Source organism: Colias croceus, chromosome 14 (genome assembly GCF_905220415.1).
Source record: "Colias croceus chromosome 14, ilColCroc2.1".
In the NCBI taxonomy this organism is placed as follows: Eukaryota; Metazoa; Arthropoda; class Insecta; order Lepidoptera; family Pieridae; genus Colias; species Colias croceus.
The window spans coordinates 8,602,964-8,711,619 of record NC_059550.1 but is presented as its reverse complement, the minus strand read 5'-3'; the positions used below and the strand labels follow the sequence as shown (position 1 = coordinate 8,711,619).

The 108,656-nt window shown below is 35.1% G+C and overlaps 2 protein-coding genes across 8 annotated transcripts; one reads left to right on the top strand and one right to left on the bottom strand.

Annotated features, from left to right (window-relative positions):
• The first annotated feature begins 6,277 nt into the window (after positions 1-6,277).
• On the top strand, positions 6,278-107,896 carry LOC123697499 (disheveled-associated activator of morphogenesis 1). 7 transcript variants are annotated; one of them, XM_045644032.1, is made up of 21 exons: positions 44,342-44,456; positions 52,429-52,570; positions 66,113-66,268; positions 77,331-77,459; positions 89,413-89,580; positions 90,260-90,478; positions 90,759-90,899; positions 91,372-91,594; positions 91,813-92,040; positions 92,362-92,468; positions 92,658-92,807; positions 93,577-93,732; positions 100,266-100,340; positions 100,711-101,034; positions 101,347-101,486; positions 101,694-101,855; positions 102,200-102,379; positions 102,705-102,828; positions 103,366-103,608; positions 103,813-103,995; positions 107,424-107,896. In XM_045644032.1, the coding sequence occupies exons 2-21, from the start codon at positions 52,523-52,525 to the stop codon at positions 107,724-107,726; spliced, it is 3,459 nt and encodes a 1,152-aa protein (XP_045499988.1). In that variant the 5' UTR covers positions 44,342-44,456; positions 52,429-52,522; the 3' UTR covers positions 107,727-107,896. The 7 variants fall into 7 exon arrangements, with proteins under 7 accessions (XP_045499994.1, XP_045499988.1, XP_045499989.1 ...); XM_045644033.1 differs by having other exon boundaries at positions 44,344-44,456; positions 52,402-52,570; XM_045644035.1 differs by lacking the exon at positions 44,342-44,456 and adding an exon at positions 44,490-44,505.
• On the bottom strand, positions 20,520-21,164 carry LOC123697593. The gene has a single exon (XM_045644135.1). It carries the CDS (start codon positions 21,162-21,164, stop codon positions 20,520-20,522), a length of 645 nt encoding a protein of 214 aa, XP_045500091.1.
• Positions 107,897-108,656: the final 760 nt, after the last annotated feature.

Below are 108,656 nucleotides of genomic sequence, written 5' to 3'. Positions count from 1 at the left end.
TTTGTGTTTCAAATTGGGAACTGTTCTGTATCGTGGGAAAGTAGAAAACAGCGAACAGTCGCTCTTTCTAGCACAGAAGCAGAATATATGGCTCTATCAGATTCTTGTAAAGAAGCGTTATTCATAAGAACTCTGTTGTATGAATTGTTAGGTAGGCATTGTTCTGTTACGATTTTTAATGATAACCAATCAGCACAAAAATTGTGTAAGAATCCTATGTATCATGCTCGTACGAAACATATAGATGTGCGGCATCATTTTATAAGAGAAGTTGTAAAAGATAATATTGTTAATTTGAATTATTTGTGTACTTCTGAAATGACTGCCGATATTTTAACAAAACCACTTACTAAAGAAAAGCATTATAAGTTTGTAACGTGTTTAGGTTTACAATAAATTTGTTAAATTCTTAAATTGTAAAAACTAAACTTGTTTAATGTTGTACAATAATTATGTACCTACACATTTGTTTAAGGGCCAGTGTTGGTGAAAAGAGTTTGTATAAACAAATGTGTATGTCAAATACCTATGTGTCATCTTATAATTTCTCTCTTCCGTCTTTACCCTTCGTACTACGCGCATCGTCTAATAAAGAATCTTAAGTTTATTTAACAATCTTTGCTTTTTCCTGCCCAAAACCCATCAGAATATGCATCAACTGCTACTAAAAAATTTTTATTGTTCAACGAAAACATATCTAAATGAATGCGCTCCCAAGGACGCTCGGGGTAGGACCAATGAGCGAGGGGCGCGCGCGGGGGGCTGCTACGAAAAAACATTGCAAATACTACATGAACCAATTTTCTGCTCAATATGCTTGTCGATGTTAGGCCACCACATACGAGTGCGCGCTTCATTCTTAGTTTTAACGATTCCAAAATGAGAACTATGCAATTCATTCAATAAACGTTCACGTAAAATGGTAGGAATTACAATTTTATGGCCGCGCATAATGCAACCATCTTCATATGAAAGTTCATTTCTACACATAAAATACGGTTTTAAATCTACATCCGCAAGCTTTTTAGGCCAACCGTGCTTAATGAAATTTATAATTTTAAGGAAAATATTATCATTTTCAGTGGCGCTCTTAATTTCGTTAAAAGATATAGGTTTTAAAAATAAATTCGCAATAAAATTAACGTATGAACACGAGTCGGTTGTATTTAAATCACATTCAGATTCAGACGGAGTTTCTAGAACCGATCGAGACAAAAAATCTGCAACATTGTTATTGCTTTTAATATATTCGATATTAAAATTGTATGCCGATAAAAACAACGCGTAACGCTGCAAACGGTTCGCAGCGAGTTCGGGAAGACCCTTTTTTGATGCAAATATCGACAACAAAGGCTTATGATCAGTTCGTAAAGTGAAAGGAACAGTACGACCGTACAAATAGTGATGGAATTTTTTATTGCAAAAACTATAGCAGATGCCTCTTTCTGAATCTGCGCATAATTACGCTCCGCGGGCGACAACGACTGCGACGCATACGCCACGACCCGCTCAGCGCCGTCCGGCTGCCGCTGTGCCAGCACGGCGCCCAGCCCCGCCGGCCCCGCATCCGCCGTCACTATCGTACACAGCTCGGGGTCGAAGTGGGCAAGCACCCGATCCGATGATAATTCTTGTTTAATTCTACAAAACGCCTCATTCTGTTCACGGCCCCAAAACCATTTTGTATCTTTTTTTAGTAACATATGTAACGGATCCAAAACACTCGACGTGTTTGGTATGAAACATCTATAATAATTTACCATACCTAGAAAAGATTTCAACTCACTAACATTCTTTGGGCAACTTGCATTTACAATAGCTTCAACCTTTTGTTTTGATTTATGTAGACCGTTTTTATCTATGATGAAACCGAGATATTCGATAGACGTCTGAAATAATTTACATTTTTCTCGTTTTACACGTAAACCCGCATCCTGCAATCTACTCAAAACCAACTCCAATCTCTGCAAATGCGATGCTTTTGTAGGACCCGTTATCAAAATATCATCCAAAAAGACGCAAACTCCCTCAATACCCACCAATAACTGATCCATAGTACGCTGAAAAATGCACGGAGCATTCGATAAACCAAAAACCAGTCTATTGTATCGAAAGAGACCCAAATGAGTGTTGATACATGTCAATTCTTTGGAATTATCTAATAATAATTGATTGTAAGCCCTAGAAAGATCTAGCTTAGAAAATTCTAACCCTCCGTGTAATTTAGAAAAAATATCTTCGATCCTAGGCAGAGGATAATTATCTATATACAACACTTTGTTTAAAGTTACTGAAAAATCCCCACAAATTCTTATATTACCGTCGGGTTTTAAAACGGGAACGATAGGTGTTGCAAAATCAGAGTAATCAACCTTTTCCAAAATACCTAAATCAAGTAAACGATTTAATTCCGCCTCCACTTTAGATTTCAATGGAATCGGCACCGGTCTAGGTTTAAAAAATTTCAATTGACTCCCTGGTTTGATTTTTAAAGTCACTTTATATTTATTAAACGTACCCAAGGTATCACTAAAAAGTACAGAATATTTATTTAAAATATTATCTGCAAGCCCGTTTGATTCTAAACTGTTGTAGTTACACGAACTAATAAACTCCAAACTAAAAATAGAAATAAAATCACGGCCTAAAAGTATCGGTTGGTTTTTGTGTGTATTAACAATAAAAAATTTAATCGGTTTAACGATATTATCATAGGTAACGTTCATACAAATATAACCTAATGGGTTAATTCTAGTCCCATTATAACAATTAAACACCACACTACTCGGTTGTAACAACCGTTTACGTTTAAAATATTTTTCATAAATAAGATATGGCAAAACGGATACTGCACTACCGCTGTCGATTTCACAAATAAACTTTATCGAATCCAACAATACCGAAAGACGCATAGGTTCTCCATTTGAACATTTAATATTAAATAACTCACCAACTTCAGAGTCCTCGCCGTGCATTTCTACATAATTATTACGCTTAACATTAACGTTACAAACTCGTTGTAAATGCCCTTGTTTACCGCACTTATTACAATTATAATTTTTAAAACGACACTGCTCTTTTGAATGGCCTTTACCACCACACACTACACATAACACTTTCTCACTGAAGTTGGAGCCCCGGGCCGCCCTCCCAGGGGCGCCGGGACGGACGGCGAACACACCAACCGGACCGCGTTCGACTCCCGGCTGCAAACTCGCCGATGATGCCGAATCAGCACTTTGCAATGCCAAGCGGGCACACTGCACGCTTAATGCCATCTCCAACGCCTTGTTGAAAGACAAATTATCGATATTCTCCGCGAATAACTTTTCTTTTTCTTTGGCATTTACTAGACCCAATACGAATCTATCACGTAGTGCTGTGTCCAATTCGTTCTTAAAGCCACAATGTTGCGCTAAAAGTCGTACTCGCGCCGCCCATTCAGTTAAATCTTCCCCCGGTCTTTGTTCAGCCTTATAAAACAAATATCTTTCAGCAAAAATACTTCTCTTCGAGATAAAATGATCGTTTAACTTCTGTATGAGTGTAGCGTACTCGATGTTTTCTAAATCCGAAGGAAATACTAAATCTTTAGCGACGCGATAAGTGTCTTCTACCAACGCTGTCAACAACAACGCGCGGCGCTTCACCCCGGCTTTGTCTGAATTGTCATCAATGCTGTTAGCCGTGCAATACTGCTTAAAACGACTAATGAATATACTCCATTCTTGCGCGCGGTGGTCGAACGTGAGATTGCTGCCAAATGACGCATTTCCAACAAACGACATATTTCACTGTATTCTTTGCACTTTTTCACGTGTGAATTACTATTTCCTCGTCGCCAATTATGGTATTTGAGGCTTAATTTAGATTGAAACACAAGGATGATGCAATCACTTTTATTCACCGGCAACAAACTGACACACGATCGGTGACATTATTTGTGTCTACCCTCACTAATATGACTAATATACTACAATAATATTACGACGATCTAATTTATAAAATATTTAATAGCTAACCTTAAAAAATACACCGACAAAATACACTGACAGGTGTGCCGCGCACACCTGTCAGAAGTGAAACTTCTTTTGCAAGATTCAAAGATTCTAAAATCGTCGCCTTACTCCATGACGTGACGGTATTGCCATGGCGGGACCGTGGATTATTACTCTCAACACGAAATTTTAATTCAAAAATTTTTCTTCAAAGTTTGTAACGTGAATACGTAGGCTTGAAATGAGCTCGAAATATTCACAGAATCTTTAAATGTAGGTACGTATTTAGTTACTTATCAGCTATCACTAAAAAAAAAACGAAGTAGCTTTCGCTGACCCTGTGTACCTACCTAAGTATGTATGGTTAAATCATTAAAATTACGCAACGAATTTTGATTGGGTTTTTCAATAGATAGAGTGATTCAAGTGCTCCGCGCGGTTTAACGCCCGTGGCTCCTTTCCTGTTTCCTGTTGGTCGTAGCGTGATGATAATATTATAGCCTATAATAGCCTTCCTCGATAAATGAGCTATCTAACACCGAAATAATTTTTTTCAAATGGGACCAGTAGTTACCGAGATTAGCGAGTTCAAACAAACCAACAAGCTCTTCAGCTTTATAACATTAGTATAGATTATTTCGTTATTTTCTTTCAGGTATTACCTACATAAGCAGATTTGCTAATAATGTATGCAGTATGTTTCATCGAGATAGAGCAGCGTTAATCGGGATCCCATACAAAGTGAGACTCGTATGCATAGAAATCAAAATAACAAGACACTAGGTAGGTAAGTATTATGTTTCTATGGTCGTATGAATGCACTGAAAGACTGAATTTCGATCTAAAGGCACTAAATCATAAAATAATAACTAATAATTACTATCGTTGAGGCGATCGTAGTAATTCTTAATTATTATTATTTTAATATAAAAAATCTAAAACTTATAGTCATAAATCTGTTACACACGAGGGGCACGGCACTTTCAAATAATATAAAAGAATTATCAAAACTGTTTCGTCCATCGAAAGCTTTGAGGTAACAGACACAAAAAATACGCTTGAGACTCCTATTGAAAAAAGTTTGCTTATACTTTATAGGGAGAGAACGCGAGTGGAGGTGCTCTATTATTTTATTATATTTAAAAACTAGCTTCCACCCGCGACTCTGTCCGCGCGGAAAAATTAAGAAAAATTAAGATTTTTTTTCTACGTATTTTTCCGGGATAAAAAGTATCCTATTTTATGCCCAGGATAATAAGGTATAATTATACCAAGTTTCATCGAAATCGAACCGTTAGTTTTCACGTGATGCCTGAACATACAGACAGACAGACAAAAATTTTTTTAATCACATGTTTGGGCTGGGTATCGATCCAGTAACACCACCTGCTATTTATTTTTTCAAACAATATTTTCAATGTACAGAATTGACCCTTCTACAGATTTATTATATGTATAGACAAAACATAGGTATTTAAAGTAAAACTCGTGGGTTGTAAAGTTATGAAATACGATAAAAATAGAATATTAAAAAGGGCATTACCGGTTTAAAGTTATGACTGGTTATCAAATCAAATAAAAAGTATGATGAATCAATTGCGTGGGCACAACACGAGCCCTCTTGTATTTTTTTTTTTTGTTTTACGAGCGCAGAGTGCAGCCGAGAAACAGATTGTCTTGTATAAACATCTATTGTTCACAATAATTATGGGAGCCTAATAAAAAGTCCCTTCAAAATACGGGGTATTGTTCTCAAATTTGTTGGCACTAAGCGAAATGAAAAACGTTGAGGATTATTAGCTGAAGTCTGCTGTTTGACTGTTACGAATTACGATTCTATGGAAGTAGGTATTTATTTGGCTAAAATCATTAGGAAAAATAAAAATGTTAAGGCAATAAATTGTGCTGTTTTTATTATAAATTAATTTGTTTGCGATGGTTGTCAGTCTAATAAGTACCTATGGTTAACTTAATTAAGTTATCGAACAGTTTTAATCATAAACAATTTGCAATACATTTTTAATTTTGTTTTTACATTTTTTTAAATTTCTTGAAGTTAGTTCATAAAGAGCATAGAGTCATTGAAACCCTTGTTGAAACCGCATGCGAAAAGCTAAATTGAAATAATCATAATTTTTGAAAAAAAAAATAGATGTACTTATATTGTATAATCTGTGCGTTCAGGAACAAGGAAGCGCCCGGGAGCGCGGGTGAGACAGGGGTGACGCACAGCGCATGCGCTCCACAAGGGGCGGTTGTGCGCGCAGTCGCCACGCGCCCGTTCGTAAAACGGCATGGCGTATCGCGTCCCTCAAGGACATTTTTGACATCCCACAAAAAAATACCAGCTGTTGATCGCAACGATAAATAAAAATTTAACCATTATGTGTGTGCCGTGTCGATTTTAGTGCAGTGCTCATTTTGTGTTTAATATTTGGAATACCGGCGTCCCGTACGCCCGTTGTTTTCATAAGGTATGTAAAACATTATTGTTACAGTTTATTATGAATGTTGTATAAAATATATTATGTGATAATACGGTGCAATATATTTTGGCTGTGCACGCAACTCGGTTTCGATTTATCCCAAAGCGCGAATATGAGAGATATTCGGACCCCACGTAAAGTGATTTATGGGGAGTTATCCATTGCAGACAATTTCTATGCAGCTTTCGGAGCACAGATTGGGCGGTATTGCTTTGCGAAATAGTAAACATTATGTTAGCGATATTCCAAGTAGATTAATTTTGTTAATCTGCTTTGAATAACCATGAGCAAATATATATGAATGTTTGAATAATTATTTGATTGAAACAAAACATTTTTACACAAGTAGCGTCTTAATCGTTTAAGGAAACAATTCACGATAGTTTCGCTCTAATTAAAATCAAAATACAATAAAACTGAATTTATTAAACTAATTAGTTACATACTTACGTTGTTAAATTGCAATGAAATTACAAATGCAGGAACAGTAAAAGTAAACATGGAATATTCTCCATCGCTAACAAGTACACACACGCGAAAACAATAATTTCACTCATTCATTTCCTCCGTGTTCATTCAATCGAAGACATAGCTGATTGGTTATTTATAAGTTTGGCGATTATTCGATAATCACTTTCTGAAACGCTCTACGTAATGTAAAGTGCGTAATCCCGATATTTGTTGAGGTTTTATTTACCTATTATAGGAATAATCAAGCCTTTTTAGTTGGAGTTGCAACTCGCATGGTATGGTGGTTGATGACTTCTTGCTTCGTGTAGGTAGGTATATTATGAATGATTTAAAGCAGTCTAGTTTTAACAAACTAGGTAGCTCCCAAACTTCAAAATTCAAAACATAATATTATGGCTCTACAATCTACATACCTAATTAAATATCACAAACGTTACATAGGTAACCAAGTACCTAGTTCGTAGGTAGATACCTATAAGGATTTCCAGTAAAATAATGGTTATGCTGGATAAGAACCTCCGTCTTTTGCTGTTACTTAAGTACTTACGATTTCGATTCTTTAACGTAAATTATTAAAAAAAAAAATGTAGGTACTTACCTACCTATTTTATTAAAAAAAAAACGTAAATTCAAGAAGTTCAATCAAACTCAAACTCAAACATTTATTTATTCAATTAGACTACTTTTAGTAGCACTTTCGAATCGTCATTACATTAGTACCTAGGTATTTTTAACATCTCAATCTGAAATAAAATCTCACGAAACGGTATTAATTGTATCAAAATTATCATTTGAGACATGCCGTCATACCTATATAGGTACCAAGTAAAGCTGATTCAGGTGAGAGTCATGTAAGCTGAGTATGTTTATCTATTGTGACATTCCGTAAAGAGACTAGGTAATAAGGATTATTCATCATAACCTACATTGGTTAGTTTTGGATAAGCAGCCACTTAGCTTCGAGTCATCTTACTGCTCATATACTGCTAAGTGGGGTCGATGTAAGATGTTTTTCGTGCCATTCTAGTTCGTCTTTTCTATTATATATATTTATATATAATAGAAAAGACGAACTACTTACTTATATATAATAGAAGACGGTAGTGATCATTTGATCACCATCACGACGTCGTTTTTCAGGAATATTTCCCTAAAATATTTCTATTACTTTTGGCTTCGAAGCTACTTCTATAGTAAGTGCCATAATTCGTATCTTAAGATCTTATTAGGTAGTTAATCATGAAATAAAAAGTATATTGTCTGAAAATAATGCATCGATTAATGGCACGAAATGCCGTCAGGTTAATGCCCTATATTTACGACAAAATGCATTATAAATAAAATATATTTTCTGCATGATTTAGCAGTAATGATGTGTTTGTTTGAATTATTCAACATTAAAAGCATTATTGCATTATACAATAATTATGTCAATGCCACTTCCTGTTTACCTTTTCCTCTTGTATCCACAGATATAAGCTCTAATTAAGTAATTAACTATACCGTCTATACCTACTCGTAGTACAATACCAAATGATATCCTTAGAAACCTTTAAAATCTTTACTTAGAATCGATCATCGTACCTAATCAATCATACTGATTGAGGCTTAGTAATAAAAAAATAACAATAAGAGTAGGTACGTTTTTTATGTGACATTATCGGAATAAGACGAAAATTTATCGAGGCTATAACGAAGACAGACCCCTTAATAAAAATTCTCTATTAGTCATTGCCCATCTCATGTTCATTTATTACAAGTAATTGAAGAGCATGGGGAACATATTAATAATGAAATTAGTCTAATCACTACAATTATTCAATTTATAATTTCACGCATGGCTGGATTGTTGCCGAATTTCCAATACAAAAGGGCTACTAGCCATAATTAGTGAGCGCATCGCTGGCGATCGAACTTGAAACCCTATCATTTTATTGATTACTTTTTTGATGTCGTTTGAAGTACATAATATATGGTCATAACTTCACTGCGTAGTAACAAAGTCGCTTTCTCTGTCCCTTTGTCTCTATATCCCTGTAAATGTTTAAAACTACGCAACAGATTTTGATGTGTTTTTTTTAAATAGATAGAGTGATTCAACAGGAAGGTTTTAATATATAATTTATTAGGTTTTAGACAAAACGGGTGCAGTAGCGGGCGGAAAGCTTAGGAAATGATATGGAAAGCTGTGGGTTGCAGTTAATTCGATATAAACTTCATCAAAAGTGTATGATAATTGGTTTGCTTTTTGCTATAGCACTAAAAATCTGCTAGCTTTGAACAGTATTGAGGTGTAAATAACATAGACATGTAATAAAATAAAATTAAAGTGATACGTATCGTGCGTTGTGATAATCAACGTGTCAGTTTTTCAGCTAACAATTACAAATTTCACCAACAGTACAACGAACAAAACGGACGGGCTATTTTCGCATTTATATCAATCAATTAGAACAGTTTAGCCCAATCAAGTATAAATTTATATAATAGCATATTGTTGATTCATATAGGTTTAGAAAAAACAATCACTTATGACAGCTAAGTGCTGATGAAAGAATTTCCAAAATCAGGCAACTATTTCTTCCAGTTTATCTGACTATTATCAACATACAGTAATCATCAATTTAGATTTAAAAACCTTCACAACATCTATCGAAAATGCTCCCAGTAGGTAAATGCATATTTTTTCAGCTCGATTGTGTTCGAAACGTTCGAAATTAAAAACGAAGAAGACATCCCAAGAATGATATTGGTTAAGTTCAATAAAGAACTTTAATATCCGTTTTATGACATAATATAAAGTTTTATGACAATTTCACAAGGCAATAATTGTGGTGCAGTGACGATTATGCAAGGGTCTTTCTTGGCAAGCTTCCAACACTATTAATGTCCTCTGAGTAATCCTTAGGCGTTCAGCTTCCTTGTGACATATATGTAATGCAGATTTCATCTTGATTCATCAAGGCTGTATATTAACACTGTTTATGTATTACAGGAATATTAAGATTCTAGTAAGTACGTTGAACAGCTCTTGTTGATCATGCGCTTTCTGAAACAATTCTTTAAGAAAAAATTTGGATTTTTCTTTTGTGAGGCTTTACTGATACCCAGATTTTTAATTTTTCGTCTCAAAAGTTCCCCTCTGAAATAACTGCCATAGTTAACAACATTTACTGTAATAATTAACAAGAAGGCAAACCTCGTTTACAGTTTCTTGGTAAGTACATAGTTAGTTATTAGCATACATTTTCCATAAGTTCATAATCCCCCTTTTAAGCCGTTTGTATACTACGGATATAAGCATTATGTCCTGGATATTGAAAATGGCTCGTCCTGATCAACTTTTCCCACATAACAGAGGAACTTGAACATCGTGTCGTTGTACGCATAAGCTTTCATTTAAATTCCGTACTTTATCATCGCGGCCGGTTCGCAAGGTCTTTGAACCACCGAATTCCCTCCCAATGTTTGAGCCAGCTAAATATAGAACTGCGTAAGTATGCCCATATTGCGTTAAACCTAGGAAGTGTATTGTTATATTGAATTTAAATTAAGCACGATACTTTAGGGCATAAGGTTATATTACTTGCGGTTTTATACGTCAACTTTGTGGTTCATTAAAATGCTCGTGGAATGGTGTTTTATGAGGCGTCACGTAACAACTTCATTATGCAATTTCGAAAGAAGTGTAGAATTTTTAAGGTGCGTGGGAATCTTTTTTGCAGAATTCTACCTTTATCTAAAAATGTTACACTATTTTTACATTGACGGTGCCTTATTATAAGATGTCGCTCCTAATGATCTTGAGTCATTTGCTAGTTTCAATTACACCTAGCAAGTTTGCATCAGTCTACGTGACAATCATTCGCAGTATGCATTAGGAGAAGCGCTTAACAATATATAAGTCTGACGTCAGCGCCAGGACAAAAAGACAGGAGAAATCTGGTATTCTGCCACTGCGGTGACTGGTTGGATTGTTGTGGTCAGTTTTTATCAGGGCATTTACTAGATAATGTCGCTTTTAATTAAGCTAGGGTTGGTATTTGTACATATTAAGAGATATGTACCATTATTTGTAGTACAATTCACGGAAAAGTATAACCAACTAGGGGAGGTAATAAAAATATTTGTGAGTGTAAATAAAATCTGGGACGTATCTATATTTCAAGACTATTCTTTACATCATGATGTCTAATGAGTAATATACTTGTCTGTTTTGAATATTGGACAATTTCTGGTTAAACTATGTGATTCATTGATATAGCAGTAGACAGTAGAGTGAAGATTTTGAAATGAAACTGGTTTATCAATTATTAATATTATACTTTTTTAATGAAATTTATACGCAAATGCACACACTGCAACAGCAATTAATAGATTTATAAAAGCTATGCTTATTTTTTGTAAAGTTAAAAAAGCAAGTGGTCTTCTTTCCTTAATAAAATACTAAGATGACCCACATAAGAGGACGTTAAAAAAATAGACAGATGGCAAGCGTATTGGGGTATAATATAAATATTATTATCTAGATAGCATAAACATGGATGAAAGTATAGATTTGCAAACCTCATAAATTTTCTGCATTAATCCTTTGATTATTTGGACTTTTAGTATGATTCTGAGTATGTTGATCAAAATTTAAAGGTTATAAAATATATAAGTTCGAAAAAATTGCTTGGTTTAGATAGGTGTCCTGTTTTTCGGAGAATTTGGTTCTGTGTTCTTTATGATTATGTGTTTGTTATTTATGGTTTTGAGAATTTGCTAAACCCTAGCGTTAATACAATCCCGAGTATTCTTTAATTGTGGCTATAACCAGCACAATGGGTATGTCGGAATCTTAATAGAGCCCCTTTTACGTCTAGGTTATGCGGAAAAGTTAGAGATATTAGGTGGTTAGTTTTTCTACTGTTGTGATATTCGATCTATTATTATTGGATACGGGTAAAATGGTTGGTACTGTAATTTACATGTTTCGCTTGACTCTTGAAACATGCTTTTTTAATATGTATCGATTTCTAAATCCTATAAGCTAAGCTATATCTTATTCTTGAGTGATATAAGCCCTATTTACTATTTATCCGTTTTCAAAAAGAGCGGAGTTGCAAACATCTATTCATATAAATATTAGTCGAGAATTAACTAATATTAATAATATTTGCATCAAAAAGAAGTCGAACCATCTTCCTACGCGTATGTTAATTAATTTTTTGATGGTCTATTATGTATGCGACGACTGTGTGCATACAATTTGAGACTCACATCCGTTTTGACTTCCGCGCCTTTAGAACTGATGACGGCATGGTTTTATATTTCATATTTTTAGCGCGTTTTGTTTTTAGTTAAGCTGTTAACTATGACATTTCAATTTAATTATGCTGTTATGACGTTTTTTGGCAATGTTTAAACATACTTTTATTAGTTACCATCTGCGCTTCGCGGTTTTAACCGCGCGGCTCTACTCCTGCTCGTCTTAGCTATAGCGTGATGATAATATTATATAGCTATAGACTTCCTCGATAAATGGGCTAACGAATTTTTCAAATCGGATCAGTTGTTCCCGAGATTAGCGTGTTCAATCAAACAAACTCTTCAGCTTTATACTATTAAGTATAGATATCTACTTATTACTGGATGCTGATGTTTATGTAAGTATGTATAGTTACTATTAACGTGACTAATTTAAATGTGATACTCACCCGTGTGATCGTGATAACAACATCTTAATCAGGGTAATAAAAAACATTAAACTTACTGGTAACGTCATTTTACATAACAAATGGCACCATAAAAGAGATGTTAGACGTCATGTAGTGTTAGTTACTGTATTTTTTTTCAAAACCTGGTTTTTAATAGAAAATGGATATAAGGTACTAAAAATATTAAAAAAATGATCGGGACTACCAGCCAAGAGACAAGTGCCTACTCAGTAAAATTAGGTGAAGGATTATCGTGCTTAAACCCTTCCATATCTTTTTATCTTACAAGCTTTGTTGTTCTTTTTTATCATAACAATTGACTTCTATATACGGAGCTAATAATACTTTGTTTTATGTAACTTGAGCTATGGAGAGAGATATAATCCACTTACAATGTTTCGTGTCAATGACCTGACGAACGGCGTGACAATTTTATTCATGAAAAATGTAAAATAAATAAACTAACACGTAAACACATATTATATTATTTACTTTTATTTAAAAATCTTTGTGATTATAATTAAAAGCGCCTGTCAATATATCATTAGTAAAATTTACACCTGTCCATTTGTTCGCTGCAGAATTTTGTTATCGGCCGTTGAATTAGCTCCACCTTCGTTCCAGTTAACGTAATCTATAAGGAATGTTGGAAAATGATCTCATACCTACCTAATTATAAATGCAATTTTTCTATTTATGAATATGTAGAGCCGCCCGTTGGTGAATTTGACGCGGGTTCGAAGCCCGCCTTCGGCCCGAGTTTTTTCTATTCTTTAAAAATTTGTATGTAATTTTTGGTGTTTAGAATTGGTATGTGAATAATTATTATATGGTTTAACTAGAACTATAATCTGTTTAATAAAGATACTAATGTATGTGTTAAAAAAAATAACAATATACATAAATTCGCTATTAAATTACAGAATATTAGATAAAAATAAAAAAATAGAAAACTAACCAACGCTCGCACCCATCAGTGTGAACTATCCTAATGAACGCATGTCCAATCCGAAAAGGGAGATTAAAAGCGATCTAACGACGGCGAGCGCGTGCGTTTTGTTTGTTTAGCGTGCTATTGCTATACGTGAGAGGTTAAGGGTGAGGTTACAGTGGTGAACGGAGCGGACGATGTAGCGATTAGAGATTTTTTGTGGAATTTTTAGGTTGGTTGTGTTTGGAGATGGTGGTTTGAGTGTGTGTGAGTGTGTCTTGTATTAAATGTTATGCGTGTTTTATATAATGTATTATAATACTATTTTTTTAGGCTCTAATGTTCTATAGCCAAATAAACTTTAACCTAATATTTTCTTAATTACATGACATAATTCAATGATTATTGAATGTTAATTTCAGAACCGTGTGTAGAGAATGTTATTTTAAACTAAATAAGCTATGATGTATCAATCAGTAAGTTATTTAGTTAAGTAAAGTTTTAAATTATATTTAAAGCAGCTATTGAACGCATCATTTGTGTCTAAGTTCATTGAAAATAAATATTGAATACTAGAAGCGTTTACTTGAAACTATAATTCTAAATGTGTAAATGTTAATACTAGTTTTAAAGTCATTCCATGTTGGGCTGATGATATTTTGATAGGTAAACTGTTAGCTATCTGTTAGCTGCAAATAATTTTTATCTGACTTAAAAAAGGAGGAGGTTATCAATTCGGCCGGTGTATATATATTTTTAACAGGTAATCACATAACATAAACCTCTTGTTACAAAAAACTGTAAATAAATTCTTCATAATATTCTTCATACCATTTTCAAACATATGTTTTGGAATACAAGTGCGCTAACTCTACATATTTATTCAAATTATTATCTATAAATTACACACCTCCTCGTCAGTTTATTTTTCTATACTCTACATTTAATTAATCGCTTGCGCGTATACTGAACCGCTCCGCTCATCACCGGTCGCGGCCTTGCGAGCGCCGCCAGCTGCGCATGATTCACGTCGATTCGTGTTTGTGTAGCGAGAGGCCGGAAACGAACGGACTGACGACCGACGAGTAACAACTCTCGATATCGGGATCGCGATTTTGTTGTTAATTTGGTATTTTTTCTCTTTAATTATGAAGTGAAATATCTTTAGGAGCGTTCAGAGTAAAATTTCAATAAAATGTCGCGTCATGGCAATACCACCATGTCATGCCAATATCTTTGAATCATGCCAAAGAAGTTTAGTTAGTAAAAGACTGGCACCTTTGTTATCCTACTAATATTATAAATGCGAAAGTTTGTATGGATGTATGGATGTTTGTTACTCTTTCACGTAAAAACGACTGAATGGGTTTGAATGAAATTTAGCACACATATAAAGGGTAACTTGGATTAACACATAGGATAGGTTTCATCCCGGAAATCCCACGGGAACGGGAACCAGGCGGGTTTTTCTTTGAAAACGCGGGCGAAGCCGCGGGTGGAAAGCTAGTTTATTTATAAATTATTTTTAAGCTGTTTCGTAAAAACGATCTTATAATATTAGTCGTTATATAATTTAAAATAAACCACATGTTACTATTTCTAGTTAACTATTATTGATATTTTCCGCATATGATTTTTAACCCCATAGAATGTTATATATTTAATTATTCAGTAATAGAGATCGATTCAATAAAATCTCATATTATTTTTTATCAATCGGTTCAGAAGCTTTCGTTCCTCCTTTCGGATGACCTCATTTTCCAATGTCTATATGGATCAAATATTAATGTATATCTGTCTGTAGTATTGCAATTATCGAATAGATTTGATTGTGGTTTTTTAAAAACATCCATTTCCATTAGAAGTACCTTTAGTTATTTCGAAGAGCTTTGGCTTTCATTAGATGATTCAACAGTGTGAAATGCATCTGCCCCATACGGCCCACAAGCGAATACGGGACGTCACTTTTTATCATGTCATATCTATGCTATTTATAGTTCTATGTAAATAATTGATCTTACGACAAAATGTAATCAGCTGTAAATGTTATTAGAAGGTTTTTGAAGGAAAAAACATATTTTAGTTAAATATTTCCTGCATCCAAACTTACTTTCTATTCACATAATAAAATGACGTAAGACTGTCGTTTTTATATTAAAATTGTACAAATTTCTTTGTTACGTTTAATTAAACAATAGACGGTGCAAGTTACCCATTATAATAATAATAATAATAAGGGCGTAGGGATGTGACGACCCCATCGCCCACGGTTGGAATATCTGTTGTCTACGTGACAACAGATATTCCACCCGTGCAATCAGTCAACCCGCAGGACACCTTGTGGCGGGGTGTCGGGGAGTAGCGACCCCGCGGGAACCGAGTGCTCCCGGGGGAGGCCCCTGTCTTCATCTCCGGCTTGCCTTCACCGGCCGGTCGGAGTGAAGCCTGACGAGGACAGGACCCCCACCTCTGGCTTGCCTTAACCGGCCGGCCAGAGTGGAGTCGCGAGAGCTTTTAGCTCGAAGGGTGGATGCGAAGCGTAAGTGGCGAGTGGGCACGTGATGCTGGACCCTCAGGGAGCGCGTGATCGTCGTTTAAAGTCCAGGGACGCCTCTCCACCCTTAGCTGCTCACAATATGTTGCCCCCTTGTCGCACTGTTGCAGCGACTTATTTCGGGGGCCCATACAGTGAGAGGGCGAGTCACCACCTGCCAACATATTTTTACTTTCTTTTAGTAGAAAGGCAGGTGCTATAGTTTCCAATAGTACCTAAATACCGGCCCATTTAACATCCCACTCCATAGCCCAGTTTATTTTGTTTTCCATATCTCGAAATAGTCCTACATCGGCCGCGGACTGCCTAGGACTGTATCTCTATAGTGCAGTCATGGGCAGGCTGCGGCTGGTGTCCCACAACACAGTAAAGTTCTCTAAAGGGCCTCTGCGTGTTGGATCCGTGTCCCCACGTAAGCCTTCCAAAAGACCGGGTACCTTCCTTATGATGGTACCCGAGTATTATGGATGAGATACACATAATAATAATAATAAGGGCGTAGGGATGTGACGACCCCATCGCCCACGGTTGGAATATCTGTTGTCTACGTGACAATAGATATTCCACCCGTGCAATCAGTCAACCCGCAGGACACCTTGTGGCGGGGTGTCGGGGAGTAGCGACCCCGCGGGAACCGAGTGCTCCCGGGGGAGGCCCCTGTCTTCATCTCCGGCTTGCCTTCACCGGCCGGTCGGAGTGAAGCCTGACGAGGACAGGACCCCCACCTCTGGCTTGCCTTAACCGGCCGGCCAGAGTGGAGTCGCGAGAGCTTTTAGCTCGAAGGGTGGATGCGAATCGTAAGTGGCGAGTGGGCACGTGATGCTGGACCCTCAGGGAGCGCGTGATCGGAGTTTAAAGTCCAGGGACGCCTCTCCACCCTTAGCTGCTCACAATATGTTGCCCCCTTGTCGCACTATTGCAGCGACTTATTTCGGGGGCCCATACAGTGAGAGGGCGAGTCACCACCTGCCAACATATTTTTACTTTCTTTTAGTAGAAAGGCAGGTGCCATAGTTTCCCATAGTCCCCAGTACCAGTCCATTTAGCATCCCAATCCATAGCCCAATTATTAAATTTCCATACCCTGCAATAGTCCTACATCGGCCGCGGACTGCCTAGGGCTGTATCTCTATAGTGCAATCATGGGCAGGCTGCGGCTGGTGTCCCACAACACATTAAAAGTCTCAAAGGGCCTCTGCGTGTTGGATCCGTGTCCCCACGTAAGCCTTCCAAAGATCCGGGTACCGTCCTTCTGGTGGTACCCGAGTATTATGGAAATGAGAAACATAATAATAATAAAGCTCATTTATTCCGTGTAATAAATCAAAATTTACATTTCAAATGTTTTGTTAGTTGTTAGTTTAACTTAATTTATTTTAGTATCTAATGTTAGTTTAATTTTTTCTTATTTCCACGGACCCCTTATTGGGTAAAAGCCTCCTCTCTCCTCTTCCATGTAATCCTATCCTGTGAAATTTTCATCCAGTTTTTGCCCACCGTTTCTATTAAATCATCAGCCCATCGCTTTCTTGGTTTACCTTTTTTCCTTTTTCCTGTTGGTCCTGCCCATTTAGTTGTCAGTAATGTCCATCTGTTATCTGTATATCTCGATATGTGACCCGCCCATTGCCATTTGAGATGTAGAGCTTGGCGGAGAGCATCTGTTAGTTTAGTTTTATTTCTTATGTCTTTGCTTCTAATCTTCTGTATTTTTTTTATTTTTAATATACTTCGTTCCATTGAACGTTGGCATGTGGTAATTTTGTTTTTAATTTTCTTTGTATATGTCCATGTCTGGCTCCCGTATGTCAAACTAGGTAAAATACAAGTATCCATCACTATTCTCTTCAATCCTATGTGGTAGTCTCCTTTTAAAATTTCTTTTTGAGCCCAAAATTTTTTCCATGTCCCATTAATTATTCTATCAACTTCTTCTTCATTACAGTTTTCGTTAAATGATACTAGCTTTCCTAGATATATGTAGCTGTTAACATATTCGATTTTATTACCGGATATTTGTATTAATTTAGTTCGAGAATAATTGGTCATTATTTTAGTTTTTTGAAGGTTCATATGTAGGCCTACTTCCTGGCTGGAGTTCGATAACAGTTGTAACATTTGTTCTAGTTCGTTGGCTGAGTTGGCAAATAGAACTATGTCATCTGCGAATCTTAGATGACTAAGATATCGGCCTGAAATCCACAGCCCTTTGTTTTTCCAGTCAATACTCCGGAAGACGTCCTCCAATACTGCGATGAACAGCTTTGGCGATAAGGGGTCGCCTTGTCTAACTCCTCGTCCGATTTGTATCTCTTCTCCTTTGTTTTCTAACCGTATTCTGCTTACACTATGAGAGTAGATGTTATTTAGAATATTTATATATGTGGTACTTATTTTGCATGATTCGAGCGCTTTCCAAATTGAACAGTGAGTAATGGAGTCGAATGCTTTTGAGTAGTCAACAAAAGCTACATAAAGCGGGTGATTGAACTCTTTATATTTCTCTAGTACTTGGTCTAACGTGTGGATATGATCTATAGTTGAAAAGGCTGAACGAAAGCCTGCTTGTTCAATTGGTTGTTGGGAATCTATTAGTGGTGTTAACCGACTCAAAAGTATGGATGTGAAAAGTTTATAAATACTAGATAGAAGGCTAATAGGTCTATAATTAGCAATATCTAATGGATCACCTTTTTTGTAGAGCAAAACTATCTCTGAGCAGTACCATTGTTTAGGTACATTTTCGGTTTGAAGTACTAAGTTATAAAGTTGTGCGAGATATGGAGTGAGTACTGGTGCACCTATCTTTAAAGCTTCATTGGTAATATTATCTGGGCCTGGACTTTTGTCAGATTTTAGTTTTTTGATATGTTTTAATACTTCGTCCTCACTAACAAATTCTTTTACAATATCTTCCTTATGTTGCGTACTCAAGGACTTTTTCTGTGTAGTTTGTATCATTATTTCTGGTTTCTTATATAATTCTTTATAAAATGAAGTTGCGTAGTTAATAATATCCTGACGTGTTTTAGTTGTGTCTTGCTTTTTGTTTAGTTTAAGTATCCAGTCTTTATGTGTAGTAAGTTCTTTGTTAGCTCGTTTGATGCTTCTGTATTTGTCTAAGTTTTTCTCTATAATTTTGCTTCTATGGTTTTTGTAATCTCTTGCTATTTCTTTATTTGATAATTTAAACAATTTTTTAAGTTCCTCTTTAATTTCTTTTGTTTTATTTTTAGTTTTTAATAATTCTGTTCGCCTGTTTAGTAGTTTTATTGTTGATTCGCTTAGTATGTGAGTTTTATTGTCTCTGTTATTAGTTGTAGGTTTTTTAATAACGCTTGTTGAGATTATGTTTTCTAATTTGTCGTAGAAATATTGTATGTTTTTTGTATCATGATTGAGATTTATATTATTTTCTAAATTTTGTTTCAGTAGCTTTATGTAGAACATTTTTTCTTGGTCAGTTGAAGGTAACTTATGTTTCGATCTGAAAGTTTTCCTGCTCAATTTCGGTATTTTTAATGAAAGAGATGCTCGTACTAATCTATGGTCTGACGGATAGGACAGTTTATTCAGAACTTCTACATTATTTATAATTTTAGGTTCATTACACATTATAAAATCAATTTCGTTTCTCGTTCTATGGTCTGGCGACACCCAAGTCCATCTCCTATTGTGCCTCTTTTTAAAATATGTGTTCATTATAAACAGTTTTTGTTCGCAAGCATATTGAATTAATCTTTCACCTCTAGCATTCCGTCTCCCATATCCAAATTTACCCATTACAAAATTTTCATGACTAGATGGTTGTCCTATTTGGGCGTTGAAATCTCCCATAACGAATACGGTTTTGCCTTCAATTTCCTGGGCCGTCCTAAGATCGTTGTAGAATCTATCAAGTTCTTCCTCGCTCGCTTTTTCGGTAGGTGCGTATGCTTGAACAAGTGTAAGAAGTTGTTTGTTTAGATTAAGTTGTAATACCGCTACTCTTTCAGATATTCCACTATAATTTACTATGCAATTTTTATAATGCTTTTTGATTAAAAATCCTACGCCATATAGTCCCTTTGTTTCTCCTGTATAGCAGAGTATGTATTCCTGTAATTCTTCGATTTTGCAGCCCATTCTCCTTACTTCACTCAGTCCTATAATATCGAAGTCTACGCTTTTCAGTGCATGCAGCAGTTCAATTAATCGTTCTTGTGATGCTAAGGATCTTACGTTGTAGGTGCAGATTTTTAACAGATGGTTGCGCTTCATTTTTGAGGGGTGAGGGTGTTGGTCGTTGTCCCCACGGTGACCAACCGGCTTGGGGAAAGTATTTTTAAGTTCTTCTATTGTGGTTTGTGTTATATTGTTCCGGTGGCTGATAGGTATTTGCTATGCTTTGTGTTCTACTTTTCCAGTTAGAGATGTTGTAGAGTTGGATCGGCCTCTCATTAGTGTGAATGCGTTTTTCTTATTTTTTGTCGGTACGTTTTTCTCTGGCTGGATTGGGGTAGTTGGTGATATGGATAGATCCCTTTTCCGGTTGTTTGTCTGTGTAGAATAATCTTTAATAATAAGTTTATCGTAGTTAATAGTCGCATAATTCCCTTTATCTCGTTCTTCTTTGACCCTTTCGTGTAGTTCTCTTCTTTTTTGCAAGACCTCTTTAGGAAAATCTTCCGATACGTAAACATCACCAAGTTTCTTCTTATTCTTCATAATTGTATTTTTCAACCAACCATTAACACATGCCATGAGTATTGGTCTAGTTTTCCCTCCAACAGTATCTTTTTTTCCGATTCTATAAATCTTATTTACATCTTTAGGTTCAACCGTAATGTTCAGATGGGTAGTAAGTTTCTGGGTTACTTTTTCCAAAAGATCTGTTTGGGATGATTCTGTTTCCTTAAGACCATAAATAATAATGTTGTTTGATCTGCTGTTTTTCTCCAAATTCGCTATTTTTTCTTTTAAAATTTTATTTTCTAATCGTAATTCTTCAATTTCTCGTGTGAAAGGTGCTAGTTTTTCATCCATTTTATTTAAGACTTCTTTAGTTTGGTTTTGCATTTCGGTTTTAAGTTTGTCAAAAAGTGCTTCATTATTCATTTTAAAAAATTTAGTTTTAGTCTATGGTCAATATCGTGTCACCCGACTTTTATATTTTCCCTTATCTTTTTCGAATGGCAACTCCCGATATTTCCTTATGTTGGCAGTATGTATTTGACACTTGTCAAATATGTGACATCTGTCAATAACAGCTGTTGGTTATCGAAATGCTTTGAATTATGGAATTATTAATTAGTAAATTCAATTGTTGAAAACTTATCTTTTCTTAGTTCCCGATGATTTTTGTGCAGTTTCGATGTTTATTTATGAATAATTACACTTTTCACTGAATATGGATAACTTATACAGATGATTGAGGTTTAAATAGCGGAGCACAACAATTGTACGTATTACTTTGACAGTCACCGGAAGTCAAATATTACCCATTATATAATAATTATAATAGAATAATTAATGCCTCAATTAACAATTTCACCTTTTCTTTTGATTGTATTCAAATTGCTTGGATGTGTAAAGTTGTGTGTATTAAAAACTTGTTAATAAGATTTAAAACAAACATTATTAATACGATACGTCATATTTTTTGTACTGCGCGTTCAAAGCTCATTAAATAAATAAATATAAATAAATCATTTATTTCACATAAAACGTTTTACAAATTAGAGCAACCCAGGGTCCTAAGATAGTAAGAATTGTTTTTTCTGTGTCTTCCACTAACAGTTACACGACACCAAAAAAATCAGGGACAATTTAAATAAATATCATTGCCTGAGAATTTATGGTGGTATATAAAAATCATAAAATTTATTTGATGTGAATAGGTGTTAGTAATCAAGGTTAAATCGATGATTTTCACACCTGGTTTCCCCGTCCGATTAGGGCCCTTCTGGCCTCCTCCACTCAAGCGACAGCTCAAGCTGAAGTTCGTGGTCCCCGTCAAGGGGGGACGCCCTTGCGCATGTCGCTACCAGGGTGAACCTTCAGTTCACCCCCGCGTCCGCGTTAAAATGTAATAGTCCTTCTGGCTAACATTGAGAAACACCTTACCAAAAAAAAAAAAAAAAAACACCTGGTTTCACTGTAATAATGATATGCTTTTCTATGAATATAAAAATAGATCCGAAAATAAATACTATTACGACAAGTGAAGGTGAAAAGCAGCAGTTTTATTCAAATTAGTAATTTAATTAAATAAGGAGTTTATTACTTACTGGGCTTCTTCGTAGATTTATTAATAACGCAAAAATAAACTGCACGATATTGCAATTTAATAAAAAAACACCTACTTACATATATATTTTAACAAAAAAACACTCATGAATATTATTAGCGATATTTTCACACGTCAGGATACTCATCCTCATAATGTTGTTCAAAAGATATCGATAGTCGATATGAAATATCGATACATCCGCCTCGTGACCTCTATTCGCATGCGCACGTCGCTGGTGGCCTTCGGGTCGGGTTCGAATCTTGAATTCTATGTACTGATGTCCTTATGTCGATAGAATATAATATGTATACTAAAGTCGGTATAATGAAATTAATAGGACAGTCTTTGTTGATAATCATCAAGCAAAATGTACCTAATGGACCTTACTGTTAGAAACGAATAATACACACAAACCTTAAAAAAATATTTAAATTAATCTTCCATAAAAAGTCAAAAAGTGAAAATATTCTCTTCATATTTTATGTAGTTCATTTCTAGAGCTTCTGAAAGCATTTAGTCTTTTTACTCTCAACGGTTTTACGATAAAAATCATATTATTGATTCTATAAGTAAAATAAAGAAACATAAATGCATGCCGTCGTTAGTACTTAATCAATTTATCGCTGATTACTTCCTATCGTATTAAACAAAACAAAAAAACAACAACACATTATCTAAGAACACATAAAGCACGTTTCGAATAAAACTTTCCTGCAATTGCATAATATACTTCTTTAAATAACACATCGATCATTAAAAAACGATTACATTGCATTCCTATAGTTAAAGCACGCTCACTTTCACTGAACTAAAACTGTATGAAAGTTTATCGACATATCGACGTCGATCTTTGCGCGTATCGTTACAAAGATCGATAAGCGCATGACATCACTAGTGGTTGGTATGAGGATGTGGAGTCGATTGTTATGCTGTGGACACACGCGATGCTCTCCTTTCTCCATGGTTTTTTTGGTTGTCCGTGTGATATGTGAACTTTGTTTGTGTAAACTTTTCCTTGAATGTGTGAACGATAGGATAATGTTAAGTTCCTTTCGGTGCAGGGAAACGTTTAGGTGATCAAATCAAACAGTCATAACTCATAGAAGGATCAATGAGAGAAGAATCAACTCAATATAGTTCTGTTACGTATTCTTTATCCTGGATAATTTTATCATTTCGTATTACGTACGTGAATATTATAAATGTTCTATGTTCTGTTTTCACGTCAGAACGACGATTTTAGCGAAAAACGTTCAGAGATAAGACCATAGGGTAGATTTTGTAATCCAAATAAACTTTAGGGGGATGAAACAGAGAGTGTACAATATTTTATAATGTTTTAAATTAACAGCTGTCGTGCTATAATTTGAAAAGCATGCGAGCCACGCCGCGTGCACAAAGCTAGTTCCATCCAGATTTATCAAGGTCTCTAAGTCTATCACATGAACAATGATGTTCAATACCTTTCATATTTCATACAACAATAATTACAATACTTGAACTAATCATGAACTATCACGAAGGTTACAATTAGCGAGAAAGTGTACGATCCCAGTGCTTATGAATGCTTTCTCTGTAATCCTAAAGTGTTAGCTCTAAGTAGGTTTATTGGTGTTAGCGTGGTTTATCTCAAGTGAATATGTACTTGAGTTGTGTGAGTTGGAGTGAGTTAGGTTTCTTTTTATTGTGACTGAGTGATTAAATACCTAATGTAAGGTGGATTGAAGAATTTTATGATTATTTAATTTTCGGGTAACTTTACACAATAATAAATAAAAAATAACCTACATTTGAGTATCTTCCACAATTAATTCGTTTATAATTCAGCAATAACTGCGTTAAAAACAACCGACTTCAAACTTGCACTTGCAAAATTTACAAATACCTACAGACAAAAATGCTCATAAAATAAAAACTACTGGGCCTATCCAAATAAAATTTTTTATGTGACCAATTCGACACCATCCTGCATCGAACAAAACAAGAATCACGTAAATCGGTTCAGAAACCTCGGAGTAATCGGTGTACATACATAAAAAAAAAAATACCGGCCGAATTGATAACCTCCTCCTTTTTTTTGAAGTCGGTTAAAAAACGTAAAATAAGTGGGTACAAAGAGAAACTGTAAAGATACTAAAAATATGAATATTATGTACATGCATTAATCTTCGTTATTTCATGAAAAATAACCCGATACAAAAAAGGTTCGGAGAAACGCAAATCGGTTCTAACAATCGATCAGCATTGTTACGTGCTTCAATGGAAAACAAAGGTGCGACGGACATTTAAACTGTATCAAGGTCAGCTATTTGCATGGTATATGGTACTATACTACGGTGTCTTGTGTACGTTTTGCAGATCTTTTTAATAGAAAAGGTATTAATGTCTCGTGTTAAACTTGGTTATTGCTAAATGAATGAAGCTGCATTAATAAGCGAATCGTGTGTACATGCTGTGGAAATGTGTATACACATAGAAATAAAAAAAAACTAATTAAGATTCAGGCATACTTAATACAGAAGACGGTCGAAGAACGTGGAGCTTGTCTGAATTTTTATAAATCGTTTATAAAAATTCTGTTGTAATGTTTTGTAATATAAATCACGTTTTGTATATATATTAAGCACGAAATACTATTAATTACGTAAATATCACTCAATAGCCGACAGCTAAGTTCAATATACTTTATGGAATGTATGGTTATCCACCACAAATTTCGCAAAAAACTCAACATTCCGATGCAAGATTGCGCGCAATTTCCCGACAATAAGAGCGACAGACGAAAGAAAATCACAAGCTAAGTAAAGGAAATTGAATAGCCAATGAAGTGAACGCCCTTAGAAACGTCTAGACTGGCACCCTTGTGTGTACTTGTCTTTAGCGTGTAGTGTGACATATCATCATATGAATACTACCATGTATATATCCTAATACTTTAGGGTATAGGACATAGTGATGATGACTATGTCACGTATTCTTTTGCTATATTAAGAGGTGTATGTAGACTATGTACGTAATCTTAAACTAATTACAATAATTCGATCAAATACATGATTAGAATGCCCAGTAGGTAAAAACATTGCTGATGACAAAACTTTGATTTACTATAAAGTTACTAGGGTATCAGAAGTATTCAATTGAACAGAAATAAAGTGCATTTCACACAAAGATTAAATTGAAATAGCTCAACCGTAATGCATCCATTATCATAACACGGCTATATAAAGAGCTCCTATTTCACTAGTTCGAGGTGAAGGTATATAAGTCTTTATACAAGTTGTATGGGTAGGGATACAGTACCTATGCTCGCGGCAAGGAAACCGGAGCCCCCCCGCGGCATAAGGTGGCTAGGTCCGGAAATGGAACGACGATATTATTTAATATCGTCGCCCATTGCCACTCCCGGACCTCGAAGGGCCGCCAAGAAGCGGCAGTCGCCACAGACGGCGGGGGTACAAGGCCTGGCTGTTAACCCCCGCCGTTCAAGACGATAGACGGCAACCGTTGGGTTTTAGTGGGTATGGCTTCGTGCGAGTCCCACATACCCCCTTGGACAGTAAAACTGGCGAGGGGGACGCGTAAAGGCATTTCCCAACGTAAAAAAAGGGATACAGTACCTATACGTATCTGTATTCCTCCTATATTACATTGCTATGTTACTGCTAACATATATATATCTATAGCTATGAATGTATAGCGGTATTTGTAAGACGGCATAAAGATTAGTTGGACAAAGATTAATGACGCATTGTCCGGCTTCCCTCCGTTGACTTAGGTTAGTTTTGTGGTCATTTATAACGTAATTCGAGGTGACACGGAACAGGGATTAGTTTGTTGTGCAGTGGGGTGTCTTTTGTTTTGGTTAGGTTTTAGGAAGCTATAGATAAAGTGTGTGGAACGGTAATTGTGAATCTATATGGAAAACATATTTATTAATGTGCGCTTAATAAAATAACAGTCCACTTCCGTTCATTCAGTCCATTTCAGTCCACAGGGAGAGTGTCAAAGAGATACTTCCATTTAACCTTACATGACTGGGATCTATAGAACTTATCCGTTCCTTAGTCTGCACTAGAGAACAAAGTCAATTCGTTCTGTGTACTTAGAACGATCTAACCACTCAAACTGTAACTTCTTCAGTACAGACTTCAAGCGAAGATCTTTTGAAAATATATTGTTAATTATGAATGGAAGTTAGCTGGTTGGAAACATGAATTAGTTCAACAATCAATACAGTGGTATAAAGTCATTAATTTAAACTAGATTAACGAAGCAAGTTATTAAATAATTCGCCAGTGGGTCGACATTTACATGGTGGGAACGTTCGCAAACCACACCTTCTAATTTATGGTCGCCCACATGCTGTTAGCGATTCATTTATCAATACAAATCGATATATAATTATTGCCCTGTTTGTAAAATATTAGCGCTAGATGAGCGAGTTTCAAAATCTGTCTTAATGATAGTGGTGGTTGCATGGGAAACATTATACCTATACTCGTACTAAGAATTTTTGTTGTTATATGTTACCCTGTTTACATTTAGCTGTAATATCAACCTTATAAGTTAGTTTATCCATGGTTATTCAGAGAGAACAAGTACCTACCTACATATTAATATAAAAATGCCGTGATTTTAAATGAAAAAAGATTTAACCAAGGATTGAAATCAGCTAATTCTATTAATTAAAATATCTCTCTTTTGAGTTTAGTGTACACGGCTCGTATTTAGTGTGCGAATATTCCTGTCAAATTTTCCGTATTCACGTTTCAGTTTTTACTTATCTCACTGCAGGTATCAGGTATAATCGATATCTCGATAATGACTTCGTTACCGATCGCCGCGACACGTGTCACAAAACAGCATATTTTGCACCAAAATAAAGACAAGTAATAACTACGTTAAAAACAACCGACTTCAAACTTGCACTTGCAAAATTCACAAATACCTACAGACAAAAATGCTCATAAAATAAAAACTACTGGGCCTATCCGAATAAAATTTTTATGGGACCAATTCGACACCATCCCGCATCGAACAAAAAAAGAATCACGTAAATCGGTTCAGAAACCTCGGAGTAATCGGTGTACATACATAAAAAAAAAAAAAAAAAAAAAAAAAAACATACCGGCCGAATTGATAACCTCCTCCTTTTTTTTGAAGTCGGTTAAAAAGAAAGCAATCCTTAAAGTGTAGCACCTAATTTGAGCTCACTTTCACGTGTCCCCGTCACCTACATACGTGATGCGATTTAACGAGCGCTCTGTAGACATGTCGTCGCCCCGTCTAGACGGTTATTAAAAGTTTTGTTAATGTATTAAATATTAATGAAGTATAAGACGGTGCTGCTAATATTATACAGAAGGATAGTAAATATATCGACGAGAAGGAACTAGATTTCGATACATGTCATTCAGTACATACCTGTGAATATAATCTCTAACAATGTGTAAAATTATTGAATTAAAATTCAAAATGGTAACTTTATGATTGTGTATGATATGTGAGTCTGACATACACATTACACATAATAATATGAAGATCTGGACTATTCCGGTAATTGCGCGAAAAAAAAAGAACTTCGTGTTTGCGAAAAAAATATTGAATATTTATTATAGTTCATATTTTATCTAGGAAGTTCTATAAATCCGTTCCACATTATACGCTTGCATTTGTCACGCAAAAAATCATTAAAAAATATTGTGCTAAATATGCGAAATTCCGATATAAATGCTTTGGAATCTGTAGCCGATATAGTGGTGCAAAAAACTTGATCACGTCAAAATGTAAAGTAAGTTTTTAGACGTCACGACTCTTCCGTGTGCTTTGTTATTTGACAAGCATTCATGAATAAATGCCTTAATAATTGTGACAAATGTTTATTATAGGTTTTATATGACACCTGTGATCAATGATAAGCAATATTAAAAATCATTACAACACTACATAGTAGATATGAACTTAGTAAATTGTAAGTCATGTTGTTGTGTTTTTTTTCTATCACGGATTATTGAATTGAGAACTATCTACTCAATGTATTGCATTGCAATGCATTTTTTGCCACTACAATCGATGACATGGTTCCTAAGAATACAGATCTTCATAGGTACCTACATGTATTTTGACTGATTTAATTGTTACATCTGTATAAAAAAATTCATAGCCTTATTAGTCTAGCAGGTCAATAAGCATGTTTATGTTTCCGCGTTAATTCATAAGTATCTACATTCTATTCATCGTTAATTCTTATCCAAAACTACTTACAATTACAATTGCAACCATGAAAGGCAATCATAATTTTTACCTTCAAACCAGTCAGTTGAATTTGCAACCGTTAATTTCGTCTAATCATAATTGCTAATGGTGTTTGAAACATAATGTTTGGCGCACACCGAAACAGCTTGCATTCCTATAGCTTATTATGCAACTCGTGGATTAGCATAACAGATATGATTACACTTGAGATAATGCTCGATACATGGGGAAGGTAAATGATGTAATGTTACAGTTACAAATATCAAATACTGCTCAAATATCATTATGTTTGTACAGTATTTGTAATGGGCAACTGCATAACAGAGATCATAATATTTGTCAAGTGATATAAATTTGGGTGCCTTATAATATGAAGAATGGGCATTAATTCATATTTATTCTTGCTTAACAAATATGGTGATAACTAGACCCTATTTCATACTTTTCAAGTCAATTTATTGTTTGCATAGCGCCAATAATATTTACATGTTTCTATTCCTTAAAATTTTCATTTCCGATCCGAAAGTCTGTTATGCTGTAGCTCTTTCATTGATTTTAGAAGAGACATAATATACAGGCAATTAAATCGGTTAGTCGGTTAGGCGTGTTAACTAAAAATACTACGTAATTTCGCCACATTCGCTAGTACAAAATTAGTAGAGATTTATAGCCCAAGATTGTACGGGTATTTGTTGTTAACGGAGATTGAAGTTTCCTTGATAAAGTTGGAGTGTTCTGTCAATCGAATTCCTTAGACGAGACATTGTTTTATTGATAGATATGGGCTTAGTATTCCTTCTGAAGTGGAATTAATCTATGCCAATATTACAAAGAGTTAAGTTTTCGTCTTTCTGTTTGTAGAGGGTAATTTTCTACAGTACCTACTTTTTCGATCATATTTCAAATTATTTATGTGATAGAAAGCCACACTATTCAGTAGTAATATAGCCTTTTTAATCCAGTGTCTTTGTACACAATGTATTAATAGATCTAACCTTTTACCCAGGATTCTTAAAACACTCATCACAGATCGTGTCCACACCATATATATCACTTGCACATCTAGTGCTCTCAATTTCCAAAGAATGCTAAGCCATAATTCACGAGGTCGGAACCAAATGTCAAGGAAGAACAACGTGTGTAAATACTTTCACATGCTAAACACGGGACTGCACTTAGCAGACAATTGTTTGAGTATTGGCCACTAACGTAATCTGTTTGGGTCTTGTGGTACGTGAAGGAGCTTTACAGAAGGGCTAGATTGTGGTGATGTTCTGTTCAAGAACAGTGAAAGATAGTACACATGCGTGGGAATGATCTTATTGGGAAGTAGGCGATGAGGCAGCGTTTAGAAGTCTATTGGAAATTTTATTCGGGAAGTGTTAAATTAAATTGTATAAAAGAAAGTCCTTTTGTTTGCACCACTTCTTAAGAATGATTGAACGGATTTGAATGATAAGGTAAGGATAAGGTCTGTAATATTTTGAAAGCTTACTTAGTAGTCTACCAGAGTATCTTCTACCATGGTAAGAAGGTAGAGAAAAATAATCTTCAACGGAAGTTCCCATAATTATGTATTTGCGTGAGTAATTTGTTAGCGTTTTAATATGATAAGGCTGGTCTGATCATGATTATCTAAGACTTGTCTTAATTTATGTGCCTACATGTGTAAAACGCGTTTATTGCTTTTCAGCACTGCTAATTAAAAACAGGCTTTCTAATTACACGGATCAGTAGTAATAGAAATTGGCCTACTTGCATTAATTCTAGGTTTATGACTAAATAATTGGTGTACTTCTTAATTGTTGTTCAAGATTGTACATATTATAAGCATCGATGTAAGTGATTCACATTTTTAATGGCTTACGATTCAATTTATGTTGATTAAATAAATTGTGGTAATTAAAATATTAATTTTCGACTTGGCAATATGTTCTCGTGTCATTTATGTATTATCTGTATTTAAAAAATGTACGATGAAGATGCGTTGGGAATAAATGAAGACATTAATTGTATTGAATCTTGTGCCAAATAGCTTTGGCATAAAAGTTAAGAAAGTTTCCGCAGATACTGAGGCTTTTACAACGATCGTAATAAATACCTATGTCATCTTTTTATGTTTAAGGCAATTAAGAAGAAATTGAGTAAATGATTAGATTGTGTAAAAATTATAAGTAGAGTTTATTTAAATTGATATTGGTAAAAGTATTTATACAAGTAGCCATTTTTTATTAATATTGTAGAGAAACTATAAAAATTATAAGTGGATACCCTAACTTTAAACATTTCACGAATTGTATACTATAAGAAACATAAAAAGAAGTTATATTCATATATATTTATATAGGTATATGTTTACTAATTTATTTTATCTCTGTTGTAACTGGCTTTAACATAAAATTGTTATCAAAGTCATCGTTTTCTATACATGGTATAATAAATTTTAGCATCAAGTTTTTATACGCACAAGAAAGTAACAAAAGTGGAGTAAACAAAGATATTTTATACATAAAGTACGGTAATTAAGTATGTTGATATATTCATTATGCTATGGTGATATAAAGTGAAAGCATTATGCAGTTTTTATACAAAAGGAGAGGCTTTTAATGTATTCGGGTATTACTTAATTTTGTTTCATCTTCGATTGCCAATAAAAAGTATGGTGGCCATGTTTGAGAGGAACTCTCGGTTTGATTTTAAGTTTCTTTGACAGGCGTGTTTTTAACCCATTGAGCCCCGACATCGGGCCACGACACAATAGATTTTCCATTGTGTCTGTGATTCCGGGGGCTGAGTTATTACATGCTTCGCGTTGTTTTGATCATTATTGATCTTTGAAGACTTTTTTTTCGTTATTATGGAACTAATTAAAAATACAAAGTCTATAAAAAACTTAATAATGAATAGCCAAGAGCTTCTAAAATTAATAAAACTTGTAATCGAAATTGTAAACCGAAATGTGTCAGAAGAATTGCAGGCACCGTGAATATGTTTGTGTTCTTTATACTACAGATGAATAAAATTTTTATATGTGGAGTTTCTGATCGTTTGCGAGATCTTTGTGTTTTTTAATGTTATTGTAATATACTATTGCAGTAAAATTTTACTGTAGATAAAGTGCTTACTCAGACAAAATGCGGTTTGTTTTAATATAAAGTTTATTGCTTATTCACTCCAATTGGATAGTTTCAAATACAGCTTGAGCCAAGCATGTACGTAACAATTGGCACTACAACAGTCGAAAAACTTAAGTGAGTCAAGCAGAAGCGTAGCGTACCTTGGCGGGGCCCCGTATAAAAATTTGTTTGGGGGCCCTTAGGAAGGATGTAGATTTCTCACAAAAGCGCACGTTGGGGGCCCCCTTGGCGCGGGGGCCCCGTATAATTGATACGGCAGATACGGCGGTAGCTACGCCCCTGGAGTCAAGTGTAAGTTATATATCCAGACAAAATAGCCTTTACCTCAATATTTAGTATGGGTATCGCTCAGTCCAGTATAAATTAAAATAGTAGTAGATAGTTTTGTAGTTCATCCATTATACATGCTATTAATATATTTTTAAGAAGTATTTATAAGTAGGTATTTTGGTAAATTCAATAAAGCGTTTATAACATTGTATTAGTACATTTAAAAGGTTATGGAAATAGTAAACACCAGTAATGAATTATTATATGAAGAATCATTCGAAATCGAATTTATTACATTACACTATTATTTATTACTTTCTCCACTTATTTATTAGTTAAAGAAGTAACTATTTATAAGCCATGTACAATTATTTATTGCGTTTTCTTATACATGAGCCAGTGGTAATTATTTTTATGTATGATGTGTTGATTTCCTTCCTATCTGTATATCCGTGTTTGTTTATATTTAAATAAATAAGATACGTGTTAAAGTACTACAAATAAATCAGAAAATAATCCCGTCGTTTTCGTCCGTTTTACCTTCAAGTCAAGAACTGAACCGATTTTGATGGTATTCGGTACAAAGACAGACAAAAATATTCAGATAATTTGAATTTGAATTATTTAAAACATTTTGCATACCAAATGCGGTTGAAATGAGACCTTAGATATGATCAGGCGTATCATAAAAACCAAATTTTGAAGTTAATTAACTAGGGAAGGAAATATGTATACTTATGGGATCCGGTTTCTGTATAAAAAATAGTATTAAAATGTCTGTTGAAATTGTACTTGCTTGTCACACTACAGAGAAATGACACCACTAAGACACTGCCCGTATCGTCTTCATTATCGCGATTTCCTGTTCGTATCGCATATAACAAGTTTGAGCGAAAACAGAAAGAATTGCATCTTTTATGAACAATTATGCATATCGAAACGCTGAGTAATATAATTTATTGTTATACAATAAAGACTCGCTTATCGGGTCTGTTACGTGATGTTCAAAAGTTTGTGTATGGCGTTTTAATACTGTTGTTATGTAAAAGGTAACTGGTAAGGTATGGTAAGTATGCTTTTTTAAATCATTTGTTTATGGGCTTTTAAACATTTATTCATAGCAGCAACAAACACCCTTACTATTTGTATGAACATATTTGTATATAAATTATTGGCTTGAAATAGATGTTTAACGTATCAAGTTGATAGAATGGAAAAAAAGAAACATCTGGTTTATCATGTTTGACTGTACTTTTCGTTATAGTTATTGTGTAGATGGTTTCAATTTTTTTAAACCGAACAGAGTTTCACACACATTAAATAAAAAGCTGTCATTCGGACTATAAAATTTTATTGTGACGTATCGTAATTTTTTCTACACATCTACAACAAATTAGCACTATCATTATGTAATATTAAGCTGTTAAAGTAATGTAATTGAATGTAATCCGTGAAAGTGGCTAAACGATCTCGTCAAATGTCACGACACGAGTGTTATAATCAATTAATCAGACTATAATGACGATCAACTTTGTGTACCGGTTTTGTTTTTTTACTATGGCAATTATATTTTCGCTGGCATATGGTCGTGATGCAGCGAAATTCTTATTTAGCCGAGTAGAGCATATTTCAGTAGGAGAAAATAATATTTTTCGGGCATTTAGAGTTGGGGGATTTGAAGAGCGTTACTGACATGCTAATGTAAAATTTAAAAAACTCTGTGTGGATTAATTGCTTGATAATATTTTACTAAGACTTTATTTCCATTATTCATTCATTACATAGTATAAAACAAAGTCGCTTTCTCTGTCCCTATGTCCCTTTGTATGCTTAAATCTTTAAGACTACGCAACGGATTTTGATGCGGTTTTTTTTAATAGATAGAGTGATTCAAGAGGAAGGTTTTAGTATATAATTTATTAGGTTTTAGACAAAGCGTTTCAGGGCGAAGCCGCTGGCGGTAAGCTAGTTGTTGTATAATTTTACCGTTTAATAATTTAGTAGTGCTGTTGGTAATGAAATCGGTACCAGTCGAATTATGCTTTTTTAACTGAATTAACCAAACCGAATACAAATACTCATGACGTAATGAATATAAATGAGTTTAATTTACAATGATACATCATAAAAATATAATTTGGCAATGTTTATAGTTTTCGACCGCGTGTGCGTGTGTCGCCAAATGTTTCATTTTAAAAGTTTGATGACCTTTGCTATGATAAGTACTGTTAGTTACAATTAAATATCCTTGTTATAATTTCTGTAATTAGAATAAAAAAATATGTATTTGATGCATCGTTTGTTTGAATAGGAATAAACCTTTGTTTTTACATTGTTTAACAACCTTTTATAAACAGGTATCTGTATATTTGGATGTAGAAGTTGTAACACATACGATCATGCATATTCTGTTAAAGTATGTGTACGTTTTACGTTGTATGGTTTTTATGCTGATTTTTTTTTGTATAATTATTGTTATTGAAATTCCAACCCAAATTATTAGATTACAAATTTAAATACAAGGCTTTATAAATCACCCGAATAGATAAAGACACTGTCAATATAATTTATTCCGCTCGATTTAAAATGGTTGATAATGGCTGAGTTTTCTTGTATTTGGACCTAAATAGTTTTTGACATACTGTTGTTTACCCTTCTGGTTAAATTCATCACTAAGTTATTATGTATAATAGTCGTGTATTGTGTCATGTTCGATTATTGTTTATGTTTGTTCCAAGTTCTATACTATTTGGCGCTATTAGGTTGTCTAGAAATATTGATTTGAATATTGTTTTGATTAATTATTAAAGTGTAGAATAGGAAGGGTTACAGGCTTTGACTAAAGTTAAAAAATCGTGGCTTCTAGACTAACTTTTCAACATTAAAAAAAACCCTTTAATATGTTTTTTAATTTTTAGTATTTGTTGTTATAGCAACAACGGAAATATATATACATAATTTGTGAAAATTTCAGCGTTCTAGCTATCACGGTTTATGAGATACCTGGAGACAGACAGACAGCGGAGGTTTAGTAGGGTCCCGTTTTACCCTTTGAGTACGGGAAAAGCACATTTAAATATACTTTACAAGAAACACAACACTTGAAAAATGACTCCATTAATTATCTCGATTTATAATTAGTATTACAATTAATAACCTTGATTTTTCAATGGGTCAAATTTGTTACGACTAATTGGTATATGTTGGATTAATCGGCGTGGTATGTTTTAATTGACGTCGGTCAAATATTTGGTATGAATAATTTATTATGTATTCAGGGATTAATATAGTTGTTATATTAATTATATGTGTATTATACGGTCGTGAAATGAATGTGTTTATGGGTACTATATAAATAGTAATTTGTCTGATTTTTTTAGGATAATTTGTTATAGTTTGACAGTAATTAAATGATTTTGTTAAGTTTACATTGAAGGTGTCCTTGTTGCACTGGTAAAAGTTAAAAGGCCTACATATTTTCAATAAGAATTGTACACTGAGGAATAAGTAACCTATTAGGCTATTAGGTTACGTATAGGTGCAACATAAAGAATAAAGAATGAATAAATAGTTTCATTTCATAAAACCAACGTGAAATGAAACTACCACATATTTCACTTCGCTTTGTTTTGATACTCTATTATTTTTTTTGGCTTCAACTTTCATTTAGGTACTTATGATGGTGAATTCGACCAATTTTAAGAGCTTTGAAGAACACAATAATTTATCGCAGTTATTCCCAAAGCTTATGAGACAGTAATCGAGTACCTACTCATTCTAGTACCTCTCATGAGACACAGTAAACAAGTGATAACTGCGTTAAAAACAACCGACTTCAAACTTGCACTTCCAAAATTTACAAATACCTACAGACAAAAATGCTCATAAAATAAAAACTACTGGGCCTATCCGAATAAAATTTTTATGGGACCAATTCGACACCATCCCGCATCGAACAAAAAAAGAATCACGTAAATCGGTTCAGAAACCTCGGAGTAATCGGTGTACATACATAAAAAAAAAAAAAAAAAAAAAAAATATACCGGCCGAATTGATAACCTCCTCCTTTTTTTTGAAGTCGGTTAAAAAGAGTAACAGTATCATAAGTAGCAATCTTTAACAGGTCAATGGGACTTTCTATTAACAGTACAATATGCCTGTTTAATATTCGTCATACGCACTTTATGACTAGCTATTATAGGTTCGACGTTTTGCATATTAATTTTGTATTGACCGCCTTTGCTATACTGGTTTGTTTACAAAAAGGTTTTATTGGGCATGTTATAGTAGTGTTTAGGTAGAACAATGGGGTCTGGTTATTTTGCAAAATGTAGTTACGTTTCTACGTATGTAGTATATTGATGAAATGTTAAATCTCATGAAGTGTCAAGGCTTTTTCCATGTTATCAGTTTGATGCTTTAAAAGCTTTTAATACTGCAAGTAAGACAAATAAATTAGCGACATTTTTTTGCATTTAATGTCCGATGGAGAATGACAAGTAAAGGATACCTTGCGTAAGCACTCTTATTTCACACGAGAAAAAGGTAGATGGATTTTAATAAAAAATGGAATAAATTTGAACTTATGATGTAAGTACTTAAAGTTAATTAAAAATCTGTCTGCTGGGAATAAGGAGGAAACTTCCGATGTACGTGTGAATTATGATAATTATTTAAATATTCTCTAGAGTTAGCTGTTGCGTAGTTCAGAACTATGAAATGGCGTCTAAGGTATGTTAATTATTATGATACACTTCGATTTCAAACAATGATTAAACTAGGTAAAAGATTTATCTTCGCAAAAGTCACCCTGGAAAATAGACCGGTAAATTAGGCGGATAAAATACTACTACACTACGTATAACATTTTAGTCAGCTATTCTTGCCCTTGCACTTCTTTAATTCCTGTTATTAGTATATTTTTTTTTTAAATTATAAGTAATGTTAAACTTGCTCGTATAATGTACGAAAATGTTCAATGGTAATTGATCGGGTAAGTGATAACAAAAAGTGCCGGCTCTGTATGATGTTTTGAAAGTCGGCTGAACGTCTCTCAAAATTGGTATCGCATTAAGTTTATTGCAATTTTATTGTTATTTAAAAGCCGCATAAATTGTCACATTTCGAGTGGTGCAATTTTATGTGCGAAGACCACCCATGTAGTCACAGAGGATAATGTTCAATTTGATTCAACAAATCTCTAATTTAAAATTACACTAACTACGATCTTAAATAATATAAATTTTATCCGTATTTAGATTTTTTCAGGAGTTTTGAAATCAGTAAAGATATGTTAATAAAAACTTTATATGTCACAAATTATTTGTGCATTTTATAATACTACTAATATCAATTTTAGAGCTCTTGCATAAAATATTTACGTGTCTCTTGTTACTCGTAAACGTTTAATTACGTATAACAAAAGAAACTAGATTTTTATTCCTTTTATTTATTATGTTTCTTTGCTTTTGTACACTATATATAAAGAGTTTTAATGTCGCATTGTTTGAGGTTTTCAAAAGCCACGTAATTGACGCGCGATGTTATTTCTTTCTAGTTCTTTCATTGCTTTTCTTTTAATTTAGGAATGGATTACGTTTTATGATAGCTTCGCAATAGTTATACGGATCGGCTTACGTTAAGCCGTTTGAAATGTATGGTTTTTCTTCTTTTTAATTATTCAGTAGGGTAACATCGTGTAGGTACGACAACAATTATTGTTTATTGCATGTTTTATATTTTATTTCTTTTTTAAACGTTTAAGTGTTATCAAGTACATTCATATTTTTGTTTATTCGTATCTATTACTCTTCCAACTTTTATTATAAATTTAGTTCAATTAAATATTACGTATGAAAACTAATCTATCTGGAATAATTTCACTGCTATAAAGTATTCTTTACACATACAGGATCCGATATCATATAGGTAGGTATATTTTATTTCTATCCTCATTAATGTCAGTTACATCACCGCTCACTAATCTAAATTCCTCTCCCAAAAAAAGTTGTAACGATGTTTACAATGTGTCGTATCTTAAAATTAGTTCTATTAATGGTTTTAACGACAGCTGTCGCCGTAAAAGTTCGTGCCATATTTACACTAGGCCAGAAATAGTATGCGGAAGCTGAGTCCTATTAAACATCGATGTCATCTAATAATATTTCTATCTATTCTTACTATAATATTATAAAGCTGAAGAGTTTGTTTGTTTGAATGCGTTCATCTCAGGAACTATTGGTCCGATTTAAATTTGAAATGCTTTCGGCGTCAGATAGCCCATTTTCGAGGAAGGCTTTATGCTATATATCATCACGCTAAGAGCGGAGCACTGCGGGTAAAACTGCGGGGCACAGCTAGTTTACATATAGAATTGATATGACCATTGTCATGGTAATGTTGTATGGTTTAAGTGCCATTGAGATGTGTAGAATATATTATCCACGTGAACTTCGCCTGGGAGAATATAAGAATAAGGAGCAAATATTTCTTGGAGGTTTGAGTTTTTTTTATTAAAAACATAAATATACAGCCACATATTATCGTAATCGAACGGTTTTGCGCGGTTTCCGACTGAATTACTATTTGAGTGTGAAACATAATTAAATCATGCAAACGTAAGTGTTAGTAGCTGGTAATTAATTACATGTTCTAAAAACTTCAACCCGCTACTCGTTCTATAACCCATCTCCATAAATGACAATATATTCACAGACGAGACGAAACAGTGAGTTTTTATCGAATTCCCGATACATATCCAACATAAACAGGCATTCACACGCGTTATTACAATCATCACTGCACACCTGGTTTTTCTTGTATTTAAAATAGAACAGCGTTCGCCAACATTTGGTTTAGTAATATTTATGAGTTAATAATGATCAAATTTTTTCAAAGTTGATTCGTTTTCTTAACTTAGTTTCGTTGGTACAGTGTTCAGTATATTATGATTGTTAAAAACAAAACCCTTGGAGACTTACAAAAAATAGTCATGGTTCGTTAGGGCTTTGAACTTTGATGACTTAATCAGTAAAACCTTAAAATCGATCTCCGTTTTAAGATAATTCACATAAACAGTTGAGTAAGAATAGAAGCAAGTCTCAAATAGTATGTCGAAGCAATTTTCCTTATTTTAGACAAACCTACAATAATATCTTAGCATCTTGAAGTAATTCCTGTAGTATTTAAATTGTAATGTTATTTATTCAATATACATAGCCAAAGGTACGTCACCCCTGCACCACACCATTAACCCACAATGCCCTGGATGTGCACTTGCATTGTTGCGTGTTCCACTTTACGTAATATGAATGCTATTACTCTATTAGGTTCACTTGCTTCACTGAATTAGTGACGGCTGTTTAGATTTGCATGCATTGTTATATGGACATTATTTTTGGTCTAAGCTAATGGATCGTGTTCTTCCTCTTTGTGGTTGTTTGTTTTGATTATTGATTGTCCTTGTTTTGACTTTTGGTATTGGTGTAGATCTAGTTATGGTTCTGTTATTTCTGAATTAAATTCGTAAAGCTGTATATGATTTAACTTTTCTAGCATTATTGTTAGCTTCGATCGTTTTCTTTTCCTTATCAGCCCTATCTTTTGCTCTTATAGATGTTTGTGAGGTCTACTTCCGATTTCCAGGAACGAAATTGATTGGGACGTAATAAATGTAATGTTATAGTCATTTTTATAGGCCATTGTAGTGTTCTCAGAACCACACGGCTCAGTATCGATGTCCAAAAGCGATTTCGTGACTCTGATGTTATTCATGAATTATGTTCGGCTCTGTACGTGCCCCCATTTGACGGGTTAATAATGTAATTTGACGTGTAATGACGCATGTTTATCTAAATTGGTCGTAGAAGAGATTGTAATATGGGCATACCACTTACGATTTACTTGTTGCACTCATTTGCATTTAGGTTTGTCTATATTTATCGGGTGCGTTTTATTTAACCGTAATTAAATTATACTTCCTCGTCCTTTTAATAGGCTTAAATACATTTTAGGGATTCCGTTTTCAATGATTTTGCATGACGCACGTGTTATTATCTGCATAGAAAAAGTAATCCCAGATGTTAACTATGAGAAAATGTAATCCCAGATCTTTAGTATTGAAGTAACCTGTTTCCATAGACATTGGTACTTTGTTATTAAAATTACCTTAGTGTTAAGTCAAATTATTTTGTTTCTTGACTATGTTATGAAACGTTTATCAGATGCTCAATGTCGAATTTGGCTGTCCAGAACTTTAGAACTCTGTTTTAAAATACAATTGCATATTAACTACACAATAAGAAGTGCATACACCTTAACCCGAACAAAGAAATATTGTTCCATAGATATAGGTGTATATACGTCTGTATATGCATTACACAGAAACGCTTTCACCATACCCCATGACGCCATAAGAGATGCAGTCTAGCGGTCACAAAGCGCCATATACGCAAATGGGTTGCGCAGTGACACGAGCGTAGAGGTAATGAGCTGCTCATATTGGTTCTGCTACGTGCCAAGTATGATGATGATAATATGTTGTATAGAGTGGATTCGGGTGGATGGATGGGAATGTTGTTTTTGACATGAGCTGATCAAGTGTTCGTTTTGTTTTGTTTGTGTCTATTGTATTAGTAGTTGAAAAGTTAATAAAAATAGCTGTATGGGAAATAATGAGGAGAGAAATTATATGCTTAATATTTTTACCATAATTCTATCAGAACTTGTCTGCCTGTTGATTACTTTATTTGCCTATCAACTCGTTCTCTATGTTTTCTATTAATTATTATAATTTGGCACAATATGTGAACTTAGAAAGCTTAGGTACTTTCTCCCTGCAACATTTATGAGCTAGGATGTAAAGGTGACTAGGTATTTTCAATTGAAAATTGTACGTCCTGAAAATGTGTCGGGTTGATTTTGAATTCTGCAAAGAAAACTTTTGAAGCTTTGAAAGAAGTGTTAGGAATACAGTGCCTTTTGTTTCAGTATGAGAACGCCTCAAGGCGTGTGTGTTTACAAAATATAATGATCGTCGAAACAATTCGTCGGAGTTTGTGTCCATTAAGAATTTAATGTCCTCAACAGCTAATGTTTATGGCTGACCCAGTCTTGCATAATAGGAATGTTAATACACTTAATGGATTTCAATGAGTGAAGTCTCCACCGGAACTATGCAAATGATTTTACCGGCAGCCTCTGATTTATCTTTTGTCTCACATTTGAAATAGTGTGGGAAAGAGATAAACACTGGATGCATTCGGAACAACGTTATGTTTGCAGTGTTGCTCAATATATTTCAATGATACATAATCGCACGTTAAGAAATAACCGTACTGTGCTTATATTTACATGAATAATGCACTTTTTATGAGGTACTTAGGGTAATTTTTGGGTTTATGACTGATCTTCAATTTTATGTACGCATTTTTTTCGGCATGAATTAATTGTTGCGAAAATATTTATGTAAGTTTATGAAAGAATTGATGGTTGTTATAACACGATGTTCCTAGTATATTCATACTTTGATATTTTTTTTTTACACGAGTTATTGTCTTGTTTACCATAATAATATTATGTGGTATGAAATATCTCCTAATAAGACTGGTTTATATTTGATAGCTCATAAACATTCATAGTTACTAAACAATATACCGAATAGTGCATGTTGTAACCACGGTCACGCCTCGCCATCGATACGGATTGCTGTTGAATATTATCAGCTGTGAATATGTAGAAATAGTGTTCATATCAAGGTCATATTCAGTTATGTTACAAGGTTGTTGAGATGCATAAGGATATACTATAAGGCTATGTTATCAATTATGGTTTTATGGTAATAGTTTTCTGATAGTAAGAGGCATTGGTAGCTAGTCATAAGAGAGGCTAATCTTTCAATTGCCCCACGGGTCAATATTTGACTCACCCTCACTACTCTTACCGTTTGAAAAGAAAACCCTATACGTGTTAATATATAATGTACTAGAAATATCTATTTCTGTACCTAGTAAGTAACCTTTAATGTTCTTTTTCCGTAATAAATATTAGTTCCTAAAATTGGAATTTCGCTTCCCAGCGGAATTTCAGTTGGAGTGAGTACTGAATACAAGTTCGTGAAAATAAAGGCTTATTTATTTAGCGCTCGCAAAGTTATAGCACATTAAGGCACACACCTTAATTAATTAATGCAAATGGATAAAATGTTTAACCAAGTAATTAATTGGCATTGCGAAACTCGGCAGGTGAATTGTAATGGCTCATTCATTTTTCTTTGATAACTCGGTGGTTATTGAGGATGTAGTAATGTGATCTGGAATAAATATTACCTAGAGATAGAAGTAATACAATACTAGAAGAAGTGTATGGTTCTATGTGTGATGTGTGCAATTAAATGCATTGTATTAGTATGTAGTTGCTAACTTTGTGATTTAGTTCGTATGTGGGTTAATTGTTAATACATTCGGATGATTTGTACTTAACAAAGGAGGGGTCCATTCTGTCCTCACTGGCAATATCTCCCATCAATCGCCTGTGAATAAATTTTTTCGTTCTATATCGTAATAAATCTAATTTCAGAAAGTGCAAAATATTCCAAATTAGTAATTTAAATCATCAACAATGAAGCAAATCTATACTATAGGAACTGAATAAATCGATATAATCTTTGTAAGGTAAGATAGCTTACTCGACGTCTACAGTATTAGTGCTTAGACAGTTAATCTGAAGAAGGGTAATATGGATTAAATATGGATTAAACCTTACCTTCACTTTGAGTAGTTGTAACATTGTTGATCAGGAAATTGCATTGAAGAATTAAAATCCACATTGGTCACATTGGTCATTTGATTTTAGACTGACTGACTTGTTGAGTTCATCATCATCAGCCTATTATGTTCCAACTGCTGGGACACGGGCCTCTCGAGGCAGTAATTCACCATGCTCGCCAAGTGCGGGTTGGCAGATGTTACATGTCTTCGAACTTTTGATTGTCAGACCTGATTTAGATTGGTTTCCTCCTCGCTGTTTTCCTTCACCGTTCAAGCAGTGGTGGCGTTATAAACATGCCAGATACATTAGAAGACAGAAGAATAATTACGATCTTTAGATATTCTAATAAATGATCACATCTTACAGATTCTATATTAAATTTCAGGAAACATAAGCCATGGCCGTGAATCTTATCACTCGTTGTATGCAAAACATTATCAGCTATCTCGATTGTGCCTCTCTTTATCTCTTATCATATTGTGTCTGTTTGTATGGCAAATGTTTTGATTTACCTGTAGTTGCGTGTGTTTGCTTTTGGTGAAATTTATTGAATATTTTGGTCTGTGGAAGTTTGTGGGATGGTAAGTATTGTAAGACGTATAGTGGTGCTTCTGATTTCTTTGTATTGTGGGAATCTGTAGGTATATAAAGAGGTTTGATTTGGAACCAATAATTTTATTATTCGTCAGATGATATTATTTATTATGAAGATTATGATATTATGTATGCTGCTACTGTTTATTTTTATTTAATGGTCATGTGAGATAAGTTGGTGTGTTGAGCATAGTTCTGCTAATATTAATTGTTAAAGATAAATAAATTATTTGCTCTTGTATTATAGTGATAATAATTACCCATATTTATATGAGTTTTCAATTTTCCATACAGTGAATGCATCGTCTAAATATAGATTGCTGCTGATTTGAAAAATATATGATTTAACATTTCTAAATCAAAATACAACAAAGTGAGCAAATTTTATTGTATTCGTTTACTGAGCACTTTTATATGACGACCTACTATCCTCCATTTTTTATACGATTTGACAAAAGCATTAATCGATTTTGCAAATTGAACCATTTTACTATTGGCGATATAATTCGTCGCTAACAATATAATGAGAATCGATCAGCAAAAAATTCGAAAAAAGGTTTATTTGACACACATTTGACACTGACAATTTTCAAACGACTGCAAAAAAGGAGGAGGTTCGCAATAAGACTGAATTTCAGTTTATTATCTCAGAACTTTCGACTGGGTACACGATTTAGATTTATTTTTTTAATTTGGAAGATGGTGCTTACCATGTGGTTTCATTATGTGGTTTAGTTCTGACAATTTTGAAAGCGGTTTTGAAGATTTTTGTTATACATATACTTAAAAATGCTTATTTCTGTTACAGGTACGTATTGCAGTAAAATAATGTATATAGAAGGCGCATGGTGAGTTTTCTATTTTCACCGTGCTATAGTTTGGTGAATGTTCGTCTGTTGTACGTAGGTATCGGCTTGCAGCGAACGGGTCGCTCTCAGTCACCTGTGCGTAGCGGTGGCGTGCGCTCGCCATGTACGAATGTTTTGAAGTGCTATGTGATTCCTTCTTGTGAATAACAGTGAAGTATGCTAATTGTGTGATACCTATTACCTACTGGGTGCAATTCTGTCCAGTAATGACGTGATGCGTTTGAGGTTGTATGTATTATGTTGGTAGTGTGTTTTTTTTTTTTTGCGGTCGCGTTTTGGTACGATTTTGCGATATTTTTTGATAAGATTTTTCGTAATTTTTTGGAAAAAAAAAAAACAAGAAATAAAGTTCAGGTACATATTATATTTAAAATAGAGTCTGATTTGATTTATAATCAGAAAATTCTCTTATCAGTATCATGTTCAAGTTTATCTCACGACGATGTCGGTCTTGGACACAAAGTGCAATATTTTAATTGTAGATAATTAAAGCCTTCCGAGTTGTCGACCTTTGTAAAGGAAAGTGAAATGATTAAATAAATTAACGCATTTTAATGCTGCTCCGGTTTAACTTGATTTATTTAAAAACATAATTACGGTGAAATTATCATGTCTGTTTACTTTTATTTATTTTTAATCTGTGCGAGAGTTTTTACTATTTTATATTCTACATTAAAATAAAATTTGGGTTAGTAATTACTAATTATAATAGGTATACGGTGTTTTTTTTTATTAAAGTATTTAATTTATAATTGTTTTATTAAAAATTAAAGTGCGCATAGACAATTATCTTCATCACTTTTTTTATCTATTGACGGTAGTTAGATAATTTTCATTAATGTGACAATTGATGACTCTTGCCACGAAGAAAGAAAAAATAAAAATAAAAACTCAAGAAATAAATCGCGCGTGTTTTTGCAAGTGAAAAATAATGATTTGTGACAGTTTTATATTTTCCAGAAAATATTAATGGTACGTAATATATTATCTGTATTTTTAACGTAATCGGGAAATATTTATCGAAGTAAGTATAGGATGGATGAAAAAAAATATTATTAAATTTATGTAAATGTTTATATTATATTACCTACCTATACCGTAGTTAAGAATAAAATATCGTGACTGATATAATGTAAGTGCCGTTAATGTGCATAGATAATCGTGAGTTTAATATTATATTGATTAAATAATTTATTATTTCTTTGTATGTCTTTTAATATTTGTAATTTTACAAAGAAAATATTTTTTGGAATTGTCAAGCATCTGTTTTTTGTAATATTCTATGACAATTTTTGTAAGTTTACTGTTTAGTAGGTATAACAAGTATAAACTGACTTAATTAAGTGAAACAAATATGAAATAGGAAGCCATCTATATCTAAAAGAATCATTTAAATGGGGGAAAAGAAAGAATGATAGAAAAAAAGAAAACAAGAATACCTGCAGGCAATCCCTATCCTATGCCAAGTGCAGGTTGCCAGACATAATCGATTTTTCCTACCGCAGACGGTAATGGATTGCTATTCTAATTACTTTCCCTGCTTATACGTATAGTTTTTTTTGTCTTTAACGTAACTATAAACTTTATCCTTTTGTGCTGTATATTCTTATATATAAATATGAAATATTCTCCTATTCGTCTACTATTTTTATCCAAGACTAGCGATCCGCCCCGGCTTTGCCCGTGGTACATATATCACAATAAAAGGTAGCCTATGTTCTTTCTCAGGGTCTTAAGATTGTCTGTGCCAAATTTCATCAAAATCGGTCCAGTAGTTTATGCGTGAAAACCATACATACATACATACATAATTACAAACCTTTCGTCTTTATAATACAAGTGATAACTACGTTAAAAACAACCGACTTCAAACTTGCACTTGCAAAATTTACAAATACCTACAGACAAAAATGCTCATAAAATAAAAACTACTGGGCCTATCCGAATAAAATTTTTATGGGACCAATTCGACACCATCCCGCATCGAACAAAATAAGAATCACGTAAATCGGTTCAGAAACCTCGGAGTAATCGGTGTACATACATTAAAAAAAAAAAAAAATATACCGGCCGAATTGATAACCTCCTCCTTTTTTTTGAAGTCGGTTAATTAGTATAGATATTAGGTAGATAGAAGAAGGCAAATCCAAATCCATTTTAGTTTAGTTAAATTTGTCATTAAATGCTGCAATTTACTTTAGCTTGGTTGAGGAAAATGAGTAAAATATAAAGTGGCTGTTAATAGTAACATTAATAAGGATGATATTAATTTTACAATATTTGTACACGTCACATCATCAAGATACAGTAATGGGATATAAATCGTTAGTTGCACAGCGAAATTGTTGTTACAGCAATCTCTTTCCTCACTGTTGCATTTGCAAGATTACAATATTTCTAAGATATTGCAAAAAATTTGCAAGTGAAATTTTGTGTTGAAAATATTTTGATCGACTGAAGGGGAAAATTAGGTTGGTAGGGAACTAAGTACTACTCGTAGTAGTTGTTTTATGGGATTTGTTGAAGTTATACTTCTTTTGGCGCGATGGAGAAAAATGATGAGAGTGAATTTTTACGATGCGCGCGCACACGGACACCTAAATTTAACAGCATGAAGTTAGTTCTAGGTGGTATGAAAATTGATAACTATGTTCAAGTTGTATATTCTAGTATTTTTTCCATACGCCAAAGAAGTATAACTTCTAACGCGTCTACATAAGACGTACACACACTCTTTTATTTGTTATTTGTTTTTGTAGAATAGCAGAATTTGTTCTGCAATAGGTATTGTTATGGTATAAATAGTAGGTACCAAAGATAAGGCTAGATCAAGTTAATCGATTTGTTTTGGGTTAAAGAAGCTAATTAATGTTTATCAAAACAATAAAACAGGTGAAATGAAGTCTTCATCTTCTGTTTAGTTGATGTTTTGTTTTAACTTGGATATAATTTGGAATTTTCATCTGTTTACATTTACAGATGCATTTGCAGGCTTGCAGAATTGTAATTTTAGTATGAATATGGTAGAATTCGTTCGTTTTTAAGTCAGTATAACATGACTTAATATAGCTACAGCTATTATTATCATGTAAATAAAGAGAGCAAGAGTTTTAATTTAAAAACGTTTACATGGAAATTTTTATGAACACTTGGGTGAAAGTTATTCGCCGGTAATAACGTTTAACCTTGTTGCCAATAGATATTCTAATTTGCATAATTGTTGGAAACTATTGAACCGATTAAGGGCCGTTTATTGTATAGTTTATTTTGTGTTATTCGAATTGTTGAATTATGGAAGTTGAAGTGGATTTTCGTTTAATTTATTGTCGTTGAAATGTTAGTAGGTTTCGTTTTACAACATATTATTATGTTGTAAATGCCTTTAGAGTTAAATGGTTTAGTTATACAGCTACAGTTATAATCATCATCATCATCATCATCATCAGCCCATATACGTTCCCACTGCTGGGACACGGGCCTCCTATGAGGGTACAGTTATAATAGTGATGAAAAATAATTTGGTATTTACAAGGTTTTTGAAGTAAAGTTTGTTATTTAATTATTGCTTTACAGTTTGGTTTGAAAGTAGATTAGGGTTCTTGTATTGTTCTTCAATTTTAATAGAAATGCTTACATATATATTTATATGAATTATTCAATATTTTGCGTTTGATTTCATTTGTAATAATTTGCTCTTTAGACAATATAAAGTTCAATAGTTTATAAATGGTATATTAAACATTCGTATTGTTATGTAATTTGTGAAGAAGCCGACAAATGCAATAATAAAAACGTAAAAGTACTGCTTAACATAGATACAGTTTTTAACTATGCCAAGGAGAATCCTTGTTTATAATATGATTGTTCTACTTGTGTTTTTATGCAAGAATAATGGAAATGGTAATTAATGTCGATTTTTTTCGATTTTTTCAAAACATTAATTTTTTAACTTCCTTTCATGTGTAGTTTTTAAATTATCTTTAGCAATGTTGTTTTTCTGAATGTGAAATAAATTGAGTCTGTTTGTTACATACCGCTATAAGGATTTTGATGTGAATCTTAATGGAAGTTTAGAGAAGGCTTAAGGGTAGATCTCGTGTGGCCAAACATAACGGAAGAGAATGAGGGTTGGCATGTCTGGGCCTTAAGCGACGTCACGTTGAAAAGTAAGTTTTTAATAATTAGGGAAATGTAAATGTTTATTTTCCTTAGTCCTTCGATAGCAAAGTTTGCTTTTGCTTCAGAGAGAAAGCATGAGATCTTACGCGATATGACACGTTTCACATAGTCTTTCCACAGTATTACAATATTATTTAGGAAATATGGTAATACTGTGGTCTTTCTCTTATAATATCATCCTTAACCTAAATAATATGTCTTTATTACAGGCAGTTCTTGCTTTTATCTGACATCCATATTATAATCTGATACTGTATAAAATATAGTAATAATAATAAGTACCTACGCGTTTAAATGCATACTTAGTTTTCTTCCTGTAACTTATAAAAAACATTTTTGTATCGTGTTAATTATTTATGCCACTTAATTTTGTTCTAATTAAGCAATGATAAGAAGCTAAATGATATTATCATAGATTTGATCTCTTAAAATACTAGGCATTAAATATTTAAGGCAAGTTAAACCTTCCTTTTAGATTGAATACCTAATTAATTATTATTTAAACATATAACCTTCTATAATATAAAAATGAATCCCAAAATGTGTTGGTAAGCGCATAACTTGAGAACGGCTTAACCGATTTCGTTAATTCTTTTTTTATTATATTCCTTGAAGTTCGAGGATGGTTCTTGTGTAGAGAAAACGTGAATATGTACCACGGGCGAAGCCGGGGAGGACCGCTAGTATGTTCATATAAATATTTGACTGACCGGTTGGCTCGGTTGGTAGTGACCCTACCTTCCAAGGCAGAGGTCGTGGGTTCGATTCCCACCCAGGGCATTGAGTGATGAACATAGATGTTTGCTCTGTGTCTGGGTGTTAATTGTCTATATAAGTATTTATTTAAAATTATATGTGTATGTTTATCAGCCGTCTGGTTTCCATCACACAAGCGAATTATTTGTTTATATGTATTATGTTTGAAGTCATTTTATGTACTGACTTATAAAAAGGAATAGCGATTAACATATTACCGTTATTTGATAATTATGTTTATTTAAAAATAAGCAAGATAACATGAAATGTTCAAAAGCCATATTTATTCATGATCAACAACTTAGAATAATGTGCTAATGTGATACAAATGCAAATTGTCGTATAATATTATAAATGACCGATATTTTGTTATTAATTCATAAGCCACTTTTGCGCTGATTTTAGTTATTTGAAGTTTAATTTTTTAAGTAAATTTTTAACTAATGCAAATTATTTGAATATTGCTTTAATGTTTGTTTTTTTTGACTGGAATTTTATAAATACATTTTGATAGTTAAAGTTCGTTTTTGCATAGGATTATGTATCTATTTAATCTCAAACTCAAACTCAAAGTCTTTAGTATTAATAATCCAAGATCCAACAAAGAAGTTCGAATGATAAGTATTAAAAATGTGAAATTATCTGTCCTCTACTCTCAGTATATGTACTAAAACAAAAATCAAATTGCATCATTCATTCATCATTATTTTTTTCCTCTCAAAATCTATCAAATTTTAAAAATCATTTTTTAATCTAGTATCAGTAAACTATTTAATAATCTGTGGTACTGGTAGCGATATCTTAGTCTACAATGATGTCATCAAGATAAATCGAAAGTGACTCAAGTTTACGGTTATCTACGAGCAGATTCCATTTCACTTGACCCGCGGTAACCAATATTCGTCTGATTCGCGAAGGCTCGATTGGCTTGTGAAACGAATACCTATTATTGTAGACTGAGAGCTGGTGTACATTTTGCGGTGTTTTAACTATGTGAGAGGTTAGGTTGACGATCATTTTCAATATGGATGCGAGTTGCATTTAGCTTGTAGATTATTTAAAGTTGTTTAGATTTTTTAACTTAATCTATTTGAAATTTTGAAATATATGATTATAATATGAATGCATGATTGACATTTAATGCATGACACGTAGCTTAGGTACTTATGTTTATTTAATTATATTGGCTGATCAACTTGTGAATGATAATATTATAGAAAACATAAACATAAAAAATATAATAGGGATAGGACGTAACGGAAGTGCTAACAGCATAACAACACTTTGATTAATAGAACATTGTTAATTATATAACAATCTTTTTTGTATCGATCTACATCCCATTGCTGACCGTACATTACTTATTAATAGGCAACGAAAACACGCCCAAATAAAACAATGAACGGTAATTATCGAACAAGCCCCAACCAGGCGGATAATGAAGTATTAATGACGGTTGCGCAAGCGCAGCTCGATTGTCACTCAATATGATACGATCTCGTTTGGTATTCAATAACATTGGCTATTGACGAATAAAGTTTACTGTGGTCTTTTGTTAGTGCTGAATAGATTGGCATTCTAGATTGTGGTGTTATTAACATTTTTTATATAGATACATTGTGTTATATTTTTTGTGCCCCGACTCATTAGCTATGTTTCTGTTTGCTTTTTCTCTTCAAATATTATGATTGTTGACTTTTGAGATTAAATAAGGAACTATGTAGTTCCGAAATACACTTTTTTTTGGAAAAATGATCGAAAATTCATTATAAACATGTGATACATGTTTATGATTCTTTTAAAATTTATTTATGTAAATGATTGATGTCTCTATTAAAGCATAGGAACTCTAAAAAAAATAAAGTACATAATATTATGAAGGTGAGGAATTCTCATTAGGACGACAAAGACATAGGCTAATCAAGGGTTAACGAATTCGATTATACTCAAGCACAAATTAGCAAAAACACCAAATTGCTAGTCATTAGAAGTGCTTAGAGAAATCGCTTGTTAATTGTACTATTTAGTGATTCCGCTTTGTATGAAGTATGCGTTTGTATGTTTGAGTATTGATAGTTCGATGGGTCAATGATGAAATTGGCGCGTTTTCTGTTTTGCCTAGTTTGGGTCGTGGAAATGTTAGGTTTTTAAATTTTCAGTTCTTTGTTAGTAGTATCACAGTATGAGTTTTAGAGCAGTTTCAGATGTATGTTTATAGATATAGGGTTAATAGCGTTAGAAATACTATAAATTTTAAGATGAAATTTTGATCATTAAGGCAATATGTTCATACCTATATCTCTTCTATATTCGGTGGGTGTTACAATACGATATATATTTTAAATACAAAAAGGGGTAAATTAATTCTGTCAGTAGGTAATGTGAAACTATGAAAATGCAATATTTTTAAACAAACAATAAAATAGAAAGTTTACGCTTTTCCTTTCAACACTCTCTTATGCATTGTCATTGTCAAATCTTTTATGTATTCGCAATAATGAGTGATCAGTTTTGTGATTTTTACATAGACCAAGAGATAGTTTACAATTTTAACAATATATTTGATCATAAAAATTTTTTCATGGTTTTTTTTTTGTGCCTAAAGATTTTTTTTCATATTTTCCCATTACTTAGCTCCATTTTGTTAATTGTAAGAAGAAGCAGGATTTTAATAATAATCTAAAATTAACCGGATACCTGCCTAAAATCACAAATGTTTAGATTACGGTGACAGACAGATATAAAATAGAAACTCGTTTCGCTAATGATACCGATTATTGCTAATATTATCAAAACTATTTATCATACTAATATCGATTGACACAATATTTATTTAATTTGAATTTTATAATACTTTCAAGCTTAATTTATAGACCATGTTGATGTTTTTATTTCATCATTATGAGTTAGAGTTATTCATAATTTAAACTATTTGTTACTTTGGTTTTATTACTTTAACTGTTACCTGAAATTCAACCATGTTAATATTTTTTTTTGTTTTTTTTAATCACAAATAGTTCATTGACATTTTCTTCTTAATTTCCATCATACAAACTAAACAACCCGATCTTTCTTTATTTTAAAAGCTTATAACCCTCAAACGCATATTAAAACGCATTCTTAAAATTAAACAATAATAAATTTAATAAACACTGGTATCACAGGAAGGAATAACAAAGAAAATTTCACAGTGCCTCGTGGACTAGTGACCGTACGTCACAAAAACAGTGACTAAAAGTCTATAAGTAAGATGTGATAATAGTAGTGTTTAAAATAAATATCAATATGTGCAGCAAGGATCAAATCAGTCACATCCTGGGGAAGATCAATGTGGTAAGTCTTAAAGATTAATACGTTATTTTGTAATTGTAAGAGGTAAATTGTAAGTCAGCGAAACTAAGGATGAGCTTGAGTATTCTGCTTCTTTTACTAAACTTGTGCTAACAAATTATATGTACAATGTACATTGTAGTAGTTAGTATAATATAAGATTGCAATTATGTCACACAAAACAAAAGAAAAAGACATTTTCAGATTTTTAATTGATAACGCAGAAGTATTTTTTTTCATTTTATCGACTTAAAATATGGTATGTTTAGATGGTATGTAATTCAACATCTGTGCGTATCGATTTTAAGTGTTTTAATTAGTTTACAATTTAATTTTTATAACGATGTGATTTATTTAAAGGCGATTGAATGTGTGTCTAGGTCACTTTGCAATCTTATTAGCTGAAAATTAATTAAAATATATTGGCAAATTAAATATCACTAATGAGATTTTAAATGATTGAATTTTAATACTTATTACAATATATTTTTCAAAAAACTGACATCAATAATATAGTTAAATGCATTTTTTATTAATTAAATTTTTTTCGAAATCATCGTATACATTTAAAATATTAAGCAATTGAAAAACCCAATTGCTATTTATTCTTAATAGAAGTTAATTACGTAGGGCAATTTGTGATTTTTAATTGTCTATTACAGATATCATAAAGCTAATAGCAATCAAATGGTATTTATCGTCCACTCACGCGTTTTCTGTCGCAACCAATGCTTACAATCAAAGAAACATTCGAACAAATGCAAAGAGAACAATTATTTACATTGCGAATCGATAAATAATGTCGCAAACATGTAGGAATATTAAACAGTGATTGCATGCAAAATATGCATCGGTTTCACACCGAACATTGGGTAAATCGACCGCGTTGTAATTAGGGATTGCGAATGGTTTCATAAATTCACAAGGCTGTAGTATGAAAAAGTGATGAAAAGTAAGGAAAGCGTCTTTTATTCGGGCATTTTATTTGATGGCTGTTAATTAAAGTGAATAAGGAAGGAAGTGATTTCATGCGTAGGGCTTGCCATTTTTATAGGGTCTTCAATGGTCGAAGACTATTTACAGAGTAAAATTAGTTTTTTAGTTGTTTTAGGTTATTATGTTTGCCTATAAATTGTAGGTATTGATTATTTTGTCCTTTATTTATTAGTTTATTGCTATAAACTTCAAACCTCTATTCAAAACTGGACTGTTGCCATCTCTAAATACCCCAAAATATTCTCTCCTACTACTCCATAATTTGTCCTTTTAAAGCTACCGTTTATTTTTCATTCATACAAAACATTTTAACTGAATTTTCACAGGCTCTTACGTGAGATTAAGATCCTGCGTGACCGGTTCTCGTGTTGTTAATTGTTTGACGAGTGGACTGTCTCCTTTTGGTCATGACTCCTGACCTACAGATTGGCATCGACTGTTACTTTCGGTAGAAAGCTGTTCAGTTGCGAGGAGAAGATCATTTGTTTTGCTAATTTAGTCGTAATGAGGAGGATTTGTCAAATGGTATTGCTGGAAAGGAAGTATGATAAGATTTAATGGTAGGGGATAAGGCCTCTTGTATACACACGGTTCTTCCGTGAAAATTTACTTCTAATTCACTATCCAGTTCCTATAGACGCACATCTAAATTAAACCGAAAATTTTTGTCAAAAAAATTGACTTACATCACCAAAATTACCGCTACATCTTAATAGGTTTACAATCGATATGTTTATTGCCCTTTTTAAAACTAATAAGCACTTATAAAATCAATGTTAGGTAATGCAACTTTATGTTTAATTAACGCAGTCGTGCCTATCAGTCGCCAGTCAAGTGGGCGTCCCAGTGATTGATGTCTCTATGTTGTGGAGGCATTTGCTCCCGATCACTGTGGTTGGTGACCTTATCTGTTCGTGTGTTCACTTGTTGTACTAGTGGGTTTAAATACAGCGGTAATTATTGAATGGACGGTTCGATCAATGTTCTTTAGATGTTAGGTTGATTTTTATCATCATCAAAAGTGGAGCAATTCTGAAATGAGTGTGGGAAAATTTAGATTCTAGGATTTGAAAGTAATAAAGGGAAGATTGATTACCCTTGATTATCTGAATTTTTTTGAAATATATAGTAGCCACTTGGATATCTACAAAAATAAAGCTAATATATTTGTTGTGTTGCGTAACCCAAGTTGAAAAATATATCAAATGTCACGGGCAACTTTATGTAAATAAGAAAGGTTACAATATTGAATATCAAGGACTCCTAATAATAACTGCATCATCTGGACTTGTGTTTAAAAAATATGATTTTATTCATAAAACGTGGCCAACTTCAAGAATAATAAAAAAGCTAATCGTCACAACGTTATAATCTCATTTCCACTTTGCGAATGTAGTTCATTCGTGATCGCGTTTGTTGCTTCCGCGTGCCTCAGGACTTGTTGTGCGATCTTACTCAGCTGTGTGAAGGTTTTAATTATATTATACTACTTTTCTGTCCGTAGCTTCGCCGGCTTTGTCTAAAACTTGACAAATTATATACTAAAAACTTCCTGGACTACTCTATCTATATAAAAAAAAAAACCGTGTCAAAATCCGTTGCGTAGTTATAAAGATCTGAGCATACATATAGGAACAGACAGACTGCAGCAATTGACTTTGTTTTATATTAAAGTAAAGAGATAGACTAATTATTATTTTCTAGGCTTGTATGTTACTATATTTGGCGTGTGAGGGTTTCTTACAGTTTTATGTTATGTTGGATCTATTAAGTCATTAAATCTCCTTGATTTATTTATTTAAGTACGTTCTGATTCATCATTTGTAATCATCGATTGGAAACTTGTGCAGATGCCCTTTTCAATATTCAGAATAATGTAGATCTTGTGGTAGTCTAGATAGTTGTACAGCTACTTGATTATATTATGATTTAATAGTTGCGTGTAAGTATCTTTATAAAGTGTTAAGAATTTTAGCGGGTAATAAAAATGAAGAAATCCTGCTCTTTCCACTTATTCGCACAAATCATTCATAAAATAGGTCTATTTGCACCTAAAAATTGTGGTATTTCAACCGCATAGCTTCGTGCAAGCCGATTATTACACCACGATGCAACGAATAAGTGTTACCGACGTCCGTGACATTGCGTTTACTTTCAGGCCAATGTTGGCCAATGATTGATATGTTAATAGCCAACACTTAGCAGCCTTCGACGGAACATTTCCTTCCCCGTATTGATTGGCCGCTGGTATGCGTCTAATTGCTTTGTCGTGTTTGTTTGGATGATTTCCGTTGTCATTGACAGCTTTTGCTGTCACCAAGTCAGCTGTGATTGGTGTATGTTGGACATTTGTTATAGCAAAATGGTTTGCAAATTGTTTTTGAAGTCTAATGTTTTAAAGATATCTCTGTGATAGGTAAAATACATTTTTATGTCTCTCTTAAATCTCTTTTAAAATGTATTTTGGTTGATATCGTCGTTTCGATTTATCGAGTCAGTTTGCCTCTTCTGGTTCGATATTTTTAGGAACTAACTTTTGTAATTGATAAGGATATTTTAATTACAAATGGTTTATTATCTATAGCACGTTTATATGCATGTTATGGAATGTTGGCATGAAAGTAAAATTTATGTTAAAGCCGAGTCTCATAAATGATATCAGCATACATAAATTGGTCATAATACTTCGCACAGTGCTAAATATTCACAACAGTTGCTGTATTGAATTGAATGATGTTTATCGTGGATTATACAAAATGGACGTTGCTCGCAAATATGTGCGTGACAGAGGTATAAAGAAAGTAAATATCATTGTGTTTTTACAATCGATTGATTGATATACGTTTATTGTTTCTCTTTTGTATACTCAATTGGTTTTATGGTAGCAATGTTTCTGTAGGGTAAAGTGTGACTATATCTATTATGTATTCTGTGACTATATACAAACAGTTATTCTTTATGAAATCGCGATTGGCTATTTCTTTTGACACAAGATTTCCTATGTTAATCAATGCTGTATGTTGTTTTACATAATTTTTGTTTTAATAGAAGAAATGATCAATTTTTATCAGAGCTTTTTGATAGAAGCTCTGATAAAAATTGGCAAATATTTACAAGGTGATAAACTATAGGATCTGTAATGTATTCATATACCGTTATTTCACACAAAACGTTACTGGTAATTAAAGACTCGTGTATGAATGAAGAGAATCCGTAAGATGCATTGTAACATAATATATCTATAATTCGTCTCACGTTTGACCGAAAAACCATGATAGTAGGTACGTTACAATGTAGATTTATTTGGGCTTCGATAGAAAGTAAGATGTGTTTGCGAGGTCATCGGTTCCGTGATTCGCCTTGAATTCATGAATATCGGTAATGAATCGATCTTGTTACTGTTGTTATTGATCACGATGATCGCGGTCAGTGGAATTGATGTTTGATTGACGGGAGTTTAAGTGAAAATGAGGGCTGGTGGGAACTGAGCGGGAATTTATAGTATGACGTCATAGCTTATTATGAGTGAGTAACAACTGGTGGTATATCAGAGTTTAGTTTGTATGGAAGGTTCGCTCACCATTGTTAAGGACTATAAAGGTCATTCATTTGTTGGACAAGGCTTATTTTAACGCACTTTTAATTCGTTAGAATATTACACGTCGTCAATTGAAAGGCTATTGAGTATAGAAATATTTAAAACAGTAGCATCATTCTCTTTAATTAAAAAAATCACAATACCTTCAGTCTCCTTTATCATATGTATTTATAAGTAGACCTAACTTTGGAATTTCACGTTCCTTACATTACGTCACCAATCTATGTTATTCTATCGTAATTTAAAAAGGCTTATGTAAGTAGCGGTGAGGTTGTTAATTGTAAGATAAACACACGTGTTGTTGTGTTTTCGTATTGACATGTTGAACTTTCAAAAAGTTATACGTAAACGTTGTAGAGTTGTGTAATACATAGTTGAGCGATGATTGGTGATAATCGATTTTTGGAGAAGGCAAACGGAGACATTATTTGTTATTATGACATTTTTATAAGGTGAAAAGTTTGTATGGTGTCATAATGATATAACTTAATAGGTATTAAGTGGATTAATAGATGTGGAAGGACTTAGGAAAACATTTTCAGTGAAGGTGTCCTTCTGTACCGACTGGTATTAACATTAAGTTACATTTGTTACACATCACTTTTAAGGCCAGAAAATAAATTACTCCTTGTTACCGATTTTGAAATTTCATAAATTTAGTCTGCATGACATTGCAAAAATATTTTTGTATTTCATAGCTTGGATAGTTTAACTAACATCGGGATTTGAGTCTAAACTTCATATTGATAGAATTCAAATCTTCTTACATATGCGCATATTGTTACAATTTCTTTGTAAAATTCTTTAACATTTGCAAATTATTCCCACATTACAAGTTCATTGTTAGCTTGAGATTGTTACGTGAGTGTTAATTAGTTTGGTGTTTGTATATTTTTTTCTTTTTAATTAGTTAATTTTGAGGGTATAAAAGTAAATGGAATGGAATTAAGCACTGGATGTTTGTTTTGGTTCGGCTTAGTTGCAATCGAGATATAAGAGTACTCATAGTAGGTACATGATTGAGCTCAAACATTCAAATAGACAATTTTTTAAAGTCTAAATGAGATTTTAAATCAAAACCAATTATTTCATTTCCTTCTAAACAATCAGCACAAACATCAAATAGCTTTTAAATGTTGCAATCAAAGGCATTGTAAATTCCGTATTCAACCTTATTTATTTATATTGTTTGTAAAGGATTCTACAATTCTTTTCGTAGTAAACAAATTCACAAAGGGGCGTGAAGGTCGCGGCAATTTGTCCATTGAATGACAGAGTTTATCTGAGGTCGGTTCATGTTTACATTGTACGTAATCAATTACTATTGATGCTGAACTGTGGTGTCAAGGATTTGTAGACTGATGTGTGAGGCGTGGTTCTTGTATGAGGTTGTACGGAGGAAGCTACGCGACGTGTTCTTAGTTAGGATTATATAGTAAAAAAACATGTATTCTTTTTAGAGACAATTCGATTTCGAAATGAATACGTAATCACTTCCCATCCTTGTAAGAAATTTTGTATTGTCGTTAAATATCTTTATTATTGTTTATAACTAGCTATATGTAGGTCTGCATTAATATAGTACAATTGTTAACATATTTTGTGGTAAGAGTTACAAGACAAACTGTTTTTGATAGTAAGGAAAGTGATGAAAATGTGTATTTAGAAATTGAAGACTTTTAACGGATTTTACACGTGATTTATTCATTATATTATTTTCCCGACGTTTCGAACACTTTGCAGCGAGCGTGGTCACGGGGAGACGGACACTAGACAATGAACTGAAACACTAGAAAATGTGTATGTTTAAAAAACAAAGACCATGTAAATGCACATGTTAGAATCTATTTACATTTACGTTTAGGCAGAACCATAAAAAGTTAAAGTGAAAACAAACCATTTGCATAGATATTGCGAATATTATTTGATTTCGCGCTAAAAGCTTGACGAATTCTAAAACAAATCGCGTGTTAGTAATTAAAATGGCCGTTTAAAAATTTACATATTGGTCAAAACTTGCGTATTTTAATAATTGTATTATTTATTGCCTTAATCTTCGGTGTTAGGAAACCGTTTTGGTTAACCTACATATTTGCGAATGGATTGAAATCATTGCTACAATACATTTTAATTTAATTAGCTAATTGGTTTGTATTAAAAATATTTTTATGTTGCGTAATTCGCAAATTAAGTTTTTAGTCTTATCTTAATCTATGATAGTTAATGTAATTTTAGTTCTGGGAATGCTGCCATGCGTAGTTAGTAAATGTTATATTGAGTTTAAAATATACTTCCCTGTAAAAAAAATTCCATTCAAATTAATCTTTGAAATATTAATGAACATATTAAAAAGTTACATCTTAAAATTGTATGCTAAGATTTTGTTAGTATAGTCAAAAAACAGTCAAAATAATTAGAGTGTTCACATCCTAGTACCGAAGTAGTAATGTATCAAATTCCTTAAAACTTAGCACGAGGAAACAACACCTAAAAATTTAGAACACCCAAACAACAATCCGGAAGAAATGAACACTAAAGAAGAAATCAAATCACGGCACCTTTCATCGTCTCCACCGCACGTAGCGGCTCAATTAACTCGTCAATATAATTGGGGTCAGTGTTGCGTAACTGTTATGAGATCCGCTTGTTCCGTTTTGTAGACGATTTAAGTACTATGGGTGGTAAATTCGATTTGATGTGCAAGTATGGGTGCTTGGAGAACAGCTGTTTCTGTTTAACGCGATTCTTTTGTAAGTTTGATTTTGGTTTGGAGATTTTTGTATGATTTGGAACTGCTTCTATCTTTATAGGATTCTGATTTTATGAGAGGAGGTTCTATAAGTGCCTAGTGCGTGGCTGTTTCAGCTATTGTGCTTGATTATTGTGTAGCTTCACAGATGTTATGTTAAGAATTTTCCTTTTGAACTTCTGTCTCTATATTAGTGTCAATCCCATGCACATTACATTTATTTGTATCCGATGTTATAAAAGAAGTTCAAGCTTAGTTTTGACTGACTTTATTTTGTTTATGCTTCATGATTCTTTTCTTACTTTTCTGAGAACTTATTTCCAATGTTGGCTTGACTTTGGATATGTGTTTATACTCTTTTTCTATCACCATACTAATATTAACATCAATGAGTACATTCTTCGAAGAAGCCTTATTACTCTTTTCTATGTTATCCATTTCTTTAACGACATGACTTTGTCCAACATATAAAGCTGTATGCACTCTATAAAAGTGTGGCATGAATAATGCAAGAGTTTGGCATCACGTCCAAAGGAAAACCAATTTATTACTTGTTTACGCTGATTCAGTTCAAACCTACAACCGGATTCCTGGACATTTTTTCTAGATCATTCGCACTAGATTTGCCATCTTTGGTTATAAAAAGGCTTGATTTATTTAATGGTTTTGTGTTATCCGGATAGTTGTAGTAACTATGATAGGTTTTTGTATTGAAATAAATACGATGGGGACACTTTTATTGTCATTGAGGCTTTGGTATATTATGAGATATTAAACGCAAGATTCTAACATTGTTGCATGATCTTACAGTTAATATATTTACATCACTTTGTTTAGCAGAATATAATTTAGAGGAAGAGAAATCAATCACCTTTATGAGAATAACAAACTCACAATTATTATTTAGTTGTACGGAAGCAATTGAACAAACAAACGAATGTCGTAAAATGTAAACATGTTACAGGTATAATGTCGTATTGTCATTGAAAGATTTATCTTGCTCTACCTGTTTCGAAATATTTTATTATACTCTATAGATATTTGTAGTGATTGCATAATTTACGAATAAGCTAATTAAAACTAACTAAGGAGTAAATTGGAAACGTGTTCGGAATACAGTGAAGTAAATTGTTGAATAACATTCTTAATTGATTGATGTCTTAGATAACTTATCGGAAAAAGTGGGTAAGAGGAAAGTGTTCTAATTCGTTGGAGTGATTGAATAAATGAGATCGAGATCGATCGATCTTAATTGAGATTGTTTATTGCATCCGATATAAATAATAACAGTGTAGATTAACATGAATGTATATAAAAATATTGCTAAGATTTTTCTTCTTTGAAAACTATAAGTAAATCAAAATGTATGTATTTTCCCGAGATAATAACAAAGCCGGTCACGATTTTATTAACCGACTTCAAAAAAAAGGAGGAGGTTATCAATTCGGCCGGTATATTTTTTTTTTTTTTTTATGTATGTACACCGATTACTCCGAGGTTTCTGAACTGATTTACGTGATTCTTTTTTTGTTCGATGCGGGATGGTGTCGAATTGGTCCCATAAAAATTTTATTCGGATAGGCCCAGTAGTTTTTATTTTATGACCATTTTTGTCTGTAGGTATTTGTAAATTTTGCAAGTGCAAGTTTGAAGTCGGTTGTTTTTAACGCAGTTATCACTTGTTATCTTAGCATATACGCGAAAGTATTTATAGTGGCTTGCCAAAACAACTTCGCTAGGTAGCCAAGGTTCTTTACATTTTAGCATTAATATATCATTAAAATAATTTAATACCTGAAAAGTCAGTATTGCCTTTAAAACATTACATAGAATACAAATACGAAACGCATACTATAAAATTATTATATGAAAGTATGTACTATTTCCTTCTTATTTGTTATTATTATTAGGTTCAATTATATCAAGCTAATTTGTATCACTAAATGCTTATAACAATTTGATAATAATTACAATAATTGTTACATTGAAGGTTCAATTATATAATTTGACTGATCCTGTTGATTAATTGCATTTTGATAATCACTTTTTGACAGACGATGACGATGTCGAAGGTGTCAAGGAGGTAATCAACGAAGTATAATTAAATTCGTCCTCGGTCACCTCTTGTGCCAAATTATTAACTTATGTGGATGTTGATTATTATCTAACGTCTGTTAATGATCGTCCTAGAAGGTAATAGGTAAACAAATCAACCGGCGCTAGTAATGGTATGCTTTGATGACAATCATATAGTCTCTTGATTAAAAACACATTGGATCATTGAATGCTTAAATTGTTTAATGTATTGCTGTAACTGTCTTTAAACGTTGGTATGTTCTATGAAATATACTAGTTATGAAAATCATATAAATTTACTAGTTTTATTATTCACATAGTATTTAAACAAAACTCGACCTGCACTGACCCCTGTGAAACCCCCGCACAAAATCCTGCACATTCCGTGTGCGCACAATATTTCTCGCTACATTTAAAACATCAGCATATTCATCGTTCACTTTCACCGCTTGCACCTCATGCTTCGGAGCGTACGTGATGTCCATAGTTATAGTTGTATACGTAGTATATTATTATTAGTCTGTGGTTATAGTGTCCTCCTAACACACTATGCGTTTCGGACTCTTTCACGGTCAAGAAAGTGACGCCGATAGATGGTAGTTCCGTGTGTTGAGGAGATACAAATTTCGTGGTCACATGTGATCGGAATTATTCACGTGTTCGATTGTAATTTACTTTGTGGCAGCATGCGTTTGTACTTGTTTACAAAGAAACGATCTCTTTTGAGGTTTCTTTTTATTGTGTTTTATAAAAATTGACACTATTTTAAATATAGAATTACATATTTTATTTTATTACTCGCTTTCATTAGTTTCACTTGTATAAAGCCTACTCCTTTAGACTCGATTTTGACCCACTTTAAACGGACAGATTTAATTCATACTTGTACACTTATCAAGGATCATTGACAATACACATTTATGTAACTAAAAACGCTTTAGGTATTAATTCAGCTATAGTTATTATTTCTTAATAGTTATCTTACGCCAATGTTTAAGAACAAATTTCCCATGTTAATGGCCTCCAGGTACAAACAGGTCGACGGTCACGGTCAACGAAAGTGACTATCCACACGGATTGTCGGATTTGTTACACGGGTCTGTTTTGTAAAAGCTTGCTGTATTCTGACATTGTTGTTTACTTTTGCTAAACAACTGTTGAATAGCCGCTGTATTTGGGTTTACGTTTTCCCTTTTTGAAATATTTGTTGCGTAGTTATGGGTAGAACAAAATTATGATTGTAAAGTTATTTACCAGAGTAGAAATGTATTACAAATCAGATATCAAACGTAAGGAGGTTAGGTTCAAAATACCAACCTGCTTATTAATTACACAGTCGCTTATAAAATACTTCATAGTCACATTCTTTAATAGCTTTTAACAAGTCAATTTAAATGATTATTAGATAATAACGCGAAGAAAAAACGTTTAACGCGTCTCTCGCATTTTGCATCTTAATTAGCTGCATCCGAATCGGCGCTAATTAATTATATCAACGCAAGCGTACAGCTCGTTGGCGATGTTTCCACACATAGCGAGTAAACTGTGAAACAGGTGGAAATAAGGTTTCTGCCTATCACTCGGTTCCGATCTAAAATGCAATAGTTCACTAAATGCCGCCTCAAAGTTCAAGAGAACAATGCTTTGCCTCTGATGAAATTGGTACTTGAGAATCTGATGACGTGTAAAATTGAAATTGGGGCGGAATTAATAAAATAGTGATGGAGATGAGGGAGATGAATTTTAGATGGTAATAATTTGCGTGGGATACTGAATGCGTAATGAGATGCTTGATACATATTGAGTGATATCGTTGTTGGATTATTATCAGCATTCCCAAATTTGTTAACTGCTTCTAAAGTTTTGAATTTAGCAACTTAAGTCCCTTTTTATGGGCATTTGGCCATTAATTTTCGATTTCTTATCGCTATTCTCACCATTCTTGGAATGCATTTCCCATGGTGATGTGTTTTAGAAAATTTCATGAATATTCATCATCCTTTTTAATTTTGTTTCAAATCTACATTTGGTTTTCAAATCGTATAAAAGTGTACGGTCGTGTTCAATTTCCAACATCTAAATGGTGTTAAATTTCTAAAAACCTTCGTGAATGCAATCCTACATTCATATTAATATATTAGAAAATACGTCAAGAATAATAAAATGCGGAAGAAGAAAGCGAGAATGTGAATGAGTGAGTAACAAACATAGTATGCGTTATTTATCATACAAATATTATTATTCAAAGTCTACGTCCTAAGGTGATTGCGTCAGTGCTAAAGAAAGTCGATCAAAAATACAGGTTTTGACATTCTATTATCTAATACAATCATTCCACTTCGGGCGTAATATTTTTTATAACTGTTATCTGGTGAATCAATGATGCTGGATATTTTAAAAATATTATATAAATTATGCAATATGCTGTCAATTTTGGTGTTTTCCAAATAATGAAAAATAAAAATGTGTAAGTTTTATTTTATGACCTTCTAACCGGCTCATCTTATTGCATCGATGACTGCATATTAACAAAAATCGAAAAAGGAAGAAATAACTACTAATCCGTGACAAGCGAGCGACTGTGTCAAATGCCTAGCTCAAGTCGTTTACATGCAAATTGCACAAAAACTTGCAAATCGATTCGATAGATAAGATTTTATAACCTTGATACTTTAGATTTACAAAATTTAGAAATACTATACCAATCTTAATAATAATTTAATCCGGACTTGAAATAATTTACGCAAATTATCGTCATAGCACTTAAACTAGGTACTGACTTTACAGTCAATGGCGATTCTATATCTTATATGGAACACGTCATGTATCATTGTAATTATTACTTCGATTTAATGGTGTATTGAATTGAGTGAAAGTGTAATAAAAATTTATGATATTCTTTCGAGATCATAATATGCATTAATTGTAATAGCAAATGATGTTATTGTTTCCATCTATAGGCAGAAACATGACCCACATTGTCAATACCTTAATCAAGAAATAAATCATGATGGTGTGTGGTGTTATGTTATTTTAATAGAAAAAAGAAAACAATGAAGTGATATCAATTGAAATCAACGGAGCTGCAAATTGTGTATTTGTGTGGGAAAATAATGTCATTGAACTAAGCTAATATTTAAGTTTCATCTTTATAATCCTCGAATTATTGCGTATTGTTCCTTGTAATTGTAATATCAGGGAAGTATACATTACAAGGTTTTTTGCTCAGCTCAAGTTTCGCAGTGCATATATTTATTATCTGTCATGTTATTTTGGACGGACGATTACGATTCGTTTTACAAGGTGTCTGAATAATTTAATACTTGGTTAACAGCGTGATAACGCGGAAGTATATAATTGAACAGGAATAAAAACGGAATGAAATATTATCACCGATGCTGATCTTGTGCAAGGATGTGATATTTTCATATGCATGATTCATGAATCATCTGTTATTCTTAGACTTTATTTTTATTTTGTTATACACATTATATAATATTAATAATAGTTCTATGATCCCTAAGATAATATTATGTGGAATCCATATTTTGACGCGCGCACTATAACTATCTGATGACTTCAATAATTTCTTTTTGGTCTATTGCACTTCCTGATCCCAATCAATAGAAACAGATACAATAGCCTACTTTCTAGGTTTATTGTAATTGTTGATAGAATTGTCAAAGTCATCGTTTATGGCACCTACAGCTAGATCTCCTATGGAGGCAGAAATAGTAAATGAATCTTAATGTTTTACAGAATTTTCCGTTATCGTTTCCGTTATCCGACAACATTACTTACTTACTAGAGTGGCGCAGGGACCCAAAGTGAGTCTTGGCCTCCGACAATAAGAGCCTCCATTTGACTCTATCCTGCGCCATTTCTGGCCAGTTTTCAATCTGGAGGGTGCGCAGGTCTTTGGCGATTTCGTCTTTCCAACGGTACCTGGGGCGTCCAACCGGACGGTGTCCAGATGGCTGTCCCAGGTACGCTCGTTTCGCTGCTCGATCTTCCCCCATTCTTTCCACATGGCCGAGCCATCGGAGTCTTTGGGCTTTAATCTCACCAATGATGTTTCGACAACATTATTAGCAAATATTAATTAATATTTTAAAATTTGTTGCAGGGTCTACCATCTTGGTCCCGCGGGCTGGAGGCGGCGGAGGCGGCGCGCGCGCGCCTCGTGCGCTGGGCGTGCGGCGAGCCAGCGGCGGAGCCCGAGCCGCGCAAGAAGATGCCGCACGCGATGCGCCGGCGGTGGCCGATGTGCCCGTGCTTGCAGGTAACTTTGAGTTGATATTTAGTTTGTAGTAGTAGAGTTTGGCCTTTTTCGTAGTACTTACGTATATTCTTTTTCACACTGCATATTACGATGTATTTATGGTTAATTACAAAACATTTTTTGTGTTACTTCGGATATCTAGTCATTATCAATAGGTGCGGAGGTGGAAACCTGAATATTCATTATGTTGATTATTTACATTAGTGATGCAACGAATACTACTTTTACGAATACGAATACGAATACGAATATCAAACCTACTATTCGGCGAATACGAATACGAATACGAATATCTCGCCTTGGTAATAAAAGACTTATTTATTTAATGAATGTTTACTCTTCTAATAATTAAAATTTACAATAGGCAAATTTTTATTTAAAAAACATAAAATTCATAGATTTTCTGGTTTTAGGCGATTTTTTTTTCAGTCTGGATGTTTCCAGCCGTTAAAAAAGTCTTTCCGAAGCGACTGTACATGGCTTCAGTGAAAAATATTTTTGGGCGAGTTTTTTCTGACTTGGAAAATGGACATCTTCTCGCCAAAAGGCCAGTGGATCAGCAATCTCTGCACACGTCATATTTTTTTGCGCGATTTTTAAATTTGTAGTAAATAGAGTTGCATACAAAAATATTCGTTTTTAAAAATTCGTATATTCGCCGAATACGAATATTCGGTAAATGTCTACTATTCGGCGAATACGAATATTCGTATTCGTATTCGTTGCATCACTAATTTACATGTTTTAGTTCTTGTAAAGTTTTATTTGTGTCAACAAACAAAGTTAAGTAAATTAGGCGAGGATATGTTACTTTCTAGAAATATGATATTGTTATGTCATACTAGTAGTTATGTTATTCACTTCGATGCGATCATTAGTTACTAGATTTCCGCCCGCGGCTTCGCCCGCGTTTGCAAAGGAAAACCCGCATAGTTCCCGTTCCCGTGGGATTTCCGGGATAAAAACTATCCTATGAGTTAATACAAGTTACCCTCTATATGTGTGCTAAATTTCATTGTAATCGGTTCAGTAGTTTTTACGTGAAAGAGTAACAAACATCCATACAAACTTTCGCATTTATAATATTAGTAGTATTAGTAGGATAGGATTAGTGTTAGTGTCAAGTTATAGCTTTTTGTTTCAAGTTCCTCTTTTATTTTCTTAAAAGTAGGTTTTATAGGTCAAAACTAATATGAGTAATAATATAAAAAGTGGATACATTCACAATAACCTAAATTAGATGATGATGCAAAATCCAGGTACAAAACTTACTTGTTTCTAAAAAAAAAAAAACAAAGTAAATATTACCCGAGGTTTCAAGGATAGGTACTATTTGAATATTTTACCATTTAATACGGCTTTAGTGATAACATGATGCAAATAATACATTAATTTGAACTGGTTGCATTCGCTTCTGAACACGAGAATTAATTTTCATTTGACATTTTAAGAGCTTTCGTTATTTCTTCATTTGAATTTTATTTCGCTATTTATAAATGTAAATGTTAATGGATGATTTATATCCAGTAGATGAGTGAATTTCTTAAGTTTGTTAATAAATGTTTCGTGTTCATTACTTAACTTATAATTATTATGGTTGATATTTAAAGATTAAGAATTTATAATATGTAATGTGACAGATTATAGCAATTCTGACGTTTTAAACTATTTTAAGAAGACACAATATGTATATAATATTTTGGTAGTGAAGTTTATTGCTCAATTTGGTAGATGAATTGGACGTAAATATGTTGCGCAGGAGTTTCTCACGACATTTCATTGAACTCTTTATTAAATTTCGTCCGATAGGTATAATAAATTAGATTGAATATTTTATACATCATTATTATTATATTGAAATCTAAATCATAATCAGAATAAGTACTTATTAGAAATAAAACACAATTGTTAACCGACTTCAAAAAAAAGGAGTAGGTTATCAATTCGGCCGGTATATTTTTTTTTTTTTATGTATGTACACCGATTACTCCGAGGTTTCTGAACCGATTTACGTGATTCTTTTTTTGTTCGATGCGGGATGGTGTGGAATTGGTCACATAAAAATTTTATTCGGATAGGCCCAGTAGTTTTTATTTTATGAGCATTTTTGTCTGTAGGTATTTGTAAATTTTGCAAGTGCAAGTTTGAAGTCGGTTGTTTTTAACGCAGTTATCACTTGTTTTAGTGTGTATGTAATAAAAAAAAATCTAGGTGATAGGGTAAACAAATATCCAGGATATTATAGTAACGATAGAGAGCGATTATTAATAAAATTTTCTGCAGGAATAAATTTAAGACGCATCTTCTCTATATAAAATGGGGGATTCCACTCGTAGCATAAACTATCAAAATAAATCATTAGCTGGTATGTGGCTTTTTATAAATAAACAAGATATTTATCTCAGGTAAACGTAAATCACGCACTCGATAAACCTTTTTATGCGCAATTAATACATTAATTAATTGAGATTACGACCGGTTTTGATGCACTGTGTAGTGCTTTTTCTATTTTGCTGCGTACTTTACGCACTATAAATGGTTGCAATTATTATCATAATATTGCGTTGAACTGGTAGAGTAGAAGCCATAGTAGATAAATTGTATTTTCGTGAAAGTTCATAAAGATTTTAACAAAAATGGCAATAACTTAGCTAATGGTGGCAAAATTCAATAAAAATATTTACTTATCTTCTCACTAATGCTCTATTCATTATGAACAGGACGGTATTCAAAGGAGGCGTATAACCCTCAAGTTGTAAAACTAGGCTGAAGAAGATGATTTGTCAATGTGTGTGTACATATATTATGATGCGTATGTGCGTGTGTCCTATTTATTCAATAATTAATACATTGCGATTATATCGAATGCTTGGTGTGCATAGCGTGACGTGTCGCATGGCCCAGCGGTCGCGTCATTTGACACGCCGTGTCGCGTGTCAGCTGTCGGGTCGCGGGTTCGATGCGCGTGCCACTTTCACCAGATATGCGTGTTCGTTGGTAGTATGGTTATTGTTAGGATATCATGTATTATAATTGAATTGGTTGTAGATTTCAAGTATGATGTATAGGCAACATTAGGCAGGTATCGATAAAAGTTGGTTTTTCTCTAGTTTTAAGTCGATAAAGGAATAATACAATTGGAAATTGAATGAGAATAAGAATGAGCCAGTAGCCTCTTCTCTCATATTTTATGTCATGTTAAAAATTAATAAAAAAGGAAAATATTGATACTATCTAGCTTCTCATAGAAACCTCACCAATATACCCAAGATTGTCAGAAACTTTGCATATGCCTCATATTAATTCCGCCTTAAAAAAGATATTTTTTAACCATTGTTGTAAGCGCTAAAGTAAACTCAAGAGTCTGCCACATTCAGACCTCTCCAGCACTATTTAGTTTGACATGCAATTGTGTCTACGAAGGCACGTAAAATGTGTGCTTTTGAAGCGTTTCATGATTTCACAGTTCAATTAGTAGCAAGGGATTGCGTGGGGTCGACTGAAAGGCTGCAATTAAAATACGTACAGTTCGTATTTTGAGGGTACTTCGCATGTGTCACGGGCGCAGTGTGAGAAATTGTTGCGTCTAGACACGCTTATTAACGCTTCGAATAATTGTATAATACCGTACTTATATGTAGCAGTGTATGTAGTTTGTGAAGACTGGGCGTTGTGATGATATGGAAGTATGACAGATTGTTGGAATGGATCGTGTGTTGATACTTTTTCTAATAAGTTGTTCAGCTGCAGTCGGTAAAGTCAACAATCAGTTTCTAGAGATATTGATACATTTGATGAGATATAAAATTAATATTATTAGTAAAATTATATAAAATTTTAATAAGATTATTCAAGGATTATTCAAATTTGCGTTCTGCCCTTTTTTAGAATGATGTCTAGAGATTTCCGCATGCGCAACGGTAATAAATACAATTATGAAATATCATATTAAGATTAAGTACGGACCCTTGAATATTAAATACATTTTAAAATATTCAAAACGTTTACGTAATATTGTATGATCGAATCTAACGCTCTCACCTGAAGACTTCGTGTCATTAGCGTTAAATGAAGCAGTTTAAAAGATAATATGGTTCGTGGATATCTCACATATTAATTGATATCGCGTGCGTGTAACTATTATGCAGCTCATTCGAGTGATGCGCCTGTAATGGTAGCTTGGCGTGATCTGGATTTATGTGGGAGTAGTCCGTTTATCTATACTTAATTATTCTTTAACTTTTAATATTATAAAGCTGAAGAGTTTGTTTTTTTGAACGCGCTAATCTCAGTAACTACTGGTCTGATTTGAAAAATTCTTTCGGTGTTAGATAGCCCATTTATTGAGGAAGACTAATGGCTATAGGTATATCATCACGCTGACCAACAGGAGCGGATATATTGTTAACTTTGAGAAATAAAATTGCAGCGTCTTTAAATAGGAACATTACCTATTGGTAGCTATAATAGAGTGAGTAGAATTGGCTTCAGTCTTATTATGCGATGCGCTTTCATTTTTCTTCCATAATTATTAACATGGGAAAGAATTGGAGTAGGTACATTAATATCTTATCTTCTCGTTTATAATGGAAAGTCGGGGATGTCGGTCAAGTGTATAGTGTCGGCGTGATGTATCGAGATGGCACCTGCGCACGCGGCGGTGCGTGCACGGTTTAAATGTTTTAACTTTATTATACTTTGTATTGATGTACAGTAATTTGGTTAGCGTATTGCATGTAAGGTTTTGTCTTTGGTGTAAATGTTGGTCATAAGTCGTACAATTTCAAATTTGTTATGAATGTTGTGTGGTATTTTTGAAATGTTTTTTTGGGTTAATTGTCATACTGGCGTATTAATAACCCTTTCTACATTTTAATGATGTGTACATATAGGATATAATATGAGAGATTTATAATAGCATCATTGCTTTTATATAATACGAAACGATGGACAATTTCCTTGAAGTAATTCACTATAAATCTTCCTCTATCAAAGCGTAATTTTCTCTTCGCTTCATCGTCATATCCTACAAACATTACTTTTATAGGAGTACTTCATTCAATCGTATTGTATTTATATCACACAATGCTGGGTTATTGTGGCCATCAATCACATGTAGGAGCGTTAATAAAGATCAAGTGTCGTTCGGTGGCAATGAGGTCAGTTGAAACGTGAGATAGGTCAGTGTGGGTGGTCGCGACTGTAGGGCCTGTTGAGGGCAAGAGTGTGTTGAATACCTTTGATTTTATGTGTGCTAGTTGTAGTACTCTGTAAGGAAAGTTCCAGAGGTGTAGATGCGTCGCCTTCTGGATTTGAAATGGGATATGAAATAGGATCGTTCCCCGACGAGTATAATGTGGTGGTCTGCAAGGGAAGAGTGAACAGGTATCTTCTAGAGAAGCGCGTGCCATCTTAGGCCTCTTATCAGAAACAAAAAAAAACAGAACAGTCACTTTTCTTCCTTACCAGCAGGCGAGATCGTAGTCAAGCGCTTCCTATTGTATTGTATTGAGTTGAACATTCGGATGCATGTATTAAGGTCACAAGGTTAGAAAGGATGATAACTGAATGATAGTTACTTCTATATGTAGTTGCGCGTTAGGAATCTTCCGGCTTTCTGATTCATTCTACGTCATACGCTTGGTTGGATTATCTTCCTGGTTTACATTATTATATATTGCTTCAATATTGTAAACGATTCTTTCTAGATTCTTAAGCACTTCTAAAGTAGGTACATACTTAGTGCGATTTTACCTTTACGAAATGGTAACAGTTATTTATATTTATTTTATATGAAGTATCAGCGTACAATGAAGTTTATTAGAATTAATGGATTGAATGGAAATGAATGCTATTGTTCGATTGGAGATACATAAATAAACTGAGCGGTTGATCTTGGCATTTTTGTACGCCAGTTGTGAAACAGTTTGTTGCAATATTTTCAATTATGTGGGAGAATTTGGTACGATATTTCAAATTTTAGAATCAGATTAGAAGAATAAAGATCTACATTTAAGGTCAATTTAGAGTGTCCAATTGTAAATGAAGTCCTTGTTAGCAAGTTAAAAAGAACTCCGTTGTTTTCTTATCTAGCTACGCATTCTTAACAATAACACATGTGTCCTTTTAAACTGTCAATCGTTTAACCTGATAAAGGGTAATTAGTAATTAGTCGGTGGACGTCTGGCTCGGGCTACGGTCGGTCCGGAGTCGTGACGGTGTTGTGCCTTGTTCCTTGTTGTTTTAATATTAATATAATTGGCTTGGTGTGAGGCCTAGTGTCTGTGTCTATAATGTTTTCGAGGAAGAGTAAACGTAAGAAGACGCATAGGAGTTCGTTGGTAAAAGTGAGTGACAATTTAATGGTCAAATTTGGAATTTGTTGGTTATTCTGTCGTTTGTGATCATGTTTCAAAGCTGTTAGAGAAGCTACTATGATGTTTATAGCAGTATTTAATGTAGCAAAGTGATGGCGCTGGACGACCTATATAGAAGTGTCATTACACTGGAAATAATATAGCTTTAAGACTAATGGAACGGGGGCAGGTCGTCATGATAGCTTGTTTGATTGATGTTTACATGCAATGAATATAACAATTATCCTGCGGAGAGTGCTACAAACCAGCCAATCATTGATGTATATTCTTTTTTTTTAATGATGATTGCAATTCCCCTCTATTACGCCAGGACTCCATTATCAGGATCTGTAATAGACGTTTCATTTAAAATCCTGTCTCTTTTGCCTCAGTTAACTTTAATCATGTTCATTCTAACAATTAAATGGTGCGCTTTCACAAGCTTGTATAATTAGATGAGCTTGTAGCCGCGCCCTTTGAAGTTAAATGCATTATTTGATTAAACGAATGCATTTCCTGGTAGTATTTTATAATGAACACGCGAGAACATGATTATTTACGATCTGTCCTGATGATTTACTCTCGGGAAAAGTGATGGCCAGCTGTTGGATTTCTTTAATGTCATGTTTCTTGATATTGTTAGGTTAAACGGTTGGTGAAGTTTGGATCTGATTATAAGTATGGTCATATTTTATGCCTTTACGAAAGCCAAATAGAGAATCAAACTCAAACTCAAACATTTATTTATTCAATTAGACTTCTTTTAGAAGCACTTTCGAATCGTCATTACATATTTTTAACATTTACCACTTCTTACAATCAAAGCTACAATATCATCATCAAGCCAAACGTACGTGTCGAGCATAAGAACAACATGTTATATTGAAAAGTTCCTTATCATGGATCCGTTAGTTAACTTTTGTATAATAATTGGTATTTGGTGCATACAAATTATTGACCTAATTGATTAGTTCAGTACTTACAGTTATGCTATAATTAATTGCTCACGTTTTAATTGAATTTCTCTTGTTAGATAGATCTCATTGATGAATTATTGAATATTGATTCATTCCACTTAGATTTCTATCGCTTGGCCGATATCCACACTGTTTAATACAGTAGGGCTGTCAGAAATAATAATAACTTTGAAACATATTCAAGGTAAACTTAATGATCAACTGAACATTTATATTTATAACAATGTTTATTGTTGTCCTTAAAATCCCTTAATATACAATTCTAAACAACGGAAATACAGAAGAATAATAACAATCCACTAGTTTTCCTATAGCAGATTGTATGTTCAAGTTCCTTATAAAATATTTGTTTAACAATTATATGTATTAAATAAATCATGTACCTACACGTGTACATGTCACAAACTAAATATAATTGAGTGAATATAAATAAAATTGTATAGGACGGGAGCTCGGGACATTCGTGGTGTAGTCATCGACAGAAATACTACGGACCCAGTTTAAGGATCGTGGCGTTAGGGCTGGTACAAGGGTGTTTTTCAAGTATGGGTGTGATTTATTGGTATGAGTAATAGTGTAAATTGTTGATGGTTGTGTTTTAGTGGAGTTTAGTATTTTCTTTACTTTGAGAATAGAAAAATCGTCATTCAATATGATTGTTACTCGTAGTAGTCACGTTAGGAAATTGTATACAAACACCAATGAAAGAGATAAGACTTGACTAAATGACTACCTTAATTTTTAACCACCTACTATAGATACAGATTCTTGTGCATGAATCACACTCATTTATAGATAAACATACACAGCTAAACATAATGACGGACGGCCGCGGCGCGGCGACCGTGTTATCTCTAAAAGCCAAAGCCACTATCCTTAATTCGTTTATTGTTGCAACGTTTTAAATACTAATACTTGTATACGTAGTATATTATTATTAGTCTGTGCTAATACCTACTTGTATTATTTCATTTATTATGTCACGTGTAGCCCATGAACCTGACACTGTTTGCATTTCATCAGCTATTTGTTTATAACTATACACATTATTATTATGTGCTATCTGAATGTCATTGTTGTGAATCACTTGGAAAGTTTAAGGTGCAATATCTTGTTTCAATATTTGTTACAATTATCTGTTTGTCGTGTTCTTGTTTTTGTATCGCTCTAATAGTTTAAATCAATTATATGCAATATGAATTTAGTACATAATGATATTGACAAATGTATTCGAATATTTGGTAGAAATTGTTACGATTGTTTTTACACTTTCATATATACTGCATTATAAAAACTCACCCAGGTTACCCACTTTGAAAAAAAAGCAATAATTTCCACGTAAGAAGTTTCCGTGTACCTATACTCGAAAATTTAAATACGTATTGGCAACCCTACATGCGCAACGGCAATGCGCCGTCGGCGACAGTTCACAGAAATGCATCGCAGGCGCCGCGCCGCACAAGTTCAGCCATGACTCATGAGTCATCGTTTATAGCCTTTTTATTGGCGAGAGTAATACGCCATTATTTAATTAGCAATTATTGTTCTTTAATGGGACGATAAATCGCCATTGTGTTGTGATAGGTCAGGGTTGCTCTGAATTTGTTTTAGAACAATGATTAGTAAGAGGACATACCTATTTATTATATTATCGGGTAAAAGCAAGTTTTATCCTAGGGTCGTTACGTAGTTTCGATGTACTAATATGGATTACATATTATGCAAAATTCTTTCTTTTAAATTCATCCGAAGATATGATTTGTAAATTGTGTTTGCCTATGCCGTTCTAGTTCGAAATTTTTACTAGAACAGAATGGAACCAAATAAGCTTTAAGTAAGTAACTCACTTTTATTGAATGTGGATCTTAAATCTACCTGTCTAGTTAAGTCAGTCAGAAAGTTGTATCAATAATTGCTGTACAAAAATGTCTTCTAGCAATCCAATCTTGTTGCTCGATAATTATTATTGTACAAATAATTGTTGGAAGGAATCTTGTTCGTAGTCCGATACGACTATGATAGCTTTTCTTAATAGTCACACATTATTTATACTGTTTATTTCTATTGCTAGGTATGTTAAATGCCCTTACGCACTAGCAGTCAACCGCGGGGGGCGGCTAACCGCGCGGTTAGCCGCTTTCCCATTTTAATATGCAACCGCTTTTATGATTAGTGCGTACAATCATAAGCGGGCACTGGCTAATTATGATGGCTTACCTTGTTTGGATGGAAATATTAAAAAAATTCGTAAGCTTTCATAGAAAATATTCGAAAACTTTAAATATCTATTATATTTAATTATTTTCACAAAGCTCTATCTATAGTTTAGAAAATAAAAATATGTAGGTACTTTATATTTAACTGTACGAATCAAGAAACATGATTGAACAATGCTACGAATTGAGATCTTTTTTACAAGTCGGTTAATATAACGTAAACATACGACAAGAACAAAGTAAATTAATTAAAACGTAAAACACGGTAAACCTTACATACTAAGCGGTCGCCATTCAATTTAAATGTCCTTTCCATCCTTCCGCGATTCCTTATTGAGACAACTTGTCAGTGCCTTTTGTGGATTTTTTTTTTTATAGTATTGCATTGGTTTAAGGGAATTTCTATGATAGTATATATTTTTATTTTGTTTGGTGGTTGGTGATGTTATAATGCACATGGATAGGTTTTGTAGCTGTGCTGTTATTATATAATTTGATATTTGTAATAGTGTTAATGAATAGTTGATAACGGCAAAGTACCTAAAACATTTCCGCCCACTTTAAAAGAAGGAAGGATATGTGGATATACAATACGTAATAATATAATCTAATGACCATTTGTAAAAGTAATTGTATTATTACGAAAAATAATTTGTCTAGGAACATGAACTAGTTATAAAGGTGTAATACAGATTAATCAAATTAACAACTCATTTCCATTTATAGTTTCAGTTGTCTTATAAATTACCGCTGACTGTAGTGTATGGTTGGCATTTTGAATGTTTAGTTAGAATCGTGATATTTCAAAGCTAATCTGTATAATAGAACCCGATTTCAATTATTAACCGGAACTTGGGTTCATTGTACAAAAGGGCTTTTTTAAATACAGACATGTTATAAAATCAAATTCAAAATATTAAATAAATTAAAAATATTTCTGGGTAAGAAATTCCCTTATTCCTATTTGTTCAATACCGTCCTTTATTGTATGAGTGATTGTTGGGAAATATTTTCATTGAGATTTATGGTTTCGCCGTCTCGATATTTTTTACTATCTGTCATTTTGCTTCTTTGGACGTCGTTGTCCTTATGAGGCTGGATATTGCATCGTATGACTCATCTATACAATGGTATCGTCTTTTTTCTCTTTATAGGTACCACGCAATTAATATATTATAGTGTAGTTTTGAAGAACGTTAAACTATAAGTACAAGTATTTGTTTTTGAGTAAGTGAAATATTTTTACTCTAGAACTTTAAACCTAGAATGATAAATAGACATAGACTGCATAGTTTCATCATACAATGCAGTAACTTTTAATAGTTCTGCAGCTTTGTCATACTAAAAGTTGTATAATGTACATCAATGTTCTGCACTTGCACTTGCAATTATTTAGGCCTCGGCAGCCAATTTCCATTGGAACTAGTCAATAGCTTACAAGACGTATCTGTATAAATATAAGTATTTTTTTTTAATCCACACGCAAATGTTATAATCTTCCATTTTGTTCCAGAACGATGAGCCTCCCGAGATCACATACTGCGTGGTGGGAGGGGAGGGGGGTCTCGCGTTACAAGCTGTCACCCCCACCCACCCGATGCCGTCGCAAGATGAGCTCGACGCCAAGTTTGCTGAGCTGGTGGTATGTACCATTTCAAATGTCCTTTTTATAGGAGAATATGTACCGTTCTAAATAAGTCCCTGCACTCTGCAGGGTGAGTCCGACATAACCCAGGGCCCTTTCCCCGAGCGCTCTGGGTATGCCAAAATGCATTCTCCACTATAAAAAATCTAAAATTAATCGCAATGTACAAGTTAAGTTTTTCGATGTTTCGTGATAAGTGTTATTTATGTGTATCCCATTTAAATAAAGTGGTGTTGACTTCGCAGGTGGTAGGGCTTATAGAAAATCTTACAATATTTAAACTAAACAATAATTTTTTCCACAATGCTCTAAACACGAATATTATCTAGTTAAATAATTCATACTATACCATGTTTCCGACTTCGGTTAAAATTCTCTGTTTATACCCAACCCAATTTGCTATATATATAAACTAGCTATCCGCCCGCGGCTTCGCCCGCTTTGTCTAAAACATAATAAATTATATACTAAAACCTTCCTCTTGAATCACTCTATCTATTAAAAAAAACCACATCAAAATCCGTTGCGTAATTTTAAAGATTTAAGCATACATAGGGACAGAGAAAGCGACTTTGTTTAATACTATGTAGTGATTAGGTGATAAATGTTATTAAGAAGGCCCATTTAATTTTCAACTAATTGCTTATCTTCGTATCTACATTTTCCATAGATAAGTACTGAATAAAATGCCAGTTTCGTGACTTTCAGTAAATCTTCAATTGAATGACTGAAAGTAATTGATCGTTAACCTTCTGTAGCCGAGGTTTATGAGTAGCGTTTAGTTAAACGTCTTGCCCTATACAATATATTAGGGTGTATATTATTATTATTGAGTACCTATTGTTACTTTATTTGATTAAAGTCTCTTCAGAGCTTGTTTTGAGAGCGAAATTTATCAGATTTTTTAATTTATTAGGCCTTTGGGGCTATAGTTGATTCATGGTATCTATTTATATATATTTCTTATTGTGTATAATAATCACATTACTTAATTTTGATATGAAATATGTTTTAAATGTAAATTGGGAACAATTTTCTCAATAGCGATAATTCGATGGCACTAATCATATTTACTTTAAATTATCTTTTATCGCCGCCCTCATTGCAATTAAGTCGTTCGCTCGTAAACTCGTATTTTATATGGTACCATTTGTCGATATAATTGACACGTTAATTGATTTTCATCGTCTCTCAAGAGCACCTGCGCATGCGCCGAGTGAACTTTCCTTTGCGTATCAAGTGGGTTATAATCTTATCAATAATTTCTAGTACTATTTTGGGAGCTATAGAAGATTTTGAAGTGATAAGCTTGAGCTTGAGGTTTTGTTCTGATTCCCTGCGATAACCTATAATTTTTTAGTTATTTTTTAGGTAGGTAAGTATATAGGTAAGTACCTAATATTGGAATGATTAGCATCACAGTTTACTTATGAGATTATTTATAGATGACGATATTAAAATATCGTATCTGCTGTAAACAGCAATCGATATAGATATGTAGGTACAAGGAAAATAGTATAGGTATTTAAAAAGTAATCGAATTCCTATTGAATAATAAAAAATAGAAAGGTCGAAATATATTTGAAGTTATTACAACTGTGATTGAAAGTTAAATAGATATCATACAGTAGATATTATTTAAAGAACGCAGTCGAAAGTAAATAATCATTTTATAATGGACTTTCAATACAATTATATATTTATACAATTTTATAGCATTTCTTCTGAAGTTCATTACCTACTATAAAATACTCCGTTGTATAGAGTGCATCTTTGACTCGATAAAACAGAAATACACATATATTTGCTAGAATGTAAATTAAACCAAGCTATAAATTAATTACAAATGCATAATCGCACATTCAGTTCCTCATTCCAAGACAATATCCGATGTGAATCTAACAATAATTTATGTAATACCAATATACAATATATTATTATCATTACGTGTTACTTTCTCCTATGACAGATTACTCGATCGCGTGCCGGACGGACCGCTGGTTTTATAGCGTACGTGACGTGTACGACACGATTTTGTTATCGGAACAGGATAAATCGTGTATGAAGCCATCTCATATATCTTATCGGTTATATAACAGGGTCGGGTTTTTATAACAGTAACATATGCATTGCTTTAATGTTAAGAGCTGTTGTTGAATTTAATGGCTATAATAGACTGTTATGTGACAAACTTCTGTAGTAAACTATCTTCTGCGTCGGATTGATATGAACCAGTTGAATACTTACACTAAATTTTGCAAGGTACACATGATTTGTGGTGTGTGAATGCGATGACATTGTATTACCATAAATGTGGAAATCAGTACATAATATGCTTACAAAAAGTCACAGCTCTTATGGGAGCCTTTAATATTGGTGTTAATTCTCATCAGGGGTGCGCCTGCGCCCTGCGGCGCGGGCGGTCAGTTACAGTTCCTAATACGAAATCAAATTATGTGTAATAAGTAAAATAACAAATTATGTGACGGTTATTGATGTTCCGATAGAGTTATAAATAAAGATTTAGTTTGTGGAAATCGTGTCGTATGTCGTAGACGTAAGTTTGAGAACGAGTGTTGTAAATAGGTTTTGCAATAAAGTAGCGGATGCCACTCGGCTTGAGCATTTTATAGGATTACGTGCGTCGCGACTGCTTCTCAAGAGGTCACCTTTTGAACTCTGTACGCATTAGTGAAGGGTCTTGTTTACAGCATACGATTTTTCTTATAAATGATTATCGCATAGCATGAAACCAAATGGAATTATTATGGTCACCTAATATCGATATTATTATGTCTAACGATTAAAAAGGTCAAGGATAATTTGTATAATCAATTTGTTAAGTAATCTTGATGATATTACATCATTATTAAAATATGAATAATCTGAGATTTGCGAGTTCTTGTGATCTTGGCATTTTACATTCACACCTAAGTCACCAATTTCATAGACTGAACTGTCCTGTTGTTGACTGATGCTAAAAACTTTGCTTGAAAAGTTTATTCGTTCTGTTCTTGATTAGCATATATTTTATATTACTTAAAGATGCCTTCAAGGGCTCACAAACGCAGCAGTACCTTCCAAGTATACCAGTCAATCACCAGCCGCCAAAACTTTCACCAGCTCAGATGGTGACGTTGATTGGCAGTGGTACAATCGAGATTAATGATTTCTCTTAATGAATGCGTGGTACGAAAGTTTGTGGTTATATTATGATGGTTGGATAAAGGGAAGCGGATGGTTATGTGATTGTTGACGGAATCTGGGTAGACTTTAGAAGGCATTTAATTAACTCCTTTGTAACTTTGAAATTAACCGTCATTATCGTAAATTAAGAGTAGACATAGTTAATCAATTAAACAAAAAACTATTATAATCTGACTATTATAATTTGACTGACCGGTTGGCTTGGTTGGTAGTGGCCCTGCCTTTCAAGTCAGAGGTCGTGGGTTCGATTCCCACCCGGGGCAAATATTTGTGTGATGAACATAGATGTTTGCTCTGTGTCTGGGTGTTAATTATCTATATTAAGTATTTATTTAAAATTATATATGTATGTTTATCAGCCATCTGGTTTCCATAACACAAGCGAAAAGTATGTATTTGTATGGGATCAGATCGTGCCGTGTGTGAAAATTGTCCTGAAATATTTATATTTATCTGTTGAGCCATTCTTGAGTTATAAGTTTCCTAACCAACCCAACTTTCTGATACAAATAGACTATAATAGGTTTTGTACTACGACATGGATACAAACTTTTGCAACGTTAGTTAATAAACATTTCGTTATGCATGGGAAAAATCTATAAGATAAATTAAATAAACTCTATGTAATACAAACCATTAAAATCATATATTCATATAATTTTAATAACATTATAGAAAACTTTGAAGACCTGTTGCAAGAACTAATTCCACTTATAGGCGTTCACAAAAACACATAACTTATCATATTTGTATGTTAATATTAAACTAATCTTGTGTTTAAGTAGTACTTACGACGGATTATGTCATAATCTACATAATGTCGAAGTAATGTTACATGTAACCATAATGTATGTAACATTCACTTTGTTTTTATCTTGGTACGATTATATTGTTTTTGTATTTAGGAGCCGAGCGTAACAAGCGAAGTCTAGTTTTCGATCTTTTATGGAATGTATGTGGTTTTTGTCTTTCACAAACAGATTTGTTTATATTTTGATCAATAAAATCTTTATTTCCTAGTATTTTCCATTGTTTTCTTTTCTATGTAACCTATAATCATTTTTATTATGCTGACGCGTAGGGCTATTTAGAAGATAAATCGTAGCTTAAATTAATTTTCATTTTTGAGAAGAAAGAAAACACAAATATATTAGTACGGGAGCTAGCAACGTTTAAAAAAAAGTCATTTTAGTATAGTTGGGTTTTTGATATACTGTTTCTCTTGCTATTTCGGATAGAGTCCGGGCTGTCTGGCTGGCCGCAGTGGTTGCGTTTATTAGTGCGCATCTTATCTGCACAGGAAAATATCCTTAATTTAAAGTCATTTTTTAACGCGTAATTTTTAATCTTTTGCCTTTAGATAGATCCATCAGACATATTTTTTTTATTGCAAGACGTTTTTTTCGTTGTAAAATAGGTGCCATACGCAATTTTTATTTCAAAATAACTAAAATGTCATCGAAATAAGTGAAATTACATCAACATGAGTCCGCTTAAAAGGTAAGTAATAACTTTATTATTTATATTATATTATCCTTTTTTAATACTTATATTGAATAATTAGTAAACTAATATTTTTAATAGATGGTTTCATATTTATTACACTTTTGGGTATAAATATGAATTTGATGATATTTGTATTTTCTAGTATTTGATTTTACGCGAGTATTATACATTTTGAAATTAAAGACTTGGGAAAATAATACAATGAATAAATCGCGTTTAAAATCCGTTAAAAAGTCTTTAATTTCTTGATGATATTTGGTTTTTATCAAGTTTACATTAACGTCCTATTTGAGGTTCGTTGGGAAAAAGGAGGCGATATGGTAGATTGTTGCAAAAAAACTGTAAATAGTAAAATGAATATTATATATAGTATAAGTAACACAGTGATTACTTATCCTTCACGGGGACTCATGTTGATGGAATTTCACTTATTTCGATGATATTTTAATTATTTTGAAATAAAAATTGCGTCTGGCACCTATTTAACAACGAAAAAAACGTCTTGCAATAAAAAATGTATGTCTAATGGATCTATCTAAAGGCAAACGATTAAAAATTACGCGTTAAAAAATGACTTTAAATTAAGGATATTTTCCTGTGCAGATAAGATGCGCACTAATAAACGCAACCACTGCGGACAGCCAGACAGCCCGGACTGTAACCGAAATAGCAAGAGGAACAGCATATCAAAGAACCAACTATACTAAAATGCTCACTTGTCAACGTTGCTACCTCCTAGAATATATAATAATATTATTATAATAGATGTTATACAAGGCGCTATTTAATAAAGATTCCAAAAAATCTGCAATAAGTAGACGCTCTGGCAGACAGAGGGATTCCAAATATAACAAAGAAAACACAATTTTCCCTTTATTTACGCAATCTTAAGAAAAATCTTAATGATTATTAAAATACACAGTAAACATTACTTTAGGTCAAGTCACGATATTTTTCTCGGTATGCAACAAAGGTTGCCACAATTTGAATTGCAATAAGCGATCTATTTATTATCGTATCGATAAATTCGCTGACCTTGACATAGCGAAGGGAGTCACGATGCACTTAGCTGGCCGTTTCTTTTCGCATGGTTATGTAATTTTTAACCGACTTCATAAAAAGGAGGTTCTCAATAAGACGAGTACCTACGAATTAAAAAGGACGAGGTTTCTACTGTACTTTTTTTATTTTAAAGATCTCGATTTCTTTGTAAACTTGTATATTAAGGCTCTGCTAGGGATGAGAAGATTTTTTCCTACTGCTAAGTAAGGGGAAATTTTTATCATCTTTAGGGATGGCATGCCTACTTTATATTAGAGTGTTTAATTTGCCAAAATAATAAATCGAAGTATTCCAACATAATACTAAATTTTAAATGATTCATTCATTCGTTTACACTAGAGAATTTATCTCAATCGGTTGAATTCCTGAGTATCAATGCTTCGTAGAATTTATTTATGGTATATATTAGCGGTTTTTTCCTCTTCGATAACGAGAATTTCAAGAAAATGAGAATTATCATGGCACCTTTTAATTTACTTTACTTAGATTTATTTAATGTATTTTTTTTCTTATCATAAATGTTCATTACAAATTTGACTAAAATATTAATAAAAATATAGTTACATCATTCATAAAATATATGTTAGGAGAACATTTGCTCAACGTAAAGGGAAAGCCAATTTCCATAATCTAATTTTGTTCCTCAACTTAGAGACTAATTAATTGTACAAAGAAACTCCTACACGTTTCTGTAAACTAACAAGTCAGCTAATAATAAATGAAATATATTATAGTAGTTATCTGATAAATAATAGCACGTGTAAGTAAAAGCAAGCTGTCGAACCTGCGCTGCATTGACGAGATCACTTCGTTAGCGTAAAGGCGGGTCCACACAGAGCGAGCAGCCTCGCGAAGTGACTCGAACGAGGATAATGACAAAATAAGACATTTTCCTCTCGGCCAAGCGACTTTTACAGTGACCAATTTGCTTCGCGAAGTTGCTTCACAAAACTGCTCGCTCTGTGGAGACCTGCCTAATAGACAGATGCACCAACAGTACACGGTCAGCACACGTGCTTTTCTAATTCTATTACATATTTCCTACGTCCACATAGACGGAGCGAACTCACGCGGCAAAAGCTTCGCGAGGCTAGTGTGTGAATCCGCCTTTTAGAAGTTATGCGTTCATTTCATTCGACTTGATGTAAATTATACCACAGTATATTGCCATTTCGCAGTATCGTATTCATATTCAAAAAGTACTTTACGCAGTGGATACCGAATAAATAAAGCAGTCAGGTTGAGTTTCTCCACCTCGTTTGATTTAAATTTATAGGAGAAAATAGTAAACCTTATTGAATGCTTGTTGACACGGTGAGAGATAAAATGATAATTTTATTAGGTACAAGCTAGATTGAGATTTTACTTAAGGGGGGTTAGGCGGTCAGCGAAAATTCAGCTATTCGGGCCTGAGGTAAGCGGTGAGGGGGTCCGCGTTTAGTATGGAATCAACGTGCTCGAAACTAAAAATCGTAAGCGCCATTCACATTTTTATCAAAAAGTGAATGAAAATAGTTAGTATTTTCTAAATCTAAAACAGTCACGAAATCGAGAAGGTAAATGCCTATGTACTTGTGATTTTATACGAATTATTATCGTAAAATACGGTTGTAATGAGCATTTATATAATATTTTAGAGGTAACTTCAGGATTTTTTTTTATCGAGCAAAATTTTTCCAATCGTGTTTTGGAAACAGTCATCCCATCACACATACGTTCTGTAATACATATTAGAAATTTCAGTGCGAAAAAACCTCAATATTTTCAATTATAGCTCATAGAAAACAGTCCATTTTTCCGTGTTCACCTACTAAGGGCCCTTAAGGCTAGTGTAGAATTGTGTTAAATGTGTTTTAATTTCCAACAGGTAGCAGTAAGGATAGTTTAAATATCAGAGCTGATTCCTTCCTTGTTTCTGCTTCATAATATGTATATTTAATTAGAACGTTCAGTTTTAGATGTGCCAATAAATAGATTGAGTAAAAATCTATCCCATAGGTGGCTTCGTGAGTTGCCTAGTTGATGTAAAGTGACTTAACCCACTTAGTACGTACTTTTTAATAATTGCTCTATTTATTTGAATAAATTGAATGCATTTCTGAAATTATGCTTTATATGAAGCATTAACATATTTGTAATTTCTATTTAGATAGGGAGGCGAAGAGGGGAATTTTCTGCAATACTCGAGCGTGGCAGTTTAAGATATGAGAGATACCTTAGACCTAATAGAACAAACTTTTTCACTATTTAGCTCTATATGTAGTGACGCGCGCCTAGGATAGACGATCAGATTAGTAAAAAAAAATCGATAGTCTGAAATACTCGAGCGCGTCAGATTAAGATATTGGGGGTTGATTTTAGTGTTTTAAGACTAAATTTAATTAATCTGACCATAAGTCCTTGACGCCGCCGAGTTATAGGGTCGCGAACTTGTAAAAAAAAAAACGTTAACCCGGCATTCTCGAGCGCGATTTTTTTTATTTTCATTTTGAAGAATATAATCTAAAACTTACTAAAAACACAAAATCTGCCGGTTTCCGCATGACCGGAAGTCTGGAGGAGCCATTTCGTCTTCCGAAAAACGCGTTGCAGCATATAAGTCGCGAACTTTACTTTTTCAAAAAAAAAAGTTTAAATAAACAAAAAAGGTAATTTTATTTTACAAAAAAAGGTCTCTTTTCATTTTTGTCCAAAGTTTAATTTTTTTTTACTTGAAGCATCATAAAAACTCAAACTCCCGGTTTTTTGAGTATATCTCGAAAACTGAGGGTGGTAAGAAAAATTGATATGAAATAACGATGATTAAAAAAAAGAAACCCACAAACCTTTTTCGGTCAGATTAAGAGAACCCACCAACATTTTTATCAGATTAAGAAAATATGCTTTCAGGATACCTAGATAAACCTCCCCTATGAAAATCTGACGCGCTCGAGTATTTCAAAAGGACTTTTTTTTTCTGCATTTTCAAAAATTCATCGTAACTTATCGTCATGCCGTAATCGTCAGTTTTTTTAAGGGGAGCTTTCTTGGGGCCTAATTAACACCCATTCCGAAAATCTGACGCGCTCGAGTAAATTTTTTTTTTGTGCATTTTTGACGAATTTATATGCCTAGCCCCACCACGCAAACCGGCAGATTAGTATACCGTTGTTATCAGAGGCACTTGGGGCATACGTAGTATGAATATCTGACGCGCTCGAGAATGGCCAAGTAACTGTTTTTTTTTACATTTTTGAAAATCCGTACACGCCAAACCCACCGCTAAAATGGTTTTTACCATAGAAGCTTTTCTTTTCGAAATTATTTTCTCTTTCGATTTTGATAAGTCTCGACGACGCCGTTGAATTACGCCATTTAGCTACCTCGCCTCCCTATCTAATTCAACAACTTTGAAACTATTAAAAATGAGTGATCATCTAAATTTTACTAAATCGAAGTGAATATATTGAGAGCGCTTTGAGTGAAATGACTTGTCTTGTATAGAAAGGGTCGAGCTTTCTTCGGCCAAACGTTTGTTGGTGGAAAGTCGAAAGCTAGGCCTTCTGTAATTGTCCAGTTTGCGATTAAATATGATTGTGTTGAGGCATATGATGGATTTATATCTCTTTTATATTTATTAACATTCAATTTATCGCAACCGTTCCGGTCATGAAATTTTAATGAAAATTTATCACGCAGGTTTGGTTATTATGTTTTGTTTGTCGAAGTGTTTGATTCACTGTTTGATTTTGATGTTCTGATCATCATGTGAGTAACATATTGTGTACAATTTATAGTGCTACTAAAATCTTACAATGAGACCAGATCATAAGATATTTTTATGAATTCTAGCTGATTTAAAAAAAATCTTTGTATGAGAATGATGAGCGGCAAAGTGATAGAAATAGCCGTCTTTCAGAGCCCCTGTCATTTTTCTCTAGTAAATGCTTACTTTATGAACTATTTGAGATTACGAATAAATTCCTTTTAGAAAATTGTTCTTAGGTATTACATATTATGTTAATTAGTCTCCGATCATATCTCCAGTATTTTGTAATCTTGTAATCTACCTTTTACGCGTTTTCTCGAAATTCAAATTAAAGTGTGAAACATTTTATTTTATAGGTATTAAGAAAGAAAGCGGTAATATATAGCCCTGTATTTACAATAATGTTTTATCAGTTTTAATGGTGTTAATTATGCCATTACTTTGTATGGCCAAATTTGCATATGTGAGATATATTAAATTTGTCACATTAACAGCATGAAGATAATTATGATGGAAATAAATGCGGTTGTTGACAGCTGCTGAGTATAGTTATTTTATTTATTACTTTCTTCAAGTTTGGGACATATTTGAGTCATCAAGCTTAAAATTTATGTAGAGGAGATAATATTATAGTGTTGTATGATGTATGGGTACATAGATTGTACAAATAGTAGTCTGTTAAGAATCAATCAAAATAAAAGGTTCAGTGCGTTCAATAGTTAATTATTAATGTAATTTTGTTGGTTTTAATTGACAACGATTTCATACATAAGCCAGATTAACATGTTTCTGTATTCAAAAATGACACAAAAATGTTCATGGAAACATTTTTACCGTACAAGCTTTTCATGCTTTGAACTTAAATGTCGTTGTGTGGAAACTCCAGAAATATATTTTTTATTTATTCAAACTTATTTAAGCAACAGAAACACTGTTGGTACTCATAACGTATTGATAACAGCTATGTTCTTGAACAATTCTTTTTAGTTTATCTTTTCTCGAAATAGCTATTTTTCAATAGCTATTTCGTCCAAACATTGCACCACTGCTGGGTGGAGACACCAACAGACCTTCAATATCCATTGTCAAGTTGTCAACAGTCACATGTGACAACACTATTGCCCGAATATCAGAGGCGTGGTCCGCAAGCACCTTGGCATTTCGGTAACACTCACAATAACGACCTGTGGTCTATGTTACAGATGTAGGGTTGGAAATAATGCTTTTAACTGAGCTGTCTAATTGTATATAGTCAATGTATGAGTAATTAGAGGTTGAGTTAAAACTAAATGTAGAGATTAGGGGGTTTGTTGGTGTTAAAACGAGCTATGGATATGTTTATATTTATATGTATATTTATATTATATACTTTTGTGAAGTCCCATGTCCCCTAGTGGGGTATGGGGCACTCGGGCAGATTAATTATGTATACATCTGTTTTAATGAAAAATTTTCTTAACGTAGGATGGATATGTCAGTGTTACTATGCACTCTTTGATGGAAGAGGGGACTCTTTCACCCTTGCTAAGATGCGTTGTTTAAAGTCGCTTGTGTATATGTTTACTGTAGTTATGTGATGATATTTTCTTAACATAGGTATTTTTAAGTATTGTCAGACTGATGTTAAAAATAACATGGAATGTAAAGTTAGGCCATTTTTGTGGATTGGTATAATATTTTTACGCATTATTTCTTTAAGTGGTTCGAGATGCGCCTCACGTATAAACATAACATTTAAGTGTCTAATTTTCTTTATAATTATACATACAAGAACCAGAAAACCATTTATGGAAGAGTCCTTCGGACGAGATTCTAGCTTTTTACCTCTCAACTTAACTGCATTAAGATGACCAAACTTTTCCACCTAAACATTTTTGCGCTGCGGTATTCGTGTGAAGGTTTAGTTTTTTTTAATGTTTCCATTTGGAGGCAGTGGAATCTTGTTTGGGAAATTGGTCGGTGATTAGATATTCAGATTTCGTTCCAAGGTTTTTTTCCATATACTATTCGGATTTGATTAATTACACAGATAGGAAAGTGAGGCCTACTATATCTTAATTAATGTAATTAAAATTATTACTATAGTATACGAACTTCATCTGGATTAAATAAATCATGTTATATAATGACTACATCAATCTGTTTGTAGTAAGCTTCCTTTCAAACATTGAAAGAATTTTCCATGGTACTTATTTACAAGCTGCTTTCGGTAGCTTCGACATTATTGGCACTAAAATAATAAATTACCGTTTCAAAAATTACCTGTGCCGTGGTGTAGGAGCATAATATTACCACTTTATTAATAAATATTCATTTATTCATTCACGTCTTTATTTCTCTACAAAAAATTCTAACACGTATCTTCATATGGTATTCGGAGACATTATAATTTCCTTCTAAAAATAGTTCTATTTCCTCCGTTCACAGGAAGAGCTGGACCTAACAGCGGTGAACAAAGCAGCGATGATGGAGCTCCCAGCGGCCAAAAAGTGGCAGATCTACTGCAGTCGTCGCCCGCCGCCTGGCCAAGCGCTGCCCCTTGCTAATGCGCCGCAAGTGGAGGATTACATCAAGGCTCTTAATGAGATCGCTGATGTGAGTTGAAACAAAGGAATAGATATAGATTAACAGTTATTGACAGATAAGAATATACAACTACATAATAACAAAAAGTGATAAAACCAGAATATTGAGGCTCTTTGACAATGGTGATGTGGGTTGAAAGAAAGAAATAGACATAGAGATGACGAACATTTATTGACAGAATATATTATGATCATACAATATAACAACAAACAAGTAGTAATAAACGCAAAATATTGTGGTTCTTAATGAAATTGGCAAATGGAAGTTGAATTTCTGGGAAAGGACATTAAAAATGTAAACTTATTGTTGAATATTGATATTTTGCACACTAAAGATGTTATTTGCTGTAATACATTCTAGTTAAGTGTTGTACTTGATAAAAGAGCAGCATTATACGTATGTTTAATAATAAACAAGTAACAATTTATTGCGTAAATCTTGACGACCTAAACACACTTTAGGCCTTACAATTTATGATTGTTTCACACTTTAGCATGCATAAAATACTATAATGATGATACTAGTATCAACCATAAAATAAATTGAAGATATCGTAAGTTTTTTTTATATTTGACACTTCAATTTTTTTAGGAAATTTTACCCCATTAATAGTATTGCTATTGTTCAAACTCAAACTCAAACTCAAACTCAAGTATGCTTTCTAAAAACTATATCATCTAAATTCCAGGCATTCGCATCATCGGAAGGAGTTCCACCAACCGAAGCGAGCGGTCTCGTCGACGGCTTGAAGACGGCACTACGGACGCGAGCGCACAGTTTCGTGTTACGATTCATAAAGCAGGGCGGGCTTACTGCCTTGTTGGAAGCCTTGCAGAGGGCGCCAAGGGACGATGCTGTTACCAGGCACAACTTGATAGCCGGCATCAAGGCTCTTATGAACAATTCTGTGAGTTTTCCTTTGTTAGAAGTGGTCCATATTACATTCGCATCAGAATTTCACCATCCGAAGTGAGTGAAAACATGCTATGCACGATTGGAGTGAGTTTTCTTTTGGTAGAAATTCTTCTGATAGGAAAGTAGAATTTGACATGGTTTAAGCAGTGTGCAAGAAAATTTAGGAAATCCAAGGAAACTTCAAAGAAAAATAAATTTTTAGATGGTTACTTTGATATTTTTCGGTTAAAAATCTTCTGGAGAGATTTTAGAATTTTGTTTTCATTTTCCAGACTGGACGAGCACATGTGCTCGCTCATCCCACCAGTATCGACCTGATAGCGCAATCACTCGACACTGAGAATGTCAAAACTAAAGTCGCGGCTCTTGAGATTTTGGGAGCTGTGTGTCTCGTACCTGGGGGACATAAGAAGGTGAGAATAATGATACTTTTAATTGGATTTTTCGGTATATTGTGTATTATCTTATGTATATTTAGAGATGATGTTCACTATTTAAAATCTGCACGTTGCCTTCATAACTCAGATTTCTCTTTTTAAGTAGGTAGATGCTGAAGCCTGGAGGTATTGTTTGAAGTACCTAAAATTATTTTATTTTGTTTTTAATACTTATTACAATAAAGTGTCCATGTACTGGATCATTATTCCTTTTCTCGTTTTCCTACGCGATCCATATTTGGGAAAACTGTTTTGTGTACACTACCTATCACGTGTTATATCGTGTGTCAGGTGCTGGATGCAATGATCCATATTTAAGAATACTGTTTAGTGTACACTAGGTATTTATTGTCAATATTATTGTGTTACTACAATGCTAAGAGATGGCCCATACTTATGGAATACCGTCTCGTGTCCTATACTTCAGTAAAAACGCTTTAATGGATAGGTGTTGGAGGCGATGACCGCGTACCAGAAGCACGCGGGCGAGCGAGCCCGCTTCTCGTCCGTAGTGGGCGCGCTGGGGCGGGGCGCGGCGCGAGACCAGCTGCCGCTCGACACCGCGCTCATGTCCTTCGTCAACGCGGTGCTCAGCTACGGGCCCGGCGAGGACAGCCTCGAGTTCCGCCTGCACCTGCGCTACGAGCTGCTCATGCTCGGGATACAGCCAGGTCAGTGCCACTCGACTGTAGACCATACGGGACTTTCTACTAGACAAGAAACTCGATAGTGCCAACATCATTTCTGTTTTGACGAACGACTGACATTTTCTGTTCTGTATTATAATTGGTAATTTGAACATGATTTTCAGGATTTTTCTGCCCTTAACTTTTTGGTCCGTATATTTAAAAATGTCATTTCTAATATTCCTTTTTTTGCTTTTTTACAGTGATCGAAAAACTGCGAAAGTACGAGAACGAGACGCTCGACCGTCACATCGAGTTCTTCGAGATGGTGCGCAGCGAGGACGAGCGCGAGCTGGCGCGGCGCTTCGAGAAGCAGCACGTGGACACGCGCAGCGCGGGCGACATGTTCGAGCTGCTGCGCAACAAGCTCAGCCACACGGCCGCCTACCCGCACCTGCTGTCCATGCTGCGGCACCTGCTGCTGCTGCCGCGTGAGTGGAACAGATCAGGATGGAGAAATGTTCAAAGTTTTTTTGGTATCCCAAAGAAAATAAAAAAAGATCTACAACCACCATTAAACCCATGACAGTTGTTCGCCGACTCTTATTTTTCAATGAAAAAATCTTTTCCAAAATAAAAGATGGCTCATCCTGAATTCCTACTTTGTAAACACACAAGATATTACAATCATTCGATTATTTTTTTACAAAATGTACCAGAACCAACACCATAAACACTTGGTATCTGAAAGCTCGACGTCCTTATCATTCATCATCTCCATCTTATATAACATTCCCTATATCTCCTTCCAGTGGAGTACAACCCTCACGCACAGCACTGGCTTCTGCTGGACCGCGTGGTGCAGCAGGTGGTCTTACAGCAACCAAGACCTGGAGATCGGGATTCTGATTCTGCTAAGGTATCATATCATCATATATTTTTAGACCAAATATCTGTAGTTATCATTCACTAATAGAAGCATTTTTTTGGTCAGACATTTAGGTGAAATGTGGCATAAAAATTACGTCCATATCAACTCATACTTTGTTATTCTTATTGGGAGCTTTTGTTTTCAGGAATGTAGTTGTTTTCTTCATTTTTATTTCAGGTTTTCGACCCAGACGTAGCTCCCCTAGAGATAAATGTTGGTGAAATAGTCCAACTGCTCGCTAAAGAGGAGGAACTAGTGGCAGCCAGGAACAAAGCTGACAGTCTGGAGAAGGAAAATGTTGATCTGGCTACTGAATTAGCCAAAAAGGTAAGAGAAAAGTTTGGGAAGCCTTGGGGATTGGAATTAAAGCTTAAAGATGTGGTGGTATCGTGTGGACATGCATTGTATAAAGTTAAAAGAGATTTTCAAGGAATTCAGACAATTTTGGTGAATATCTCTTTAAGCCAAATATAATCTTTTAGAAAAAGAACCCCACATTGGTGATAAAAAAAATATACAAATAGAGATCTAGATGCCCAATATTAAAAATTTTGAGAATAAAAATGTGATTGCATTGAAAGCTTTATATGGTGCATGTTCAGTAACAGTTTAATTTCAAGGTTATGAAAAATTAAAATAGAGTAATGCTTTGACATCAATTTTAATGAGTAACATTTTAAACGATGCATTGATAATTTTGGCATTCCATTATATATCATAAAAACGATTAAGGATTGGTTTAATATAATAATATCTCATTTACCATTCCATTTAAGTGTGTGAAGAGATAACTGTAAATAAAAAGAATATAGTTCGATTGGAATAATAAAAAGAATATGTATAGTTCGCAAGCAAGCCCATATTTCGTCCATAATTTCCTCTCGGCTGACAACTTTTGCACAAATTATAATTGTTTCGATAAGATTAAATTGTTATCGAGCTGATGCTGTATTATGAACACATATTTATCTGCAATTAAAATTCCGTCATTTTCCTGTTTTTTATTGAAATTATCCAATTTCCCATATTATAATTTTGATACGAAAATGTCACGATCTCTTCACTCACGTCCGCCATTAACCCCGCGCGCAACCAGGAGAAGCAGGTGGACCAACAGAGCCAGGAGCGCGAGGAGCTGGAGGGCAACCTGCGGCGGCTGCAGGAGCGGCTCGAGCGCGAGACCGCCGCGCACATGGCGTGCGGCGAGCAGGCGCGCGCCGCCGCCTGCCGCGCGCACCAGCTGGAGCAGCAGGTGAGCGGGGTGGTTGAAACGTGGCGGTTAAAACGCGGCGGTTGGAACGCGGCGTTGGGAACGCGGCGTTTGGAACGCGGCGGTTGGAATGCGGCGGTTGGAACGCGGTGGTTGGAACGCGGCGGTTGGAACGCGGCGTCTGGAACGCGGCGGTTGGAACGCGGCGGTTGGAACGCGGCGTTTGGAACGCAGCGTTTTTTTGATAAAAGTATAATGTACAGGCGAAAAAAAGTGATTGTTGTCGAGGCCTTTTTTTTTGTTTAATGCCTGACAAATGCAAGCAGTCTGTTGGTAAGTTCAATATTCAGTAACAAAACACGGCCGCGGTCGTAGGCTAGCAGCGTTTTGACCTCAGCTCCAGGAACGCAACTTTTTGTACGAGGTTTGGCTGACGAATAAAATCTTAGTAGTTAGTTGGTACGTGGCGTTTGGAACGCGGCGTTTGGATCGCGGCGTTTTAAACGCGGCGGTTGAAACGCGGCGGTCAGAACGCGGCGGTTGAAACGCACCGTTTTTTTTTGTTAAAAGTTGAAAAGCATTGATTGTTGCTGTCGATTGACTGATGCTATCGAACAGTATTGAAGAAAGGTAAGGAAAAATATCTACCCGATGCCTTTTTGTTTCGGATCCTGGGTCTTGATTCACTGCATGACAATTAATGCAAGCATTCTATTCCTCTTCCGCCTGGGATCCAACAGTGAATAGTCGTGTCCGTGCTAAATTTTTACTCAAAAATAAATTAAAAGTGAATTTAATAAATCAAGTGAAATAATAGGAGCGCATAAACAGCGAGAGTTAGCTACGTGCATCTTCAAGTTTACGTTACGCATTGCTGTTGTCCTGGTACTCCGTGTTCGTGCCGGCTACGTGTTAGAGGACGACGCATAGTAAGTGTGTCTCAGTTTTTGCCGTGCAAAAATCTAATTTGCGCACGCGCTTCCTACTTAAGCTCCGCCTTAGTCTACTGCTCATTAACGCTGGTGGGCGGAGCCTGCATTCTTTTACTATTGGACTAATTACTCGAGACGATTATAGCCCCTCAGACATTATAAATAAAGGTCAAATCATACATATATAGTTTTTATCATTCTAACTGTACAAATGAACCGGAAAATAACTCCCGAAAATAAAAATACATCTACAAGTACAGTCCAAAAGGACCGTAAAGGTTTGACCCGGGATAATGTTGAAATTCATGAATCTATCCTATCACTTCGAAATGAAATCAAAGAAATGTTTGGAGTCTTCGAATCGAGACAAAATAAACGTCTAGAACTCATTGAAAAGAGTATTTCGGAGATAAAAGATATAAAAAAACATTGTACAAGCATGGACCAACATAATAAAGAAATAGAAAAATCATTAGAATATATTAGTGGGCAATTGGAAACATTGCAGAGTAAAATTGAAGGTCTGGAGGAAGTTAAAAAAGAGCTGTCTAAAGAAATCCATACAATCCACGAAAAGTGTGAAGTCTATAATCAATTCTGTATTAAAACAAGTATTGAAATTCGAGGAATTCCACATCAGAAGGAAGAGTATAAAGAAGGGTTGTATAAAATGGTACACTCGTTGTTTAACTCATTAAAATTAGACTATCATACGTCGGATGTTCGAGACGTCTATCGGCGATTTAACCGAAACAATAAAACGTCATCCCCACCATTAATTATTGAGTTTACATCTACTTTTATTAAACTCAAAGTTTTGGAGACTGCAAAAAAGCTGTACAAGTCTACACAAATGCAACTAAATGCAAGTCATCTCGGATTAAATTCAACATCAACCATATACATATCTGAATTATTAACAGCTAAAATGAAACGATTATATTTTCTGGCGAGGGACTTTGCTAATACGGAAAAGTACAAATATTGCTGGTCGAGTAACGGCCGTGTGTTTCTGCGCAAAGCTGATGGTTCTCCTCATATCCACGTAAGAGATGAACAACAATTAAAAAGTCTTACTCAATGACTAATAATAATAACACATTTTGGTTTTTCTTATGCATGTATTATAAAATTGATTAGTGTTAAGTTAAAATACGTTAATAATTACTTTGATATTCAAAGCTTTAAGTGCAATTATAGTTTTGCAAATTATATTGATTGTATATTTAATAGAATACCGTTTGTCACGTTTCTTAATAATATTTCTAAAAAATATATTGTATCCAAGGTTATTATTTATTTTGAATTTATTTTTGCATATGAAATTATAATATTTTTTAATGAGTTAATTTTTATACAGTGTATCATCAATTGCTTTCCAATTAAGGGTCGTATAAATAAGTTTAATTTGATTCTATTCATCAAATGTATATTAAGTTCTTATTTACCTAAATATGAAACTGTTGTCTTGAAATTGATTTTTTGTATCGAATATTTACAATATAGTAAAATTATAATAGAGAGCTGTCTTAAATGTATAAATATTTTACCTATTCCTTACGCTTTCACTTTTCCACATTTAAATTATTCAAAATATTGTATACTGTATTGTTTACAAGCATTCAATTTTAACCTTATAGGTGTTTATGTAATTGACTCTTACTCACTTACATATAATTCTGACAGACACAAAATATTTAAGTTTTTAAAATTGAACAATAAATATATCGAAGATGTTGGTTTCCACATAATTATTATTATAAAAGCTAATGGCCAACATAAACGTAATTAATGATATAGACCAGACGTGTCTCATTCCGTTCTGGCAAACCTTCGAGCCTGAATCTTGCATCCGTTACTTTGGAGACGTTAATAGACAGTTCACAATGATCACACAGAACATAAGAAGTATACGTAAAAATATTGGCTCATTTGAATTATTTCTAGATCGTCTTGGCTATCAACCGGATGTCATTGTACTTACAGAATGCTGGATTGACGACACATTCGGGGGTATCAATCTCCCTGGTTATATCTGCGTGTATACAAAAAAATGCTACAACAAAAGCGATGGTATTGTAATATATTATAAAGCTAGCCTTAGCATGGTTAAAATATTGGAACCTAGTTTTCGTAATGGGACATGTTTAATCTTAGAAATAAACCCTATTATCTCTATAACTTCAATCTATAGATCTCCTTCTTTTACTTCCATTTCAGATCTGTGTAACTTTTTGGACTCTTTGGAAAGTGTGTTAAAAAAATGTACAAGTAGCAATAGAATAATAACTGGCGATTTGAACCTAGATATTACAGATAATGGTATGTCTATCTATTCTGAGCAGTATTTAAACCTAGTGACCCAATATGGTTATATACCTGCATATAATGTACCAACGAGATCGGGGAGCTGTCTTGACCATTGTATGATAAAGTCACGATCACAGTGCAAAGCAGTTATTTGCCATTCTGATATTACTGACCATGATACTGTCTTATTGTCAATTAGCCTAACATCTATAGATAAGTATATCTCGAATAGTACGGACATTTTAGTTAAATCGAAAATTGATCACAATAAATTGCAAGAGTCAATAGAAAAAATGGACTGGTCCACTTTATATAACTGTGATAATGTTGACATGGCTACCGAGATTTTTATTGGCTCTCTTAATGATCTCATTTCACAAAATTCAACAAAAATAACTACTAGTAAACGTAAAATAATATTTAAACCATGGCTAACACCTAACTTATTAAAATGTATGAAAAAACGTGATGTTTTACATATGACCACAAAAAAATTCCCTGACTCTGAATCACTTAAAAATGAGTATAAAAAATATAGAAATACTTGCAACAATTTATTACAAAATTTAAAAGATGAATATGATAGACAGGCTATTCAAGACACTAGTAAGGATAGTAAAAAACTCTGGAGAACTGTTAAACGAATATGCAAAATTGATGATACCAAAAAATCTCATAATGAACTTCTTAACATCAAGACTAACAATCCTATAGATTCCCTTAATACAGTAAATGAGTACTTTTCAGAAATAGGTGAAAAATTGGCCACTAAAATTTTAGAAAATCTTGACAAATCCGAAACAGAACTAGCTCGAACTTATACTAATTTAGCAAAAAGTCCATCAAACTCACTTGCTTTCACACCTTCTGATCCTTCAGAAGTAGTGAAAGTCATCAGTTGCTTAAAAACAAACTCCGCTCCGGGAATGGATGGCATTACTAATACAATTCTTAAAAATTCCAAATTATCTCTTGCACCACCCATTTCATCTATAATAAACTTAAGTCTTTCATCCGGTACTTTTCCTAGCTGTTGCAAACTTGCTAATGTCTGTCCAATTTTTAAACAGGGTGACCCTATTACACCATCTAACTATAGGCCAATCTCTCTTCTTAGCTCACTATCTAAAATTATAGAAAAAATAGTAAATAGCAGACTGATACGCTTTCTGGAGAAGGAAAATATATTGTCACCTAACCAATATGGATTTCGAGCTGCCAGATCCACGGAGGATGCTATCACATCATTGGTTGATTTTATTGTTGGTAAATTAGATAGTGGTTACAGGTGTGCTGGCGTTTTCCTGGATCTGGCAAAAGCATTTGATACTGTTTCTCGCAAAATCCTACTCAAGAAACTTGAGTGTGCGGGAATTAGAGGCTTACCTTTGGAATGGTTTTCCTCATATCTATCTCAGCGGTTACAGCGGGTAAAGGTAGAAAACTACTGTAGTGATTTTAAATCTATAAATTTCGGTGTCCCACAGGGTAGTGTTTTAGGTCCTACCCTTTTCTTGGTCTACATTAACGACTTCTGCTCATTGAACATGCTTCAGGCTCAGGTTTTTGCCTTCGCAGATGATACTGCTGTTATATTCTACGAGCGCGACTGGGCTGGAGTCGTTGATGTAGCCCAAGCAGGTCTTCAAATAATGGCAAGTTGGCTGCAAAGTAACTTACTTACCCTGAATACCGACAAAACAAAAGTTGTTTGTTTTCATACAACACAAAAAACGGCACCTGTGGTAGATATGAGGTTTACCATCCATCACTGCAAAGTAGGAACACCACTATGCTCGTGCCCTAATCTCCAAATAGTAGACGAAATCAAATATCTCGGTGTCATAATTGACAGAAAACTAACATGGGAGAGCCAAGCACGTGCCCTAAGCTCCAGAGTTCGCAAACTCATGTACATATTCAAACTTTTAAGAAATGTGGCTGATACAGAAACGATACGTATTGTGTACACAGCGCTGTGTCAGTCTATTCTGTGTTATGGAATATGTGCATGGGGTGCAGCTTGTAAAACCATACTGCTGAGGGTGGAAAGGGCACAAAGGGCGGTAATCAAAGTGGCATATAAAAAGCCCTTCCGATTTCCAACAAAACAATTGTACCTAGAAACCGGTCAACTTAGTGTACGGAAGCTATTTTTAATGGCGCTCATTTTAAAATTCCACAAATCAGCTGCTAGAACTATAAATAATCCGGAAAGTAGACGTCTTATATGGAAAGCTCCTACCACTCACACATCTTTTGCTCATAAGTTCTTCTCTTTCCTGGGTCCTTACTTATATACTAAAATCAACATTAAATTAAATATTTTTAAAATGACCAGATGGAAATTAAAAAAGTCCCTTAAAGTATGGATGCAAGGCCTTGACTATATTCAGACTGAAGAGTTTTTAAAATTGGAAGCATGAGACAACTAGAAAATTATTTACAATTTTGATGTACACACACACACACACACATACACACACAAACAAACACACACATCCACACACACACACACACACACACCCCTCACCACACACCACACATGAACACACACTCGCATGTTTTAGTTTGTATTGTTTAATTATTATAGTAGTTAGCATGAATTTTCATATTTTAACGAATTTATATTGTTATTAAGTGATAATAAAATAAAAAAATTGTTTTGTGTAGAAGATTTGTAATGTAATAGTTTATTTTCTTAGCATAAGGATTAAAATGTACCACTGGAAGATACTTGTTCCCACGACACAGGGAATCCTAGTGTGGGAGCAAGGGTTTTCAATTTCAGTGCATCTTATATTTTGGAAATAAAGTTTATTGTTTATTGTTATTGTTTATTGTTATTGGTAAGTTAAGAAATGCGAATTTTTTATAACGTTTTCGGTCGACAAGTACAAAAGCACTAAAAGCACAAATAGACAATAAAATTGGTGCACTTCATTGACAAGTGATGCGTTGACGAGGCTTTCATGAAGTTGAGTGTAGTTGAAAAATTATAAAAAAAATTCAATTTTATTTCGTAGATATCGTCATTTATATTGTACAGGTGCTGTATAACATACCATTTGGTGCTGAATAGACTTGGCGTAGTTTATCTAACGTGTCAAAGACATACATTATTCATTGAGTGCTGCTTAAAGATAATAAATGTAATGATATTATCATCTTAATATGGTTATTGGAAGCTTTCTAATGCTTTGGAAGTTAATATACTTAGCCAGTTTTTCATATTTCATATTTGTAGAGTTACTATGATATTTTTTATCAGGGAAAAATTACTTCATAAATTAAATTGGATTTTAATGCTAACATGGTCTTAATATTTTTCAGCTGAATCAAGAAAGAGCAGAACGAGCAAGATTCGAAAAACTAGTCAGTGAAGGGAGCATACCTGATGATGCAAAGGTAAGACTCAAATTATTGAAAGTATTCTTCATATTATTCTCGAGATTCTGCTACTTTTTTTTTCTAATGTTTTATAAGCGAATTTCCTAAATTAGTCGTAAGTGATGAGTCTATATTTTATGGTATTGTTTTTTTGCATCAAAATACTAAATATTTATTGATTAAGTTGAAAAAATTCATTTTTATAAGCCTAATTCCTAATGGGAAATATTCCCTGAGATTTAATTCGTCACTATCTGCTAAATAACTGTTAACCCATTTAGCCCCAAGCGGCCCGATCGGTCCCAGACTATCAGACACAATAGATTTTCTATTGTGTCTATGGTTCCGGGGCCTGAGTTATTAAACTAAACTATTGGTACCCCCACAGGTCAGCAACCTAAAAAGCGCTGTGATAGAAACGTGCAGCGCTCCCCCTCCCCCTCCTCCCCCTATCCTCGCCGCACCTCCCCCTCCCGCGGCTCCCCTCCCCCCTCCCGCACCCCTCGCTCCTTTTACCCCCACACCACCCAGACCGAAGAAGAATGTACCAACACCTGGAAACCCACTAAAGAGCTTCAATTGGAGCAAATTGCCAGATACGAAACTACATGGTACTATATGGCAAGAGTTGGATGATACGAAGCTGTATAATGCGATTGATCTACACGCGATTGATAAGATGTTCTGCGCGTATCAGAAGAATGGTGTACAGGTGGGTTGGCTTCTTTAGTTTATAATGTTTTGTAGAAAACTTCCAGATAATTGATAGTGGAAAGGAGGAAATTTTAGTGCCAGACATATTATCTGACCTTAACATTTAAGTTTGAGTTATAAAAGGCAGAAAAAAAATATTTTACAAGACTTATTATGTTTAGATATGGTATTTAGATGTAGCAAAATTTTGTGTTGTTTGAACACAAAAGAAATTGAACAATTATAACATTTTAGCGACAAAATCGACTTCAACTAAGAAGGATTAGGTTTAAACTTGACTTATTCCAAATCTCCTTAAATTTGATTCCAGAACGAAGGCTCAGTAGAAGATCTGCGACAATTAGGATCGAAGCCACGTACCAAAATCCTGTCAGTGATCGACGGACGCCGCGCACAGAACTGTACCATTTTGTTGTCCAAGCTGAAGATGAGCGATGAAGAGATTTGCAGGTGAGAAAGGGTTGTTATGGTTACGGGCGATTTTCTGTTTTGATGAATGTAATAAGGCATTAAGGATCAATTTTAAGATCAAATAATTTCAATATATTATTCACAAATCTCATTTGTAAATTGATTAGGCATTTTTATCTGATGAGCGATAAGAAAAGTCAGTAAGTATTTCATACTAAATATTAAATATAAAATCTACTTTTCCAGAGCAATCCTCCGCATGGACAGCTCAGAACAGCTTCCCATCGACATGGTGGAACAGCTGTGCAAGTTCACGCCCAGCGCTGAAGAAGCGGCTTTATTGGAAGAGCATCAAGATGAGCTCGACAGCATGGCGAGAGCTGATCGGTTCCTGTATGAGATATCCAAGTGAGTAAGAGTTGGTAGGAGATGGAGATATTACATATAAAACGTTTGGGATGGGTAGAATTGGTAGGAGAAGACGATCACCCCTTAAGGATCTCGGAGAGATTTTAGCAGGACATTGTTTTACTGTGTAACTGTTTCAATCGAGAATCTTTGATGGGTAAGAAGTCTGCTTCTCTGGCCCGAAAAAAATACTTCATTTTTAAATAAAAATGTACTTACTTTTTTCTAATTCGCCGATCTTTTCGTTTACATATTTTATGTAAATTGTGTTAATCAGAAAATATTTGGTATTTCCCGAAACAGTAACATACCAAAACTTTTAACATTTTTTTATATATTTTCAGAATCCCCCACTACCAGCAACGAGTACGAACACTACTATTCAAGAAGAAGTTCTCAGCAGCGGTTGCCGAGGCAACGAGTCGTGCGTCCGTGGTCCTTAGGGCCGCTAGAGACATGACCAGGTCCAGGCGGTTGAAGACATTGTTAGAAATTGTTCTGGCGCTAGGGAATTATATGAATAGGTGAGAGATATAAACGGATATAAACTGCTTTAAGATTGTAATGGCAATTGGTTTATAATGTCGATCGAACTCATGAGATTTAAGCCAGATATTCACGTTGTGTGGGTGCGGTTGTGGAAGGCATTGCCGTACATCGACGACTTTTTCGACATATCGATTTCTTCACTATTTTTAAGAAATATCGCTTCTGGCTCAGTCAGATTGGCTAACCCTAAATGCAGTTAATCGAAAATTTTCAGCTTCAACCGTCATAAATTGAAATACTTTACTACCTTTTTTTGGTCACGTTTTGTGACATACTACAAGGTTTATTTTATATTTCCAGAGGAGCTCGTGGAAACGCGTCCGGTTTCCGTCTCTCGTCACTGAGCAAACTGGCTGATACCAAGTCGAGTGTGTCCAGAAATACTACGCTGCTGCACTATCTCGTTGAGATGCTTGAAACACAGGTATATGTTTTTTATAAATTTAACTAATTCTCCTATTTTAATTGGTGTTAGTGATTTGGTAAGAAATTGAAGCTTTTGTGACTTTCTTTTGTTTTCTAAATGTTTCATTTCTTACATCTAGTTTCAGGATGTGTTGTGGCTATAATTGTTTTTTTATTTTTCGTTTATAAACTTCCAGTTCAAGTACCCTCATTTTAATTAACTATCAAGTAGCTTATTTCGCCCACCTCTAGTCATATAAATAATTTTCTGCCTCCAGTTGAAGGTTGAGGCCTAATCTTGTTTAGTATTTCAATTTCGTTTCATCCCTTCACATCAATGGGGCAGCAAGTGCTGCAACTTATTTTGAGTTAAAAAAAAATTTGTTTAAATTGGATTTTACTTTTTCCTCCGCCTATACTACAGAAGTATCTATTTCTACATGTCAAAATAACCCTAATTATTACCTTCCTAAGAAAAAGTAGTATTTAGCAATATATTATGTATACTTAAAACTTCTGCCTCTAGTCAAAATAATAAATAATTGTTTCCTTGCAGTTCAAAGACGTGCTCCTGCTGGAGGAGGACGTGCCGCACGTGCGCTCGGCCGGCAAGGTGTGCGTGGAGCAGCTCGAGCGTGACGTCACCGCTCTACGCGCCGGCCTACGGGACGTGGCAAGGGAACTCGAGTACCACGCGTCGTTGCCTGCGCGCGCGCAGCATGACGCGTTTGTACCGGTTATGAGGGAGTTCCATGCGCACGCGGTGTGCTCGTTCACGCAGCTGGAGGATCTGTTCCAGGTGGGTGGGAGTAAAGGATGTTAGGGAATTTTTGGTCATTTAATGTAAAGGAACGGCCGCTGTCCATGAATTTTATTTTTTTCATTATTTTTATTTTATTTGTCGTTATGTTTTGTAATTTTGTATGTATGAAGTCAAAAGATAACTTTTATCAAATATAATTTTTACGTAATTTTGTAAAAAATGCTGTTTTCAATTTTGCAGGACATGAAGAGCAGACTGGAAGCGTGCGCACACGCATTCGGGGAAGAACCATCAGCGTCCCCGGAGCAGCTGTTCGGAGCGCTGGACTCGTTCCTGGTGCAGCTGGCGGAGGCGCGCGCGGAGTGCGACGCGGCGCGGCGCAGGCGGGAGGAGGACGAGCGCAGGAGCCGGCACGAGCAGGAGGTGAGCGGGGAGTGGGGGGAGCGGGGCGAGTGTATAGTGACTCACTCCTGGTGCAGCTGGCGGAGGCGCGCGCGGAGTGCGACGCGGCGCGGCGCAGGCGGGAGGAGGACGAGCGCAGGAGCCGGCACGAGCAGGAGGTGAGCGGGGAGTGGGGGGAGCGGGGCGAGTGTATAGTGACTCACTCCTGGTGCAGCTGGCGGAGGCGCGCGCGGAGTGCGACGCGGCGCGGCGCAGGCGGGAGGAGGACGAGCGCAGGAGCCGGCACGAGCAGGAGGTGAGCGGGGAGTGGGGGGAGCGGGGCGAGTGTATAGTGACTCACTCCTGGTGCAGCTGGCGGAGGCGCGCGCGGAGTGCGACGCGGCGCGGCGCAGGCGGGAGGAGGACGAGCGCAGGAGCCGGCACGAGCAGGAGGTGAGCGGGGAGTGGGGGGAGCGGGGCGAGTGTATAGTGACTCACTCCTGGTGCAGCTGGCGGAGGCGCGCGCGGAGTGCGACGCGGCGCGGCGCAGGCGGGAGGAGGACGAGCGCAGGAGCCGGCACGAGCAGGAGGTGAGCGGGGAGTGGGGGGAGCGGGGCGAGTGTATAGTGACTCACTCCTGGTGCAGCTGGCGGAGGCGCGCGCGGAGTGCGACGCGGCGCGGCGCAGGCGGGAGGAGGACGAGCGCAGGAGCCGGCACGAGCAGGAGGTGAGCGGGGAGTGGGGGGAGCGGGGCGAGTGTATAGTGACTCACTCCTGGTGCAGCTGGCGGAGGCGCGCGCGGAGTGCGACGCGGCGCGGCGCAGGCGGGAGGAGGACGAGCGCAGGAGCCGGCACGAGCAGGAGGTGAGCGGGGAGTGGGGGGAGCGGGGCGAGTGTATAGTGACTCACTCCTGGTGCAGCTGGCGGAGGCGCGCGCGGAGTGCGACGCGGCGCGGCGCAGGCGGGAGGAGGACGAGCGCAGGAGCCGGCACGAGCAGGAGGTGAGCGGGGAGTGGGGGGAGCGGGGCGAGTGTATAGTGACTCACTCCTGGTGCAGCTGGCGGAGGCGCGCGCGGAGTGCGACGCGGCGCGGCGCAGGCGGGAGGAGGACGAGCGCAGGAGCCGGCACGAGCAGGAGGTGAGCGGGGAGTGGGGGGAGCGGGGCGAGTGTATAGTGACTCACTCCTGGTGCAGCTGGCGGAGGCGCGCGCGGAGTGCGACGCGGCGCGGCGCAGGCGGGAGGAGGACGAGCGCAGGAGCCGGCACGAGCAGGAGGTGAGCGGGGAGTGGGGGGAGCGGGGCGAGTGTATAGTGACTCACTCCTGGTGCAGCTGGCGGAGGCGCGCGCGGAGTGCGACGCGGCGCGGCGCAGGCGGGAGGAGGACGAGCGCAGGAGCCGGCACGAGCAGGAGGTGAGCGGGGAGTGGGGGGGAGCGGGGCGAGTGTATAGTGACTCACTCCTGGTGCAGCTGGCGGAGGCGCGCGCGGAGTGCGACGCGGCGCGGCGCAGGCGGGAGGAGGACGAGCGCAGGAGCCGGCACGAGCAGGAGGTGAGCGGGGAGTGGGGGGAGCGGGGCGAGTGTATAGTGACTCACTCCTGGTGCAGCTGGCGGAGGCGCGCGCGGAGTGCGACGCGGCGCGGCGCAGGCGGGAGGAGGACGATCGCAGGAGCCGGCACGAGCAGGAGGTGAGCGGGGAGTGGGGGGAGCGGGGCGAGTGTATAGTGACTCACTCCTGGTGCAGCTGGCGGAGGCGCGCGCGGAGTGCGACGCGGCGCGGCGCAGGCGGGAGGAGGACGAGCGCAGGAGCCGGCACGAGCAGGAGGTGAGCGGGGAGTGGGGGGAGCGGGGCGAGTGTATAGTGACTCACTCCTGGTGCAGCTGGCGGAGGCGCGCGCGGAGTGCGACGCGGCGCGGCGCAGGCGGGAGGAGGACGATCGCAGGAGCCGGCACGAGCAGGAGGTGAGCGGGGAGTGGGGGGAGCGGGGCGAGTGTATAGTGACTCACTCCTGGTGCAGCTGGCGGAGGCGCGCGCGGAGTGCGACGCGGCGCGGCGCAGGCGGGAGGAGGACGAGCGCAGGAGCCGGCACGAGCAGGAGGTGAGCGGGGAGTGGGGGGAGCGGGGCGAGTGTATAGTGACTCACTCCTGGTGCAGCTGGCGGAGGCGCGCGCGGAGTGCGACGCGGCGCGGCGCAGGCGGGAGGAGGACGAGCGCAGGAGCCGGCACGAGCAGGAGGTGAGCGGGGAGTGGGGGGAGCGGGGCGAGTGTATAGTGACTCACTCCTGGTGCAGCTGGCGGAGGCGCGCGCGGAGTGCGACGCGGCGCGGCGCAGGCGGGAGGAGGACGAGCGCAGGAGCCGGCACGAGCAGGAGGTGAGCGGGGAGTGGGGGGAGCGGGGCGAGTGTATAGTGACTCACTCCTGGTGCAGCTGGCGGAGGCGCGCGCGGAGTGCGACGCGGCGCGGCGCAGGCGGGAGGAGGACGAGCGCAGGAGCCGGCACGAGCAGGAGGTGAGCGGGGAGTGGGGGGAGCGGGGCGAGTGTATAGTGACTCACTCCTGGTGCAGCTGGCGGAGGCGCGCGCGGAGTGCGACGCGGCGCGGCGCAGGCGGGAGGAGGACGAGCGCAGGAGCCGGCACGAGCAGGAGGTGAGCGGGGAGTGGGGGGAGCGGGGCGAGTGTATAGTGACTCACTCCTGGTGCAGCTGGCGGAGGCGCGCGCGGAGTGCGACGCGGCGCGGCGCAGGCGGGAGGAGGACGAGCGCAGGAGCCGGCACGAGCAGGAGGTGAGCGGGGAGTGGGGGGAGCGGGGCGAGTGTATAGTGACTCACTCCTGGTGCAGCTGGCGGAGGCGCGCGCGGAGTGCGACGCGGCGCGGCGCAGGCGGGAGGAGGACGAGCGCAGGAGCCGGCACGAGCAGGAGGTGAGCGGGGAGTGGGGGGAGCGGGGCGAGTGTATAGTGACTCACTCCTGGTGCAGCTGGCGGAGGCGCGCGCGGAGTGCGACGCGGCGCGGCGCAGGCGGGAGGAGGACGAGCGCAGGAGCCGGCACGAGCAGGAGGTGAGCGGGGAGTGGGGGGAGCGGGGCGAGTGTATAGTGACTCACTCCTGGTGCAGCTGGCGGAGTCTCCTATACTATACTTATACTTTACCGGTTGTCCCACTACCGATGTACTAAGTGTGTACTTAAATTTCCTTTTCATCCCTAGCAGCAGCAGCATTCTCACAGCAGTTATACACCGCTTCGCTAGTAAAGTAATATAAAACGTAAACGCGCGTGCGGTGGTAGAGGTGGGCGGTGCACCAACGTTTTTTTAAAAGATATTAAAAAAAACCGAATCAAAATCCGTTCCGTAGTTTTAAACTTTAAAGATTTAAGCATACAAAGGGAATAGGAACATAGGGACAGAGAAAGCGACTTTGTTTTATATTAAGTAGTGATATCGATTCATATAACAATTTTAATTGTTGCAGCTCAAGAAACGTACAATGGAGCGCAAACAAGGTTCCAGCATACTGGGTTCAGTAGCGAAATCACTGGGCAAATCCACTGACTGCAACGGGCATTCGAACGGCGATACCTCCCGCGACGGGACTCTAACCAACGGGCAGAAGGGGGAGTTCGATGACCTCATATCGGCCCTTAGAACTGGAGATGTTTTTGGTGATGATGTGGCAAAGTTCAAAAGGTCCAGGAAAAGTAAGACCCATAAGGGAAGGGATTCCCCACCGAGGGGAGTTTGCAGGGAGGACTCGAGGGAGCGACAGAAGAATTGAGGGAAAATTATGAGGAGAAGTGGGGAGACTCTAGGATTTAAGGGAGGAGTTTCGGAAACTTTTTAGTGATTTGAGATGGCCAATAAATGTGCTAATAAATTGATGACTTCAAAGAATTGATGTAGAATTGAGAAGATTTGTAGAGGAATTGTTATTGACGATAGATTGAATATATTTGACAAAAAAATTGATATACCATTTAATTAGATACCACAAGGTTGGAGGAAGAAAGAAGATTTAGGGATGTACTATGTGTTGAAACGATTGCTATCAGTGTTGTTACAGGAGTCTAAAATATGGATATAAACTTACGAAATGTTTTTTGTACACTATTTGTAACTTCTTAATGATTCTAGATTGTTTATGTTCAACTTAAAATGGTTTATTCACATTTTTTTATCGATCATAATGACGAGATTTTAGTCTCGAGAGATTTCACGTTTACATGTCGTTCTAATACATTTTATAACTAAGTCTTACTTTAAAGAAGTTTTTTGCGAAATAATAATCTGGCTCATTGATAAGTTACAAGTAGGGACTAGGGACTGGTCTTAGATGTGAAAAAAAGTGGATGTGTGATCTTAATATTATAAAAACGTAGTTAATTGATATCATAATTTTTATGATCATTGAAAAAAGGATCATGATTGATATATTAAAAGGAATTCGCTAACGGAATTGTCGCTTCGAAATACGAAACCGGGATCAGAACTTAACATAAAATCGACGGAATATAACTTTAACGTAGAAATTGTTGTGATTGAAATTTTGTAGGTTTATTCATACCATAGCGTTTACAATTTATGGTATTCCATACAAATCGTTGAACTAAATTAAATATAGTCACTCCATAGTAGAAATAGTAAGTCGTGTATTCGCATTTTACGAACATTCATAGCAATGCCTAAATTTATAAAACTGACTGAAATA

Coding starts and splice junctions, on each gene's coding strand:
- LOC123697593 (XM_045644135.1), bottom strand. CDS start 21,164: ATGGATGAAAAACTAGCACCTTTCACACGAGAAATTGAAGAATTACGA.
- LOC123697499 (XM_045644032.1), top strand. CDS start 52,523: ATGTGCAGCAAGGATCAAATCAGTCACATCCTGGGGAAGATCAATGTG. Junction 77,460..89,412: donor CCAAGTTTGCTGAGCTGGTG/GTATGTACCATT, acceptor CTCCGTTCACAG/GAAGAGCTGGACCTAACAGC. Junction 101,856..102,199: donor TTCCTGTATGAGATATCCAA/GTGAGTAAGAGT, acceptor ATATATTTTCAG/AATCCCCCACTACCAGCAAC.